Source organism: Syzygium oleosum, unplaced genomic scaffold, assembly GCF_021117445.2.
Source record: "Syzygium oleosum isolate NSW1041296 unplaced genomic scaffold, Sole_v2.1 Sole_v2.10, whole genome shotgun sequence".
In the NCBI taxonomy this organism is placed as follows: domain Eukaryota; kingdom Viridiplantae; phylum Streptophyta; class Magnoliopsida; order Myrtales; family Myrtaceae; genus Syzygium; species Syzygium oleosum.
The window spans coordinates 6,040,788-6,162,784 of NW_026607494.1; the positions used below are offsets into that span (position 1 = coordinate 6,040,788).

The following is a 121,997-nucleotide window of genomic DNA, read 5'->3' on the forward strand; positions in this document are numbered from 1 at the left end:
TAATTCTGTTCACACAAGCTAAGCAGTGCCCATGAGCACAAGTTTGTTAAAGGCTCGATCATGGCATAGCGATAACTTTTGATCTCATGGACTATAGGTGGGCTTGAGACCACTGACCAACCTAGCCAAGTTTAGTGGTTGCCCACCAACTTGAAGCTTGTGGGCCAAGGAAAGTCATCTTCAGCGCGATAGCTAGCAAAGGACCCATCGTCTCTCTATTCTATCACTGTTGGAGACTTTAAGTCAATGAACTGTTCTCATACAAGTTCTCAGGGGATAACGTTATTGAAGACCCCAGGGGCCACCATCAACAAGTCATCCGTTGGATCCCACCATGCCGGTCTACGTTAGTTTAGTTGCAAATTGGTTCCATGTAGATGGGACTTGACGTCCTCGAGCTTCGATATTTCTATGATCGAGGGAGTCTTATCGTGTGGACTTGGATTTAGCAACATCTTCGGATTTGCAGCCATTCACACATCGTGAAACAACGGTGAAGGCAGCTCTTTCTGGCATTATCACCCACAAGGACAGGCTCGTGAGTACTTCCAAACAAGCCAATTTACAGACGAGAAGAGACGTGTACAGTTTTGCAGTGATCCTTGTTGAACTCTTAACGGGACAGAACCCAATCCCTTCGCTGAGCGAGGACGAAGGAAGAAACCTTGTAGACTAGTCAACAAATCGGGGGAACTTGCTGTTTTGACCATTCAACAAGATGGATTGTTCTTTCCAGTTCATGTATCAAGAAAATGTTGCAGCTTATTGTGAGGAATACATTATTAGAGTTGCACTTGCACTCTTGGGAACAAGCATCCTGCTTGTGTCAACCTTTGGCCAGTTCGATGCGTCGGTTAGTTTTCAGTGTCGAAAAGAGCTGCGATCTAATTTCAGTTTCAAAAACATGATCGAGTCAACTTTATTAAAGTCATTAAGCTTCAGCATATCTCAAATTATGAACAGGTGCATGATCGAAAGATACATCTGAGAGTACAGCATGTGAAAATTTCTTCCCTTCTTCCACTTAAATAACAGTATTAAGGGACTCGGCCCCTATCCCCTTTCTCCATAAATTAAGGTCCGTGTACATACGAAACGCGAAAATCATATCGAACTTGGTGTTTCAAATTCTCTTCCTATGTATGAAGTTAGACCAGCGAAAAAAAAAATCCCAGATACTAACGCTAACTAGATATTCACATGCGATACCCCATTGATAATGTCCTTATTCTGGGGAAGACTACTCGTGATCACAATGCACTACTTTTTGTGACTGAACAATTTTTGGATTTTGGTCTTAAAATTTCTTTGGACCTAATTGTTTTTTTTTTCAAAAAAATCAGCTATATAGTCTCTCTCTCCCCTCGTCGGTACCATAAATAGTTTCTTATATTTATTTTTACTGAAAATAAGAAATAAAACAGTGCCAAGAGTTCAGCATACTTCTTACAGCATGATCCAGAGCATTAGCGAATTAACAAGACTAGTTTAAAGCAAGAATCATATTTAGTCATCTTCAATCCAAGTGCATGGGGCGCAATCTCATTCATTGGGGAAGCAAAAGACTTCCCACATGATTCACGTACATCTTTTTACCTGTTTTGGGGGGTGTTTGCTCGCTTTACAACGAGGAATATCCTTCACCGAAACTTCGATTTTCGGTTTTTATTAAAGTAGGTTCTGTGGCTTGATTTCTAGGAAAATCGTGGCGAAAAACAGAGTGTAGTGCAGGGTTATATGGAAGCGGGTAGAAATTGAGTGGATTGAAAATGGATCTGAGATCAACAAAGTTTCTAACTATGTTACAATACTCCTATGAAAGCTGTAAAGGACTTGAAGGTTAACTAAAGCTACAGGAAGCTGTAAACGCAGGAAGTAAAAGTGCAGAGGAAACTAAAGTGCATATAAGCTTGAGTGTTTTTGCATTGTTGTCTTTTTTTCTTTTCTTCTTTCTTCTGAGTATTTATATCTCCTCCTATCCTGTAACTGCTTGTCGGTTACTTCTTTGTTTTCGAACTTTGAATCTTGGCGCTTTCAATAACTGCCTTATCTACCCACGTTTTCCAATTTCATTGTCCACCAAAACTTGATCTCAACCGCTGGGATGACTTCCAATTTGGATAAATAATCTCCCACGATCTGCTCGTGCTCACTATCTCCGCTTTTTGCTCATAACTTCCTGTTGTCACGATTCATGTGGCCGGGTTGTGATCTTGCCGATTTTCGGTAGCTTCAACATTTCCCGAAATGTAAACTTTTCATGTTTCGGTAAAATTACCGATTCTCTCCAATCACAGAATTCGGGACATGGTGCCATTCACGCTTACTACATTCCCGAATTTTATCCAAACGTACTTCGGCAGACGACTGAGCTCCATTGTCCGTCGGATTTTGACATTAAACCGACTTGACATCCATGCCGATTTTGGTGTAAACAGGGGACCAAAAGAAAAAATTCCCGAGTGCTTTTATTGATTGCTTGAGCATGAAAAGCATTGGACTAAAAACAATAAAGATTACTCCTGCTTCAATAATAGGAGAAGACCGTGACACACGCACATCGCATAAACAAGTTATAAAGGAAACCACTTTTGCTTTAGGGAAAGTGATTTTTGCTTTCTCCTTTGTAGATTGAAAAGATGCCAAAGCCCATTTCTTTCGTAAAGAGAAAATGTCTTGGTCGTCTTAGTATAAATTTGTTGGAAGATTTTGCCATTTTAAAAGAGATTCTTTTTGTGGAAAATGGTTTTCTTTTCAAAAAGGAGAAAAGAAAAAACAAGTGGGAATACAAGAGCGGGGTCATCAAAAGTTGGTCTACTTGTGATAATCGTTTCAATTTTGCATTCGTGCTCGCGGATTAGAAACTATTAGACGGATATAACTCGGGAAAATTGTCAAATCAGTCCTAAACCTATTGTACGGCGGCCAATTCAGTCCTAAACCTTTTAATTTTGTCAATTCAGTCCTAAACCTTTTAAATTCTTGCCAATTGAGTCCTTCCGGCCAATTTTGGCCGGCCGGCGCTGACGTGGCCGCCGGCCGTCCGGTTAACGCTGACGTGGCAATTTTTAATTATTTTTTTTTTATTTTTTAATCTTTTTTTTTCTTTTTCTTTTTTTTTTTTCTATTGTCTCCCCTCAGGCCAGTCCGGCAGCCGGCTAGAGGGGAGGGCCGGCGAGGCCTCTGGCGAAGCTCGCCCCACCGGCCACCGGCGAGGGCGAGCCTCGCCAGCCCCTGGCTGGGCGAGGCGAGGCGAGGCGAGGTCGAGCCTCGCCGTCGCCTGGGTCGCGACGGCGAGGCGAGGTCGAGCCTCGCCGTCGCCTGGGTCGCGACGGCGAGGTCGAGCCTCGCCCAGATCTGGCAAGGCTCGACCTCGCCTCGCCTCGCCTCGCCATTGCCTGGATCGCGACGGCGAGGTCGAGCCTCGCCGTCGCGTCCCGGGCGACGGCGAGGTCGAGCCTCGCCGTCGCGACCCGGGGCGACGGCAAGGCTCGACCTCGCCTCGCCTCGCCTCACCGTTGCTTGGGTCACGACGGCGAGGTCGAGCCTCGCCGTCGCTCGGATCGCAGCGAGGCGAGGCGAGGCGAGGTCGAGCCTCGCCGTCGCTGGATCGCAACGAGGGAGGGCGAGGTCGAGCCTCGCCGTCGCACTGGGTCGTGACGGCGAGGCGCAGGCCGACCTCGCCTCGCCCAGCCAAGGGCCGGCGAGGCTCGCCCTCGCCGGTGGCCGGTGGGGCGAGCTTCGCCAAAGGCCTCCCCGGCCCTCCCCTCTGGCCGGCTGCCGGTCACCGGACCGGTCAGAGGGGAGACAGTAGAAAAAAAAAGAAGAAAAAGAAAAAAAAAGATTTAAAAATTGAAAAAAAATAATTAAAAATTGCCACGTCAGCGCCGGCCGGCCAAAATTGGCCGGAAGGACTCAATTGGCAAGAATTTAAAAGATTTAGGACTGAATTGGCAAAATTAAAAGGTTTAGGACTGAATTGGCCGCCGTACAATAGGTTTAGGACTGATTTGACAATTTTCCCGATATAACTTTGTTTTCAAGGGTTAAAAGCTATCGAATTCAATCTTTCTTTGTCACTCGGTTCTGACGTGCTTAACGGAATCCATGACAAAAGGTCATCCATCTTGATAACGTTCCAAGTATTTCTCATGAGAAAGTCGAGGAGAAAGTTATGGCCCCTACATTGGGAGAAGTCACACTCAGCTGCTGCTTTAATTGGTGTCGTCTACCTTTCAAGCTTTGATATTACTATCCTCAAGGAAGCATCCTCCGAGATACTAGGACGTGACAGAGCTGTAATAAGACAATGCGTACAATACAAGAAAATCCATCCCTTCTTCCACGTAAATAACACTACTTAGGGTCTTGGCCAATGTCCTCCTTTCTCCATAGTTTTAGGTCAACGCAGATACGAGACGTGAAAATCATGTCGAATTCTTTTGCTTCCGGTTTCCCCCACGGAACAAGCATCCGGAGCTGCACCGGGACTTGCAAGGTGTAACCGTGTGGAAACATGCGGGAACGTCGCCATTCTCTTCCTGTCCAGAATAGGCGTTTTCGAAAACTGAAATCCTTCCCATCAAACTTGTTGATTTTCACATTTCCTTCTTCCGTCACAATCAATCTACTTCAAGTCAGCCTAACCTATCTTTTATACCAATTATTGTGAAACCAAGCGATCGAAAAGTTTAATAGATAGAACAAGAAAATTAATTGGACACCATATTTAAGTGGTTTGGTTGGTGTGACTGACTCCACTGGAGAGCAACACAGGGTTCCAAGATAGATCAAGGGGATAAAATAGAAATTACAATCACAATCAAGTTACAACGTTCTAAGTGTTTCCCAGCTCCAGTTATGCCAATAACTTAGAGTGTTTAGCCCATTCAATTTTTCACAAAACAATCTCTATCAATCGTGCCAAAAAAAAAAGACACAAATTCTTAGGAGAAGACTTTGTCACGATTCCAAAACACTTGCAATTTCTTTGAGATAGAATTCACGAGCGCGCCACACAATTGATTTTTACAGCCAAAAGCTCTCTGTGTGCTCACTAATGGGCAAAAATCAACATAATCCACCAATTAAGTTCTAGAACTTACCAAATTAGTGCAATGAATGCTCTCTCTATTAACTCTTCCAATTTAGCTACTAAAACATTCTGACGTGTCATTTTATTATTACGGCCAAAAGCTCCCCCCGTGTGGCGTTCACCAAGCACTACACATCAAAAAAAGAACTTATTTAATAAGAAAGAAAATGCTAACGTGACCTTTTTTTTATTATATTTACTAATGTGTTGCGGTAGTATTTACAGTTACTTGTTCGGTATGAACCAGTATATTGCTTCGGTTTCACTGTCCTGTCATGGTCAGCTAGAGAATAATACAGTGGGGCACACGACGAGGACACGCACAGATATTTCCGAAATTCCCCATTTCTTGGCACCTTTCAAGCCCTGTCCTAATGTTACTCCAGAACAAAGAACGACTCTTCAAAGTCCTTTAATCTGAAAATGAGACTGATGGCCTTTCTCAAAGGAGGCATTTCAACGGGGAACAAAAGGAAATATCTCCGAGTCTCATCATTTTATTATCTTGTGTTTATCTGATGAGTTTCTATATCAAATTCAGCTGTGAGATTGAAAAATAACAGTCGCCATTGCCATCAAAGCAAACCCGATCGAGACATCCTTCTCGCTTGGCCGCCAAAATAGGTGACCACTTCAGTGGAGAATTTTCTACTCCAGGAAGGATCTGAAGCTTTGACGATTCTGCTCAAAGAAGTATCCTCAAATATGCTAGGGTCCACGACGACAGACGAAAATGGCTTATAAGTAACTTTGCCCTCCGCTCATTCCTCGAACAGGTCCACGATTTCCTGACAAAAGAAGCAAGAGAAAGGATGTTTCAGATTCTTCTGCTTCTAGGATCACTTTTGCTTCATAAGCAAGCATCACTAGCAGCTCCCCTGGTGAAGGGTAATTGCCCCCAAACATGTGGTGGCGTTGCCATTCCCTTCCCCTTCGGGATTGGAACCGGGTGTTTCCTCAATGAGTGGTACGAGATCGTCTGCCAGGAAAGCAGCAACGGCACCATCCCCATACTGAACAAGGCCAACTTGAGGGTGCTCAAAATTTCGCTACCCGATGACCAAGGTGGAACGAACGGCATGATCAGCGTCAATCTTCCTATAATCTTCTCGTCGAATGTGAGCTGTGGGGGCAATAGAAGCTTCGTGCCTGTGAGCTTGAAAGGAAGCCAGTTCATCTTCTCTGAGTCGAGGAACGTCTTCGCCGCCGTTGGTTGCAACATATGTGCTCTATTGGATGACACAAAGTCTGCTATCATAGGGTGCCAGTCCAAATGCCAAAAACAACACAACATCGTTAGTAAAATGAATTGTTCAGGCAGCGACGGATGCTGCTACACCACTAATACCTTGGATCTTCAAGATTTCAGTGTCACTTTCCGGGCGGACAACAAAACAGCAGAGAATAAATGCGCATATGCCTTCTTGGGAGATAGGTTGTCAAGCCCCGAATCCCCATTGAGCCCGCAACACACTTCTCTGATCGAATAATGAGATGTCCCAGGGTATCGCCAACCCAATTAAATTTATTAGAGATTTATCCACCAGCGAAAGCCACAATCAATACCCGGACAATAATAATAACTGGGGCAAACAGGGGAAAAATAAACACATCCATTACTTATCCAACTTATACAATAGTCACAATTTACAAAACCACCATATATACAAGCACACCGAACTATAAGCCACCGATATCCAAAATGATTGATAGCCTGGGTATCCTATCGTCCAAAAATGGAACACCTCAAAAAGCCTATTCTCAATCCTTATGCTAGCCTCTACGCCCCCTACTTGGCGTCCACTCCGAGTCTGATTCCTCTGCATCTGAACCTAAATCCCCTTGAACTGTCTGCTCCTCTGAGGACTCCGGCTCGACCTCGATCTCAATCGGGTTGTTTATGTCACCCGACTCCGCTGGAACTTCGACCCTCTCCTCCTCGACTGGCTCCTCATCAGACTCGTCCTCTGACACAAACTCGGGGTCGAGCCATTGCTCATACTCAGGTATGGGCACCAGTTCTTCTTCAGACTCATCCTCAGGCTCATCTTCTGGGGCCTCTTCAGGTTCTACCTCGGGTTCTTCCTCTTCTGGTTCTTCCTCTGGAATCGCCTCGAGATCCACGTCCATTGGATCGTACCCCGCCTGCGATTCTTCAGGTTCTGGTTCATGCTCGGCCCCCGAGGGCTTCGGTGCTGCAGGCGCAGGATGAAGTCCTGACTGCGCTAGACTAGTCTCCAAACTAGTCATCTCGCCATCCAGAGGAGGTATGGCTGATGGATCCCAGTCCCCAACTCCATCAAAGGGGACATCGAAGCCACGGACGGGGCCAAACTCATCTACCCCGTCTCGAAAGAACCAAGCGGTATACATGTGGGCTTACCAGAGGGGTAGTCCTATGTCTACCCAAACGACCGTCGTTTTCTTAACCCAGGTCAGATTACCATCTATCGGGTACTCTACAACACTGTGGTCGGTGTGCACCGGTACTCCAAAACGCTCAGGTGGCGGCGGTGGGGGATTCATCACTCAGGTCGGGGTTATGAAATTGTTGGTTGAAACAAGCATGAGAATACATCTCAGTAAGCACACACCCTAAACCCCACCTAGGCTATCACGTACCTCCAGACAATCACAAATACAATCACACACTCAGCCATCACATAGCAGGCATACAATTATGCTTACCTGGGCCTTTCCAACGTGCAACCTGCACGTTAGTCACAATAACACCATTTCCAATCACATGCACGTTCTGATTACATTTCATGCATTCGTTCCGGCCTCCTCACATTCTTTCCACATAATTCGCCAGTGACCCGCGTAATGGTACCGCCTCAGGTTCACTACGACCGTCTCACACTTGATTCGCCAGTGAATCGCGTAATAGTACCGCCTCAGGTTCACTGCGACTATCTCATTCTCAACTCGCCAGTGACCCGCGTAGTAGTACCGCCTCAGGTTCACTGCGACTAACTCATAACAACACTTCAGGGCCCGTGTAATGGTACCGCCTCAGGCCGTGTATCTTGCCCGCGTAGTAGTACCGCTTCAGGCTCAACACCCACCACCTACGATGTCACGCCCCGAACCCCTTCGAGCACGCGACACACTTCTCTGGTCGAATGATGCGACATCCTAGGGTATCGCCGACCCAAATTAAACTTATCAGAGATTTATATCAACAGCGGAAACCACCAATACCCGGACGATAATAACTGGGGTAATCAGGGAGAATGCACATATTCATTTTTCATTCAAACTTATATAATGTCCACAATTTACAAAATCACATATATACAAGCACACCGCATCGCCACACTACATACCACCGATATCGAAAAGGATCGATAACCTGGGTACCCTATCACCAAAAATAGTATGCTTTAAAAGCCTATTCCACAACCCTTACACTTGCCCCTACGCCCTCTACTTGGCGTCCACTCCGAGTCTGATTCTTCGTCCTCTGAATCTGAATCCTCCTGAGTCTCCTGCTCGTCTGTCGGGTACTCTACCACGTTAATGTCGGTGTGCAACGGTATTGCAAAACGTCGTGGCGGCGGCAGAAGGTTCATTGATCAGACCGGGATTCTGAAATGTTTGGTTGAAACAACCATGAGATTACATCTCAAAAAGTACACCCCTAAGCCCCACCTAAGCTATCACGTACCTCCAGACATAAACAACCAATCATACTAACAATCTGACAAATAACCAATCATACTAACAATCACACGCGAACCTACCTGGGATTCTTCATACACCTCTCTGCACGCCAAATAATAATACAGCCAACATGCCACAATGATGCATCATTCATGTCGCAAAACCAAAGCGTGTAATATGAATTCACATGCATCAATACATCACAATCGCCCATGCCTCGATTATAAAGCAAAACCCACTTGGGCACGTCCCATACCATGCCTAGCAGTTTTTACCCCATAATCGAGCATTACATCACACGATACAACCACACTTGCACACTAACTCACGCCATGCGTCAACTTTCGCAATCCTCACACGTCAAGCCAGGTCCAGCTCATTCCCAACTTTTCCACCACTACCGCGAACGCGTAAAACGCATCAGGCCAACGGTCTTCAGACCTCGTCAGGCATCGTCACCCCGTCGGGCCGGGCATCGTCACCTCGTCAGGGACAGCATCGTCCCGCGTAAACGAACATGCCTTAGGACGGAATCCTACACTCAACTTTCCTTCTACCGCGCACGCGTAAAACGCATCAGGCCAACGGTCTTCTGACCTCGTCAGGCATCGTCACCCCGTCAGGCCGAGCATCGTCACCTCGTCAGGGACGGTATCGTCCCGTGTAAACGAACACGCCTCAGGACGGACTCACCCCGCGTAAACGAACACGCCTCACGATATCACTTTTCCAGCCAATCCTACATTCTCGTGCCTTCGTTCCACTCATACCACACATACCACATGGCCACATATACACACGGCCACACACAATCGCACACTTCACATACACTTCACAAATACACATTCTCGCCACATGAACACCACACGATCACCCATGCTTGGCACGCGAACTCAATGCGCAATCACACCATCACGCCTCATGGCCACACACTCTCGGCACACAATCACGCCACATTCAGCCCAAGACACAATCCAGAATCAACCAACAATCACAAACCATACAATCGCATATACGAACTCCAAAAATTCTAAATTTTGGATATATCATAAAAAAACATCTTGATAAACATTTCTTATGAAGAACACGAAATCCGGTTCAATCTGCAACCATGCCTTTTTGTTCCTCGAAATCAGACCAAAATCAGCTCGCTCTAACAGACTGTTTTGTCCTCAAAATACATTTCTTTCAACACCCAAATCACCTTGAAAAGCTTTGAAATTTTTACATGTCATAGAAAAGAGAGTCACCAACAACTTTCGTGAAGGAAGTTTATCAAAAATAGATCTGGAAAATTTTATAAAAATTCGACAAGACAAGAAGGTCGGGATAAACAGTGTTCCGGGCGGTTTCAATACGGTCTGAAAATGGGTTTTCGTACAACCCAAATGGCCTCCAAAAATTCCAAATTTAAAATATGTTATAATTCAAGATATTGGGAGCAACTTTCATGAAGGAAACTTCCTCAAATTCGGCCCCTAAAAGTCTCCACAAAAATGGCAAACCGGACGAGTACAGTAGTCACGAATCCGAGATTCACCCCCAAACAACCAAGATTCAAGTTCTAGCTCACATCCATGGATCTTCAACCCACAAAACCCATTCCCAAATGTCTAATCCAATACGCAACAGCCACTAACAGCCATGATCAGCCACCAATAACCACGATCAACACCCTAATCAACCCCTAAACTACCCTAAACTGCGTCTAAACGAGTCCGTTAATACCCGATATCCTAAATAGGGTTTAGGGCGTGACTTACCCGAACTCTAGACTAACTCGGCTAGAGCGGGAAGGGGGAACGGCTGGCCGGCGGCGATCGGCGTACGGCGACGGCACGGCGGTGGTGGCTTGCTCCGGCGAGCGGCTCCGGCGGTGACTTCACGGCCGAGGAAGAAGAAGAAACGGGGAAGGAGAGGGGCCAACGAAAATGGAGATGGGAGAGAGAGAATGGCCGGTCAAAGTGGTCTTAATGGGTCAAAAGTTGATTGCCACGTGTCGCGATCCGGTGTGTTGGACCCTTTTGCCCTTCAATCTAATGGCCACTATACATTCTTACCCAATAATTGATGGGCCTTTTGGTCTTTCAATAATTCTAATAATTATCCACTTACTTAATCCTCAATTATTGCCCAAAATTGGTCCAAATTCGGAATAGTGAAAATTGGGCACAGGGGCATTCAGAAATTTTCCAGTCCCGGGTCGAAATTCCATTTTTTGACCGTACCAACCCCAAATATACGTGGCCACTCAAAAATGGCGTCGGCCACGCAAAATAGTCACTTACGCCCCCGAAAATCGGCTTCAAAGTCTTGAGGGGCAAAACAGTAATTTTTCACTCCCGGGTCAAAATTCCATTTTTCGACCATACACACTCCAAATATGCGTGGCCACCCTAAAACAACATCGGCCTCGAAAAATAATCACATACGGCCTTAAAAATCAACTTCACAGCCTGGAGGGGTAAAACCGTAATTTTTCACTTCCGGGTCGAAATTCCATTTTTCGACCGTACCCACTCCAAACATGCGTGGCCACTCTAAAACGACGCCGGCCTTGCAAAATAGTCGTATACGACCTTGAAAATCGACACCCAAGTCCGGGTAAATTTTCCGTAATCAAAATCGCTCAATTTCAAATTTTAAAGTCTCTGATTAACGGGCGGCTGTTTAGCAGTTACGCGTATCGACCTAGGGATAGTCGAATCGTGACGGCCTCGATGACAGGGAAAACGTGAGAATTTATCACTAGTGCCGAAGGTCACGATCGGTCGGTTTAAGTTCAGGCTTTGTTCGCCACGTGTACTTTCGGTCGTGCGGAATCACCCGCGATCCGATCGTACATCGTTGGCCAAACCATATCCGTCACCTTCCTAGGATCGGCCCACATTGGCCCAAAATATTTCCTCACCGTTTCTCGGAATCGGTGCCCAATTCACGATCGGGTCCCTGGTCCACGTACCGTTTCCTAATTAGCCCTTCCCTTTCGGTTAGTATCCCGAGAGTGATCAATTCCGGGTGAGACTTACCAAAATGAAATGAGAAATAATATCAACTATATTGATCCCGGAAGTGGGTCGAAATTCAGAATGTTACAAACGACACAGCCCGCGTAATGATACCGCCTCAGGTTGGTCGTCCTCCGGTAATACCGGGCATCGTCCCGCGTAGTCGTACCATCTCAGGACGGATCAATTCCCCGCGTAATGATACCGCCTTAGGGATTTACATTATCACGCGTATTACACCACAATCTCTTTCTCACCCGTTCACACATTCAACACTCACATGCCAACATACTGGCCAATCGTTCTTGGCCCGTGCACGCATCAAACCACGCATTTCTCAAGCTCAATAAACACCCAACACGGCCAATTGACAGTCAATTTCAACTCGGCCCAAGCGTGCACATAACGAAGCACATTTCAACTAAATATTTCACGAACTAACAAACAATCACGGCTGCCATCGGGCCCACAGTCACAGCCACCATCACAGCCACAAATTCAACATTTCCACGCATATTTCGAGCCCTAATAGGCACCACGACACAGCCACATCACGGCACATCAAACCGACACAAATCGTCTCCCAATCGGACCATATGTCCGTCATTTCAATTCCCAATTTTCCAGCATCTAACTCAACACCAAACAGCCACGAAATCAACATAATTTCATTCATAAACCCGCCATAATTAATCCCCAAGTCGGTCCACTAATATAATCACTAAACGGCCTCTAATTAACCCCTAAACAGTCGCCTCACAACCCGATTCAACCCTAATTTTGTCCATCGATACCCGAAGTCCTAAATAGAGTTTAGGGCACGACTTACCAGAACTCTAGACTAACTCGGCTAGAGTGGAAAGGGGGAATGGCTGATCGGCGGCAAGCGGCAGCACGCGGCGGCAGCGAGCGGCGGCGGTGACGACGGCTTTCTTGGCCGCGGTCACTCACGGCCACAGGAGGAGAGAGAGAGAGAGGTCGCCGAGAGGGAGAGGGAGAGGGAGAGAGAGAGGGACGGCGGCGTGAGGATGGTGGTGGCTCAGTGGCGGGACTACGGTGGCACGGCGTGCGGTGGCCGGCGAGCGGCGGCGTGGCAAGAGGGGGCGGTCGGCTCGGTGAGAGGAGAGGAGGGAGCTGAGAGATAGAGAGAGAGAATGAAGAGAGAGAGAGATGATTTGGGTTTAAATAATCAAGGTCAATAATTGAAGGGCCAATTGACCATCTTGCCCTTCTCTCACAATTCCAATCAACGGTCCAGATTCGATCTTATCTTGAGATCGACGGTCCGGATCAAATCTTTTCTAAAATATCCAAGCGCAATTTGGGAATTTCCCAAAAAGTCCAAGGGCAAAATTGTCCAAAAATCTCTAATTCTTAGGCTAGGACGAAATTACCAAAATGCCCTTCCCAAATTACATTGGTCTTAACAAATCTCTAGGGATAAAATGGTCATTTTCCATTTCTCGCCGAAATTCAATTTTTTTGAAGGATTCGAGCAAATCCGAGGCTACCCGAGCAATTGACAACATCGTCCAAGTACCCTGTCGTGACTTTCTAAATTTCCAATGCCCAACTTGATCTCTAATTTAATGACTAAACTTTACATAACGCCACTTGAGAAATCTCAAACTAACGGGTGGCTTTTAAGGTAATTCGCCTTATTGACCCGTGGCCGATACTAAATCAAACCACGTACAAGTTTACTCGGGTCGTGACGACCTCGGTTGTCACTTAATCGCGAGGATCGATTGCTAGATCCGACGGGCACGATCGTTTGGCATAGGTTCCGGGTCATTCGTCGATTCATTTCGTGGTCAAGCGGCATCACCCGCGATCCACTAATATGACATTGGCGAACTGATCCCTGACTATCTTTGGATCGGCCTTTATTGGCTCAAAATGTCACCTCGACAATTTTCATGGTCGATAGTCGGTTCACGATCGAGTTCTTTGGTCGCGCGAATTTAGATCCCTAATTAGCCTTTCCCTAACGGTTAGTATTCCCGAAGTGATCAATTCCGGACGAGATATAATTACAAGCACATCCATAAACTATTCATTTCATAAATCCCAAGTGGGTCAGATTTCAGAATGTCACAACTCTTCCCCCCTTATAAAAATTTCGTCCTCGAAATTTACAAATTACATTAACTACTCAAACAAGTGGGGGTATTGACGCTGCATTTGCTCTTCACTTTCCCATGTCGCGCCTTCAGTCTCGTGGTGTTCCCAAATAACCTTGACAATCGGGATCGTCTTGTTCCTTAGAACCCGTTCTTTCCGATCTCCAATCCTTACTTGTCTCTCGACATATGACACCCTGTCATCGACTTCTATCTCCTCATAATTCAACACGTGAGTTGGGTCCGGTTCATATTTCCTTAACATTGATACGTGGAACACATTATGCACTTGCGACAAATTCGGCGGGAGTGCAAGGCGATAAGCTAGATCTCCAATCCTTTTTAAAACCTCAAAAGGTCCCACGTACCTCGGACTCAACTTTCCTTTCTTACCAAATCTGGACAGTCCTCTCATGGGCGATACCTTAAGAAATACGTGATCCCCTACTTAAAACTCCAAAGGTCTTCGCCTTCTGTCTACATAACTCTTTTGACGGCTTTGAGCTATTTTCAGCCTTTCGCGAATTGCCTTAACAGCCTCAACTGACTGTTGAACTAATTCTGGTCCGGTTATACTCCATTCTCCTACCTCGTCCCAACACACGGGCGTTCTACAAGCTCTGCCATATAGCGCTTCAAAGGGCGCCATTCCGATGCTCTGCTGAAAACTATTATTATATGCAAATTCTGCTAAGGGCAATTGCTCTTCCCACTTACCCTGGAAATCCAATACACATGCCCTAAGCATATCCTCTAGAGTCTGAGTCGTCCTTTCACACTGACCATCTGTTTGTGGATGGCAAGCTGTACTGAACTGCAGCTTTGATCCTAATGCCGTCTGCAGACTCTTCCAAAAATTGGCGGTAAACCTAGGATCACGATCTGAGGTAATCGTCACCGGTACCCCATGCAAACGAACTATCTGTTGCACATATAACTCAGCATACCGATCTAATGCGAAGTCCTTTCGCACAGCAAAAAAGTATGCCGACTTTGTCAATCTGTCGACAATCACCCAAATAGTATCATGGCCTCTTTGGCTCCTTGGTAATCCCGTTACAAAATCCATAGTTATATGCTCTCATTTCCATTCTGGGATTTCCAAGGGTCGCAATAATCCCCCGGGCTTACAATGCTGTGCCTTCACTTGCTGGCACGTCAGACATTTAGCCACATGTCTGGCTATATCTACCTTCATACCATTCCACCAATAGTACTGCCTCAAATTCTGATACATCTTGGTACTACCTGGGTGGATACTATAACTACTACGATGCGCTTCTGACAAAATCTCTTCCTTAATTTCCGCATCGTCAGGCACACATAATCGCTCACGGAACTTCAGTATCCCGTCTTCGGATATCTGGAAGTCCGGCTTTCTCTTGGTCTCATCCATCTCCAGAATCCTTTGGATTTCTTGATCCGTAGACTGCAAGGTCTTAATCTTAGCCTGGATCTCCGGTTCAATCCTAAGCGTGGCCAACAAACTCGAGACTTGACTTACTTCAAATCTAAACTCCGAGTCTCGTACTTTTTCTAACAATGCCCATTCCTTGACCATCAAATGAGCGATGCTTGACTTCCGACTCAATGCATCAGCTACCCGGTTGGCCTTTCCGGGATGATATAGAATATCACAGTCGTAATCTTTTAACAACTCCATTCACCGACGCTGCCTCATATTAAGTTCCTTTTAAGAAAATAAATATTTGAGGCTCTGATGGTCGGTATAAATCTGAAATTTCTCTCCGCATAAATAGTGTCGCCAAATCTTCAGGGTGAATACTATTGCGGCTAATTCCAAATCGTGCGTCGGATAGTTCAACTCATGCGGTCTTAACTGCCTTGATGCATAGGCCACTACTTGCCCATTTTTGCATGAGTACACACCCCAATCCTTTCAACGACGCATCACTATAAATTTCATATCCTCCGGGTCTTGATGGAATAGTCAACACCGGTGCCGTTGTCAATCTATGCTTCAATTCCTGGAAACTCCTTTCACATTTGTCGGTCCATTCAAATCTCGTTTCCTTTTTCAACAAATGTGTCAATGGTGTCGCTATTGCCGAAAACCCTTCCACGAAATGACGATAATATCCTGTCAAACCCAGAAAGCTTCGAACCTCTGTTACCGTCGTTGGTCTAGGCCATTTCATTACCGCCTCAATCTTTGATGGATCCACTGAGATTCCTTCCCCAGAGATCACATGTCCGAGAAATGCTACTCGATTGAGCCAGAATTCGCACTTGCTAAACTTAGCATACAGTGCGTTCTCTCTTAAAGTCTGCAACACCTTACTCAAGTGAAACTCATGCTCCTCTAGGCTCTTCGAGTACACCAATATGTCGTCTATAAAAATGATCATGAATTGATCTAAGAATTCTTTAAACACCCGATTCATTAAGTCCATAAAGGCAGCAGGGGCATTCGTCAATCCAAACGGCATTACTGTAAATTCATAATGTCTATATCTCGTCCTAAATGCTGTCTTTGGTATATCCTCCTTCCTAATCCTCAACTGATGATATCCCGTTCTTAAATCAATTTTAGAGAACACCGAAGCCCTTTGTAACTGATCAAACAAATTATCAATCCTCGGCAGGGGATATTTATTTTTGATCGTCACCTGATTTAGCTGCCTATAATCAATACATAACCTCAACGATCCATCTTTCTTCCTCACAAATAATACTGGCGCTCCCCACGGAGACGCACTCGGACGAATAAATCCCTTGTCTAATAACTCTTGCATTTGCACATCTCCTTTAACTCCGACAACGACATTCTATAAGGTGCCTTCGAGATTGGCTCAGTTCCAGGTGCCAACTCGATTACAAACTCTACCTCTCTTTCTGGTGGCAATCCCGGCAATTCCTGAGAAAAAACATCGAGATACTCGCACATCACGGCTATGTCCTCTAGCCTCGGCTCTTCAGCCGTTAAATCAACTACAGCCGCTAGAAATCCTTGACACCCTTCATTCAACAACTTAGTCATTTTTAGCGACGAAATCCATGGAATTGAAGGTCCTCCTCGATTTCCCACAAATTTGAATTCCGGGTGTCCAAGAGGATTAAATTGGATCACTCTGCTATTACAATCCATTACGGCCCTTTGCTTAGACAGCCAGTCCATACCCACTATCACATCAAAATCGTACATGTCTAGAACCGCTAAATCAATCATTTCCTCCCTATCACCAATCACAATCTTACAATTCGGGAACCCCAACGAAACTAGCATCTTATCATTCAAGGGAGTCGTAATACATAACACAACATCAAGCGACTGCGGTTCTATACCAATCAACTCAACAAATTGCTCAGATATAAATGAATGTGACACTCTAGGGGTCAAATAAAGCATACGCAGCATGGTCGCACAGAGAAACCGTACCTGTGACAACCCCTGGCGCGTTCTCAATTTCTCTTATGGCCATGGCGTACACCCGTCCTTGCGCCTGTGGCCTATTCTGATTAGCTGTCTGGGTCACTCCAGTCTGGTTCCCGTTCCGGGGTGGCGACAATGCAGGCGATCTATTCTGTCTGAGGTTGGGGCAATACCTTACATGATGACCAAATCCGCCACATCCGAAACATGCTCCGCCCCTGGTTGGACAAGGTCCATTTCCATGTCTTTCCCCGCACACTCGACATGGACCATTCTGATTACGGGCCGGCTTCCCTATATTCCTTCTAGCCGGAGGGACAAAACGTCGATTACCCGTCATTGGCCTCTTCCCTAACTGACGGTTGTCCCTACCCTGGGCAAACCTCGACCCAGAAGCGGCGGCCCTATCCGCCAAATCCCACTCAATCGCTTGAGCCCTATCATAAATCTCATTATACCCTCTCAAATTCAATGAGATCGTTTGGCTGCGAAGGTCCGGTTTCAAGCCATCTCGGAACCTCCGGGCCCTATCCAACGGGTCCTCAACCATTTTCGGGGCGAACTTAGACAATCGAGCAAATTCAGCCTCGTACTGATCCACCGTTCTCTGCCCCTGACGCAACCTCATAAACTCAGATAATTTTTGTTCCCGGGCACTCTCAGAAAAATATTTGCCGTTAAAGCCTTCTACAAACATCGCCCAAGTCTGGGCAGTACCCGCAGGGAATATCATTCCTCTGGTGGCTTTCTACTAATCATTTGCATTTCCTTGCAATTGATATACCACTAACGTCACTTTCTCCTCGTCTGTACACCCCAATACTTCAAACGCTTTTTCTAATTCCTCCACCCATAGCGATGCACTGTCAAGGTCGCCTCTACCATCAAACTTAGGAGGCTTTAATTTCAGAAACTATTCCACTAATTGGTGCATTTGCCTATCTGCATTCATCTGCCCCTGCCCATGATTCTCATTATTATTATTGGCAGCAGCGGCCTCGGCAGCTTGGGCAATCGTGGCAGCTCGTTCCTGAGTCTGCTGTCCAATCAGATTTCCGATCTGTTCTAGGGTCCTCATGACCGCTTCCATTCTACGATCTTCTGCCGGTCGGGCTCGGGCTCGCGAGTTGGATGAACCCCCAGTTCCTCTACCTCGCGAACTCATCCTCACGATTTCTACCACTCGACTACCTGCTATAATTCCACTCAGGAATTAGAAACCTAGGCCAACTATGTCAATCTAGCCCTAGGCAGTGAATTAACGCAATAATTCACTCAGCAGGCAATCAATCACCACAGCATAATGCCACACTCAATAGGGTCTGTGAACTTACCTCAGGTCCAGACGCACCTGCATCTCAATCATTACAACAATTAATTCACCCAACAATCACAACAAACAATTTGGAGGCACGTGTAGCTTATTCCACCCTATGACTTGCTAAGGTCTCCCCAGATCACTACCCCAGGGTCTCTGCCCCTTATCACTCCAAACTTCGACCAACTTAGATCGAGCGGTCCTCGCTCTGATACCAAACCAAACAGTGATGTCATGCGCCGAATCCCTATATAGCCCACAACACACTTCTCTGGTTGAATAATGCGATGTCCCAGGGTATCGCCGACCCAATTAAATTTATCAGAGATTTATCCATCAGCGAAAGCCATAATCAATACCCGGATAATAATAATAACTGGGGCAAACAGGGGAAAAATAAACACATCCATTACTTATCCAACTTATACAATATTCACAATTTACAAAACCACCATATATACAAGCACACCAAACTATAAGCCACCGATATCCAAAATGATTGATAGCCTGGGTATCCTATCGCCCAAAAATGGAATACCTCAAAAAGCCTATTCTCAATCCTTACGCTAACCTCTACACCCCCTACTTGGCGTCCACTCCGAGTCTGATTCCTCTGCATCTGAACCTAAATCTCCTTGAACTGTCTGCTCCTCTGAGGACTCCGGCTCGGCCTCGATCTCAATCGGGTTGTTTATGTCACCCGATTCCGCTGGAACTTCGACCCTCTCCTCCTCGACTGGCTCCTCATCAGACTCGTCCTTTGGCACAAACTCGGGGTCGAGCCATTGCTCATACTCAGGTATAGGCACCGGTTCTTCTTCAGACTCATCCTCAGGCTCCGATGCTGCAGGCGCAGGATGAAGTCCTGACTGCGCTAGACTAGTCTCCAAACTAGTCATCTCGCCATCCGGAGGAGGTATGGATGATGGATCCCAGTCCCCAACTCCATCAAAGGGGACATCGAAGCCACAGACGGGGCCAAACTCATCTATCCCGTCTCAAAAGAACCAAGCGGTATACGTGTGGGCTTGCCAGAGGAGTAGTCCTATGTCTACCCAAACTACCGTCGTATGCTTAACCCAGGTCAGATTACCATCTATCGGGTACTCTACAACACTATGGTCGGTGCGCACCGGTACTCCAAAATACTCAGGCGGCAACGGTGAGGGATTCATCGCTCAGGTCGGGGTTCTGAAATTGTTGGTTGAAACAACCATAAGAATACATCTCAGTAAGCACACACCCTAAACCCCACCTAGGCTATCACGTACCTCTAGACAATCACAAATACAATCACACACTCAGCCATCACATAGCAGGCATACAATTATGCTTACCTGGGCATTTCCAGCGTGAAACCTGCACGTTAGTCACAATAACACCATTTCAATCACATGTACGTTCTGATTACATTTCATGCATTCATTCCGGCCTCCTCACATTCTTTCCACATAATTCGCCAGTGACCCGCGTAATGGTACCGCCTCAGATTCACTACGACCGTCTTACACTTGATTCGCCAGTGACCCGCGTAGTAGTACCGCCTCAGGTTCACTGCGACTAACTCATAACAACACTTCAGGGCCCGTGTAATGGTACCACCTCAGGCCGTGTATCTTGCCCGCATAGTAGTACCGCCTCAGGCTCAACACCCACCACCTACGACACAACCTGCATAATGATACCGCCTCAGGTTGGCCGTCCTCCGGTAATACCGAGCATCGTCCCGCGTAGTCGTACCGCCTCAGGACGGATCAATTCCCCGCGTATTGATACCGCCTCAGGGATTTCCATTATCACACGTGTTACACCACAATCTCTTTCTCACCCGTTCACACATTCAACACTCACATGCCAACATACTGGCCAATCGTTCTTGGCCCGTGCATGCATCAAACCACGCATTTCTCAAGCTCAATAAACACCCAACACGGTCAATTGATAGTCAATTTCAACTCGGCCCAAGCGTGCATATAACGAAGCACATTTCAACTAAATATTTCACGAACTAACAAACAATCACGGCTGCCATCGGGCCCACAGTCACAGCCACCATCACAACCACAAATTCTACATTTCCACGCATATTTCGAGCCCTAACAAGCACCACGACACAGCCACATCACGATACATCAAACCGACACAAATCGTCTCCCAATCGGACCATATGTCCGTCATTTCAATTCCCAATTTTCCAGCATCTAACTCAGCACCAAACAGCCACGAAATCAACATAATTTATTCATAAACCCGCCATAATTAATCCTTAAGTCGGTCCACTAATATAATCACTAAACGGCCTCTAATTAACCCCTAAACAGTCGCCTAACAACCCGATTCAGCCCTAATTTTGTCTGTCGATACCCAAAGTCCTAAATAGAGTTTAGGGAACGACTTACCCAAACTCTAGACTAACTCGGCTAGAGTGGAAAGGGGGAATGGCTGATCGGCGGCAAGCGGCGGCACACGGCGGCGGCGAGCGGCGGCGGTGGCGACGGCTACCTTGGTCGTGGTCACTCACGGCCACGGGAGGAGAGAGAGAGAGTTCGCCGAGAGGGAGAGGGAGAGAGAGAGGGACGGCGGCGTGAGGATGGTGGTGGCTCGGTGGCGGGGCGGTGGTGGCACGGCGGGCAGTGGCCGGCGAATGGCGGTGCGGCAAGGGGGGGCGGTCGGTTCGGTGAGAGGAGAGGAGGGAGCCGAGAGATAGAGAGAGAGAATGAAAAGAGAGAGAGAGAGAGAGAGAGAGGATTTGGGTTTAAATAATCAAAGTCAATAATTGAAGGGCAATTGACCATCTTGCCCTTCTCTCACAATTCCAATCGACGGTCCAGATTCGATCTTATCTTGAGATCAACGGTCCGGATCAAATCTTTTCCAAAATATCCAAGGGCAATTTGGGAATTTGTCAAAAAGTCCAAGGGTAAAATTGTCCAAAAATCTCTAATTCTTAGGCTAGAGCGAAATTACCAAAATGCTCTTCCCAAATTACATTGGTCTTAACAAATCTCCAGGGGTAAAATGGTCATTTTCCATTTCTCGCCGAAATTCAATTTTTCTAAAGGATTCGAGCAAATCCGAGGCTACCCGAACAATTGACAACATCGTCCAAGTACCCTGTCGTGACTTTCTAAATTTTCAATGCCCAACTTGGTCTCTAATTTAATGACTAAACTTTACATAAGGCCACTTGAGAAATCTCAAACTAACAGGTGGCTTTTGGGGTAATTCGCCTTATTGACCCGTGGCCGATACTAAATCAAGCCATGTACAAGTTTACTCGGGTCGTGACGACCTCGGTTGTCACTTAATTGCGAGGATCGATCGCTAGATCCGATGGGCACGATCATTTGGCATAGGTTCGGGGTCATTCGTCGATTCATTTCGTGGTCAAGCGGCATCACCCGCGATCCACTAATATGACATTGGCGAACTGATCCCTGACTATCCTTGGATCGGCCTTTATTGGCTCAAAATGTCACCTCGACAATTTTCATGGTAGATAGTCGGTTCACGATTGAGTTCTTTGGTCGCGCGAATTTAGATCCCTAATTAGCCTTTCCCTAACGGTTAGTATTCCCGAAGTGATCAATTTCGGGCGAGATCTAATTACAAGCACGTCCATAAACTACTCATTTCATAAATCCCAAGTGGGTTAGATTTTAAAATGTCACATAGGTCATAGTTCGCACCTTCAACTACAGACTTCGATGAGTTGATGGCCAGTGGAAGTTTCCCAGCGGTGCTAGAATGGGGGATAGCTAAATCCTCCCAAGCTGCGCGAGAAATTTACAAAGATGGCTTCATCTCCGACGATTCCTATAACTGCAGCACAGTCTGCTTCAATTTAGGATATCGCAAGGTGATGCCGTTTTTGCAGTGTTCTTGCCATATGGGCTTCACCGGTAACCCCTATATTAAACATGGATGCGAAGGTAAAACCAGTTACATTGTATCACAACAATGATTGGAAACGCATCATCGAAACGCTGAACTAATAAAGAGAAGTAGCAATTTGGAGGCTGAAGTAGCTTTACGGGCAATTGCAAACACCCAATAAAGAGACGAAGCTCCACTAATTTTGATTTGTCATCTTTTGTTCAGATGTCGATGAATGCGAAGATCCGACCAATCGTTGCCCTGGAAGAAAGTGTGTGAATCGACGAGGTTCCTATGATTGTGTAGACGGAAGCAAGACAATCAAGCTTGTCCTCATAGGTAAGCAAATTTCCACAATCTGTCATGAGATATGAACAAGGACTTTCCATCTTTTCTGCACCCAGATTCGCGAATATCACATCCTATCATTTAAATAATGCAACATGGAGTCTCCAAGTGATAAAAGCCGCAATTTAGAAAGTGTTATATAGCATAATGCGTTTTCAGTGGATCGGATGTTCGATATTCCTACATAGCTCTTCAGAATTCAAGTTTGCTGTTTGATCTAGGGGAAATTACCAAAAAAGTTCCAAACCTATTGTACTTGTATCAATTCAATCTTAAACCTTTTAATTATGCAAATTTAGTCCTAAACTTTTCCACGTTTTGTAAATTGAATCCATTCGGCCAATTTTGATCGAAAATTACTGACGTGGACATCAGCCGCCTTTTGTAACACGATCAGTGCTGATGTGAATATTTTTTTAATAATTTTTTTGTTTCTTTTTTCTTTTCTTCTCTTTATTTTGGGGGGGTGGGGGCGAGGGAGGTGCTAAGAGCCGGCAAGGATCATTGGCCAACTCTCATCGGCCACAAGTGAGTGGGTCGTTGCTAGCAAGGGCGTCGCAGCCCTTGTGGTCGGTGAAGGCTTGGACGAGGGTTGCGATGTCCTTGTCGGCCAAAGCAAGGCCATGAAGCCCGTCGCCCAGATCTAGCAAGGGCCGCGATGCCCTCGCCAGATTTGGGCCAGGTGAGGGGCCGCGTCAATAATTTTTTCCCAAAATTTGTAAGATGGATTCGATTGTCAAAAGATGAAAAGGTTTAGGACTAATTGACACAATTAAAAGGTTATAAGACTGAATTAGCACAAGTGTAATAAGTTTGGGACTTTTTCGGTAATTTCCCCTTTCATTTGGGCGCACATTTTTTCCTACAATTGTAGTCAAATTAGTTTATACCCTTTAACTCGATCTACTCATCAACAAATATAATACGTCAAACCTAACACGAGGATTTTTCCTTTTTACCCTTAATGCCCACATAATCCCGATCAACCAATGCCTCTATTTTTTTTCCTTTAGACCAATTTTCACCGGAAATCGCTAACGTTGCGGTGTGTCAAGTTAGACGATCAGTGAAGATAAGACCGCCACGCAATGATTTTCAATAAAAATTGACTAGAAGTACTACAATTGAATTTCGCATGAAGGTTTAGGACTAAATTGCGAAAATTTTAAAAGTTTAGGATTAAATTGGTATCCATACAATATATTTAAAATTGATTGGGTAACTTTCCCTAAAGGAAAAATGACACAAATGGTCTGTGAACTTTGACCCATTATGCAATGTCGTCCCTGAACTTTTAATTTGTTCAATATGGTCCTTGAACTTTAGTAGAATGTGCAATGTCATCCATTCGTACATTGAACATTTTCATATAGTCCAGGGGTTAGATTGAATATGTACCAAAAGTTCAGAAGCAACATTGAACAAATTAAAAGTTGAGAGACCACATTACACATTGGGCTAAAAGTTAGGGATCATTTGTGTAATTATTCCTTCTCAAAATACTAATATATTTTAGTCTGTATGATGAACATCCTAGTATGAGGGTGAGATAAAGTTTAGTAAGAGTAACATTGAAATATGGATACCATTTTAAAATTAGTCATTTTAAATTGAGTAGATGGTTTACATGACATCAAACAAATTGTATTACATTCAATTTTGCTAAGAAGCCTTTTCTGATACAATCTCCTTTAATAATCTAAATTAATTAAAAAAAAGCCCAATGGGATTTTCAATTGGTTCTCATAATTAGTTGGTGGCTTCCTATGATGGGAAGAAATTGCTACTTGGCCGAAGGAAAAATATCCATAAGTCAATGTGAGATTAATAGTTTTCCTTCTTCCAAATTAGTTTATTCATAGATAGATAGCTTAGCACAGCAATGTCGACTCTTACGAGCAGGTGCTTTTTCATAACTTTGCCCCCTGCTAAATATCCGGAATGCAGGACTCGGAGCGAGCGTTGGAGGATTAGTGCAAATGTTGCTTCCCTCATGGTGGTTATACAAAGTCATCATGAAAAGAAGTGAAATGAAGCAGAAAGAGAAGTACTTTAAATCGCAGTGGGGTCTCTTGTTGCAACAACATCTATCTTCATCACCTGAAGGCAATGTTGCGAAAAGCAAATTATTCCGCTTCAAGGACTTAGAGAAGGCCACCGACCGTTTCCACGAGGATAGGATACTCGGCCAAGGTGCACAAGGTGTTGTTTACAAGGGAATGCTGACTGATGGAAAAATAGTTGCAGTTAAGAAATCAAAATTGATAGATAAGGGAAAAGTTGAAGAGTTCATCAACGAGGTCATCATTCTCTCACAAATCAATCACAGGAATGTGGTTAAGCTAATGGGGTGCTGCTTGGAAACAGAAATCCCGCTTTTAGTATATGAATTCATACCAAATGGGACTCTTCACCGGTATCTACATGACCCGAATGAAGACCTTCTCGCATCATGGGACATGCGCCTACGAATTGCAACCGAAATCGCAGGAGCCTTATTCTACTTGCACTCGGCAGCTTCTATACCCATCTATCATCGCAACATCAAGTCAACCAATGTCCTCTTGGATGAGAAACATCATGCTAAAGTCACAGATTTCGGTATTTCTAAGTCTGTATCCCTCGACAAAACTCACGTAACCACATTGGTGCGGGGGACTTTTGGATACTTGGATCCAGAGTACTTCAAAACAGGTTATTTTATAGACAAAAGCGATGTGTACAGCTTTGGAGTGGTCCTTGTTGAACTCTTAACCGGGCAAATGCCAGTCAGTTGGCTTGGGGAAGAAGGAAGGAGCCTCGCGGACTATTTTATTAATTCGATGGAGCAGAATTGTTTGTTTGATATTGCTGATGCTCGAGTTATGAAGTCAAGCAAGAAAGAAGAGATTACAACAGTTGCTAACCTCGCAAGAAGGTGCTTGAGCTCCAGTGGGAGGAAGCGGCCGACAATGAAAGAAGTGGCAATGGAGTTGGAGGGAATAAGGAAGCTCCAAAGCTTTTCGAGCTTCCAACAATATCAAGAAAAGATCGAGGCCGCTGAATCTCGTGACTCTAGTTTCACATCCGGCAAGTCTTTCGCGGACACAGGTGTAACTACATTTTCAGACGTGCAGCCACTCGCACATTCTGAATCATGGTGAAGGCAGCAATTTCTGGCATCATCTCCGCAACAATTTCAAGCTCTACAGGCAGAGGCCAATGACCCGAATATATAAGCCGCACCAATTATAGACAGTTTTTTAAAGTTGTTTCCTCGTTGCTGATGTTGGGATCAAAAGAGTGTTTGAGCAGTACCCTTTTAAAATTTCTCTGGCTCAGCGTCAGTTTTTAGCGTAAGTACTATAATGCTGTTTATATGCCAATTAGAAAGAGCTGCAAAATCATCCTGCTAATATATCATGAAGTGGCTTATTGCATCTCGAGGATCCTTGAAAACTTGTCTTTAATCCAGTTACTGTGAGGATTATATTAGAGTTGCTCGTGTAATCTTGGGAACAAGCGTTCTAATTGCATCAACCTTTATCCCTTACTGAGAAAAGTGTGATGCGATATGCGATTTTAGTTTCAGATAAACATACAAAATTCTATGGTCTGTCGGCTAAAAAAATTGGAAAAAATTTGTATGGGATGAATTTCAAAGTTATCGTAAATTTCCAATCATGTTGGTAAAAGAACATGATTGGTAACTGGCTTGTCAAGAACCGATAATAAATTACCAACACTATCATAAATTAACCAACATTTCAATAAAATAGAAAATTTCCAACTACTCTGAATGTTTACTAGTATCGTAAACAATTATTAATTATCAGGATTCCACCAACATATCAAAGAACTAGTAAATTACCAACTTCTTGAAATTTCACCATTGTGGTAAATAACTATCACTGCCATGAAGAATTTATCATCATTCAAATTCAGTAATAACTTACCAACTCTTCTGAAATTTTACCAGTAAAGTAAGTAAATTGACAATACCACCCAGAATTAAATAAAAGGGAGCCCACCCTACTTCTTCTGGACAAAGAATTACTTCATCGTGGTCAGGTGTGGCGGGGGACCAAACTCGAGGTGGGTAAAAGAGTCGTTGGGATCATTGAATCATGTCCCAATGGCACAAGATTGGGCAATAGGCACCATGTAACTTAAACATAACCGACCGGGCTAAGCGAATACTGTATAACCTAGAGGGCCGCCTTGAACATCATGTCACTTATCTAAACGTTTTAAACTAAACGACAAACAAGTTAACTGAATCGTATTTTATTAAGGAAACTAAAAAATGAATCCAAAGTGCGATGACATTATAATTCTTTTTTGCTCTTAACTAGTGTTAAATGTACTAGTCTCTAAATTTGTCTACCAATTGTTGTCACTGAATAGTGTTGGGTGCTTAAATAGGTCCAATAATTTAATTACCACTACCGTCTCATCATTTATTAAATCAAGTCAGTCAACAAATCCCAAGTATATCCAGCAGTCCTCCCTTTTTTTTGTTGGATCTAGTGGTATTCTTAGTGAAAGTAAGAAATCGAAAGCGATAGACGAGGGCAAAGTCGAACAGTTCATAAATGAATTATTCATTCTCTCACAAATCAACCATAGGAATGTGGTTAAGTTATTGGGGTATTGCTTGGAGACTGAAGTCCTGCTTTTAGTACATGAGTTTATACCAAACGGGACTCTATACCAAGATCTGCATGACCCAAATGAAGAGTTTTGAGTATCATGGGACACACACCTACGAATTGCAACTAAAATTGCAGGAGCCTTATTCTACTTGCATTTAGCAGTCTCTATCCCTATTTATCATCAAAACATCAAGTCCACCAATATCCTCTTGGATGAAAAATATCGGGCAAAAGTGGCAGATTTCGGTACTTCCAAGTCCGTTTCCCTCGATCAAACTCGTGTAACCACATTGGTGCAGAGGACTTTCAGCTACCTAGATTCCGAGTATTTCTAATCAAGTCAATTTATAGACACAAGCGATATATATAGCTTTGGAGTTGTCCTTGTGTGACATTCCAAAATTTTACCCACTTGGGATTTATGAAATGGATGATTTTATGAACGTACTTGTAGTTAGATCTCGCCCGGAACTGATCATTCCTGGGATACTAACCGTTAGGGAAAGGCTAATTGGGTATTTAAATTCGCGAGACCAAAGAAACTCGATCGTGAACTGACTTTCGACCATAGAATTGTCGAGGTGACATTTTGAGCCAATGTAGGCCGATCCAAGGATAGTTAGGGGTCAATTCGCCGCTGTCATATTAGTGGATCGCGGGTGATTCCGCTTGACCACGAGATGAACTGATGAATGACCCTAAACCTATACTAAATGATCGCGCCAGTCGGAACTAACGATCGATCCTCACGATTAAGTGACAACCGAGGTCGTCAAGACCCGAGTGGACTTGAACGTGGCTTGATTCAGTATCGGCCACGGGTCAAAAGTGCGAATTTCCCCAAAAGCCACCCGTTAGTCTGAAATACGCTCAAGTTACGTTATTTAAAATTTAGTCATTAATTAGAGACCAAGTTGGGCATTGGAGATTCAGAAAGTCACGACAGAACATTTGGACGACGTTGTTATTAGCATGATTAGCCTTAGAATCGTCCGAATCCTTCAGAAAAATCGAATTTCGGCGAGAAATGAAAAAAAGGACCGTTTTACCCTTGGGCCTTTGTTAAGGCCAAGTGTAAATGGGGAAGGGCATTTTGGTAATTTTACCCTCACTTTAGAAATTACAATTTTTGGACAATTTTGCCCTTGGACTTTTTGTGCAATCCCCAAATTACCCTTGGATATTTTGGAAAAAATTCGATCTCGGCCGTTGATCTCAAGATAAGAACGAATCGTGGCCGTCGATTGGAAAAGTAGAGAGAGGGGCAAGATGGTCATTTTGCCAAAAGGGGGACAATTATTGGTATTTAAACCATTTTCTCTCTCTCCCCCTCTCATTTCTCCCTCACCCTCTCTCTCGGCACACTCTCTCTCCCCTTTCCCACTAGCCGATCGCCCCCCTCTCCCCTTGGCCGTACCGCCGCCGTCCACGGCCACCGTCCGCCCGTCGCTGCCCCTCCGGTCGCCGAGCCGTGCCCTCGCCACCCTCTCGCCGCCGTCCCTCTCTCCCTCTCGGCCGATCTCTCTCTCCCTCCCGTGGTCGTGATTAGCCGGCCGAGCAAGCCACCGCCGCCGTCGCCGATCGCCGCTGTTCAGCCGGACCGCCGTAGCCGCCGCGTTCCAGCCGCCTTGTCGCCCTTGGATAGGTTGTGCTTGCTTGGAAATTTCAAGTAAGTTACAATCTAAACCCTATTTAGGATATCGGGTATTAACGGGCTCGTTTAGACACGGTTTAGTTGGTTTTAAGGGCTGATTTGGATGAGGGGCCTTAGGGATGAATTTGTGGCGTTTTGGGGGAAAATCAGAGACCAAATAAGGGCTGTGATTGATTGGTTTGAATGCTGGAAAATTCTGTTTGGCGTGTAGAATGGATAGTTTGATTCGACAATTAATTGCGTGAAATTGCCGTGTAACGTCGTGATTGTTGTGCCATGGTTTTTGTGGTGAAAAATAGCGTGCTATATGATGGTTGTATGTATGTATGTGGGCTAAATTGTGACGGTTGAACTGGGTGCGTTTGAGCGCATGTACCTAATGCCCAAGTATGTGAACGTGTGAGATTTGAGGCGTGTGATGTGCGTGTGATCACTAAAAAGCCCTGAGGCGTGTTTACGCGGGTCGTGATACGACTGTGAAGCCTGAGGCGTGTTTACGCGGGTCACGATAGGAATGTGTGATATGGCAAGTGGAAAGTGAGATCGATAGGACCTGAGGCGTGTTTACGCGGGTTGCGATAGGAATGTGGGGCCTGAGGCGTGTTTACGCGGGCCGAGGAAAGAGATGGAAAATGATAATGGTGTGATAGTGCATGATTGAGTGTGAAATGTGGTGTTCGAAATTGTTGTGTGCACGACATGTGCTTTTGGGCATGAGAATGGCTTGGAATGTGCATGTGGTTTGAAATTCGTGTATTTGAGACTAATGTGCAGGTTGTGCCCAGGTAAGTACATTTGTGTGTGTGATATGTATGTATTGAGTGATTGTGTGTTTGGACCTGTCTGGAGATACGTGGTAGCTTAAGTGTGACATTCTGAAATCCGACCCACTTGGGATTTATGAAATGGATAGTTTATGGACGTGCTTGTAGTTAGATCTCGCCCGGAATTGATCACTTCGGGAATACTAACCATTAGGGAAAGGCTAATTAGGGATTTAAATTCGAGCGACCAAAGAACTCGATCGTGAACTGACCTTCGACAATGAAAATCGTCGAGGTGATATTTTGAGCCACTGTAGGCCGGTCTAAGGATAGCTAGGGATCAGTTCGCCATTGTCATACGAGTGGATCGCGGGTGATTCCGCTTGACCACGAAATGAATTGACAAATGACCCCAAACCTATACCAAACGATCGTGCCCGTCGGATCTAGCGATCGATCCTCGCGATTAAGTGACAACCGAGGTCGTCACGACCCGAGTGAACTTGAACGTGGCTTGATTTAGTATCGGCCACGGGTCAATAATGCGAATTTCCCCAAAAGCCACCCGTTGGTATGAGATATGCTCAAGTTACGTTATTTAGAACTTAGTCATTAATTAGAGACCAAGTTGGGCATTGAAAATTTAGAAAGTCACGACGGATCCTTTGGACGATTTTGTCAATTGCCCGGGTAGCCTCGGAATTACCCGAATTCTTCAGAAAAATTGAATTTTGGCGAGAAATGGAAAATGACCATTTTACCCCTGGAAATTTGTTAAGGGCAATGTAATTTGGGAAGGGCATTTTGGTAATTTCGCCCTAGCCTTAGAATTAGAGATTTTTGGACAATTTTGCCCTTTGACTTTTTGAGAAATTCCCAAATTACCCTTAGATATTTTGGAAAGATTCGATCCGGACCGTCGATCTCAAGATAAGATCGAATCTAAGCCGTTGATTGGATTTGTGAGAGAAGGGCAAGATGGTCTTTTGGCCCTTCAATTATTGACCTTGGACTATTAAAGTCCAAACTCCTCTCTCTCTCCTCACTTTCTCCCTCTCTCCCTCTCCTCCCTCACTGATCGCCGCCCTCTCCCCCTTACCGCGCCGCCGCTCACCGGCCGTCCGTCCGCCGTGCCACCGCCATCTCGCCACCGAGCCGCACCACCCCCCTCACGCTGTCCCTCTCTCTCTCCCTCTCGGCGATCTCTCTCTCTCCCCTCATGGCCGTGAGTGACCGCGGCCAAGGAGCCGCCGCCCGCCGTTCAGCCGCTCGCCGCCGCCTGCCGTTTAGCCGCTCGCCGCCGCCGCGTGCCGCCGTGAGGCCACCGATCAGCCGCCCCCTTCCCACTCTAGCCGAGCCAGTCTAGAGTTCGTGTAAGTCGCGTCCTAAACTCTATTTAGGACTTCGGGTATCGACGGACGAATTAGAGCTGAATCGGGTTGATAGGTGACGGTTTAGGGGTTAATTAGAGACTGTTTAGTGGTTATATTAGTGGACCGATTTGGGGGCTAATTATGGCTGATTTATGAATGAAATTATGATGATTTCGAGACTGATTTGGTGCTGAGTTAGATGCTGGAAAATCGGGAAATGAAATGACGGGCATATGGTCCGATTTGGAGACGATTTGTGCCGGTTTGACGTGCTGTGATGTGGCTGTGTTGTGGTGCCTGTTATGGCTTGAAATATGCGTGGAAATGTTGAATTTGTGGCTGTGATTGTGGCTGTGATTGTGGGCCCGATGGCGGCCGTGATTGCTCGCTAGTTTATGAAATATTTGATCGAAATATGAGTTGTTGTGTGCACGCATGGGCTGAGTTGCGTGGATCGCCAAATTGGCCATGTTGGGCTTTATCTGAGTATGTGAAATGCGTGGAGTTGGATGCGTACATGAGCCGGATTTAATCAGCTAGTAATTGGGCTTGTTAGTGTGAAGATCGAGTGAGTAATTGAATGGGAAAGTGTGTGAAATGTTGTGCATGAGGTTACGAAAATCCCTGAGACGGTACCATTACGCGGGGAATTGATCCGTCCTGAGGCGGTATGACTACGCGGGACGATGCCCGGTATTACCGGAGGACGGCCAACCTGAGGCGGTACCATTACGCGGGTTGTGTCGTAGGTGGTGGGTGTTGAGCCTGAGGCGGTACCATTACGCGGGCAAGATATACAGCCTGAGGCGGTACCATTACGCGGGCAAGATATACGGCCTGAGGCGGTACCATTACGCGGGCAATGAAGTGTTGTTATGAGTTAGTCGCAGTGAACCTGAGGCAGTACTACTACGCGGGTCACTGGCGAGTCAAGTATGAATTAGTCGCAGTGAACCTGAGGCGGTACTACTACGCGGGTCACTGGCGAGTCGAGTATGAGTTTGTCGCAGTGAACCTGAGGCGGTACCATTACGCGGGTCACTGGCGAGTTGGGTGGAAAGAATGTGATGAGGCCGGAACGAATGCATAAAATGTAATTATAACGTGCATGTGATTGGAAATTATACTACTGTGGCTAACGTGCAGGTTGCACGCTGGAAAGGCCCAGGTAAGTATAAATTGTGTGCCTGCTATGTGATGACTGAGTGTAGTTGTGTTTGGGATTGTCTGGAGGTACGTGATAGCCTATGTGGGATTTAGGGTGTGTGCTTACTAAGATGTATTCTCATGGTTATTTCAACCAACAATTTCAGAACCCCGGCCTGAGCAATGAATCTCCCACCGCTGCCACCTAAGCGTTTTGGAGTACCGATGCACACCGACCACAGTGTTGTAGAGTACCCGATAGACGATAATATGATTTGGGTGAAGCATACTACGGTAGTTTGGGTAGATATATGACTACCCCTCTAGCAAGCCCACACGTACACTACCTGGATGTTTAGAGACGGGGTGGATGAGTTTGGCCCCGTCCGTGGCTTCGATGTCCCCTTTGATGGAGTTGGGGACTGGGATCCATCAGCCATACCTCCTCCGGATGGCGAGATGACTAGTTTGGAGACTAGTCTAGCGCAGTCGGGACTTCAGCCTGCGCCTGCAGCACCTGAGCCCTCGGGGGCCGAGCATGAACCGGAGCCGGAAGAATCCCAGGCGGGGTATGATCCGATGGATGTGGATCTCAAGACGATCACAGAGGAAGAACCGGAAGAGGAAGAACCTGAGGCAGAACCTGAAGAGGCCCCAGAAGATGAGCCTGAAGAAGAACCGGAGGACGCACTCGAGGACGAGCCATGGTACGAGCCAGAGTATGTCCCAGAGTACGATCCCGAGTTTGTGCCAGAGGACGAGTCAGATGATGAGCTAGTTGAGGAGGAGCGAGTCGAGGTTCCCGCAGAGTCGGGTGATATAGGCCACCCGATTGAGATCGAGGCCGAGCCAGAGTCCTCAGAGGAGCCGACAGTTCAGGGGGATTCAGATTCGGGTGATGAGAAGTCAGATTCTGAGTGGACGCCAAGCAGAGGGCATAGGGACTAGTGTAGGGGTTGGGAATAGGCTTTTTGAAGTGTACCATTTTTGGTGATAGGGTACCCAGGCTATCGATCCTTTTTGACATCGGTGGTTTATAGTGTAGAAGTTCGGTGTGCTTGTATATATTGTGGTTTTGTAAATTGTGAATATTATATAAGTTTGGATGAGCAATGGATGTGTTTAATCTCCCCTGTTTACCCCAGTTCTTACTGTCCGGGTATTTGTGGCTTTCGCTGACTGATAAATCTCTGATAAGTTTAATTGGGTCGACGATTTTCCGGGACGTCACATTTTTCGACCAGAGAAGTGTGTCGCGAACTCGATGTGGTTCGGGGTGTGACATTAAGTGGGGTTTAGGCTGTCAACTTATTGAGATTTGTCTCATGGTTGTTTAACCAAATTATTTCAGAACCCCGCCCTGAGCCATGAACCTTCCACCGCCACCGCCGCAGCGTTTTGGGATCCCAATGCACACCAACCATAATGTTGTAGAATACCCGATAGACGAAAACATGACTTGGATTAAGCATACTACTGTAGTCTGGGTAGACATAGGGTTACCCTTTTGGCAAGCCCATACCTACACCGCTTGGATGTTCAGGGACGGGTTGGATGAGTTTGGCCCCGTCCGTGGTTTTGACGTCCTATTTGACGGAGTTGGGGATTGGGACCCGTCAACCATACCCCCTCCTGACGGTGAGATGACTAGTTTGGAGACTAGTCTCGCCCAGTCCGAACATCAGCCTGCACCTGCAGCACCTGAACCTCCCGTGGCTGAGCCTGATCCGGAGCCGGAGGAGTCACAGGCAGGGTATGATCCTATGGATGTGGATCTCGATGTGATACCAGAGGAGGAACCAGAAGAAGAAGACCCTGAAGAAGAACCCAAAGATGAGCCCGAATAAGACCCAGAGATGGAACCCGAGGACGAGCCAGAGTATGAGCCGAAGGAGGAGCCTGATGAGGAGGAGCGGGTAGAGGTTCCATTGGAGTCGGGCGATGTGGATAACCCGATCGATATTGATGCTGATTCGGAGTCCTCAGAGGAGCAGACAGTTCAGGGGGATTCAGACTCGGGTCTTGAGGAGTCGGACTCGGAGTGGACGCCATCTAGAGGGCGTAGGGGCTAGTGTGGGGGTTGAGTGTAGGCTTTTTGAAGTGTACCATTTTTGGAGATAGGGTATACCCAGGCTACTCATCTTTTTTATATCGGTGGTGCGTAGTTTTGTTAGTTCGGTGTGCATGTATATTATATGGGTTGTATATGATGGATATTGTATAAGTTTGAATAAGCAATAGATGTTTATTCTCCCTTATACCCCAAGTTAATATCGTCTGGCTGTTTGTGGCTTTCGCTGGTGTTTTATATCTCTGATGCTTAAGATTTGGGTCGGCGGCGTTTCCTGGGACGTCGCACTAATTCGACCATAGAGGGGTGCCACGAGCTTGATGGGGTTCAGGGCGTGACACCTTGTTGAACTCTTAACGGGACAAAAGCCAATCTCGTCTCTGAGGGAACAAGAAGGAAGAAGCCTGGCGACCTATTTCATAATTTCAATGGAGGAGAATGGCCTGTTCAACATAGTGGATGATCAAGTTTTGATAGAAGGTAAGAAAGAGGAGATTCCATCGGTTGCTAATCTAGCAAAAGGGGATTGAACTTGAATGGGAGGAACCGGCCTACAATGAAAGAGGTGGCAATGGAGTTGGAGGGGATAAGGAAGCTCCAAAACCCTTCGAATATTCAGCAAAATCAAGAGGACCGTGAGGCAACTGAATCTTATACTACTGCTTTTAAATCTAGCAAGTCAAACATCGACCCTGATGTCATTACATTTTCGGATGTGCAGCCACTCTTACCTAGTGAGACGTGGTGAAGATCATTTTTGTCTCTCATTCTTATGAGTCATATTGCTGTGTTTGTCATGGAAATCGGTTTTCAGAGCAAAAGAAAGAAAAAAGAGAGAAGGGAGGAAAACTTGTTAGTTTTGCCGATAGGAGGATTTTGGTTAGTTATTTATTGGTAATGAACTTATTCTTGGTGCTCGGGATCAATAAACTGTGAAGTCATACCAATCTTAAGTTTATTCAGGTCCTATCATACCCGTGTATGTGCCAATTTGGAAATACTATGCAAATTGCAATCATCTACCTTGTGCATAATGCAGTGATTTTAGTTCATCTTGAGATCCTTGAAGATCACACAGAATTGCTGACGGTATAGAGGGATTGTTGCCAGCTGCCGATGCTCCGGCTGCTTTGATCAAGGTATCATTTAAATCCTCACCGCGTGATATGTCAAACTCACCACCCAAACTACATTTATCAATAGCAAAACAAGAACAATAGAAATCAATCGTGCATAGACTAACTCGTAGATAAACGATATTTGGGAAAATTACTAAATAAGTCCTAAACCTATTGTATAGATGTCAATTCAATCATAAACCTTTCAATTTAGTCAATTTATTCCAAAACCTTTAAACAATTTGCAAATTTAGTCACTCAGGCCAATTTTGTATGGTTATTGCCAACGTAAATGCCAACTGTCCTACAAGACATAACAAAAATTATCAACATCAGTGACAGCTGGCTAGCCGCACGGCCAGCGTCCATGCCAGAGATTTCCGGCCAAAATTGGCCGTAAATGCTAAATTAGCAAATTGTCAAAATATTTAGGACTAAATTGTCTAAATTAAAATGTTTATGACTGAATTGGCATCTTTACAATAGGTTTAAGATTTTTTTGGTAATTTTCCACAATATTTACTCCTCCTTTTAGTATCGAAGATGTTTGATACTCTTTTTTCCATATTTCCATTGATTTTGCCATGATATTTCCATTGATTAATTGCCCTTAAAGAACGCAATTCATGTTGCTTATCGCAACAAAATTCCTAGGGATCATAATTTAGTTTTATGTCTGAGCACAAAAATCGTGAAATTAAACTTATGGACTTTTTCGTAGTTCAAACTTTCCTGGACACTGCTTTTCGACAACATAAGATCCCCTTAGATGCACACCTTGGGGTGTATAATTCTTCCATTTTCGTTTCGAACTTCACACATACCAAATTCTTTGAGTAAGAACTTTTGTATTCAGATGATTGTATTTTCACACGTGCATTAGATCCGATTGCTGAAAAACATCAATAACTATGGTTTTTTCAATATTTTATCTACTTTTCTATTCGGTTAATAATCACCTCCAAAACTACAAGTGAGAAAGAGGGATCATGACCAATATTGGCTTCTCTTTTCTCTGTAGTTTTTCAAACTCTGGCGTTTCTGTTTTTTTTCCTCTGTGAATTCTTTACTTTTTCATAAGTTTGAAACCTTTTTTAAAATGGAAAGTTTAATAAGAGCTAACTTCTCTGAAACCCCCAATTCTTCTTCCTAAAGTTCACTATCCACCTGATTGGGCCTCTCTTGCAGCCAAGGCCCCCCCCTTAAGCCCACATCCATTCGCCTGGACTAGAAACAACAACGAAAAGGAATTGCCGAAGCGTGGCCGACCAACAAGCATAATCAAGAATCAAAATCTCAAATTTATACCCGAAATCGCTGATGTGGACGCCAGCCGTCGTATGTTGCACCGTCAGCGAATGGTCGACGCTGATGTGGATATTTTTAATAATTTTTTAAAAAAAATTCCCTTTTTCCCTTTTTTTTTATTTTTTTTCTTTTCTTGCCTTTGCCTGTGGCCAGTACTTAGCCATGGCCGGCGACTAGCTACAAGCGAGGGCTGGCGAGGGCTCGACTCTCGCGGCATGGGCAAGGGTCGCCCTCACCAGCTCTGGCAAGGGCTGTACCCTCACGGCCTGGGCGAGGGCCGTGACGCCCTCGCCCAAAAAAAAGGAAAAATTTATTAAAAATTTTAAAATATTATTATAAATGTCCATGTCGGTGCCGGCCATGCCACGTAGGACAGCCGACATCTACGTTAACGATTTCCGACCTAAATTGGCAAGACAGACTAAATTGATATCAATATGAAAAGGTTTAGATTAAATTAGTCAAATTGAAAAGTTTGACACTGAATTTGTACCAATGCAATAGGGTCATGACTTTTTTGGTACTTTTCCCATCGAAAATTGTATTGTTTCACTTGATAAAAATCCCAAAAATGGCATTGATTTGCTGCGCGTTCTACTAGGCCCAAATGGCACACTACTCCTTTCCTTGTACTTGTCCATCGTTGTGATATTTTTTGTGCGGATTTTTCCACAGGAGGCCATCCGCGAGCTCCATCTTCATTTCCAGTTCATAAACTCTTATTATATCAAATGGTGAAAGATTTTGTGTTAACGTAGAAGTTACAGAACAGTGATCGTAATAATGAAAGGGTTGCGTAGCCAAGCATCCACTGCAAAATATCATATTTAGATTACAGCTGCTCAGCACCACTTGAGACTCTAGAGATAAGCTTGTTGACATAACCGATCCAACGTGTCGAGAGTCCATAAATATGTTCACAGAAGGTAGCAATTTGTGCTTGTCAAAGGCTCGATCATGGCATAGCAATAACTTTTGATCTCGTGGACGATAGGTGGGCCCGAGACCACTGACCTAGTCAAGTTTAGTGGTGGCACACCAACTTGAAGCTTGTGGGCCAAGGAAAGTCATCTTCGGCGCAATAGCTAGCAAAGGACCCATCTTCTTTCTATTCTATCACTGTTGGAGACTTTTAAGTCAATGAACTGTTCTCGTACAAGTTCTCAGGGGACAACGTTATTGAAGACCACAGGGGCCACTATAAACAATTCATCCGTTGGATCCCACCATGCCGGTCTAAGTTAGTTTAAGTGCAACTTGGTTCCATATAGATGGGACTTGACGTCCTCGAGCTTCGATATTTCTTTGATCGAAAGTCTTATCGTGTGGACTTGGATTTAGCAACGTCTTCGGATTTGCAGCCATTCACACATCGTGAAACAATGGTGAAGGCAGCTCTTTCTGGCATTGTCACCCAAAAGAACAGGCCCGTGAGTACTTCCAAACAAGTCAATTTACAGAATACAAGAGACGTGTACAGTTTTGCCGGGGTCCTTGTTGAACTCTTAACGGGACAAAACCCAATCTCTTCGCTGAGGGGTGACGAAGGAAGAAACCTCGTAGACTAGTCAACAAATCGGGGGAACTTGCTGTTTTGACTATTCAACAAGATGGAATGTTCTTTCCAGTTCATGTATCAAGAAAATGTTGCAGCTTGTTGTAAGGACTCCATGAGAGTTGCACTTGTACTCTTGGGAACAAGCGTCCTGCCTGTATCAACCTTTGGCCAGTTCGATTCGCCAGTTAGTTTTCAGAGTCGAAAAGAGTTGCGACTTGATTTCAGTTTCAGTTTTCAGAGTCAACTTTATTAAAGTAATCAAGCTCGAACATATCTCAAATTATGAACAGGTGCATGATCGAAAAATACATCTGAGAGTATACTACATGAAAATTCTTCCCTTCTTCCGCTTAAATTACAATATTAAGGGACTCGGCCCCTATCCCCTTTCTCCATACGTTTAGGTCATGCACGTACGAAACGTGAAAATCATATCGAACTTGATGTTTCAAATTCTCTTCCTATATATGAAGTTATACCAGCGAAAAAAAAAAGTAATCCCAGATATGAACGCTGATTAGATATTCACATGCGATGCCCGGTTGATAATGTCCTTCCTTTGGGGAAGACTACTCATGATCACAATGCACAACTTTTTGTGACTGAACATTTTTTGGATATTGGTCTTAAAATTTCTACGGACCTAAATTTTTTTTCAAAAAAACCGGCTCTATAGTCTCTCTCTCCCCTCGTCGGTACCATAAATAGTTTCTTATATTTATTTTTACCAAAAAATTAAAAAATAAAACAGTGCCAAGAGTTCAGCATACTTCTCACAGCATGATCCAGAGCATTAGCGAATTAACAAGACTTGTTTAAAGCAAGAATCACATTTAATCAATCCAAGTGCATGGGGCGCAATCTCTTTCACTGGGGAAGCAAAAGACTTCCCACATGATTCACGCACATCTTTTTTCCCGTTTTGGGGGGGCCCAAAAAAACGTTCCTAAGTGCTTTTACTGATTGCTTGAGCATGAAAAGCATTGGACTAAGAACAATTAAAATTACTTCTGCTTCAATAATAGGAGAAGACCGTGACACGCACATCGCATAAACAAGTTATGAAGGAAACCACTTTTGCTTTAGGAAAAGTGATTTTGCTTTCTCCTTTGTAGATTGAAAAGATGCCAAAGCCCATTTCATTTGTCAAGAGAAAATGTCTTGGTCGTCTTAGTATAAATTTGTTGGTTGATTTCGCCATTTTAAAAGAGATTCTTGTTGTTGAAAATGGTTTTCCTTTTCGAAAAGGAGAAAAAAAGAAGTAGGAATATGAGAGCAGGGTCATCAAAAGTCGGTCTACTCATGATAATAGTTTCAATTTTGCGTTCGTGCTGGTGGACTAGAAACTATTAGACGGATATAACTCCGTTTTCAAGAGTTAAAAGCTATCGAATTCAATCTTTCTTTGTCGCTCAGTCTTGACGTGCTTAACGGAATCCATGACAAAAAGTCATCCATCTTGATAACGCTCCAAATCTTTCTCACGAGAAAGACGAGGACAAAGTTATGGCCCCAACAATGGGAGAAGTCACACTCAGCTGCTGCTTTAATTGGTGTCGTCTACCTTTCAAGCTTTGATATTACTATCATCAAGGAAGCATTCTCAGAGATACTAGGACGTGATAGAGCTGTACCAAGACAATGCGTACAATACAACCCTTCTTCCACGTAAATAACACTACTTAGGGTCTCTGTCAATATCCTCCTTTCTCCATAGTTTTAGGTCCATGCAGATACGAGACGTGAAAACCATGTCGAGCTCGGTGTTTCAAATTCTTTTTCTTCCGGTTTCCCTCACGGAACAAGCATCCGGAGCTGCACCGGGACTTGCAAGGTGTAACCGTGTGGAAACATACGGGAACGTCTCCGTTCTCTTCCTGTCCAGAATAGGCGTTTTTGAAAACTGAAATTCTTCCCATCAAACTTGTTGATTTTCACATTTCCTTCTTCCGTCACCATCAATCTACTTCAAGTCAGCCTAACCTATCTTTTATACCAATTATTGTGAAACCAAGCGATCGAAAAGTTTAATAAATAGAACAAGAAAATTAATTTGACACCATATTTAAGTGGTTTGGTCCGCGTGACCGACTCCACTGGAGAGCAACACAGGGTTCCAAGATAGATCAAAGGGATAAAATAGAGATTACAATCACAATCGAGTTACAACTTTCTAAGTGTTTCCCAGCTGCAATTATGCCAATAACTTAGAATTTAGCCCATTCAATTTTTCACAAAACAATCTCTATTAATCTTGCAAAAAAAAATGACACAAATTCTTAGGAGCAAACTTTGTCACGATTCCAAAACACTTGCAGTTTCTTTGAGATAGAATTTGTTGAATATATGTCTCGAGTTTAAGCCCAAAGCGAAATCTAAATATTCCGAATTAATATTTTGCGGACATCCGAAATTGAGTAAAAAGGACAGAAAAGAAGAATCCAAGCCAAGTTTCGGAAATTAGCTTTCCGAATATGCGTCTGAGTCTTGGGCGCGAAACAGGAAAGTTCAACTTGGACTCTGTTGGGAATATACGGAAATCAATTTTCGTGTGGGACTTCTGGGTTTGCTGATTGGTCAGAGACAAGAAAGAAATAAAAGGATAAGAATTATCCTTCCTTGATGAAGTCGGCAAAGAAGAAGGGGCTCACATTTATATGCATATAAATATTCGGATAGAGGAGCCCTGATGAACGATTGTTGATAAAAAAAACAGAGTGGTTTTCGTGAATGGGTCCAGAGCAAGAGCGAAGACTTCTTGAAGCGCCGCTGCTTGCGAGTGCTTGGCAGTTGATTTCGTTCGTGAATTACATCCAAGAAGAATTAGTGTTCAAGCGTAAATCTTGTGATAAGATTTGTGTATAATTCTTTATTCTGTCAATTTTATTGTTCGATCGTTTGGCTTCCGCAACAGAATTCATGAGCACGCCACACAATTGATTGTTACAGCCAAAAGCTCCCTGTGTGCTCGTTAATGGACAAAAATCAACATAATCCACCAATTAAATTCTAAAACTTACCAAATTAGTGCAATGAATTCTCTCTCTATTAACCTTCCAATTTAGCTACAAAAACATTCTGACGTGCCATTTTATTATTACGGCCAAAAGCTCCCTCCGTGTGGCGTTCACCAAGCACTACACATCAAAAGAAGAACTTGAAAATTTAATAAGAAAAAATATGACCTTTTTTTAATTATATTTACTAATGTGTTGCTATAGTATATACAGTTACTCGTTCGGTATGAACCAGTATATTGCTTCGGTTTCACTGTCCTGTCATGGTCAGCTAGAGAATAATACAGTGGGACAAACAACGAGGACATGCACAGATATTTCCGAAATTCCCCATTTCTCGGCACCTTTCAAGCCCTGTACTAATGTGACTCCAGAACGAAGAACGACTCTTCAAAGTCCTTTAATCTGAAAATGAGACTGATGGCCTTTCTCAAAGGAGACATTTCAACGGGGAACAAAAGAAAATATCTCCTAGTCTCATCATTTTATTATCTTGTGTTTATCTGATGAGTTTCTTTATCAAATTCAGCTGTGAGATTGAAAATGACATTCGCCATTGCCATCAAAGCAAACCCGATCAAGACGTCATTCTCGCTTGGCCGCCAAAATAGATGACAACTTCAGCGGAGAATTTTCTACTCCAGGAAGGATCTGAAGCTTTGACAATTCTGCTCAAATAAGTATCCTCGGATAAGCCAGGGTCCTTGACTACAGGCGTAAGTGGCGTATAAGTAACCGTGCCTTCCGTTCATTCCTCGAACAAGTCCACGATTTCCTGACAAAAGAAGCAGGAGCAAGAATGTTTCAGATTCTTCTGCTTCTAGGGTCACTTTTGCTTCACAAGCAAGCATCACTAGCAGCTCCCCCCCTGGTGAAGGGTAATTGCACCCGAACATGTGGTGGCATCGCCATTCCCTTCCCGTTCGGGATTGGAATCGGGTGTTTCCTCAGTGAGTGGTTCGAGATTGTCTGCAAGGAAAGCAACAACGTCGCCATCCCCATACTGAACAAGGCCAACTTGACGGTGCTCAAAATCTCGCTACCCAATTACCATGATGGAACGAACGGCATGATCAGCGTTAGTCTTCCGATAATCTACTCACCAAATGGGACCTGCAGGGGACACGGAAGCTTTGCGCCTGTGAGCTTGAAAGGAAGCCAGTTCATCTTCTCTGAGTCGAGGAACGTCTTCGCCGCTGTTGGTTGCAACATATGTGCTCTATTGGATAACACAATGTCTGCTGTCATAGGGTGCCAAAACAAATGCGAAAAACAACACGACATCATTAGGAAAATGAATTGTTCGGGCAGCGACGGATGCTGCCACACCACAATTACCTCGGATCTTCAGGCTTTCAGCGTCACTTTCCGGCCGGACAACAAAACAGCAGAGAATAAATGCGAGTATGCCTTCTTGGGAGAAAGGTCGCAGTTCACACCTTCAACTATAGACTTCGATGAGTTGGAGGCGAGTGGGCATTTCCCAGCGGTGCTAGAATGGGGGATAGCTAATTCCTCCCAAGCTGCGCAAGAAATTTACAAAGGTGGCTTCATCTCCGACGATTCCTATTTCTGCAGCAGAGTCAGCTTGAATTTAGGATATCGCAAACCGATGCCATTTTTGCAGTGTTCTTGCCATACGGGCTTCACCGGTAACCCCTATATTAAACATGGATGCGAAGGTAAAACCATTTACATTTTATCACACCAATTATTGGATACGCAACATCGAAACGCTGTACTAATACAGAGAAGTAGCTCTTTTGAGGCTGAAGTAGCTTTACATGCAATCGTAAACGCCCAATAAAGAGACGAAGCCCTACTAATTTTGATTGTCATCTTTTGTTCAGATGTCGATGAATGCGAAGATCCGACCAATCGTTGCCCTGGAAGAAAGTGTGTGAATCGACGAGGTTCCTATCATTGTGTAGACGGAAGCAAGACAATCAAACTTGTCCTCATAGGTAAGCAGATTTCTTCGTTCTGTCATGAGTTATGAACAAGGACTAGCCATCTTTTTTGCACCCGGATTCGTGAATATCACATCCTGTCATCTACATAAATGCAATATTGAGTCTATAATTGATAAAACCCACAATTTAGAAAATGTTATACTGCATCATGCGTTTTCAGTGGATTGGGTGTTCGTTGTTCCTACGTAGCTCTTCGGAATTCAAGTTTGATGTTTGATTTGGGCACATATTTTTTCCTACAATTGTAGCCAATATAGTCTATAGTCTTTAAATTGATTGTCTCAATAACAATTACAGTACGTCAAAACTAACGCCAGGTTTTTTTCCTTTTCGCCCTTAATACATAATCTCGATCGACCAATACCTCTGTTTTGTTTTTTTGGCTGCTGCTCGACTGATTAGATGGCTGTTCTATTACATGCTAAATTTTCATAAGGAGAATTTTTCACCAATTTCACTAGCTTTTCCCGTGAAGTAGGTATCAACTATCGGACCGAATCATGTAAATCTCTGATGTCTTCATTGTTTCTCATGATTTCTCTGTAATTGTCGCAGAAACACGCAATTGACCAACAAAATAGACAGAACGAGAAATAAATTGAACACTAGATTTACGTGGTTCAGTGAGTGTGCCCTACATCCATGGGTAGAGCAACATAGAATTTCATTATAGATCAAGCAACACAAAAAAAAATTACAACCATACTCGAGATACTCAAACACTCTCGGTGTATTCTAACCCCCAATTATATCCACTAACTCGCACAATGTTAGGCCCTCAAAATTGTTCATGAAATAATCTCTCAATCTCACGAAAAAATTACACAAAATCTTAACATAAGTTTTTCACAACTTCAAACATTCAGGATGTAAGTCACGAGTATAAGCTCCTCTTAAATACTCTTCATGAAGAAGAAACTTTTCATATATAGACAAGAGCTGGATCCAAAATAGGAAACCTACTCAAATTAGGTAACCACTTAAATAGGAAACCAATTCCAGCTAGCAAAACTATTCAAATTAGGAAAATTTCATTTTCGGGCTCAAATTCGAGATATACCATCAACAATTTCCATCTTGGCACGACATTTGAGCCAATTCACAATCATTTCGCTAAATCTAAATTTCATTGCTACTCTACCATAGCCCCTCGTGGATTCAATCGCCACTAACATCTTTTAATTCCAAGCCACACTTAAACTTCGCCATAACTATGGACCTTATCAGAACACCAACTTTATTTGCACCTTTTATTACTCCATAAGGATTTTCAGACACAACGTTCTCTATTAAAGATAAAGCAAATCTAGCGTTTTACCATATCAGTCGAAAGATCGAATCCATCTTGGCATGACATTTAAGCCAAGTCACAATCGTTTAGCTAAATCCAAATTTCATTGCTACTCTCCCATAGCCCCTCGTGGACTCAACCGCCACTAACATCTTTCCATTCCAAGCCACACTTGAACTTTGCCATAACTATGGACCTTATCAGAACACCAAGTCCATTTGTACCTTTAATCGCTCCATAAGAATTTTCAGACACAACCTTCTCTATTATAAATAAAGCAAATCTAGCGTCGCACCATATCCGTCGAAAGATCGAATCCATCTTGGCACGACATTTGAGCCAAGTCATAATCATTTAGCTAAATCCAAATTTCATTGCTACTCTCCCACAGCCCCTCATGGACTCAACTGCCACTGACATCTTTCAATTCGAAGCCACACTTGAACTTCGCTATAATTGTGGACCTCATCAGAATACCAACTCCATTTACACCTTTAATCACTCCATAAGGATTTTCAGACACAACCTTCTCTATTACAAATAAAGCAAATCCAGCTTTGCACCATATCTGTCGAAAGATCGAACACACACCTTGCTAAAGAGCAACGTTAGATCTACAAGCTCTACCTTGCTACATGCATCATCTGTGTTGAATACTACGCAAGTCGGATAAAACCCAACGCTTGTATTTAATAATTCCGAATCAGCTTCCCCATTGAATCAAGCTTCGTCCCAAACATGGGTAAGTGCAGATTCTTTTGGTACTAATAATCCTCAATCTGCATCTTTCAGAAATCAAAGTCCTTCCCATCAAATATGTTGATTTTCACTTTTCCTTCTTTTATCGCCATCAATTTGCTTCAACTCACCCAAAACCCTACTTTAATACCAATTGTTGCAGAAAAAAGCGATCGAACAATTAAATGGACAAAAAAAGGAAAGAAATCGGACATCAAATACGTGCTTCTGCTAGTGTGACTAACGTCCATGGGGAAAACAACACAGAATTCCACTATTGATCAAACTATACAATAAAGATTACAACCACACTCGAGTTACTCAAACACTCTTTGTGTTCCTCAACCCCCAATTACACTCAATAACTCACATAGTGTTTAGCCCTCACAATTCCTCACGAAATAATCTCTCAATCTCATGAAAGAATTACATAAAATCTTAATACAAGATTTTTACACCTTCAAACACTCAGAAAGTAATTCATGAGCACAAACTCCTCTTGGATACTCTTCATGAAGAAGACCCACTTCTTATATATAGACAGGAGTTGGAAAAAAAAAACCTACTCAAACTATGTGACCACTCAAATAGGAAATCAACTCCACCTACAAAACTATTCAAATTAGGAAAGTTTCTTTTTCGAGCTTAAACTCGAGTCATCTTCAATAGTAATTTCTTCTTCTCATGTAAGACTTGAATTGCAAGATCCGTTAGCTTATGCATGATTTCACAACAATTAGTATCAAATCTAAGGGTTGGATTTCTAGAGTTGATTTGGGGTTTTTGCTTGTCTGATCACCTTTTGGAAACATTGTGTTCTCAATTATATCCGAAGCAAGAGTTGAGATGAAGAAGTTCAACGGGAGTAATAACTTTGAATTATGGAGCATTAAGATGCGTTCCCTATCAACACTCAAGGTTTAGTGAAGGTGTTGGATGGCAAGGATAAAATATCCATAAATGATGGAAGAAACCGATAAGGTATTAATTGAAGTGGCCGAATAGAATGATGTTGCAGCGTTGTGGGCAAAACTTGAGGCACTTTATCCGATGAAATATTTGAACAATTGCTTGTATATGCTTAAAATGATGTTTCAATTTTGGGTGGTTGAAGGCACATCCATTAAAGTCCATTTGGATGAGTTTAACAAACTCATGATAGACTTGAAGAACATCAATAAGGCTTGCCTAGTAAGAAGTAAGGCATGATGTTGTTGGTGTCTCCATCCATTTCTTTTGAGCACTTCCTTAATTCACAACTTAAGGAGTGCACTATGATTACCTTGAAAGATGTAAAGTTTGCCTTGTTTGTTAAGGAGTGGCAAAAGAAGCTACAAAAAGATAACTTAGTCTAGCATATGTTGCAAGGTTTGATTATCTAAGATGGAGACAAATGCAAAGTGTCTAAACGTAGCAAATGGAAGAGCCGTTCTAATTAAAATACACGATGAAGCAATGAAAATTTTGACGCAAGGCATGTATTAGAACTAGGAGGGAACCTTATCTTACTCAATGCTCCTGACGGGTCTGAATACCAGATCTTCGCTGAAGATTGAGTTTTGAAGGTCTCTAAAGTATGCATAATGTGATGCGGGAGAAGATAGATTGCCGATTGCATCTCCTTTAGGGAACGATGATGATTGGCTTTTCTGCTAGATTATCTAAGGTTTCAGGTCAAAACACGATATTAGTGGTGGCACATGAGACTCGGATACATGAGTGAGAGAGAGATGACTTTTCTAAGTCAAAGGGGTCTACTGGGTGGTCACCAAACCAAGAAGTTCAACTTACATGAGCACTGCGACACGGATAGTCTATGGACAATGAAGTTCGATATGATAATTCACCAGACCTCAGAGATTTTAGGCTGCATGTACTCAGACTTCTAGGGACCTTCTCAAGTTCCGTCCAAGGGTGATGCCAAGTATGTATTGATGACGTTTCAAGGAAAGTCTAGATTTGTCTTCACAAGAACAAGAAGCTTAGTTGGTTCAAATCATGGAAGGCGATGATCGAAAAGCAAATAGGAATGAAGAACATGTGCCTGAGAACAAATAAAGGATTGGAATGTTCTTCGGATGAGCTTGGCTAGTTTTGTGCAGAAAAAGGCATAGTGGAATACCAATACACCACGACTAATGGTGTCACAAAACTGATGAAAAAAATTACATTGGAGAGAGCTCTTGAACTTTACTCTCCAATGTTGGATTAAGTGATGTTTTGTGGGCCGACGCAACGAATATTGCTTGTTGGTTAATGAATAAATCACCATCACCATTAATTAATGGGAAAACTCCTAAAGAAATGTGGTAGGTAAACCGGTTGATTATACCAAGCGGAAAGAATTCGGTTGCGCTGCTTATATTGATGTGTGTGATGGCGATATAGCCAGAGGCAAGGAGGTGCATATTCCTAGGCTATGCACATGAGGTAAAGGAATATAGGTTGTGTTACACTGAGAAAGATTCACTTAGGCTTATATTCAGTACAAATGTTACCTTTGATAAATATGTTCTATTTTAGAATAGGAGTAAGAGATTGATTGTAGAAAAAGATATGGACGGTGTCCAGAAATAGGCAGAGCTTTAAGGAGAGCTTAGATATATTCAAAATGTAGTAGATGTGACAATGTCTATAGAATCGCTAGATTCCATAGCAGCCAACTGTCGTTTCAAGGTCACAATTGACTAAGTTTCGAGGTGTTCAATCAAATTAGATGAGATTGAGTAACAGTTTTATACAAATATTGGAATTGATAATTTGGGTGCAGTACAGATAATTTCGGGTATGGAGATGCTAAGAGTGAAGATTGCTAAAATGGTTGTGAGTGACTTAGAGGACTTATTCAGGAAAGCACCGAGACGCTTTAATATGCTGTTGAAAAACTCTATAAATGTCCTACTTGTTGCACATCATAAATTGTCAATACCGCTAGTGTGTACTTGGAGGGATATAGAGCATCTATCCCATGCTTCACATGCTAGTACTCTTGGTTGTCTAAGTAATGCGTAGGTAGTACTTTGATTGATCTTTCATGTGTCATATGAAGAATATATACGGTTAATCCTAGTATACATTGTGATGATGTAAAGTGGTTCTCCTGTGTTTGTGGACAACATACATTGGGGTGTGTTTGGAAAATGCAATTACACTCAATAGACATTTGTGATGGTTGAGCGCCCATGGGATGTTGGGAGAGTTGGCATATATGATGAGCACTATTACTTAGCTGCAAACGTTGAGCTAATGTAGAGATTGTTGAGAATATGTCTTGAGTTTGAGCCCATAAAGGAAACTCGATCCAAGTAAGTTTCTAGGCTTGAGTAGTATTCTTAGCTTGAGTGGTTTCGTAATTTGAGTAGGTTTCCTATTTGAATGTATGTGTGTGTATGGAATTCTATTCGGTAATTATGCACTAGAACAAACAACAGGGTGTTAGGGTTCTCTCTATGAGTTTTCCAAGTGAGTTATCGTGAGATATTGTGATATAATACTTATAAGTTATAGGACTGAGAAGCACTTGAGCTATTCTAAACTTTGTATTATCTAGATTTATAGTGGATTTCTTAGTGGTGGACTCTCCTAGTGTAGTAGGTACCTACACTCAGACCGAATTACATAAATATCTAATGTCCTTATCCTACTTGTTGATTATTTTGGTAATTTCTTCTTCAAGTGTTAGACTTGAATTGCATAATTCGTTAGCTTCCGTGTTATTTCACAACACAAATCCTCATGCTTGCTTTTGGTAATGCTTATGCCACTTTAATAAACCAGGTTTCGGAGCAGGCCTAGGGGCACTATTCTTGCTTCTCTTGTTATGGCTGTTGTACAATTTCATGAAGAAAAGGAAAGAAATCAAGCTCAAAGAGAGGCACTTCAAAGAGAATGGGGGTCTCTTGTTGCAGCAACAACTGTGTTCATTCGAGACCAATGTTGACAAGAACAAATTGTTCAATTTTAAGGATTTGGAGAGGGCCACGGACAATTTCAACAAGAACAGAATACTTGGTCAAGGTGCGCAAGGAACCGTCTACAAGGGCATGCTTGCGGATGGAGGAATCGTTGCCATTAAGAAGTCAAAGGCAATAGATAAGGGAAGAGTTGAACAGTTCATTAACGAGATTGCCATTCTCTCGCAGATCAACCATAGGAACGTGGTTAAGCTACTTGGGTGTTGCTTGGAAACAGAGTCGCCGCTTTTGGTGTACGAATTCATACCGAATGGGACTCTCTTCCAGTATTTACGTGACTCTCTCGTATCATGGGACACACGCCTTCGAATTGCTACCGAAGTGGCGGGAGCCTTGTCCTATCTACATTCATCGGCATCAATCCCGATCTATCATCGGGACATCAAGTCTACTAATATTCTCCTGGACAACCAGTACCGCGCAAAAGTGGCCGACTTTGGCACTTCCAAATCGCTTTCGCTCTATCAAACTCACGTGACTACAGCAGTCCAAGGGACATTCGGGTACTTAGATCCCGAGTATTTTCAATCATGTCAGTTCACAGATAAGAGCGATGTGTACAGCTTCGGTGTGGTCCTCGTCGAACTCCTGACAGGGCGAAAGCCAGTCTCACTTCTTGGAGACGAGGATCAGAGGAACCTTGCAAGTTATTTCCTCCTATCAATGGACGACAACTGCCTGTTCGACATAGTGGACGATCAAGTTCTGAAGCAAGGCAAGGAAGAAGGGATCGTCGCCTTTGCGAACCTTGCAAGAGGGTGCCTGAACTTACATGGGAAGATGCGACCCACAATGAAAGAAGTGGCAAGCGAACTGGAGCGCATTAGAAAGCTGGAGAATCCTGCCATGAAACATGAACAAATTCAAAAGAAGAGGGAGAAGTATATACGTTGGGATTCTGCAGGGTCCGCAGACATAATCACGATGTCGGACTTGCACCCACTCATGTATAGTGACTCGAATAGTTCTATCTAGATTTTCTTAGATGAGTGATTACTTTAAGAAGAATATCAGGACTTTGTTGTGTGTATATGTCAAAAGACAGGAAATTATAATTCCGTATGTCACACTCTTTCTTGATGTAAAAAAAAAGCAGAAAGTCAATTGCCATGTATCTTAGAAGAAACTCAGCATTTTGTGAAATTTACCTCATTCATTGACACAATTTAACAATACATGGCAACAGCTACCACAGAGTTACTCGTACATGTTGCAGCAGAAGCATCAATGGCCAATAAGATAGGAATGATCACATAATAAGAGAAGCCATCCGTACAACACCTAGACGAAACTTAAGTGTGTTTCACTGGACATAACTGGGGCACGCGTGGGAAAATCGCACTACTTCAGAATCAACATCCGACATCGAATTATAAACTGAGCACGATATCTTTGAGTTAAATAATGGAATTTTTCGTGGTTTGAATTTCCCGGACACTGCTTGTCCCCAACATAAGTTCCCCTTAGATGTGCTCTCTTTGAGTTGTGTATTTCTTGTACTTACAAATTATTTGAGTAAGAACTCTTCTATTCGGGTGATTATATTTTCACATGTGCATTAAATCTATTCGCCGAAAAACATCAAAAACAGTAATTTTTTATAAAAAATTTCTACTTCATTATATTTTTTTCTTTCTTGATCTCAATGTTAAGATTCTATGTTTAGTTAATGATCACCTCCAGAACTACAAGTATGAAAGAGGGATCATGACCAATATCATGACCAATTGGGCCTCTCTTGCAGCCAAGGGCCACATCCACTCGCCTTCGATTCGCCGGGCATGCCATTGCTTGTTGAACGTTCTACAAGGCCCAAATGGCATTCTACTCCATTCCTAATTTTCGTTAAATGTACTTGACCTTCGCGATACCTTTCTATGTGGATTTTTCAGAATAGGTCATCTGCGAGATCCTTCTCCATTCCAATTCATACACTCTTAACTATTCGATGGCTAAAGTGTTTGTATGAACTTGGAAGTTCGGAACAATGACAGTAAGAACGAGAGGTTGATTAGCCAAGCGAACAATGTTTATTTCCTACGGACGTCATCACAGGAGTCACGCATCCATTATAGTATATTGAGTTAGAGTTAGAACTACTCAGCACCATTAAGACATTAGAGACAAGTTCATCAACATAACCCCATCGGCATGTCACCAGTTCATAATTGCGTCCACACAAGGTAGGAGTGCAATACAATCTTGTCGAAAGTTCGATCATGACTGCACAAGAACTTGTGATTTTATGGATAACTGTGACATCATGGATTAACTCATAGAGGTATTGTCCGCTTTAACCGATCTCATATCGAGCCTCACGATTTTGTTCTTTGGTGTATGGGTGCGCACCTTACCCATCCTAATAATGCTTCCACCTGAGCACGCTTAACTTTAGAGTTCAAAGCTAAGCATTGTTGTTGTATTAAAATGCTCACACACACTCCCCCTAGAATCGCTCTCCCCATGTTCAGTTCTTTCCTGCCTCATTCACCATCCTAAAAGTTTGCTAGGACCTGCTCCTTGTCTGGTCCCTCTTGCCCCAACGACCATTTCCCGCCCTTGTCGGACCAGGCCATTACAGGCCTACCAGTGTTTCCGTTTGGTTCGTCCCCAAACCACACACCTATAGAAGGGGGTCTCGCTCTAATAATATATTGTGACATCCTGAATTAACTCGCTGAGGTATCGTTTGCTTTGGCCCGTTCTATACCGAATCTCACGATTTTGTCCTTTGGCGTATGGATGGGCACCTTCCCAAGAGGTCACAAATCCTGATTGTGCTTCCACCTAAGCACGCTTAACTTTGGACACACGCACGCACGCACGCGCACGCACGCACACACATCCCAGAATTACTCTTCCCATATTCGGTGCATAGTTCGGTTCATTCATGCCCCCTTCGCCACCTAGAAGCATGCCTGGAGCCGCTCCTTGTCCAAGCCCTCTGGCCCCAACAACCACTCCATGCCCTCATCAGACCAGGTCATTACAATAATAGGCAAGCATAAACCACCATCGCAGCGAACCTCAATGGTGGCCCACCAACAAAATGCTTGTGGGCTAAGGAAAGTCATCTTCAGCACAATAAATAGCTAAGGAACGATCGTCTCTCTATTCTATCACTGTTGTAGAGGAAGTCAATGGCCCGTTCTAATATAAGTTCTCAGTTGATAACGGTCTTGAAGAGCCCAGGGGCCACTATCAACGAGTCATCCATTGGTCCGCACCATGCCGGTCTTCCCAAGTTTGTTTACGTGCAAATTGGTTTGCATTAATTGGGAATTCAATTAACCTTTTCCATAGGTTTTCGACAATATTCTTGCGTAAATCCAAGTCTACATGGAACCGTTCTGTTATAGTCACTAACCATGTGGGCCCCACCTATAAGTCGCACTCGATCACCGGCTATGATTGCATATTGGGTCCATGGAACACGATCCGGCGGAGAGTTTCTCCAGGCTTTTGTTTATGTGTGTGTTGGATATCGCGTGTCTGATTCACATATTACCAAGTACCGAGCATCAACAGCTTCATATTTGAGTCACCATCCAACTTTTGATTTGCCTTGGTAAAGGAATTTCTCATTATGTGGAGGGATGTACTCCAAAAAAACTTGGCATCTCTCTTTCCTGTTCTTAGCCCTCTCCGTTCCATTAATCTTGCCCAGGCCTGGTGATATACAAAGCTCTGATCTTCGAAACTCCAATGTGTTATTTAATGGAAATTATCATGTCAAAACAAGCTAGGGTCATCGTCTTCTTCTCCTCTATCATGATTTTCCTCTCAAATCATGAAGTCTCCTGTGCTTGTCTCCACTTAAACTCATCCCCCCTCTAGTCAAAGAAGCATCTTAATCAAAGACCTAATCCCCTAGCTAACGCCCCCAAAAGTATTTAATCCCACAAGTTTCTATTTTCTCTCTCCCCTAGTAGGACTTCAAAGTCTTGCAACCTAGAAGGAACAAACAAAAGCCCCAACTTAATCTCCTCTCTTTCCCCTAAAGAAGGATAAATATTTGAGACTAAACTGAGAGATTAGGTGATTAAAGCACAAGAGGGTCCACTATCGGGTGAATTAGCTCTGTTTGTCATGGGAATCGTTCTTCAGAGCGAAAGAAAACGAAAAGAAAGAAGGGAGGACACTTGTTCGTTTACTGCTAGGAGAACTTTGGTTAAGTTATTTATGGATTATGAACTTATTGTCGGTGTTTGGGATCAAAAAGCTGTCTAATCATACCCATTCCAGATATATTCAGGTCTTCTAACTAGCCAGGCATCACCATACAATTTATGCGCCAATTTGGAAATAACTTGGCAAATCGCACTCATCTACATCGAGAGCATGAAGATGATTTTACTTCATCTTGAGATCCATGAATACTTGCGGTCAATTTGATGAATGCAGAATTACATCAGTCCCACCCACGGGTAGTCCAGCGAACAAGCATCTTTGTTGCACCAGCCTTCACCATTCAATTAGCTTGTGACTTGCAGATGGCCAAACGATGTATCATGGGCTCCAGTCGCTCCAGTCAGTTTGGTCATATGTTGCATTTATGTTCATCATGTTGAAGGGTGTTTCAACGCGGAAAATATTAGCTTCTGCTAATATGGTTTGTGTATCCGTCATGCGATACGTCATCCTAATGCTGAGAATTCAAACTAGTGACAGACTAATAACAGTACAAAGATCATTAATAAGAAGCGACCAACTCTTTAATTTTCTTTTCTGCTGAACAATGACCGAGGCCCAAATCTTCTAGTAATGTGGAAATCTTATAAAATGACCAATCAAACTGACCATGTTAACTCTTGCCCGGCACGAAGAAGGCTCTTGGAAAAAGTGGGGAGAGAGACACCGACTTTCAAGTCTTTTATTGTAGTCCTCTTTGGAGAAGTCAATCTCCTCTTAATTGTGGACAAATGTCCCACTATTGGACTTTTCTTTTCTACCCTAAAAAAAATATTCAAACATTTTTTTAAATAACACAACCATCAACATTGCTATACTTAAGTAGCAAAAAGCTAAAGAATAACACTTTGTAGCCATATTTCCCCAAAATGAGTCAATTGAAAGTAATATATTATCCACATAGAACTTTTCTTTTCTCTTTTTTACTTTCTACGAACTCTGAAAGAATTTTTTTTAAAAATATTCTTAAGAAAAATGACATTCTTATTCTGAAGTAGGAAAAATATTACTAATATAACTTTCTAGGCTTCTAGCCACATTTTCACCAAAATGATTCAATTGAAAGTAATTACATATACTACGACAAAAGGACATGGCACAAAGTTCAAAGGGAAATGAGAGCAGGACGGGAAGTAACGGTCGTGTGTACGCCACATATTTTCCCAAGGAACATTACCCGGTTCCTTGGGAAAATCATAAATCCCACTTGGTGGATTTGCTAGCCCAACCGAGTGGGATTTCTCCTAGTAGACAAAAAAAATCAGCCAAAATAGCAATAAGGGAATAGAAAAGGAACTTATTAACAGTATCAGTGTTAGATATTTTTACATTAAGTGCCAAAAAAATTATCTAAACATCTTTATATCAAGAGAAAATAAATGTAGGATTACTATTAATAGCAGCATCGTTGCAAAACATTTTAAATTTGTAGTTTTTTAATCAACAACTTGTCTGTTTCACTGAGAAAATAGAAAAAAAAAAATTAGCAGCCCCAAATTGAAAGAGCCAGGGTTAGTGAACTGAGTTCTTTTTACCCAAAAGTTAGCGTTCCAAATCGATGATTTGAGTAAATTCATCGCAATTAAAAACTTAACCGTGAGTTATTTTATCACTTAAGTAAAAGTTCATGCATTTTTTTTCATTTGAAAAGAGAGGATAGTTATGTCCAGTGTGTAATCCATGCAATTTTTTTTGGGTATTTGGTTGAAAGTATTCTAAGGGAAAACATTTTTAATGCCATTAAAAGGAACTACAAAAAAAAATTCTAAGCTCAATATTTCAGGATCTTGTCATTTCATAATAAAATAATAATACCCCATGAATTTGCTTTTCAATATCTCTCAAAATCTCTTTGACTTTCCCAAGTTCCGATTGCCAAATCCTCATAAAATGGGATTCTGTGGTCATTGTAGCACCGTTATTTGTGGTAAATAACGGTACCGTCATATTAGCAGGACCCAAGTTCAAATTAAAACATAAGAATTATAAGGAAACTATGTCTAACTAACAAAATTAAAAGCTATTAACAAATTATAAACACACAATTCTAAGAAACTAAACTCTAGCACTAAACGAGTTTAATTATATTAATTTCTTAAATAACTCAAGCAATGCTAAACTGAGATTAATATTCAGAATTTAAAGGAAGGCAATACATATGTTAAATCAGAAATTGTAAGTGACCGAGCCAATCAATACCAAGCCATAAGAGTGCCAATGAAATGTGACATTTTGTGGCAATTAGCAAAGACCTAGAAAAATATATAATCTAATTTGGAAAAGGAAGAATTCAAACGATTTTGGTCTAGGAAAATTTAAGAGATCTGGCGTGTATAAGGAACAATTTAAGTTGGTAAGGAAAAGAATAAATATCTCAATTCTAATGCAATTTACGGGGTCTACGGTAAAAGATCTTGAAAAATCATTGATCTTGGTAATGCTCCGAGCCTTTCTCACAAGAAAGATGACGACAAAATCATGTGCCTAACAATGGGAAAAGTCACACTTGGCTGCTGAAATTCCTTTACCTATCAAGCTTTGATATTTCCATTCCGAAGGAAGTATCCTCGGAGATACGAGGAAGCAACGGAGCTGGAACAATGTTTTGCCTACAGTATATGAAAATTCTTCACTTCTTCCATTTAAAAAACAATATTAAGGGACTCAGCCCATATGACCTTTCTTCATAGGTTTAGGTCCATGCACATCCCGGAGGTGAAAGTCATGTCGAACTCGGTGTTTCAATTTCTTTTTTTTCTGGTTTCCCTCACGGTACAAGCATCAGTAGCTGCACCTAGTCTTGCAAAGCTTAACTGCACTGAAACATGTGGGAACGTCACCATTCCCTTCCCCTTCGGCATGGGAGCCGGGTGTTTCTTGGATGACTGGTACCAGATCATCTGCCTACAAAACAACATGGTTCCCATTCTAAAGAAGATTAGATTGCGTGTTCTCCACATTTCACTCCCCGATGGCCTGATTAGTGCCCGTCTTCCTTTAATTTACTCAAATGCAAGCTGTAGGGGCGGCGGACTTGGTGAGTCGGTGAGCTTTGAAGGAGGTCCATTTGTCTTCTCCCAGAGATGGAATGTCTTTATATCGGTCGGTTGCAACACCCTAGCAACAGTGAATACAACAGATTCAGCTGTTGTTGGTTGCAGGTCTAAATGTGCTGGAACCAGCACTAACATTAGCCAGTATCATGGTGCTTGTTCCGGGAGGGACAGATGCTGCCAGACTATGCTTCCCTTTAACCTTCAGGGCTTTAGTGTGGATTTCAAAGAAGAAGGTGAATATCAGGGGTGCAATTACGCTTTCCTGGCAGGCATCGGGTTCTTGAGGTCTGACTCTACAGGTTTATATGATTTTAGATTGGACGATACTGTTCCAGTGGTGTTGGAATGGGGGATTGCAAGCAATACCAACTTTGCACTTGACCTTACCCGGCAAGCTTACAAAGAAAAAGACAGGTCCAACTATTATGATTCTTTCACCTGTGACAGATACAGCCTCTATGCCAATGTAGATGAAATCCCAATTATGCAGTGCTTTTGCGGGAGTGGGTATCACGGTAACCCCTATCTTATTGAAGGATGCAAAGGTAAATAGTTCATGCTATTACATTCAGTATTTAAGGGCACGATACGGCAAAGTGGCTTGTTCATTCCCCCAGGTCTTTCTCTGAAAAGAAGTCACCACAATGTTTAATGATCACATACATGCTTTCCTGCCTTCTTTTCTTGTTTTTCCGCCCAAGATTATACAAAGTGAATTCACACAAAATTGAATGAATTATATTGATAACAATTTTCTGGATATAAAAGGGAACAGGACAGTGCATAATATTTTAGCCATGGAATTAACAACCTATGTGCGAACAAGCATCCTTGTTGCACCAGCCTTCACCATTCAATTAGCTTGTTACTTGCAAATGCTCAAAAGATGTATCAGTTTGGTCATGTGTTGCACTGTGTTCATCGTGGTAAAAGCGATTTCAGCACATTGAAGGAAAAAATTACTTTCCACTCATATGATTTGTGTTTAAGATCATTGTTGTCATGCAATACGTCTTCCTTGTATTACTCCATCTATTTGTTTATATGATTGCTCTGTGGTGATGGTTAAGAATTCAAACCAGCGATAGAGTAATAGCAGAATAAAGATAATTAATAAGAAACAACCGGTCTTTAGTTTTCTTTAGTTTTCCCTCTGGGTAAAAGACCAAATCTAATAATTGATATGTATAGTGGTGCTCTTTGGAGAAATCAATGAGGTCTTCTTCATTGTTGACCCATGTCCCACTATTGAAACTATAGATTCAAACAGTTTTTCTTCTTTAAATAACATTAGAACCTTCAAGATTGCTATACTTAAGTAGGAAAAGGGTAAATAATATCACTTTCTAGCCATATTTTTACCAAAATGATTCAATTGAGAGTAATTACATATATTAAGACAAAAGGACATGGCACAAACTTCATACTAAATCATTAGAATCATAACTAAACTACATCATGTTAAGAAACAATGCTAAGAAATAAAATCTGGCACTGAACAAGGTTAACTAAAATTAATTTCTTGATGAATAACCTAAACAATGTTAAAGTAAGATTAATATTCAGAATTTAGAAAAAGACCAAATTCATGTTATATTTGAAATTGTATGTGACCGAGCTAATGGATACTAAAAAGGAAAAAAAATGATTGGTAATGAAATGTGAAATTTTATGGCAATAGTCAAAGGGATGGAACATTTATTTAATCTTAGGTGGAAGAGGAAGTATTAATACTATTTTGGTCTAGGAAAAAACAAACGATCTGATGCGTATAAAGAACAATTTAAGTCGGTAAGGAAAGGAATAAATATCTAAATTCTAATTCGATTAACGGGGGTCCACGATAAAAAGTCTTGAAAGGTGATCCATCTTACAAACACACTATTTTCTTCTTCTTTTTTTCCTGCCTCAATATTATACATAGTGAATGCATCCTCAATTTACTCATGGAGATGGATGCACCACTAATACCTTTTTGTTTTTCATCTTTTTTCTACAGATATTAACGAATGTGGAGATTCAAATCTAACTCGTTGCCCCGACAGTTGTGTGAACCAACCGGGCAGCTATGAGTGCGTCAGTGATGGTAGAAGGACCGATGTTAAGGAAAGAGCTACATCTTTTCTTATCTGTATGTAATCTTCTAATCTATATTTATAGACCTCCTCATGCGCTTATTGTTTTCAAACATGATATACCACAGCTTAAATTATATTCATATGAGACACAGAAAGAAGTTTAGCTTACCCTTCATTCTAACATTAGCATCTGTTCACTTGTGACGATTCCAGCCACCATGTCACGTTCTATGACCCCTTTCCTCTTGCAACAGCACAAGAAACTTTCTTTGCGTGCGATACATATGTATACTGCATGAGAAGATAGTAGATTTGTTGCTGGTTGAAATCTATCAAACCAAATGCAAAGTTCTTTCCCTTTTTTGGTCCATTTTTCCACGTAGTACTTAATATTAAGAATGTCAAAAACCTTGCCAGCTTGATCAATTGAACATTGATTAGAGTGGTCCACTAAATTCGTCGCAAGGAAGATCAGTTATGCAGCATGGATGTGCTGATAAAAATCACACCAAATGAAATTCCAGCAGAAGAAACAACTTAATTAGTTTCATTTCAGCTGTTCTGATGAATTCATGGGGAAGTAATCTAAATAGTATCCCTAAATGTTTTCCTTCTGATCAAATTCATGAAACATCAGTGATGACAACGATGAATAGATTCTTAACAAGTAGGAAAGATTTTCTGACCTTATCTCCTACAAATTTTTTCCCCTGCAGACATTGGAGCGGGCCTTGGAGCACTAGGAAATTTGTTGCTTTTCTCTTGGTGGTTGTACAGAGTCATCAAAAAGAGAAGAGAAGCTAAGCTCAAGGAAAAGTACTTTAAACGAAACGGTGGTCTTTTGTTGCAACAACAGCTGTCTTCACCCGAAGGCAATGTTGAGAAGAGCAAATTATTCAATTCCAAGGATTTGGAGAAGGCCACTGATCATTTCAACAAGGATAGGATACTGGGGCAAGGTGGACAGGGTACTGTTTATAAGGGAATGTTAACAGACGGAAAAATAGTAGCTATTAAGAAATCAGAAGTGGTAGACGAGGGAAAAGTCGAACAATTCATCAATGAGGTCCTCATTCTCTCACAAATCAATCATAGGAATATTGTTAAACTATTGGGGTGCTGCTTGGAGACAGAAGTTCCTCTTTTAGTATATGAATTCATACCAAATGGGACGCTGTACCAATGTCTACATGACCCAAATGAGGAGTTTCAAGTGCCATGGGACACCCGCCTACGAGTTGCAACCGAAATCGCTGGAGCCTTATCGTACTTGCATTCAGCAGCTTCTATTCCTATTTATCATCGAGATATCAAGTCCACCAATATCCTGTTAGATGAGAAATATCAGGCAAAAGTGGCAGACTTCGGCACTTCCAAGTCTGTTTCTCTCGATCAAACTCACGTAACCACATTGGTGCGGGGGACTTTTGGATACTTGGATCCAGAGTACTTCCAAACAAGTCAATTTACAGACAGAAGCGATGTGTACAGCTTTGCGGTGGTCCTTGTCGAACTCTTAACGGGACGAAAGCCAATCTCTCCATTGAGTGAAGAAGAAGGGAGAAACCTCGTGGCGTACTTTATAATTTCTATGGAGGAGGATTCTGTGTTCGATATGGTTGATGCTCAAGTTTTGAAGGAGGGTAAGGAAGAAGAGATTACAGCAGTTGCTAACCTCGCAAGAAGGTGCTTAAACTCCATTGGGAGGAACCGGCCGATGATGAAAGAAGTGGCAATGGAATTGGAGAGAATAAGGAGGCTCCGAAATCCTTTGGATTTCCAACAAAACCGAAGTCCTTCGGATTTCCAACAAGATCAAGAAACAGTCGAGGCCACTGAATCTCATGATGCTAGTTTCACATCTAGCAAGTCTTATTATGTGGACTTGGATGTAACAGCATTTTCGGATGTGCAGCCATTCGCACATTGTGAAACATGGTGAAGTCAGCTCTTTCTGGCATTATCTCCCGCAAGAATGTCTGTCTATACATGCAGAGACAAGCGGCATCGAAATTGATCTTTGTCCGTTCATGTATCATGATAGGGATTATTGTGTCTTGAGGATCCATGAATACTTTATTGTAAGGATTACATTAGAGTTGCACTTGTACTCTTGGGAACAAGCGTCCTACTTGTATCAACCTTTCGCCTGTTCGATTAGCTGGTTATTTATCAGTGTTGAAAAGAGCTGTGATTCGATTTCAGTTCCAGGAACATGATAGTGTCAATTTTATTAAAGTAATCCATCTCAAACACGAACAGGTGCTTGATCAAACAATACATCTAAGCGTACAGTGCATGAAAATTCTTCCCTTTTCCACTTAAATAACAATAATTAAGGGACTCGTCCCATATCCCTTTCTCCATATGTTAGGGTCCATGCACATACCAAACGTGAAAATCACACACGATACCCCATTGATAATGTTCTTTCTTGTGGGGAAGACTACTCATGATCCCAATGGACAATACATTCTTTGAATACTAAATTAGACCTAATATAAATTTTTCGGATGATTTTGTCATTCAAATTGAGATTCTTGCTGTGGCAAATTGTTTTCTTTTCCCAAAAGGACAAAAGAAAGTTAGGATAATGAGGGTCATCAAAAGTTAGTTCATTGTTGATATTGATTTAATAATGCTCCAAATCTTTCTCATAAGAAACTGATGATAAAATTATGTCCCCAGCAATGGGATCAGTCATACTTAGCTGCTTAAACCGGTGTCCTGTACATAACAAGCTTTTACATTTCTGTCCTCAAGGAAGCGTCCTCAGAGCTGGAATAAGATTATGCTTCCAGTACTTCAAAATTCTTCCCTTCTTCCACTTGAATAAGGACTCATCCCATATCCCCTTTCGCCATAGGTTTAGGTCCATGCACATACCAAACGCAAAAATCTTGTCGAACTCGGTTTTTCAAATTCTTTTGCTTCTGGCTTGCTCAAAGTACAAGCAGCAGGAGCTGCACCTGGATTCCAAGCCCAAATGAGCTAAAAATTGCGGGAACGTCAACATTCCCAACCCTTTAGGGATAGGAGCCGAGTGTTAGTTGGACGACTAGTATGAGATCGACTGCAAGCAAAACAACACGGTTCCCAGACTAAATAAGATTGGATTGCGAGTTCTCAACATTTCACTCCCCTCTAACAGGAGATACACGTGTCTGATTTTGCGAGACCACTGCCAACTGTTTTAAATACTTAAACTGTTAGAGGAAGATGCGGTTTAATATTTAAATATTCCATTAAGGATGTCCTGAGTTCGAATCTTTCCAGGCCCCTATTTGCCTCCCCAATGAAATATTTCCACACTTAGTACTAAGCAAAAAAAGACCAGAACAACAGGTGAAAGTGAATACTACAGATTCAACTGTTGTCGGTTGCAAGTCGAAATGTGCTGGAACCACCACCGACATTAGTTAGTATCATAGTGCTTGTTCTGGGAGGGACAAACGCTGCCAGAGTACGCTCCCCTTAACCTTCATGGCTTTAGTTTGGACTTCAAAGAAGAAGGCGGACATCAGTAGTGCAATTAGACTTACGAAAGAGAACGTCGGACAGTCCTCTCGTTAAAAGCATAATATTTTAGCCATGGAATTAACAATTATAAGGAAATGCGACCTACTAGTCTTGCTGATTTTACTCAAGGAGATGGTTTCGCTGTTAATGTATTTATTTTTTCTTTGTCATCAGATATTAACGAATGTGAAGATTCAAAAATGCAACAGGACTTGTGTAAACACACAGGGCACCTATGAATGCATCGATGGTAGAAAGACAGCTGAATTCATTTTTATTAATAAGTAGATCTTTTAACCTAGAACTTTAGACCGCTTCATGCTCTTGAGTAATGTTAGAAACAGAACAGCATTGCATAGATTATGTACAGAAAAGGTACAGAAATAAGTTTTACATTCCCCCGGTGATGATTATAGATAAGTTTCAACAAATAGAATCTATCAAAAGATATGCAAGGTTCGTACTTATACTAGTCATATTTGAATTGGAATTATGACAATCATAAGTTTCATCAATGGTTTACTAAATTCCTTGTAAGGGAGATCCAATGTGCGGTACAGATGTATGTATAAGAATTTCATCGGATGGAACTTAAACAGGAGAAAATTTAATTTTTCATGGTTGTTAAGATAAATCTACATGAAAGGAGGGTCATCATTCTTATATGTTTTCCTTTTACTCAGATTCGATTAAATTCTTGATGATAAGTGCCTTTATAGATTCTTGACCACCACTGTGCATTGTCCTCACTTTTGGCCCTTCAATCTTTGCAGTGTAGTGGTTGAGGCAATACTTGGCACACTACTTTTGTTTCTTTTCTTATGGAGGTTGTACAAATACATCAAGAAGAGAAAAGAATTGAAGCTCCAAGAGAAGTACCTCATCGCAACGGCGGTTTTTTGTTGGAAAGTGAGGTATCTTCTCCAGATGGCAATGTCGTGAAAAGCAAATTGTTCTACTCCAAGAATTTAGAGAAGGCCACTGACAATTTCAACTCCTGCGAACAAGAACCTTCGTTGCATTAGCCTTCACCATTCAATTAGCTTGTGACTTGCAGATGCTCAAAAGATGTATGATGGGCTCAAGTGGTTTCGTCATATGTTGCATTTGTGCTCATCATGCTAAAGTGATTTCAACATGTTTAAGAAAAAAAATTTATTTTCCGCTAATATGATTTGTCTATATGATCATCTATGTCATACGATACGTTTTCCTAGTACTACTCAACCACCTATTTTGTACATGTGATGGCTTTGTGGCGCTGATTGAGAATTCAATCTAAGTCTTTAATTTTCTTTTCTACCATGCAATAACTGAGTCCTAAATATGCTATTGGTGTGGAAATCTTCTAAGATGACCAATCAAACTGACCATGTTAAATCTTGGCCAGCACAAAAAAGGCTCTTGGAAAGAGGGGGAAGAAACGACATCTTCCAATTTTATTTTTTTTGGTGTGTATATATATGTGTGCACGCGCGCGCGTGAATATCATTAATATAATGAGGTACAAAGGCTTAGGGAAAACCCTTAGCATTTCAAAAGAGACTAATTATGCGAGAAGATGGAGGAAGGAGACCTCCATACAGTAGCCAATAAAACATTTACCTGGGAAGACCTACACTGTTCGTACGTAGAGTGACGCCCTATCTCTTGCAACCTTTTGAATCCCAGCCAACAGAAGATGAGCTTCAATCAACTTGTTTTGAAACCGTCTGCGGTTGCATTCCATCCATATGCACTAGATAGTCGCTAAGAAAAACAGCTTGAGGAGTCTCGCCTCCAAGTTTTAGCCCTTGATAGCCCCGATCATCCATTGAAGTTCTAGATTCCAACCTCCTGTAGAACAACAAATTCCATTTTGTGCCAGAATACTACGCCATACACTACCTGTCCAAGTGCACTAGTACTCTGGAGAAGTCAACGAGGACTTGACAAGGGTTCCTCTTCATTCTGGACACATGTCCCACTATTGAACTTTTCTTCTCTTTTTTATTTTCCACAAACTCTAAAAAAATAAATTCGAACCATTTTTTTCAAAGAACATTAGAATTTTCAACATTGCTATACTTAAGTAGGAAGAAGATAAATAATAACGTTTATTTTTACCAAAATGATTCAATTGAAAGTAATTAGATATACTAAGACATATGTCCTCCATATCAAAATTTTCTTCTCTTTTTAGTTTCTACAAACTCTTAAAAAAAGCATATTCAAAGAATTTTTAAAAGAAAAATAACATTAGAAAGGTTCATCATTGCTTTTATCAAGAAGGAAAAAAGATTAATAATAAAACTTTCTAGGCTTATAGCCACATTTTCACCAAATCATTCAAATTCTGCACGAGGAAGCATCCTTTGATATGCTAGGTTCGACTATCTTCAATTTGTATCGTGATCAGGTCCGGTATATTCTTCCCAAGTGAAACTTCATATTTGTCTGGCTCTTCTCCCCTAATGTTTCAACAGCAAAATTCGAGCATGCAAAAGCAAAATGTTTCAAGAGACCTCTTTTAACCTCCATAAATTTTCTGACCAAAAAAAAACGTTTATAAATTTACAGAGTGAACAGCCAAGTGTTTGATGATGCATCTCGGCTCAAATTTCATTTTTCTTTCATGGCATTGGCATTGATGAGGCTGGAGTTTGAGGTTACACGTTTTGGAGACACTGAAAAATCCAACTTTTTAGAGGGAAAATCAAAGAAACATAAGAGAAGCACTAGAAGTCAAGGATATATATCACTCGAACAAAATATGAGTCGATGAGACAAAAAACTCGTTATAGGTATAATCACACAAAATGTTCACTTCAAATTATGGGCAAGTGCATGACCGAAGCTTCCATGAGAGCGGGTCACAGGAAGATAGAAGAAACCATAAAACAAAGTCATCAGGAAAATTACCAAAAAAGTCCTAAACCTTTTCTAATTGTGTCAATTCAGTCTTAAACCTTTTTTTTTTGCCCATTCAGTCCAAAACCTTTTGCAATTGTACCAATTCAGTCCATCTGGCCACTTTTGGCCGGTTGGCGCTGACGTGGACGCCGGCCGATTGACGTGGCAATTTTTAATAATTTTTTATTATTATTTTTCGAAATTGTTTTTATTTTTTTTCTTTCTTTTTTTTTTCGCCTATCTTCTTCCCCGGTCGCCGGTCCAGCGACCGGCGAGAGGCTGAGGCCAGCGAGGTCCACCTCGCCGGCCATGGGCGAGGCTACCCCTCGCCGGCACTGGCGAGGGCCAGCCTCGCCGTCGCCGGGCAAGGTTGACCTCGCCATGGCCAGGGCGAGCTCAACCTCGCCCGGCGACGGCGAGGTCAACCTAGCCGTCGCCGGGTGAGGTCGAGCCTCGCCATGGCCGGGCGAGGTCGAGCTTGCCAGGCAACGGCGAGGTCGACCTCGCCGTCGCCGAGTGAGGTCAAGCCTCGCCATGGCCGGGCGAGGTCGAGCTTGCCAGGCGACGGCGAGGTCTCGCCAGATCTGGGCGACCTCGCCATGGCCGGGCGAGGTCGAGCTCGCCCAGCGACAGCGAGGCCTCGCCAGATCTGGGTGAGGCCTCGCCCGGCGACAGCGAGGCTGCCCAGATCTAGCGAGACCTCGCCGTCACCATGGCCTGGCGAGGTCGACCTCGCCCGGCCATGGCAACGTCGAGGTCTCGCCAGATCTGGGCGGCCTCGCCCATGACCGGAGAAGCCTCGCCCATGGCCGGAGAGGTGGACCTCGCCAGCCTCAGCCTCTCGCCTCGCCGGACCCACAGCCGGGGAAGAAAATAAGGGAAAAAAATAAGAAAGAGAAAAAAATAAAAAAGTTCGATAAATAATAAAAACAATTATTAAAAATTGCCACGTCAGCCAGCCGGCGTCCACGTCAGTGCCGGCCGGCCAAAAGTGGCCGGATGGACTGAATTGGCACAATTACAAAAGGTTTAGGACTGAATTGGCACAATTGCAAAAGGTTTAAGACTTTTTTGGTAATTTTCCCCAAAGTCATCACCTTGAAGCAGATATACTTCGGTGAATTTCCAACCCATTTCCATCAAATTTTGAATCGGGAAAATCCCATAAGCAAAGGAGATCTCGCTGTCCAAGTAATGATGCTTGTCTTTGTCTCTAGGGAAGACTTTCTCATTCTTAGGGTTTCACTTGGCTGCTTAAGATATAGAGAGGCCTCTACTTATCAAGCTTTAATGTTTCTGTTGTCTAGGATATGACAGGACAGAAGAAAATCACACCCACATCCTTAACTTTCTTCCCTTCTTATGGTTAAAGCTCACAGGTTAGATTCCTGCACATACGAAACATCTAAAGTAATGGCAAACCTGGTGTTTCGATACCTTTAGATCCTAGTTTCCATCAGCATACAAGCATCACTAGCCAAACATCGTCATGCCCTTCCCCCTTGGGAATAGAAGGCGGGTGTTTCTTGAACGACTAGTACGAGATCGGATCACAAGTGCTCCACATTCACACATTGCGAGACATGGTGAAGGTGGAGGCCACTGAACTACGTCTGCCAAACAAAAATAAAAGCTTTTATAAAAGAGTTAATACAATTAAAAACTCAAACACATTTACTCAAATTAACTTTCGTCTCACAAAAAATTTCTAATCTGTACCCATGATATATCTGCCCACAAACGAATTTTCATCCCAAAAAAAAAAAATCCAAAACTCGGTACTTCAAATTATTTTCCTATGAGTAAAGTTAAACCAGCAAAAAAGAGAAATCCTAGATAAGAAAGTTGACTAGATATGCACACACGATACCCCGTCGATAATGTCCTTCCATGTGGGGAAGTACTATTCATGATCACGGTGCACAACTTTTTGGGCAAAAGGACACTATAAGTGCCATAACTTGTGTACGGAGATCACTTTGGTGCCATAACTTTTTTTCGGATCACTTTGGTGCCAAGTCGGAGGAAAAACGATCACTTAAGTGTCATAAGTTTTTTTTGGATCACTTCAGTGCTAAAATTTTTGAAAAATGATCACTTAAGTGCTAAAATTTTTTTAAAACGATCATTTAAGTGCTAAAATTTTTGAAAAACGATCACTTAAGTGCCAATCTCCGGCGAGCCACGTCAGCTTCAGAAATTAATAAAAAAAATGCCACGTCGGATTTCCGGCAAAAAATTGTGTACGGCACCGGAGTTGGCACTTAAGTGATCGTTTTTCAAAAATTTTAGCACTTAAGTGATCGTTTTTCAAAAATTTTAGCACTAAAGTGATCAAAAAAAAACTTATGGCACCAAAGTGAGCGTCGTACACAAGTTATGGCACTTGTAGTGTTCTTTTGCCCAACTTTTTGTGACTGAACATTGTTTGTTTATTAAACTAGACCATGGATAATTTTTTTTTCAAAAATTAGGCTTTCTACTCTCTCTCTCTCTCTCTCTCTCTCTCTCTCTCTCTCTCGTACCATGGATAGTTTGCTATATTTAGTTTTAATAAAAAAAATTAAAAATAAAACAGTGCCAAGAGTTCAGAATATTGTCTCGGCACGATCCAGAGCATTAGCAAAATAATTAGACTATTTTAGAGCGAAAATCACTTTTTAGTTTCCTTCAATCACATGGGACGCACACTCTTTCGTTATGGAATTAAAGAACTTGCCACATGACTCGCATACATTTTTACTCTTCTTTGGGGGAACAAAAGGATTCCCAAAGAGCCTTTATAGACGGCTTGAGCAAGAAAAGCAAGGGACTAATTACAAGATGCACGACGCTCGAGAACATTAAAAATGATTTTTTGCTCCAATAATGAGAGAGATTACTCAGGTTTCCCATTGGCACTACGACTAAAGAAATTAAAAAAGGAACCACTTTTGCTTAAAGGAAAGTGAGTTTTGCTTTCCCGTTCCTAGATTCAACAGATGCCCGAACTCGTTTCATTGGTCTAAGGAAAAACAATGAAACAAACCGATCAAAGCTTGGATAATCTTCTTCAAAAGAAAATAAAGTCCAGTTCCACCGCCCAAGAAATCCATATCCCGTTCAGATTGAAGGGCACTCCGAATTTGAACAAATCAAAATCCTCCATACAAGTCGGGTTTCATGCACAGCTCAGACCCGAGATATAATTTAATTATATAAATCACCAAAAGATTATCCGAACCGATCAGTCTCCAGATTGGTTGAACTTGGTTCCAGAAAAGCCTAAACTAAATTGTGTGAAAACGGGTTGAACGTAATAACAAGCTCCGCCACAATTCCGTAGCTAAATTATGGTGATCTCGATGTCTAAATCTGCATGGAAGCAAATCAAAACAAGACTTCTTCTGCTTGTCTCGGTCTAAGAGTTTGACTCTGATTAGCAATTTACTTTGGACTTTTCGTTCATTTCTCTATTACAAAGCGATGGACTTGTTGCCTATGTGCCGGTCAAAGATCACCAGTGCCATTTACTTTCCCATTTCGCAGTACATTGTCAAGCATTGTCCTGATGTGGCTTAGAGCCTTTCAGAAAGAAGACCCTTCAATGGGCAACAAAAGAAAATTTCTTCAAATCTCATCACGTTAATATCTTTCTTTGTTTAAATAAATTTCTTTCTCATATCGTCAACTGAGACTGAAAAGTAATACATTGCGATAGCCATCAAAGCAAACCTGATCGAAACATTCTTCTCATTGTGGCTGCTAAAAGAGGTGACCACTTCGGTGGAGAATTTTCTACTCCAGGAAGGATCTGAAGCTTAGACAATTCTGCTCTAGGAAGCATCCTGGGATATGCTAGGGCCGGCGACTGCAGAAGACAAAGGGGTATAAGTAACCGTGCCTTCTGTTCATTCCTCCAGCAGGTTCACAATTTCCTTACAAAAGAAGCAGGAACGAGAATGTTTCAGATTCTTCTGCTTCTAGGATCACTTTTGCTTCACAAACAAGGATCGCAAGCGGCTCCTCTGGCGAAGGGCAGTTGCAACCAAACATGTGGTGGCATTGCCATTCCCTTCCCCTTCGGGATTGGAACTGGGTGTTTCCTCGACGAGTGGTATGAGATCGTCTGCCAGGAAAGCAGCAATGGCACCGTCCCGGTACTGAAGAAGGCCAACTTGAGGGTGCTTAACATTTCTCTACCCGATTACGAACGCAACAAAAACGGCATGATCAACGTCAGTCTTCCCATAATCTACTCGGCCAATGGGAACTGCGGGGGCAATGGAAGCTTTGTGCCCGTGAGCTTGAAAGGAAGCCAGTTTGTCTTCTCCGTGTCAAGGAACGTCTTCACCGCCATCGGTTGCAACATCCGTGCTCTAATGGATGACACGGAGTCTGCTATCATAGGATGCAAGTCAAGTTGCGGAGCAGACAACAACGTTGTTGGGAACATGAATTGTTCGGGGAGCGACGGATGCTGCCAAACCACAATTACCTCGTATCTTCAGGCTTTCAGCGTCGATTTCCAGCTCGACAATGAAACAGCAGGGCACAATGAATGCAACTATGCCTTCTTGGGAGATAGGTCGCAGTTCGTGCCTGCAACTACGGACTTTGATGGGTTGAGGGCGAGCGGGCATTTCGCAGCAGTGCTAGAATGGGGGATAGCTAAATCCTCAGAACCTGCATTAGAGATTTACAATTACGGCTACATCTCCGGCGATTCCTATTACTGCAGCACAGTCGGCTTCTTTTCAGGGTATCGCGTGGCAATGCCGTTTTTGCATTGCTATTGCAATAGAGGCTTCACCGGTAACCCCTATATTAGACATGGATGCGAAGGTAAAACCACTTACATTTTATCACACCAATCATTGGAAACGTAACGTTGACACACTGTACCAATAAAGAGAAGTAGCTCTTTGGAGGCTGACGTAGCTTTACATGCAATCCTAAGCACCCAATAAAGAGACGAAGCTCTACTAATTTTGATGGTCAATCTTTTGTTCAGATGTTGATGAATGTGAAGATCCAACTGATCGGTGCCACGGCAAAAAGTGCGTGAATCGACGAGGTTACTTTGATTGTGAAGAAGGAAGCAAGACAATTAAGTTTCTCCTCATAGGTAAGCAAATTTCACATCCTATCATCTAAATAAATGCTGCATTGAGTCTGTAAGTGATGAAACCCACAATTTAGAAAAAGCATATACAATGAAGCGCTTTCAGTGGATCGTATGTTCGGTGTTCCTATGTAGCTCTTCGGAATTCAATTTTGCTGTTTAATTGAGCACATATATTTTCTTACAATTGTAGCCTAATTAGTTTGTACTTTTTAACTTGATCAGCTCATCGACATATACAATATGTCGAACATAATATCAATCAACCAATACCTCTGTTTGTTTTATTTGGCTGCTGCTCGACTGATTAGATGGCTGTTCTGTTCTATGCTAAATTTTCATAAGGAGACTTTTTCACCAATCACATTAACATTTTATTCAATCAATTAATGAGTATACAGAAAGGCCGTCTAAGGTAAATCTCTCCAGTATCAGATTACCAATTTCCTCGTTTGAAATCAGTTGCAGATCCTTGATGCTTGCTTTTGGTTGTGCTCATACCACTTTGATAAACCAGGTATTGGAGCAGGCCTAGGGGCACTGTTTTTGCTTCTTTTGCTGTGGCTGTTGTACAAGTTCATGAAGAAAAGGAAAGAAATCAAGCTCAAAGAGAAGTACTTCAAACAGAATGGGGGTCTCTTGTTGCAGCAACAGCTGTTCGTCCGAGAACAATGTGGAGAAGAGCCATTTGTTTGATACCAAGGATTTGGAGAAGGCCACCGACAATTTCAACAAGAACAGAATACTTGGCCAAGGTGGGCAAGGAACCGTCTACAAAGGGATGCTCACGGATGGAAGAATCGTTGCCATTAAGAAGTCGAAGGCGATTGATAAGGGAAAAGTCGAACAGTTCATCAACGAGATTGCCATTCTCTCACAGATCAACCACAGGAATGTGGTTAAGCTACTGGGGTGTTGCCTGGAAACAGAGTCGCCGCTCTTAGTGTATGAATTCGTATCAAACGGGACTCTTTTCCAGTATTTACATGACCCGAATGAAGAGTTTCTTGTATCTTGGGACACACGCCTTAGAATTGCTACTGAAGTGGCAGGAGCCTTGTCCTATCTACATTCATCGGCATCAATCCCAATCTATCATCGGGACATCAAGTCTACTAATATTCTCTTGGACGACAAGTACCGCGCAAAAGTGGCTGACTTTGGCACTTCCAAATCAGTTACACTCGATCAAACTCACGTGACTACAAGAGTCCAAGGGACATTCGGGTACTTAGATCCCGAGTATTTCCAATCAAGTCAGTTCACAGATAAGAGCGATGTGTACAGTTTCGGTGTGGTCCTCGTCGAACTCTTGACAGGGCAAAAGCCGATCTCATTTATGGGGGACGGCGAGGAGAGAAACCTCGCGAGCTATTTTCTCCTCTCGATGGACGAGAACCGCCTGTTCGACATCATGGACGCTGAAGTTCTGAAGCAAGGCAAGAAAGAAGGGATCATCGCCTTTGCGAGCATTGCGAGAAGGTGCCTGAACTTACATGGGAAGATGCGACCTCCAATGAAAGAAGTGGCAATTGAACTGGAGCGAATTAGGAAGCTGGAGAATCCTGCCCTCAAGCATGGACATACTCAAGAGAAGAGTGAGACGAGTACACTTTCGGAATATGTGGTGCCCGCAGACATAGTTACATTCTCGGACTTGCAACCACTCATCTGTATTGAATCATTGTAAATTAGTTCTGTCTAAATTTTCGTAGTTGAGTTTATACTTTAAGAAGACAATCAGGATTTTGTTGTGTGTAAATGTCAACGGACAGAAACTATAAATTCGTTTGTCACGCTCGTTCTTGACGGGAAAAGGAATTTAATTGTCAATTATCTGGAAAGGAACTCGGCATAGATTGTGAAATTTATCGCATTCATTGAGGCAATTTGATATTATATGGCAACAGCAATCACAGAATTACTCGTACATGTTCCAACAGATGCATCAATAGGAATTAGGACAGGAATGTCCACAAAATAAGAGAAGGCATCCGTACAACACCTGGACATAACTTCACCATGCTCCAGTGGCTTGCATATGACAGGGGTTGTTAAAGTATTATCTCACATCATTTGACAACGAGTCCTAAATGCTGGGTTAGATTTTCTAACACTATCATTCAAGTTTTAACATATCTTTTGCGAGTTTAGCAACTATCATAGTCTCTTCCTTCTCACCTTGCTTTAGAAGTTTGATCTTGGTAGATAGATTTTTTTGGTTGAATTGGGTGACAGATTTAGAAGTCACAAAATCGCGCCTCAATGACAAAAGGGTATGGAAGCCGCGAATGCAAGTAGGATAGTGGCAATCTGTACTCGCACGTCCTAGAACCTGAGAAAGTCTACTTAGGCGATGTGGGACATTGGATGGACTATTTGACATCTTATTAGAAAGTCCAACCCAATATCTTAAGCTAATAAGTCGAGGGAGATCATCTTCAACTGTGGAAACAAAAGAATACAGCAACTTCCATTAGGAAAGAAGTATCAACTTAACAACTAGGCCATTTTTTGAATGCTGAATTTCTGAGCAGTGTAACATCTGCTGTATGATTTTTGAAATACATGATCTAATTGTTGATTTAGCACAGACGCATTAAAGAACACAATAGGAATGGCAGTAAATGCCCAATCCCCAAAAACGAATGAATAAGGTACGCAAATGGGTCATAAACTTCCAATGGTGTGAATCTATTCATGCTTTTTGGCATTGAGCTTTGCCTCAGCAATCTTGCTAAAGATTCCTGCATCCAGTTTCTGGTAGTGATTTCGAAACTGTCCAAGGAGCTGGCACGCAAAGCTGTCAACTTGGTCTTCATATCGCTCATAAAGAACGGGCAAGGTATGCACGGCAACAAAACCTTCAAACGAGAAGAACCAAGATTTTCAGCTTTCAAGAATTCAACACTAACACACCACAGTTACATAATGAGCAGAAACAAGTATCCTTTCGTAGTTCTGCAAAGTAGTGATTCTATAAATGCTTTCAGACCTTGAAATGCAGGACAACAATTAATACATTAATACATTACGGGATTAGGCGTAATGTATGGGGATGGAATGAGGAGCTTCAATGGATGGTTAGAGCAACAAGAGGCAAAGATTTGGCAGCGAAACTCCTCAAAGTATCTTTCCTAGCGACTGTATATTGCACTTGGATGGAGCGCAACCATAGGCGGTTTCAAAACAATCCAACTGACATTCAGATTATTTTGGCGAAGGTGCGGAAAAATGTAAGAGGTAGAGCTTCACTATACAAAAAAATCAAACCTTCGCAAGCTAACTTTGTTTTAGCTACTTTATGGAGACTTCCTACCTCCATATTCTCGAATTATTAGTACTAGTTGTAATGCTGGGGAATGCCCCTAAGCTGCTGTACATCATCTGTTATATACTACTTACATTTTACACCAAAAAAAAAAAAACAATTAATACATTAAAGCAAGCTTCTTCAAGTAAGCGCCATTACATTGCTGCTACAGAATTACATCTTGTATCTGGGTATGCCTACCTCTTTTGTCAATTTCATGTGACTACAACCGTTAACGTGTAGGTTAATTGCATCAGAACCATTAAGCAATTCCCTAGAAGAGAATGTCTCACTACAATTATTGAGACTTTTATCAAGCCTGTTTTAATCTTACAACTACTTATTTTTGTCAAAGTGGAAATAAGGCTTCATGTGATCGTACCAGAACAAATGAACTTGCATCGTAAGTATATCACATAATGATAAGCCAATTCAACTTTCAGGTTGTCAAACTGTAAAGACATCGTGAAGTCTCACTTACCCACGTATAAGACTGTCAGAAAATTGCACCAGCTACCTATAATAGCAGCAGCCCACAAACTAGCAACGACCTGCAAGGATTTTCACATCAGAGACTGTCAGTTTCTTTCTTCTTTTCTTCTTGCTTGTTAAAAGAGACTAGTTAAATGCAATTTTTGCCTCTGAAACACCGAGACGAAGTTCAATTTTCTTGAGATATGTGGAGGTGGAAAAATCAGTATGCGTACCACAAGAAATTGCTTCAAGTCTCTGCTCAAAGCGACATCCTGAAGAAACCCCAAAGCTTTGTTTACCTCAGATCCAACAACCATGCCAACGTTGACAAATAACTCTTCAGGTAGTTTCAGACGAGGGACTTGTGATGATGACCTGCTCAAAGTAAAACACAGCGATTCATCGAATTTAGACATGGTAAAAACTTTTCGAATCGGGTAATCTAACACGATAACAACTTCACTCACCTACTAAAGAAGCCAGAAGCACTCGACCAAACAAACTGAGCAAGCATGACCAAAACCAGGGCAATGAAGAGGAGTGTCAAGAAATGGTAGTTAAGCCATTCGAAAAGCACCCAGATGGCAGTTGCACCGGCTAAGACGCTGCCAGAGATTTTCTTGTTCCTCCATAGCAACACATCAGCAGCTGCAATTTTTCGGTTCAGAAGAGATTCATTAGCGAGTGCAGCAGTTAAACATACAGGATACAAGGATCAGAAAGTTGCGAATACATTTTCCACCGCCCAAAACATGATGAACCGTCTTCTGGCGGTTTAAGAGCCTATTATACAAAGGAGCCGCTGAGTGTGGGTTCTCCTCCTGAAATAGTGCAGCAGCATCTTGCTTCGGAATGCTCTCCGCCAGTGACTCCACGATGTTGTTCAAGATATTTTCTGGCATTGTTCCCATTCGCGAACAGAAAAGACCTGCACCGATTCATGAATCGAGATTTCTTAAGAGTTTTGTGTTAACGCCTTCTGAAGCTGCTGCCAGCAAAGACTTGACCCCTTCTAAGTCTCAAAACATCTATCGGAGGACAACGCAGATTGTAGCACCAAACAGAAACTAGTACTGGTTTAGCCGAGAAACTGGGAAAAAAACAGAGCAGAGAGCACGAACCGAGAGGCCAAAGCGTTCGGCTTTCGCAACGACAAGGAATGAGAGTTCAGCGAGGTCGGCTAAACACGGATGACGATAACAAAGTGCGCAAAAGAGCTTGAAAAATGCGGAAGAACGAAAGGCAAAGATGAGAAACCTGAATTCGTTTGAAGGCAATTCGCGTGCTTAGGGTGACTATATATGATGATGACTAGGAGACTTTGATGCCCAGTTGAAAATTCCTAGCTTGATGACTAGTCTATATTCAATTCAATGCGCTGAACTACGTTGACTCCTGCTACTAGTTGGGTCACTATTCGAACGTTTACGAAATGAAAACCATGGGGGACAGAGAGAGACCAAGTTCGCCACGTGAAAATCGCAGTCATATTCATCTGTCCATGGAATGAGACTGCGGAGCTATCCGGACGACCAGTCATTTGAAACCGATGCAGCCACCCTTTTTCAGGGCACGGCAGAATCCACGTTCCCAGAAATTATTTTTGCGTGAGGGGGATATATGTATCTCCTTCATGTCGCGATATTGTCGACCCAACTATGAATCTTGTTCTTTTACACAATAAGTTAATAACCATCCACTTATGGAACCGATGGTTGTGGATTAGATTCTTGCGTCGGGAACGCAGGCTTGGGTGTACGGCCACGGTGGTTTGTGCACCGATTCCCTTCCAGATAGCCAGTCAATTACGGCCGTGCCCGCGAATTACCGGAAAAATATCCATCCACATTCTAGAATTCTAAATTTGGAGGAACATCATTAACTTGGTAATCCATATTGTTACCGAAAACAAAGAGGACCCTCTATTTTTAAGACGTTCTTGTTGTTCTCTAATTTTTTTCCTCCTAAAATATCGCCAGTTACTTACTTGTTAGATACTTCAAAATGGATAAATGCTAAAATTGATAATTCTATTCTATCTCTTGTGTATTTTGATATTAATATTTTAAATATTTTCTATCGTACAGCAATCTCTCTAAAAAAAATTTCAAATCTCGAAATATTTCTTTTCTTTCCACATATATGTACGATTTCTTTGGTAGTGTGTAAATCAATCCATAACTTCTTTCTACTATCTAATGAATTCGAATATTTCGTAATAAATCCATTTGGTTTAACTTTTTCTTTATCGGATTTTGAAATATATTTGTGCTGCGTGTGCACATTTTGGATATATGCTAAGTCAAACACATGACACGTGTCATTGCTCGCTTGCCTAGGACGAAACAATGGGATTGACCTGATCAATTAGAGCCATCAATTTTTGCGGGCCCCAGTCAAGGGTTGAAACTTGGAGGCAAGAAATTTCCTGACGTGGCATTAAAATCTTTCGATATTTCCAACCTGAAAGATTACGGATTTTGTTGACGTGGCATTGATCCGATTAAATATTTTCTGACATCGATTTTTTTTTCAAACGTTGACTCTTTGACGGGAACTTTTCCTCCTCCTTCTTCTTCGAAATCTTCAAAACCCACTATTTCAACTCGTAAATACCCACTTATGACTACCCTTTACGGCCTTGGCCGTAGCTTGAAAGCTCGAGTTACCATGATGATTGTAAGCTCGAGATCTACGAGCTTTAGACCTTATTGGCCATGGCCACTCGCTCTTCCGCGGCCATAAGCTATAAGCTCGAGAAGCCATAGCAGCTGCATGCTTCAAGCTCGAGCTTAAGTAGCCCCTACTATGAACTTTGAAGCCAATCCGACCGTGGCGATCAAATGGTACAAGCTCAAACGGCCATGGCCCCGAGCTTCAGAGTTCGATCTGGCCATGACGGCCATAAAGCTTCGAGGTTAAGAGGTTGTAGCTCCAAGCTTCAAGCTCTAGTGGCCATGGCTGCGAGCTTCAAAATCACATTTGGCCATGGCAATCACAAGCTTCAAGTTCAATCGGCCATGACTGCAAGCTTTGAAGCCAGATTTGGCCATAACAGCCACAAGCTTCAAGCTCGAGCTTGAGATGACCGTGGGGGCAGAAGTGTTGAGGCCGAATCTGGACGTAACGACTGCAAGCTTCGAGCTGGAGCTTAAGCAGCCATGGCGGCATTGCAAGCCTCGAGCTCGAGCGATCATGGCTGTCGAGAGCTCAAAGCTCGAGCGACCATGGTCACGGTATGGCTTCTTCATGGGCTCTCTCTCTCTCTCTCTCGATTAATTGTTTTTGTAGTTCTTATGTTGTCTGACATATTAGTTTTGAGTAAATCATACCATCATGTGTGTGCTCTTATGTCCATATAAGAAATCCGACATTAATTGAGAGAGTTAATTATATAAAAGGAGAGATTGTGAAATTGCAAAGGCAAAACCAATAAGAGGTAGATAAATAAAGCCTTGTGTGATTTGAAAAGCATTTTAGAGTGTGTTCATTTCGCGGAAAATGAGTGACTTGAAAACATTTTTTGAAAAATGATTACTTATATCATATAGAAAAATTAGTCAACGAAAAATGTTTTCATCATTAATAACAATTTATGCCTAACTATTTTCATGGACGATGAAAAACATTTCCATTCATTTATTTTTGTAAAAGATACAAGCGATTATTTTTCGGAAAATGTTTTCCATATCACTTATTTTTCACAAAACAAACGCGGCCTTGTAGTTGCAAAGAAGAGAAAGGACAAAATATTGGACAATGAACTTGCTTCCAATCAAAAGATCTCTAGTTTCGCACTCGGTGGCATCCCAACCTTTGAGGCGCAATATGATAATTTAAAATTAAGGAAAAGTAGTGGGACGTTTGAGAAAAAGAATTATAGATCGATAAAATGAGGCAAATGAAATAACAGTCTTCAATTATTTGTTTATCGGCCTAACCGCAACGATGGAGAGAGGAGCGAAACAGATAACTAAGGTGATTTGTTTTAATCTAACCGAATTAGGGAAAGAAAAATCAGGTCGTTCACAAAGCATGGGGCGACTATTTGATGTTGTTAAGGTAGTTTTGGAGGCATCGTGACTTTGGTTCGTCCATTCCACGAGATTGTCAGTACATTCGTTGTCCAAAACAGAACCTGAACGGAAACATCTGGCCAGTTGGAGCATCGCTCCAACTTTTTAAGAAGTTCATGCTCGCGGTCAGGTCGAACTCAATTTGCAAAGCATTTGCACCAGTTTACTACGGAAATAGATAGATAAAAACGATGAGCATGGTCGAAGAGCGAGGCGGGGCGAACGGTGAAGACGCCTACACGCAAGATGGAACGGTGGATCGCAAAGGCGGACCCGTCCGGAGATCCAGGACCGGGCGATGGAAGGCTTGTTCCTTCATCGTAGGTAATGCCGTGTCTTTTTCTCTTTGATCGTTTACAGGCATCAGCAAGAACATTTCCGTTTCCTCACGAACCCAAAGAATAGCCCAAGCTGGTAAATTGGTCGAATCTTGCGCCTCAAGAAATCTAAGGGCTTCAAGTTCGATTCCCGAGCGGCGCGGCGGCATGGAGGAAGCAATTCTTTATGAAGTCCTTCATTCCATAAAGTTGTCCGATGCACGGAAGCTTATTCAAAACACACCCGACCACACAATACAAAAGAAAAGAGCAGCATTTTTTTTTCCGCCGACTGTGGTTAACTCTTTTGATTCATAAACGGTAGGGTGCATTAGTTTTTCTTTTTGCTTTATATGACAGGGATGCGTTAATCTATGTAGCGTACGAGGTTTTCGAGAGGATATCATATTACGGAGTCGCATCGAACCTGGTATTGTACTTGACGAAGAGGCTGCGGGAAGGAACCGTAAACTCCGCCAACAACGTCACCAACTGGGCAGGCGTAGTATGGATGACCCCCGTTATTGGTGCGTACATCGGGGACGTCCATCTCGGCCGGTATCGAACCTTTGTCATCGCCAGCATCATTTATCTCTTGGTAAGAGTATTTCCTGGAACTGGCCCTCCGAAGCTCCCGTGCGTTTGAGAAACTATACAGACAATGTTAATCACACTTCTGGTATATACTACAAATTGGGCTTATAAGTTCTAGTGTAAGCAATCTTGGTTCGTTGAAAGAGGACTTTTACTGCATCGTCTTGTTTTTTCATTTATTTGAAAATTTGCGTCCATTTTTTGTTTTTTTTTTTTGTTTAAGAAGATTCAATGTTGAACATTTTGATGCTATGTTCTTTGTGGCAACCTATGTTCACAATGGCTACTTTGACAGGGGATGATCCTATTAACTCTATCAGTGAGTTTGCCTTCACTGAGTCCTCCTTCATGTGGCCCCGGAGTGAAAGAAGAAGACTGTAACTTGAAGGCAACGCCCTTCCAAGTTGGATTCTTCTACTTCGCCTTGTACGTCATTGCGTTTGGCAATGGTGGGACCAAGCCCAACATCTCGAGCATGGGTGCGGACCAGTTCGACGATTTCGAGCCTCGAGAACGGGTCCAGAAGGCGTCCTTCTTCAACTGGTGGATGTGCAGCGTCTTCACTGGCGCGCTCTTCGCCAACACGGTCATGATGTACATACAGGACAACGTTGGGTGGGATGTGGGCTACGGCATCCAGACCGTCGGGCTTGGGCTCGCGCTGCTGGTGTTCCTGGGAGGCACTCCTTTCTACAGGCATAAGAAGAAAGCAAGGAGTTCCTACGCAAGGTTGGCCCAAGTAGTAGTGGCGGCTATGAAGAAGTGGAGGGTCCGCATCCCCGATGACCCAAAGGAGCTCTACGAACTGAGCATAGATGAGTATGCGAGTTCCGGAAGGCTCAGAATTGACAACACGCCTACGTTGAGGTTCGTCATCAATGCTTAGTTTATATCAGCTCAGTATGTACAGCTTTATTTGTACTATGCTCTATGAACTTAGCGTAGATGAGTATGCGAGTTCCGGTAGGCTCAGAATTGACAGCACGCTTACATTAAAGGTTCGTCATCAATGCTTAGTTTATAGCAGCTCAGTATCTGCGGATTTATTTGTACTATAGGATTGCAATCTGCGTCTATATGGATGAATGTATTAATGTGATTTCAGTGTCACATTGAACATGGCCTCAATATTGGCATAATGGGTTGTTTCTGATGTGTTTTGACCAATCCCGAATTCAGTTTCGTTCTATTGAGCTGTTGGGGAACTTTGGTGATTGACAGAAACTGCTTGCATGTTTTGATGTAATGCAATTTGCTGGACATGGCATTGGTTTGAGATTTTTGGTTGTCGACTCACAGATTTTTCGATAAGGCGGCCACAAAGACCGGACCTACCTCATCCTGGATATTGTGTACCGTGACCCAAGTCGAGGAAGCCAAGCAGATCTTCAAGATGGTCCCGATCTTGATCGCCACGTTTGTCCCAAGCGCCATGTTCGGGCAGGTCGCAACCCTATTCATCAGGCAGGGCACAACCCTGGAACGTAGCATCGGCAGCCACTTCAAGATGCCGCCAGCGAGCCTCAAGGCCTTCATACAGGTCGCCTTGCTGATAAGCCTGGTCTTCTACGACCGCGTCTTTGTGCCTGTGATGCGTCGCTACACAAAGCACCCCCGGGGGATCACAATGCTCCAGAGGATGGGGATTGGGCTCTCGCTTTTCATGGTGGTCATGGCCACAAGCAGCCTGACTGAGCGCAACCGGCTGAGCGTGGCGAGGGAGCGCGGCACAGTCGGCGAGCACGATATCGTCCCTCTCTCCATATTCGTCCTCGTCCCTCAGTTCATCCTCATGGGTGTCGCCGACGCCTTCCTTGAGGCCGGGAAGCTTGAGTTCTTCTACGACCAGGCACCTGAGGGCATGAAGAGCCTCGGGACCTCATACTACACAACCGGCATGGGGATCGGGAACTTCCTCAGCAGCTTCCTCCTCCAAACAGTCTCGGCCGTCACCAAGAGGAATGGCCAGCCGGGTTGGATCACAAACAACTTGAACCAGTCTCACTTGGACTATTACTACGCTTTGATGGCCGTCCTCTGCTTTGTCAATCTGGTGTACTTCCTCCTGGTGGCCTGGAAATACGTGTACAATGTGGACGCAACCGAGTATCAAAAGGAGTTGGCCATGGCGACAATTGGCGACACGGCATCCCGAGACAACCAGGACTAGAACATCTTGGGTGGGAACGTATTGCTGCAAATGCATAGCAGCTGAAACTTTTGTGAATCCCCCTTTTGTAGCCAGTCCATCAATCCTCATGCATTTTTTCTTGCTAATTTTAGTGTTTTAGAGAGTTCATTCTGCTAGTGACTTGCATGGTAAGGAGTCAACCTGCGGAACATATTAGCTGCAAACCGTCAAGCATCAAAGTCAGGGTGCATCATCATCATTCAAATTTGTAATAATTCTAGTGAAGTACACTCCAATGGCTTGTGATTACCTTATTTAAAATCGGATGTCTGATTAAACAGATCCGATCGAGATGATGCAAAAATGAAAACAAGTAACATTGATGGAATTTGTGCATCTTACTGAAACCAAAAGATGAGCAAATAATCGAGACATGACTGGTAATATCGCCCTCGTAATCTTTCTTTTTTTGGGTACCCGAATAATGTTCGAAGATAAGAACTAAGCGGAAAAGAGAATTGAGTGATTTCCGTATATTTTTGCGCTGAATAATGAGGGGTACATGATAGGTTCATTTATGATATGACAATCAAAGTGACATATCAATTAAGAATATGCACAATCAAAAGTAAATACAGAGAATCTCTAGTATATATTTAGTATTATGAAATAAATGGAAAATCATGAAAAATATCCTAAATATCTTCAACAGGGTTTATGCGTTTATCCAAAACGCACATATGATATGAGCCAATGTGATGCGCGCGAAAAACTCGGTAACCCTTCTGCTCGGATTAACACAAAGAGTTTCTCTGTATTGTTTCGAGATCGAATCTGTTTCTCAGCGCGCAGCAGCAATGTGAGTTTGGCTCGTACGTGATGTTTTTTTTAATGTTGAATTCGAAAGAAAGAAAGAAAGAACGAACGAACAGTTCTTCGTAACTGGTATTTTATTCATGTGCAGGTCTAGGATCATCGTGAAAAATTTGCCCAAGTACGTAGAGAAAGATCGCCTGCGCGACCGCTTCTCCCGAAAAGGGGAAATTACAAACGCCAAGCTCATGCGCAACGAGCATTTGTTGCTCTTGATATCATACTCTTGACAAAGATACTCTTGTTTTCTGTACATGAAGCACATGAAAAATGGGAAGCCAATGGGTTTTGGGTTTATAGAATTTGATTCAATGGAGACAGCAGCAAATATTTGCCAGAATTTACAAGTGAGCCTCTTCTTTTTTCTCCTTGATAAATTTCTTGCTCAAATTTTATTTGTGTTCTCTCCAGGGAACGTCTTAGATAGGCATGCCCTAACATTGCAGTTTTGCCAAGTAAGGGAAGACAAACGAGCTCTAAATAGAGCTGACAAAGACAGAAGTTCCACCAAGTTGCATGTGAAAAACGTTGCCTCCAACTTCTTCCCATTTGGGAAGGTAATTTGCTTTTCCCTATTGTCATTTATCAACTGCATGGACTTCCATTGTATTCAGAAGCTCAATACAGTTGTTGGTCCAAATGACAAATTCTGCAATGGATGTGGAGGTATTTTATGGATCTTCTCCTTAATAAGCAAATTCGACTTTCATCTTGTTTAACGAAATTCAGAATTTTTCGTCCGGTCTTCTAAATTTTGGATTGTTGCTCCTTTGAAAGTTATTGAATTTCTCTGTCGACTTAATTCGTACCCCTTACTTGTTAGAGGGTGCTATCTTTTCTGGCATTTCGGTTGACCAACGAGATGATTCCGCAGATTAAGAGGTCGAGGCTGCCCAGGACATATGGAAATCATAGAGGATTTGCACTTGTGGAATACGTCACGAAACAGGAGGCGCGGTATGCTCTGCGAGCACTGGCGAACAGCCATCTGTATGGAAGGCGTCTGGTAAGTCATCTTCTACTGCTCTAAATATGGCAAATTCCTAAGTGCGACTAAACCGGAGTTACAATCGTGATTCTCAGGTGCTACAGCGAGCGAAGGAAGGCGAGACCTTGGAAGAATTGCGTGCCCAGACCACTGCTCGGTTTAACGACGAAAGTGGGTACAGCACGGCCAGGTTGCCCAAGAAGAGGAAGCAGCACATGGCCGTGTTAGATGAGGATAGAATGAAGTTCAGAAGAATTGCCGCTTGATGCAAGGCTCAGTTGGAATTCCAAAAGACTCGCTTATCAAAGAATTGCTGCTTCAGGCGATGGCCTACAAAGGGGAAGAAGATGGTGTTTATTATGTGTGTAGTGATTGGCCCAGTTTTGCTAATTTTGGGTTCTAGTTTTAGGTGGTCAGCTGAACCCTCTTTTTGCCGCTCATGAAAGTGAAAAGTGATGCGCTGTACTGGCATGTTCAGTATGTGTGCTTGTTAATTCTTTAGACCATGGTAGATTTCTTTCTTCTTCCTTTTGGTATTTTGTTCCATATAGACCCACATAAATCTAGACTTTAATATTTCAAACCCATTTTGACCTATTTTAAAAAGTTTAAGTGGCTCATATTCAACATAGGTCCACTAAATCTGAGTTAATAAATGGATTTATGACCCATATTGTCAACTCTATTTTTTTTCAAACATTTGGGTGATTGGTAATAATAGATGATAATAGATGCATGCTCCCACTCTCATGCGTAAATTATGTTCGTGATTAGTTTGTTGCCTTCTATTTGGGAGGGGAAAAATATCTCTGTCACTGTAAATTTTAGGGAAAATTCCCCTTTAGAATACAATGGTAAATTGCTTATTGGTTATATTGCTAATTATCGTTCGCAATAGTCACCAATAATGTACACATGCGATCTGAGTTTATAGAAATTTATCTATCAACAACTGCTCGAGCGAAGTAATTTTAAGCTTGAACTTGATCGGACTAAGTACTCGAACCAATTATCGAAAACAACAAATCAAACATGGCAGGTTTCGATTTGTTAGTCCAGCTCTGTTAGCTCGAGCAAATATATATGATCAAATCGGTCACGTCACGTGAGCACGGCCCACTCGGAAAACACCTTTTCCTTTCCAGCCTTACGCTAGCGCACAGGTGAAGCTGAGGTAAAGAGCAGATAACACGCAGGCCATGTCCTCCTCCGCCTCCTCCTGCGGCGGCGGCTGCCGCTGCTCGTCGCCGTCGTCTTCTCCATCCATCTCCGCCGCCCCAACACCCTTCCCGTCCACCTCCAAATCCAAGCCCATCCTCACCATCAAGCCCCATGCCACCACACCCGCAATCCCCAGAATGTCCCTCGACCCTCGCAACTTCCACAGTCCTGCCCCCAAACCCGAACCCGAACCCGCCTCCTCCTCCTCCTCCTCCTCCCTCCTCACCGCCCTGACCGCCCTCCTGTGGGGGCCCTCCCTCCCGCCGGGCCTCCTCGTCACCACCGTCCGCTCCGCCTGGACCGCCGCCTGGCGCGTCATGATGTCCCAGCTCGCCCCGTCCGACCCCTCCGGCCGCTACGCCCGCCCCGCCTCCCGCTTCCGCCTCGCCGGCCCCTCCGGCCCGAGGCCCGGCGGCCTCCACCTCTACGTGGGCCTCCCCTGCCCGTGGGCCCACCGGGCGCTCGTCGTCCGGGCCCTGAAGGGCCTCGAGGAGGCCGTGCCGGTGTCCGTGGCGTTCCCCGGCGCGGACGGCTCGTGGGAGTTCCGGGACACGCCCGGCCCGGGAGGCGGCGACCTGGCCCCGGGCCGGGACAGGGTCAATAGGCGCAGGAACCTCAGGGAGGTGTACGGGCTGCGGAGGGGAGGGTACAGTGGGCGTTGCACCGTGCCGATGCTGTGGGACGTGGACCGGAACGACGTGGCGTGCAACGAGAGCTACGATATCATCAGGTTGTTCAATTCGGGCCTGAACGGGCTGGCCGGAAACCCGGAGGTGGATCTCTCGCCGCCCGAATTGGAGGCCGAGATCGAAGATTGGAACCGGGTGATCTATCCCGGTGTGAACAACGGAGTGTACAGGTAGAACTGAACGTGTTGAAAAAGTGTTAGGAATAGCGCTTTGGCTTCTCATTCAACGTTTGACGGTTGCTGTCCTATGGTGCTTGTCTGTCATTGTTTGATGCGGCAGGTGCGGGTTCGCGCAGAGCCAAGAAGCGTATGACGCGGCGGTGAACGAGTTGTTCCGCACCCTGGACATCTTGGATGATCATTTGAGCCGATCCCGGTACTTGTGCGGCGACAGACTGACCCTTGCGGATGTGTGCCTGTTCACGACCTTGGTTCGGTTCGATCTCGTGTACACTGTGCTCTTCAAGTGCACGAAGAAGAAACTGGTGGAGTACCCCAACCTTCATGGGTACATGCGGGACATTTATCAGGTACTAAATTCGCCGTCCCTTGTTTCAATTTTCGGTGCGAGACTAGCCATGCCCTGCGAGTTTGCGTAGATTGTGATAGCATAGTTTCCTGTTATATTGTTGTTCGATTGGAATTCAAGTACTTAATCCTATAACTCTATCATAGGCGGAAGATATCGAGGTAAATAACATTTAGAGTTCGCTTCAGACATTCTGATCATGGCAAATTACGGGTCAGAAATCTCTCTGGGCAGCTAATAAACATTCACAACATGAACATGTATGCTTTGATAGAAAGACTGCATAGAATAGACTAGGGAACTTGTATGGTTGCATTGCGCCCACATTCCGTCATTAAAAGAAGAAAACTGATAAGGAAACCGGCCGTGTTTTCTTTCTTTTATTTCGCTTCCATTTCCACGTTCTGTTTCGTGCATGATGTGCATCGCTGCCTAAGATCAAAGACGCCCGTAATTCTCTAGAGAAGTTGGAAGAAACCATACATTTTGGTGGCCATCTCTTGATCCCTTCTTCAGATCCGCCTTTTGTATTGTTTTTGAGTTCATGTCCTAACATCAAGGGGTTATGGCGAAAACCTGTGCTGACTCCAGTTTTGTAGATGGAAATGTTAAATGACGGAGCAGTGTTCTGTGAAGGCGTTTCTGACGCCTCTATTTTCAAAACAGGTGCCAAAAGTGGCGGCGACATGTGACTTCGACGCAATCATCGATGGTTACTACAGATTTCTTTTTCCTCTAAACCCGGGCAACATCAAGCCAGCCATGCCTTCAGCTTTCACGTGTGATGCTTTGTTCGAGCCCCACGGCAGGGAAAGATTGTCATCACAAAGTAGAGGGACTTTGGTTAACTCGTAATCCGACACGCCTCCCCAGTTAAACTGCAGATAGATATGGCTTGTACACATTCTGTATTAGAAGCAATGCTCGAGTAGAGTATGTTTCACACCCCCGAGGTCGTTCGAATTGCTTATACTCTCGCAAGATCAGTCGGAAAAAAAGAAGAAAACGGAGCTTTCTGAAGAAACGTGTTTCCTACAAAAGCTATGAGGGTTTCTTAAGGCGCTCTCACAGTGGCTTCATGAAAGAGCGCTCTAGAGCATACCGACATTCACAGTTGTGGCTGGTCCATGGACATTTCGATGTCAGAACAGACGAGCTTTTCCAGCTCTCTTCAAGCTGTTTTTCACGACATCATTCTTGGGTTGATCCTCCATTATTTTTTTTTAATATAACAAAAATGACATTACCCACGGATTCGGCAGTAAGCTTTGTAGGAGTGGGGAGACTACTATCGTAATCTGGAGCTTTGATCGTGTAGCAGGATTAGCTAACCTTCCTCACAATTGAGGGAATCCCCCTTGTACAAAAACCAAAATATACATGAAGCACTTAAGGGCATTCATCGGTATTTCCTAGTGGCGAAAGATACAACCTGAGCTATGATTAATTTAGCAATCCTTTGCATCCCTTCTTCTCGAAAGCCTAACCCAGAAGTTAAACAGAAACGACCCAACAAAGGACCAAGCGCAGAGATGGGAGACATAATAGAATGGACTATACATCCAAAAGATCATGTACACAAAGGGCTGATAACGTGTCTGAACTTTCGCACCCGAACTATATCTTACAAAACTTGAGGGCATGACACCAAAATAGAACTGCCCTCCAAACCAGCCATCCCGGCATTAGCATGAGCTTGTCATCTCGCTTTCTTAACTCCTGCACCACAGAAAACAATGTTTGGAACAGGACGGCCCAAAAATCACAAGAAGGGTTATCCAATTGGAGCATCTTGTATTTGCCTATCACGAGAAAATAAACATCGTAAAGAAGTTACCTAGTGCACAATAATTTGAATGCCCCGCCATAATTACACTAAAAGGAGTGCCTATTAGACTTATAAAGACAAAAATCAAGAAAGAGTAGCCTATCCTGCAACATTTAAGAATCCAGCACAGGTATACATCGCCATCTCCTTGTCTATAGAAAGGGGAACTTAGCATGTTAAACTGAATTTTAGTTGATGGAGAATCGCCACAAAGTCTCTTGGACACGTCTGCAAGGCTAAATCTCCTAGATAACTTTAATTTCAACAGATGAGGAACTAATTTAAACAGCAACGGTATCGCTATCTATTCCAAGAAAAAAAAAAAGATAAGAACTGCAACAGGACCTCCAAACCTTCTCTTTGGAGGGTACTCAAGGTAGAACCATTGGTGCTTAGTTGTTGCTTGGATTATCACCAGAAATTATATTTGTATACACATCTGGGGGCTCTATCCCTAGTTGTTCCTTTAGGATAAGGAATGCTGATTCTATAGGTGGGGTTTTTTCATTATTAGATCTTCATTCTCCTGATGAGAGAGAGAAAGAGAGACGAAGACTTACTGTTTGAGCGTTTTACGTTTCGACAGAATTTACTGCCACATAAACACTGGAATGCATTGAGAGAATGATCATGGCCATCAAACTCAACACCATAATCCTACAAGGGCAAGAAGCATTAGGTGTACAAACAGTAGGCATCAGAATAATCGAATAATGCAAGTAGGACAATAATAGGTTAAAACAGTAGATCATAACCTCTTGAACCAGTGGGCAACATCCAAACAAGCAATTTACTACAATCTTCTGTACTTTAAATAGAGAGACACTACTCTAAAATAGCTTTTGCAAAGTGCAAACTCTGGACAAAAACTTGTTATGCATGTAAATTTGGACTGCATAAGCTTCAGTCCGATTGTTATTATATGTGGACAAGGTACAAACAAAACGTACATTCCAATTTCCTTATTCCAGGTTCAATATTGAAATGTCTGAATTTCTTCATCACTCATGGACCCTTGCAATCCTATACGGAGACCAAGACGATATATATAGATGCTTGATCTGATGGATGTAAGCACAGATGATAAGGCAAATGCCTCAATCAAGTCCTCAAATATGCATTTCAATAACCAAACCATTAGTATCTAAAGACTTGGGCAATCTTAAGATTGATCAAAACGCTCTTGATCACTCAAGCACTTAATTCAATAACATAATCAATAGATCACTAGGGAATTATAGAACCTTCCGTTAAGGCTGAAAGATATCAAAAAGGAAAATTTCACTTAATGTCACAGCTTGTGACACAATGCAAATGAATCGGACTCGACAAAAACATAAATGACGCCAACATGACATCACTGGTAATTTAATGATACATCACATATCTCAAGTTGTAAAAATGAATAGAACTTATACAACATTTCTTAAGTTGTAAAACTGAATAGAATGATATGATTTGTCTTCTATTCTTAATTTATGGTGAATTTGTCGAAAAGTACAGGCTGAAGATTTTGATTGTCAAAACACAAGCAGTAAAAATCAAAGAAAGTCATACAATTATACATTTCACTTGTACAACATTCAGACAGGTCAGTCATCCTTCATAGTCCAGTGAAAGCAACACAAAGACAGAATATATACAAAACTGTACTAAAATCAGGTATAACTCAACTGACTCACCCAAGTCAGCTCTTCCAAGGCCTGTATTTTTCTAGCAGTGAATAATGCGAGCTGCAAGAAGAGTTTATACAAGATATTATATTAGACCATCTCCTATAGAATAATAGTTCCCAAAATCAAAGAAAATAATGAAGATCGAAACTTTTCATACACGATAGTAGTGATGCTTTGGGGTCTCCACCTCAATTGGGATCTCAATTAAATTGGCATCATAACATCTAGCAAAATAAACAAGAAAAATCAAAATTGCCACATGTGCATGTATATTTGGTAAAAATGCAGACTAAAAATTCATAAATTTACTGCACAGCCCATCCTACCCAAGCTTTGAACTTTCATGACATTTAAAACTGAGACTACGGTAGCCGAGATATAAGTCCACACATAAAAGTGAACCAAAAGAAAAAACAGTACATGTATTATGTTCAAGAAGAAATTATGCCTGATCGAAAAAGGTTTAAGAAAATCTATGCCTTTACAAGCTCCTCTAACTGAACAAAAGTCAAATTCAACAATATTTAAGGTCAACATACTACAAGTCCAACAAACTTTTTTCCATTATCAGTTAACAAACCTTTTCCGTCGATCTGTTAAAATCAATCCAATGACAGAGTTATGCCGATAACACGAAAATGGTGCATCTAACATGGAATGTAGAATTTTTAAGACAAAATCAATTCATTGTAACTAAACCAATAGGTTCCTGATGATAACAGTGATACAGAAGTTCTGATTGTGGTTTCTCTTGGAGATCATTATTTTTCCTCTTTTGACAATTGAAGAAGCCTTTTCTTCCAAAGCGACACCAAGGGAGTACCAACCTAGCAGGGTGCTTGCTTTTAGTTTCTATAACAAAGGATGAAAAGAGACAGCATAGAGTAAGTGAATCCTCCATTTCATCAGGAATTATGTTGATGGTCACCAGCATGTAAGAGTTAAGTGATAGTTTTGACATCATCAGACACATAACTAGTCCCTCCAAGGGACCAAAAAAATAGGTGAAAACAGCACATTTTTCCAAAGCCTCTGATGCTTACAGCTAGAATCTCACAATGAGTCCGTTACAAGTTAATCCCTATCAGCAAATTAGCTAGGTATTTGAGTTCTTTGGCGGTAGGGGGTGAGGCAGTAAAAGATAAACACATTAGCCCAACTAGCAACTAGCCTTCCAACATCAAGAAATGGAACGTTCTCTCATATGGCTTCCCTATCAAAGAATTTTACTCGAAAATGCAGTTCCAGAAATGGAAAAGGTTAATTGTAATCAAGTTAAATCAAGGAGTCCAAAACCCTACAGTACCGATCGGGGAAAGACCACGACTGGCTTTTACCTGAATTTAAGAATGGGCTGCACAACTCTAAAGGATTGGAATAGGTTCAGTCTAGCCCTCTGACACCCAACAAATTACCTGGGCAGATTTTCCTTTTCCCTTCCCACCTTGAAAGCTTTCCTTTTCCACCACACATGAAGATATCTCAGAGAGGTCTCAACCAGAACCATCATAGTTTTCCTTTTCAGCCTATGCTTGACAGCCAACTGCCATGAAATTTGTGAAAGCTCTTTAAACCATCATCGTCGTTGAGATTTAAGTTCCTCCAAGCTATGGCCAAGAAGAGCTTGGACCTTGGATAAAGATATTTAGTGTTTTTTGGGTTATTGTCATCTCTAGGTGTCAACAACCAATTGGAAATTCTGTAACAAGCGGAAGCAAATTATGCTTTGGTTCAGCTGAAGGTGTATCCATATGAGTACTAATCAATTTCTCTTGCTGATGCCCTTGATTTGGGAAACATGTTCATGATTTAAAGATCTCAATGCTCCGTGTATATGGAAAATTTAGCTGGTTTAGTGCTTTAAATGTGGTACGTCGTTTTGTTCAATTGGCCTTCTACTTTAAGTTAGTTTTCAATGCCTTTTCTCACAAGCTTGAAGAAGGGGAGAACGCAACAAATCAGAAAAAGCGGAGCAGAGTTGGGGTCTGATTTCTACAGTCACTCAGGAAACAATAGCAGTTCCATGCCAAGGCACTCAACTCAGTTTCACCAGTTTTAATACAGGAGTTCTACAATGAATGAATAAGGAAATCCTTTCCAGGTGCATAGAATTTTTATGCTGTTTTGAGATATAAGCTTGCAATGCCCAGCCAAAAGTTGGATTCTCAAAGCTTTAGACCAAAGGACTTACGCTAAAAAAATGAACTTTCTGTCAAGAGCTACATTTACGAATTAGGCCATCCAATATTGAGTAATTTCCATCTTATAGGCAGATGCAATAACAATCGAAGAACTCAAAGACCAAATAAACATAAGAATGCTTCTTCTCAAAACAAACAAATACCTATGGTTGATAAACCTAGCAATGTTTCCAAAGGTTGTTGAATCCAGACAAAGAGCTTCATCATCCTTCACACACATGGAGCTCCAATCAGAATCAAGGAGCACCTGATAAGTACATTTTGCAGCGTCGCCCTTCTTTGAATTTCGCTCGTGCATTTCCTTGGTGGTTAATATTTCACCAACGTACTCACATACAAATGCACCTTTAGGCAGTTCATCCAGTGTCTGCAGACCCCACCCTTTTCCTTCGGGCGTCATAAACACCTAAAAGACAAAATCAGTCGCAAAAGAGTACAGGCTTAAGCTTGAGGGTTCCAAAATATTAAGTCGCTCACTGCAATAGTAACTGGAACACTTTTAAGAATGATAATCACGACAAGAACCAAATATGACAGGTACAGCTACACTAGGCAAAAGCTTTAACACAACACAAAAACAATTTTTTACCTGCAAATTATAACTTATGCCCCGCTGCACCACTCGATTGCCACAATGTTTACCACAACCACACTTTCTCCAGCATTCTTTGATAAATTTTCTCTTCAGGTGGCCCTTGCACGGTTTTAAAAATTCATAATCTTTTGACTTTTCTAGAGGGCATTCCCGACAGTACAAGTGGTGGCTCTTTTTAGGGTCCCGATTGACAAAAATACACTTCTGCAAAAAGGCTTCCTTTACAAGACCTTTTACAGTGTAAATAAACTCACCCCCATTTGCACATGCACAAGCACAGGGTACCGGTGAAGGCAGGCAGTCACCATAACAATATGAACAGCAATTCTCATTTCTGATCTCAGAAAGGGAGAAATTGAGAGAAGCACTAGAGAAAGCCAGGCTTTGGGGTATGTAGTGAAAGGATGGTGGACACTGATCATCGATCTTGTTAACCCATGGTATTTTTACTCTTTCTTCTCCTTTGGCTATGTCATTGACATCATGGAGAGACCTCAGATCAGTAGGAGTTGACTGACTCTTCGAGAAAACCACCAGACTACGCGAATCAGTGTCTCCATGTTCTTCTGACAGCTTCCTTTGACTTCCAGCACAATCAATTGCGGTACTGTTTTTGTTTATTTTCAAGTGATCATTGCTACCATCTAAAGACCCCGGCAATCTTGGAATTCGTGGTGCAGCTGCCCCAATTGATCCTTGAACATCAGGAGATCCATTGGCAGCATTACTGTGTACAATGGAGTTTGTTTTACGGCTTCCAACATTGAGAATGTCCTGCATAACAGATCTCTGTAAGGTATCAACTGTAGGGTCCATATTGATTGATAGTTCTCTTGATGTATCAGTAGAGTCGCTTCCTAACTCCAGAAAGCATTGGCACATATCTCTCATCAGTTTCGAGACAGAAAAACTGGGGTCAATGATTTTATGGGATTGCAGATATTTATCCTCCATCAACTTTAGAACCGCATCTATACTAGGCATATGAAAGTCTGCTCTTCCACAGGGAGAGTTGCAGCTCAAAGTAATTTTTACCTCTCCCAAGGGCGAGGAGGCAATCTCTAGGTTGGTAGGAGATTCCTCTGCAATGTTAGCAAGCTCATGGTCGTTCCTATACTCACTTGATGATGTGCAGACAGCTGTGCCTCCTCTTCCACCAATCATCTCCTTCCCAAGTGCAGAATCTCCTTTATTGATTGGATCTACATGTATTAACCAAACGACATCAACAAACACCACTAGACTCCGAAATTACAATCAGTATTTAATAAGACAGCCCTAATAACAATAAAATGCACAGTAACAGCCAATTCAAGAGTTTTCCCTTCCAAAAAAACCCAACCGAGCAGACAAGGATTAGTCTACTCAATCATCTTCTTTTTCTTCTTGGCATTGATGGAAAACATAGAACAACAGTAAATGGAGTCAGATACTTCTCTATTAAAGGCTAGTAAGTTTGAAACTTTATGCTTTTGGCTTTCAGAACAGCATATTCTAAATGCTTTTGTCATATAGATCCATACTTTAGCCTGCAGACAGTTTAAGAATGTAAGTTGGGCACCCCCTTGCCTCTTTGCTCAGTAACTTCCTAATTGAAGTATGAAGGGAGACTATCATGACTAAGTGGAATTAATTGGGAGTTCTGAGAGTCCTGGCCACTTGACGTTGTTAAAAAAAGAAATCTATTTTCCTTGAAAAGATAGAACCAAAAGGACCAAGTGAATGAAAAATCAGGAACAGTACATACATAAATCTTTGTTTAGTAGTTAGTACATCCATAAATTAATTGAATGATATCGAGCTACTAAAGTCTACTTAACCATATAAGAAGACGATTCTATTGTCATTGAACATGCATAGACATCACCGGCGGCATTTCCTTCTGCTCAAGAAAATGAGAGAGGGAACAGAAAAAAATGAGGGAGGGAACAAGAAAGAAAGAGATGGAGGATGAAGGGAGAAAGAGATGGGGAGCAGGCAAAGGGTATGAAAAGTCAGAGAATGTAGTTTCTTTTTTCCTCATCCTCATCAATGATCTGAGTCACCTACAGGCCCAAGCAATCATTCCCTCCCCTCACCCGAAAGAAACTGACAAACTTTAGTCATTATGCAGATGAGTCAACAAAACTACAAGACCAGTCAAAACTAAAAGACCAGTCAAACAAACAAATTATTAAGTAAACATGGACCTGGAAGTATAGTTGCAATAGGAGTTTCATTTAGGGGCTCATCATCATCATAAGTCTCATCCTTTAGATCATTACATGGCCTCTCAGGTATAGAGCTTCTATCGATCAATTGAGGAGAGAGAGGCCCCTTTCCTTTGTCTCTGATTCTGATAGAAGCATCGGAGGACATTACTGAACATGTTTCACTAACTTTAGTAATAGATAGCTGTGACAGGTTGTTTCTATCAATTACTGCCAAAGCCATGGGAGAAATGGGTTGTTTTCCCTTGTTCATATTATTTTGCTGGACTGAAGAAGATTGGATTTCTTGCCGCTCAACCATAGGCTGGAATGATGTTCTGCCTAATTGAGAGTTTTGATTACTAGGAGAAGCAAAGCCCTGAGATTCTTGGTTTCTCGACCTCAATCTTTTTAACGGGCGTTCAACCTCATGCATTTGAGCTTCTTCCTCCAAGTCATCCTCCTACAGAGCCAAAAAGAGAAGAACAAAAGTTATTTAAAGATGGTCAAACAGTTGTAGTCACAATAGAGCAGATCACATACATCTGCAGCACTTTTTCGCTTTTGCACCTCAACCTGTACAGCAGATCATAAACAAAGATGAGAAAAGCAAGCTGGAAAGAAGAGGTGCAAAAGAGAGGGAAACATTGATGAAGCAAATATAGACCAGTTCTAAGGATCCTGCACCTTATCATCCTCCTCATCGAATATAGCATCCGCAAGAGCTCTATAGTTTTCTTCTTCAATCAGCTCCCACTTCTTTTCATATAATTTCAGGAGTTTCTTCAGCACTGGTTTCACCTTGTCTTCACTGATTCCGATAGCCCTCATTGCCGCAAAGGCTGCCTTTACTTTGGGGTTAGGTGCCATAACTCTTCACGCTCTTGGAAGTAAAGAGGGCTTACAATTGTTGGAAGAGCCTACATTGTCTGAATTGTGAGATACAAGCTCCAGAGAGCTCCACATATAATTTCACCAAACACACAACTTCGAGACAAAAAAGATCATACCAAGAAAAAATGAAAAAACGCTAGCCTGCAGTGACCTTATAAATGAATCAAAAGGTGCATCACCAAGAAGAACATTCAAAAGAAAAATTAAACAACCTAACAACACCAATACTAAGTGAGACCAGAGCATGCATCCCATAATTGATTTACAAAGCAAAAGCTGAAGAATGTGAAGACTCTGATCCCTCAAACTATCTTCCATTGCATTCTTATTCTTTCCAAATGCACCACGAGGCACAAGGGGTTTACACTCAACTAGTTTTCATAAGCAAATCTCGTTTAAGCAATGAAAAATTAACATAAAGAAGTAGCAGAAGATAGGCATTACAAGACAACAAAGTGAAGCATGATTCGAAAATATTGAACAAATTCTGATGAAAATTACAACAATGTTGACCATTTATGTATATTCCTGTAAAAAAGGGTGTCCCCAGCACATGGCAGCACACATGGCTTATTGCCACGAGAGGGTTGGGGAGATTCCTTCGTGTCAAAGTAAACCCTCAAAATTGCTTTTGACCTTTTTGGAACTCATTAAAGCTGGACACTTTTCCACCCTTACCAAGTTACCACCACAAAGAACAAGCATCAAAGTTCTACAGTAAATGCAAGGCCCAAAAGGGTCAGCCAAAAGCACTATGCAAAACCGATCCTGGGAAGAGTGTTGCATCAAGTTTTTACAGGAATGTTAATGCAGCAGCATAACACGGACTTTTCACCCAAAAGGGTTTCATGCTCTAACTTCCACAGTAACTTCGAAAGTTCCTATAATATGAAGAAATACAACCACACAAGCATATTTTTTTCAAACGGGTCATCTCAATACAACCGGAAGCCCTCCAAACGACCACACTGCAGACCGAGCGTAGAGCTCAAAAACAGCTGCACCCAGCTCCTTAAGCTTTCTGAAGGCACGGACCTCCCACCACCGAAAAACCCCAGAGAACCCACATTCTCGACAGACCCGCTACCCGACTTCCCCGCGCGCCTAACCAGAGAGGGACCCAAAACGATCGGCGACCCACTCACCCCCCCCCCCCCCCCCCCAAAGGGCTCAAATGCACCAAGCAATTACGGCGACAAGCCCATCTTTCGAACGGCACGAAACTTCTCGGCAGGAACGAACGATGATGGGTCGTTCGAACCACGCGCCCAAATGCAAGCGAAAATCGAAGCAGAGGAAGCGACCGCGAGAAGGAAAACGAGAGATTGAAGGGCGGGGCTTACCAGTTCGTGCGCAGGGAGAGAGGGAGTGTCGATAGGGTACGAACGAACCACGGTGGCCGCGCTCGTTGAGGAGGCCGGACGCTCGCCGTTGTTCCTTCGTCTCTCTCTATATAACGCCTTCGAGAGAGGGAGACGAAGGGGTCTGATTGGACGCAGGTTTTGTCGAAACCCTGCGCCGGGAAATGGATAGCCTTGTCCCCGCTTTTTCAATTCTTCTCCGGTAGCCGGTCCGATTCTCCCTGTTTGGTTGCCGGCGCAGGCTTTTGTGCTTTCCTTGGATGGATTTCGAAATGCCCTGTGGACCGGACCGTCACAGAACCGAACCGGATCGGACCGCGAAAATTCGATCGGACGGAAATAGAAATCGAAGAAAATCATTTTACAAATCGGAACTGAAACGAACCAAATTGCAATAATAAGTGCAGTCGAGTTTCAAAATGCACTAAAGAGAAAAATTAAGTTCACGAAAGATTTCAAACAAAGCTCGTGGAAGAAATCAATCGCAGTTTGGATATCATGCTCTCAAGTTGAACAAGGAAATGTGTATTTTCATGAAAATAAAACTTACAAGGCTTCAAAATAATTTGATGGGTGGAAGCAAATTTCAATCAATACCCAAATTTATATTCTTTTACTTTCGATATTGTTATCATTTTAGGATGATGTTACCATCGAGGTCGGCGATGATTTAGGTGAGCATTTTACTCCGATCGGAATAAAAACAATTTGATCTTTTATTTTTTTAATTTTTTGTTTCTTTTTTTTCTTTTTTTCTTTTCCTTTTCTTCTTCTTTTTTTCCTCTTTTCCCTCCGCTGGCCATAGCTAGGGCCGCGGAGGTTAATGCTTTAACATAGATGAAAATTAAGGCGTAACGTATTTTTCTCGACCAACTGTTAGAGGTTGTCTCATAAGAAGTTCAAATTGAAGGGATGTATCGAAAAAAGAAGAAAAGGAAAAGGAAAAGAAAAAAACAGAAAAAGGAAAAAAGAAACAAAAAAAATTAAAAAGTAAAAAACGAAATTGCCCTTATTCCGTTCACCTTCGAATGAAGGCTACGACGGCCCTTACTTTAAACTAAATTAGTCACTACCCTATTTTGAGATTGATTGGGTACTTCATGCCCTTATTTCAAGCACGTTGACAATGATCGAAAAAAAATGACCAAACTTTGGGTATTGATTTGAAATTTTCCCTTTAATAAAACATGAAAAGGATCAAAATAATAATAATAATATTAACGAGTGTAGCGTACTTTTCTCGACCCATTTGTTGGAAGTTGTCTTGTAAGAAGTTCAAATAACACGTACGATTTAATTTTCGGTGGTCTCAATCATGGGAAGTACCATGGCCCAAAAAAATGAAAAAAAATTGTATGAAGTACCAAGAAAAATACTAAAGTTAATACCACGAAAAACTCCAAATATGTACATCTGTGTCAAATTTACCCCAAACTAATTTTTCGACCATCAAAAACCCCAAACTAATACACTTATAACAAATTTACTCCAAATTAATTTTTTGACCGTCAAAAACCTCAAACGGATACATTTGCACATTTTGTTAGTTTCCATTAAATTGGATTAATACCTCAAAAAATCACAAACGGGTACACTTGCGACAAACGGAAGATAAAACCCAAAACCGGTATATCCGTCACCTATCGCCTGTCATTTAACAAAGTAATTTAATAATAAAATTTAAAGGAAACTAACTGAGGGTAAATTTATCACAAGTATACTAATTTTGGGTTTGTTGTGGTCAAGAAATTAATTTAAAGTAAATTTATCACAAATGCATCAATTTAAGGTTTTCATGTTATTAACCTAAGATACTATTTTCTACATATTGTATGCTCCAGCATGTAATACAGATTTCAGGTTTTTATTTTTTTTGGGACAAAGCAACATGGGATAATGAAATGAAAGGTTTCACGAAGTGTTTGGATTGTCTGGTAATTCGATTTTACATTTTTTCCCTGATTTTTGGGGGAGAAAATAGCTAGGAACTCAAATACTTTTATTTGGCTTGATAAATAACATCATACACATGGGTCATGCCCATTAGTTGAAATCCAACTTGAAACCCTCTTCTGCAGTTTGGCGCTCTTGGAATAGGAATCAAACCCTTGCTCGTCATAATTTTTAAGCACTTTGCTCCGACCAGTCCATTTTCTATTACTTTTATGTGCAATCAATCTCGAGCTCCAGTGGCCAAACAATCAATCTCGAGCTTCATTTCTTTAATGACGACGATCTTCCATTATTTCTGCTGCGTTCAACTTCAACGCATGGTCGCACGACGTCACGAACGTGTCAGAGAGTGACAACGACAACTGTAACACTGCTTCTCCGTTCATCATCCTAACCAACCAACCGGCCACCCTCGACAACGCTACCGAGTATTACTTCGTTTACACCTTTGCTAATGCTGAATGTTGCTCTCCGGGCCAAAAATTAGTGGTTACCATAAGTGAAACTTCTACCAGCCCGACCTTTAGTCCATCGGGATCCCCATCACTACCAGCCTCAACCACCGGCACCACCACATCTCCGCCACCACTTGGAAGTGATGCTTCATCTCTCGGTATGCCCTGCTATTCCTGTTCATGTCCATTGCCAAAAGCTTATTATGTTAGCCCATAATACATAAGGATCATTATTTCTACTAGAAATAGGTGGACTATTGATAGATTGTGAGATGTTGCTACTCGTCATTAAGGTGAATAAACTCGTTAAGAGGCTTCTTCTCGCAATTCCAGCATGATTCGTACAAATAACAGTGCTCAAACTTGTAACAGTTCATAAGTTTCTCTGGAATATTTATATGGTTTTGCTTCAAAATTCTGAAATTCGGCTGTATTCGCAGTTCCTGATGAAGACCAAGAACTCTGGAAAAATTAGAAAGCAGCAGGAGACAAAAACTTGCATACTGGAAAGTCGAAACAGAGCATCACAAGAACAAATACACATTGGCGTAGCCAAAAAAAGGAGCATTGGAATGACTAATGAACAGAAGAGTACATCGCGTGGTGACAGGATAAGCGGTGTAAATCTTGTTAGGATCAAACTCCACGCATAAACAGTTCAGTGAGAATTTAAATTGACAATGAAACTATGAACTCACTCTCGCAGACTTGCAGCATATCAAATTCACACCCTGTGAAATTGGCTTGAAAGAACCCGATGAATTCTGGGGCATCGAGAGCGCCATAAATCCAGCAGTATGATCTCTCTTCTTAGCCTGTGTGTTTTTGCACTTTGCCTCCAGAACCTTCCTTAATAATCCACATGTTAATAATTATATTACCTCGAGCAGTCATATGAGAACAGACAGAAAGGAGAATTACAGTGCAAATATCTCATAAGAACAATGAAAAACCAAGTCAAGCAATCAGGAAAAGCAAGTATATTCACATCATTCCTGAGTGTAGGATTTCAATTGTCCACCTTAAGAAACTGAAATGACCATGTTCAAAGGGATTTCTTAAAGAGCTGCATGTTCTTTCAATGTCTCGAAATTTCTACCGCATCAACATCGCATATAAACTAGTATGCTATGGCATTACAAGAATCAAACAGAAGATATAAGTTTAACTTGCCGTGTAAACAAAAAAGGCACGTTTTTTGATGGTCCTAGACCATGCAACAAAAGGGCTGCCAGTATAATGTCCATGATGAAGAATCATAGTGGATGACAGTGACAAATGATTTTTCAAAGGGATTAGATGATTCTGTCTCCGACAAGGGCCTTACATCCTACCATCATGAATCATTCACTAGAAACATAAATCACTCGACAAAGTACAAAGAAGAATCACTCACAGATGATTCAGCAGGACTGCCAGCTTCATTCCTGCCATTATCAAGACTAAGATTTCTCCTTGTTTGGGGTCATTGCTCGGTTTAATATCCAACTCTCACCAGAACGTGATCTCCTTGACATCATAACTAACAAACTACGATAATTCTGTATAGGGAAAGCTCCAGACAATTCAGGTATTGCTTTTAGCGACCTGCATCTGGAAATATCTAGAGCTCGTAGAAGCTCCAAGTCTCCAAGCCCTCGAGGCTCAGTTAGTTTGTCGCAGTTGTGCAACCAAAAATTGCAAGTTCTAACACCCTGACAAATCTGGTAAAGACCCGATTGACGAGCATCGTGAAATTTCTACAGTTTCTGGGTATCTCAATCTTTAGGGCCCTGGGATATCTGAAAGTTCCCAACAGACTGTCATTATCAAGTTGCTTCAAATTTCCAAATTCCAACACATCTGAAAATTTTGCTAGCGACTTGCATCCCTTAATACACATACTTTTGCAGGATGAGAATTCCTCTAGGCTTTGAATGTCATGAAGCTTTGCACAGTGGTTGATGTTCAACCACATCAGGGTTTTCAAGGACGACAGGTCCGGAATCTTCCTAGGGAAGTGCAACGACAGATTTCCAGTATTACCAATAATTCCAGCCCATCAAGACCACCAATTTCAACTAGACTCTTGCATTGGCAGCATGCAATGCCCTCAAACTCTTTAAACTAGAGAGCTTTGGTAGTCCTTCGATAGATGTGCAACCAGATATATGCAATCTTACCAATAAATCCAACCTATCAATACTGTGAAGCCCAACTAGACTCCAGCAATTTGCAGCATAGAATTCCCTCAGATGTTTTGAACTTGAAAGGTCTGGTAATCTTTTGATGGACAAGCATCCAGATAAAGCTTTTCGAAGATTCTAACCAGTCAAGGCCTCGAACATCAACTAGATTCTTGCAGTTTGTAGCGTGAGATTCCCTCGAATTTGTCAAACTGGAAAGGTCTGGTTATTTTTCAATAGATATGCTCCCAGAGATATTCTATCTTGCCAGTAAAAACAACCTGTAAAGACCATGAATTTCAACAAGATTCCAGCAATTTGCAGCATGGAATCTTTCCGGTGCATCCAGAGATATTGAACCTTTCCAGTGATTCCAACTGGTGAAGGCCTCGAACTACAACGAAATTCTCACAGTTTGCAGAATCTACTTTCTTTCAGACTCTTTAAACTTGAAAGGTCAAGTATTGAATGGGCATGCAACCAGAGATATTCATACTTACCAGATTCTTGCAATTTGCAACACATAATAGCCTCAGATATTTTGAACTTGAAAGGTCATTGTGCAATGGACCTGCATCCGGAGATGTTCAAGTTTTCCAGGAAATTTAACCTGTCAAGGTCTCGAATTTCAACTAGATCATTGCAGGTTGCAGCATCGAATTCCCTCAAATTCTTTGAACTTGAAAGGTCGAGTGATTGTTGAATGGTCATGCGCACAGAGACTCCCAAACTTACCAACAACTCCAGCCCGTCAAGACCATAAAATTCAATTAGGTTGCGATTTGCAGCCCACAAAAATGTTTCAAAATCGAAATATCCAGTGATTGTGCAAAAAACCTTCACCCTGGGATATCCAACCCTTCTAAGGATTCTAAAACATCAAGGCCTTGAATTTCAATGAGATTCTCACAGTTTGCAGCTTGTAATATACTCAGCATCTTTAAACTTCAAAGATTCAGTGATTGTTCGATGGACGTGCACCCAGAAATATCCCATTCTCTCAAGTATTTTGTTCTATCAGGGCCTTGAATTTTAACTAGGTTCTTGCAGTTTGCAGCACGGAATCCCCGCATATACCTTAAAGTTGACAAGTTGATTGATTGTCTAAGGGATGTGCACCCAGAAATATCCAAATTGCACAAAAATTCTAATCCATCAATGCCTCGAATTTCAACTAGGTTTTTACAATTTGCAGCACAGATATCCGAAAGATTTTTATGGTTTGAAAGGTTCAATAATTGTCTAAGAGATGTGCACCCAGAAATATCCATAATTTTCAAGGATTTAAAGCTATCATGGCCTCGAATTTCCACTAGATTCTCGCAGTTTGCAGCATAGAATTCTCCCAGAGTCCTTAAATTTGACAGGTCCAATGATTGTCCAATGGACGTGCACCCAGAAATATTCAAAACATACAAGAATTTTGGTCCATCAAGGCCTCGAATTTCAACTACGTTCTTGCAGTTTGCTGCATCGAGTCTTCGCAGATTCTTTAAATTTGACAAGTCCGGTAATTGTCTCAGGGACGTGCACCCAAAAATTCTCAAATCTATCAAGGATACTAATCCATCAAGGCCTCGAATTTCCACTAGGTTCTCGCAGTTTGTAGCTTCAAATGTCAGCAGATTCTTTAAATTTGACAGGTCTGGTGATTGTCTAAGGGATGTGCACCCAGAAATTTTTAAATTTCTCAAGGATTCCGATCCGTCAATGCCTTGAATGTCAACTAGGTTCTTGCAGTCTGCAGCACAAAAATTCCGCAAATTCTTTAAATTTGACAGGTCCATTAATTGTATAAGGGATGTACACCCAGAGATATCCAATATTCTCAAGGGTTCTAATCCTTCAAGGCCACGAATTTCAGTTAGATTCGTGCAATTTGTAACATGTAATTCTCTCAGATATTCTAAACTTGAAAGGTCTTGGGATTGTCCAGGGGAAGTGCACTCAGAGATATCCAATGCTAGTGAGGATTTTGATCCGCCAAGGCCTTGAATTTCAACTAAATTCACGCAACTTCCAGCATTTGTTTCCTGCAGAATCTTTGAATTTGAAAGATCTAGCGATCCTTCAAGCTGAGGTACCTTTGCAATCGTTAACTTTGAAGAATCTAGGAACGCCTCATCGAGATGCGAGCCTCTCAATGACTCCAAGGATTTGACCGCACCAAGCCTATATATCTTAGGGCATTGCCGTAACTGTAAGTTGGATAGGGATTGTAAACCTTCCAAGCCGGTGACTTCTGTTAGCTCTAAGCACTTCTCGAGAATCAATTCAGATAAGTGCTTCAAGTATGACAAATTCGTCAACGCTTTCAATTTTCCACAATCTGTAATATAAAGCATTGATAGTCCAACCGGAAGCTCTGGGAGACATTCAAGCCAACTGCAATCAGAAAGAGTGAGTTTGTTGAGAAGCGTTAGTTGGGAAAGATGTGGTAATGGCGGACTCTGACAGGTTACACCTAGAGCTGTTAAGCTAGAGGGCAGTTCTGGTACTTCTTGAAGCTTTTCACAATATCGAAAGCTGAGGAGTTGGAGAGAAGAGAGCTTAGAAATGCTTTGCGGCAGGGCCAAGATGCCGGACTTGTCTAATTCAAGCATGTTAAGTGAAATCAGTTCGCCAATGTCACTAGGCAGTCCTTTCAGATTTTCGCATCCTGAAACTCTCAACTCTTGGAGTTTTGCCAACATTCCAATGGCACGAGGCAATTTTGTTATGCCTGTTTTACTAATGTCCAAAATTCTCAAATTCTGTAGATGCATAATGCTTTCAGGTAATTCCGCAATTGTTGTATTGGCTAAATGCAGTGTAGTCAAAGACGTGAGGGAGCCTATGGAGTCCGGAAGTTGAGCAAGTTTACCGCATTCTCTTAGGTCAAGGATAGCTAGAGATGCTAGACGGCCTATGGAGCTCGGTATGTGGGCTAACGATTTACAATAAGAGGCATTAAGAGTCTTAAGCTTCTTCAGAAAACCAATGGATTCAGGTAATTTTTCAATTGCTGAATAAGATAGGTCCAACTGAGTTAACGACACAAGAGAGTTCATAGATTCTGGAAGTTGAGCAAGTTCTTCACAATTCGAGGCACTCAAAGTCTCCAGCTTCATCAAACAACCTCTCGAAATAGGAATCTCTTCAATGGCAGTATAATTTAAGTGAAGCTCCCTCAATTCTTCCATTCTACCTATTCCTACCGGTAGCTCCTCCAGTAGAAAACAGTGATTGATTTTCAAGGAGACAAGGGTCTTGATGTCCCCGATGGAAGGATGAATCTCTTGCAGATGCCAACAATTGTCAAGAATCAAAATTTCCAAGCTTTTGAAAGCAGATAATTCGGGAGTTCTTCTTAAAGATTGACAGCCCGTGAGGTTAAGAACTTTAAGCTCAATTGCCATCTGAAATAAAAAAAAAAAGATACCTCACCGTGATTGCCATCTAAACATAATAAAGTTTCTCAAGAATGTCCATGCTCATCTACTCCTTAGTTGTTTACTTTTAAATGTTTCTTTTAGTAGAATTTGGCTACACCAACGTATAAATGTTTTTTCAGCATATCCCTTGCGAAAAGAATGGTAGGGATGTCGGAGTGCTTACTACGTTTAGTTACGGATAACGTTTCAAAGAAAAAATATACTTAGTTTTTAAAAGTTAAGGCGACCCATTCTTTATTAATTAGACATAAGCAAATTTTATTATCAAAAGGCAGATCAGAAACTAAATGGAAGAGAAAATCATTCACTGAGCGCCACGTTTTCTTTCAATAGTATGAAATGAACGGGAAACGGCTAGTTTAATTATGAAAAGTATTTCAATGCTATATGTACAAGATATAAAAAAAAGTTAGGTTCAAAAAGAATTAAATGCCATTGGAAAAGAAAATTTTGTTATTCTTGTTACATAAATAGTTTACAAATTACAATGAAAAAATATTGGGTGCAACAAGTTAGAGCAATTCATAAACGATTTCTGTTACTCTAAGACAGATATGAATGTAGAATTTCAGCATGTATGTACAACACAAGTCATGGTGTCTGTGAGGGACTTGTTTCTTATGAAAGAAGATTGATATAGCCATATAACAAGAATCGCTAAAAAGATGGACTTTTGCACGGGGAGAAATTAACTCAGAAGCCACAAACCAGTTAGATTAAAAAAAATCAAGTTAGGCACAAAAGTTATATATATTTTTAAGAGATGTTAATTAATATAGCTAAAAAAGTTTTTAGTATGTCTAATGTCAAGCATGACTGGTTGTTAAGATATTAAGGGGCAGAAACTCCCATAATCTCTTATATTTAGGCTCCGTTCGTTTCGCGAAAAATATTATGTTTCCGAAAAGTCATTTTCCAGGAAAACGATAATATTTTCCCATGTTCGATTGAGATTTGAAAATGAATTGGAAAATATTTTCCGTCGTTCGGTATATATAATCTGATTTGATTTTCTTCATTGCACTCCTTTTAATATTTTTTAAATTTTTATTTTATTTTTAAAAAATCGAAGTTTAATATTTTTGAATTTTTGAATAATTTTTTATATTTCTTTTCTTTTCTTTTTTCTTCTTTTTTTTATTTTTTTATTTCTTCCTTTGCCGGTTGCCGGCCATGGCGATGGCCAATAGCCGGCCACAGGCCAGCCCCACCGGCCTCGCTCACCCAAGGCCGATGAGGCTCAACCTCACCTCGCCAACCTCGAGCGAGGCGAGGCTACTCTCGGCCTCGCCCCAGGGTGGCGAGCTTGAGCCTCGCCTGTGGCTGGTCGCCAATCGTCACCGTGGCCGGCAGAGGAAGAAAGAAAAGAAGAAAAAAAAGCAAAGAAAAAGAAAAGGATTAAAAATTAAAATTTTGAATTTTAAAAAAAAAAGTAAAAGTAAAAATGTGTTTTGTGGAAGAAAGTGAGGTGAAAGAAGATATGGAAAATGTTTTTCACGACTAATTTATTTTTCGTGAAACGAACGCCGGAAAATCCGAAAAACGTTTTTTTAGAAGTTATTTTTCATAAAACGAACGGAGCCTTAGAGGAAAATCCTTAATTTCAGAAAGGATAATAAACCTCTCCAAAACAAAGAAAGGAGAAGTTAGTGTGATTGGACCTTCGACAACATGTGATTTTTACTCACAAAGAGATATTCCTTCTCTACATCGTACCTTGAGCGGACCCCATCCACCCCAGTCCTCCGTAATCTCACTCCATGATAGATCGAGCACAACCAATTTCTTTGGATGAAAGTTGGTTGCTGTGAAATCTGAGGGACAATTCATCCACTGAAGCCATCTTAATTGAGGAAACAAGTTCTGGAAATCTCCGGTGAAATTCACACCATCAAATTGAAGGCACTTTAAGTTGGTCAGTTCTTTAAATTGTTCAGTTGTGTATCTTCTTCCCATACCATACTTGCCAAGACAAAGGGCCTCAATTTTTCTGGTGCCCTGCAATTAGGAAACATTGTGGACCGTAAATTTTGAATGATGAGATGAGACCCACCAATATGAAATGAAAGGTATTGGTTTCAATTTGCTGTCATGCTATTATGGTGTAGGCTTCTCACTTTCAACTTTGTGGAATGACCGGTTGTGGTTGCGTATTGTTTATTTAATCTATGCAAAAAGGTGAAGCTCAAGAGATCGTTCCCAAACTTTTCCACTTCCAATTATGCCTTTCACTATTTTCACTTTTTGAATTTCCAAAATCTGCATCCTTTGGTTGGAATTACAATAGAAGGCCTCCCTTCATGTACACACTACTTCAAATATATCTACCAGAATTCATGCCCTTTATAAGTAAAATAACACTACATTTACTGATATCCTTTATATGTGAAACAACACGGCTGATCCAATCCAACTCCATCTATCAAACTTGTCATCTAAGCATGTATCAAAATTAAAGAATCCCAGTAATAGAATTCCCCCTCTTTTTCATGTGTACCTTGTTTGCAATTCTCAATAGCAAAATGAAAACGAGAATATCATCCCAAATATTAGTGCACGTGTTTTACATTCCTTTCTTATCATGTTTTTCTTCAATGTGGTTTTCACTGTGCATGGAAATATCAATTCGCCCACCCACAGATTAATTAATGAGATCTTGCTTACAGACAAATTAGTCATGAAGATTGATCAAAATGGATACTTGAGGAACTCAAGTCTGTTGCATTTGTCTTTCGTTGTAACCAAATTATTCATTTTTCGCGAAACATATGGAGCGTTATTATATAACATAGCTATTTAGCTCTACACATATATTAAGTATTATATCTTATAGCAACGGAAACATTTTAAGTATTTATCATTTATTACATGCTATGGGCTCATATTTGACAAATAATAATTAAATCATATCGGTCAATAATAATATCAGAAGACCAAAATCGTATTGGACTCATATTAGACAAATAAATAACATTAAAAAATATCAATGGAAAAGATATCCATCATCACCAAAAGATATACAGCATGCTTTAGAAATAAATTAGAATAATAAAATTACTTATCATAGAAGAAAAAAAAGCATATGTTTAGAGGAATCTATTACATGACTGTATATTTCAACAATAAGCATAGCGAAGTGTATAATAAGCGACGGCTATTACGGTTGAAAAGTTTTATGAATACCCATTGTGACTAACGAATATCCATCGCCACAATAAAATTATTTAACATGCTTTACAAATAGATAGATAATACAACATGATAGCCCATGTTTAACAATTAATTACTACAAGGGGATTAATAGAAAAATAATCGATCGTCACAAAAAAATAAGTATTAGCAAATTCATAGAAACAATAAAATTAATTAAATTATGTTTAGAGGTTTATATTACACAGTTGCGCATATATAATAAATAAATAAAGGTTAATATCACTTAAAACTCTAAACTATGCTCACTATGACACTAATAACCCAAACTTTTTATTGTGTTAAAAAATCCTAAACTATAAATTTTTTGTTACGTTGGTACAAGTTTCGGACATTGGTGATACAAAAAAAAAATTAGGTTATTGTTGTCATAGTTGACATATTTTAGGATTTTTTGTGGTATTTTTGTCGGGATTAAATATGACGGCCACATTAGCAAATTTACGGTGTTAACTAACAGTTGACGACAAAGGACTCAATGCACAATTGTGAAAGATAATGGACTACATTGAGGAAAAAAAGTAGATAGGGGACTAAATCTCAAAAATAGTAATACTTAGGGACTAAATTTGTACTTAAAGCCAACTTGAAAAATAAAGGAACCAAGATGGCTAATCGTCCCAAATAAATCTCATTTATCATAGCAAATAACTCATAAGTGAAAGAAAAAAGAAGGAAAAGACCTCATAAGAAATCAATAGAGGAATCCAAACATCAAGCATGTGCATCAAATAAATATGTGGTAAAAATATGGCTCCCAACAATTTATAAATGTCCCTGAAAGTGCTTCGTCAAATATCATGTTTATGTAGTTTTGTTGTTGCATTGAAGTTACCGATAGAAAGGATCCTCATCACAATACTACAAGGTAAAGATATATCTCAATCATCAATAGTCAAGAAATTGCTCCTCATCTATGTCCAGAATCAGGCAAGAACAACACTTAATCGAAAGAGCTCTTTTGTTACTCATGACTGACAACAATTTCTATATCAAACTCATTAACTAAGACAAGTAGAGAAATCTCTTACCTTGTTGTTGTCAAGCACATCTATGGCTTCCTCATAATTCCATAATCTGCTGCGCTCCTGAGGCTCTTTTGGATTTTCTTGACGAATAATTTCCCTTCCAAGATCTCTCAGTTGATCATGCATCATTAGATTGCCGTCCTTGTCAATTTTAATTAGGGACAAAAGACTGAGTACTTCAATTCCCTTCCCAGGGAAAAAATCACAGGTTTGCCACATATAAGTCAGACTTTGTTTATGTGATCCAATAAAAAAACATGCAACATCCAAAAATATCTGTTGCTCCTCGTAATCTAATGCATCGTAACTTATCCTCAATTTCTCTTGCACTTTCTTATCAGGCACCTTGTTTAATTTCTTCAATGTATCTTTCCATACTTCTTCTCTCTTTCCACATAGGAATGAACCTATTACTTCAAGAGCTAAGGGAAGCCCTCCAGTAGTTGACACAATATCGCTAGAGATAATTTTATAATCACTCTGAGGAGAATCCTTTCGAAATGCATGCCTACTAAATAAAATCAATGATTGATCCAAAGGCAATTCGTTGAGTTGGTGGATGTGGCTTGCCCTAGTCTCATCAAGAATACCCTTGTTTCTTGTTGTTATGATGACTATACTTCCAACTTCAAACCAACTACCGTCTCCGGCCAAAGCATTCAAGTGAGAATTATCATCCATATCATCAAGAAGAACGAGGACTTTCTTACTTGTAAATCGAGATTTGATGATTCGGATTCCCTCATCGACATTAGACACATCACATGAACTTCCTATTATGTCGCAAATGAGTTGGTTTTGTAGACATTCGATGCCCTTGCGTAGAGACGTTTCTCGTATATTTGCCACAAAGCTAAGATGCTCAAACTTACATGAGAGTTTGTTGTATAACACTTTTGCAAGAGTTGTTTTACCGATACCGCCCATTCCATGAATTCCAATAATCTTTGTACCATTGAATTTATCATCTATCGATCTCATAATCCGTTCCACATGATCATCAATTCCCACTAATTGTTCGGGAACGATTAGCAAAAAAAGTCTTTTTAATTCACCCATAACTTTTCGAACAACCGTTTTAACTAACGCTCCTTCATGCCTGTTAAATAACAATATAAATTTCAATATATGATGGCAATATTTATATTCTTTTTCAAGCAAGATCTAGCTATGAGAAACTAAACAAAGGTTTTTGGTGGTGAGGAATGTACCCATTATTAGTTTTATCCGATTCCCATCCTTTCAAGGAACTGACTTCTTTAAGTGCTTCCTCCCATTCCTTCACAACCATTTTGTCCAAATTCTCACTACGTGCATTGATAGCATCTCCCAATCTCCCTGTAAGATGTCGCACCTGCAAGGGTTTCACTTTATAAAATATGGGCAATACTATTTGCCCTCTTGTTCTCTTGCACTTCAATATCTCAGTTAGCTCACGAAGGCACCATTTGCTAGAAAAGTAGTCCTCTGAGATAATCGGGATTGAGATCTTAGACTGCGTAATACTGTAGAGAAGCTCCGCCCCAATCTCCTCACCAACACGGAGCTCGTTGTCGTCTCTGAACACATGAATTCCTGCATCAACAAGGCTCGTATAGAGATAATCGGTGAAGCCTTTGCGAGTGTCTTTCCCTCTAAAGCTCAAGAACACTTCATAATCATTTCCTCTCGGCTTTTTGGTTCCGCCTTCATAATCACCTACATGTGAAGGGGTCGATGAGGAAGACGCTTCATATGTCGGATCTTCTGAATGAGTCGGTTCTTCTCTTTCCATCTCGAGAGAATTGGCGGAGCAGAGCCTACAAAGCCAGTAAAAGAGATTGAGGAAGACGCCCCCCATATCGGTTCTCCTTGGCTCCGCGTTCATAATCACCTACAAAGGCAGTAAAAGGAGATCGATGGAGCAGAGCCTCAAAAGAAACCACGAAACAGAGTAGATGGAATACCAGATCTGGGAATTGCAGAAATGTCTCTTAGAACTCAATTCGGAACTCATCAAAAGAAAACGAAGCAATCAAAGCAAGAAACAGAGATGAGGAGGAGAGCAAGGAGTCATCATGGATTACCTATGGAGTGCTCAAACAACACAATCCACCAACTGCTGTGATCTCCACAGATTATCAGCCCTTCGACGTTGGAGTACCAACACACAACAACTCTCTATTCAGCGTGCTTGAACAGTGCCGAGTTCCTGCCGTCCAACGATTCAAAGACTCTTCAAGCTAATCGAACGGCCGCGATGAATGATGAGCGGAAAGGACAGTAGCAGCATAACGCGGAAGGTGCGCGGAATCTACGGAGGTGCTTCTTGAGTTGACTTTTCAATAAAGGAAATAGAGAAGAAAACCGAAGAGCGATACGCAGATGCTCCTGGCGCTAACGTACAAGAGCCAACGACAAAAACATATCAATCGTCCGATTATATAATATTTTGTCAATATTCATCTGCAGATCATTGTTATTAAAATAAGGAAAGTTCATTTGATTTTTGTTTTCAGCTGTTCAATCAAAACTTGTTTAGTGTCAACCCTCGGATTGAGTTAGTCATGGCCACGGTTCAGGAACCGCCGGTTCCGATTCGGAACCGGCGGTTCCGGTTCGCGGCCACGTATGAACCGGCGGTTCCGGGCCGGTTCCGGTTCCGGCCGGTTCCTTATTTAAAAATTAATAAAATAATTATAAAATAAAAATTGCGAGGCCTGGTCCTCCGTTGGTCGTCGCTCGGGCTTCGCGGCCTTGGCCATGGTGGCGGAGGCGGCGTTCAAGGCGGCGAGAAGATGAAGCGGGAGACGGGACGGCGGCGAGGGGAGAAGGAGGGGGCTGGGAGGGGACGGGGACGAGAGGCGGGGACGGGGAGGAAGAGCGGGGTTCCTCCTCCTCCGGGGTCGGGGAGGAGGAGGAGGAGGGGGCGTCGGCGTCGGCATGCGGCCATGGGCGGCGGCGCGCACGGGGTTAGATCTGGGGAGGCGGGGCGGACGGAGGAGAAAATGGGAGGAGGCGCGAGGGGTAGCAAGGGGGAAGGAGGAGGCGGCGTCGGCGTCGGCGGCTGCGGCCATGGGTGGGGGCGACGGTGGCGGGGTTAGATCGGGAAAACGGGGGCGGCGCGAGCGGAGGAGAAGAAGAAGAAGGAGAAGGAGAAGATGCAGAGAGCGGTGAGCACGTGAGAGAGAGAGAGAGAGAGAGAGAGAGGGGGACTAAAAAGTCTAAAATGATTTTCTCACCACACACGGCGGCAATTTTTTTTTTTTTGGAACGGGCCGGAACCGCCGGTTCCGGCCGGTTCCAAAATTATTGGAAGCCGGGAACGGGCCCGTAGGTCACGGGCCGGTTCCGGTTCCAATCGCGGGCCCGGTCAACGGGCTGGTCCCGGGTTTGACCGGGCGGTTCCAGTTCAAAAACCGGCCCGTGGCCATGACTAGATTGAGTATCATAAAATAGCAATGTTCAAAGCCACTGGATCATAACAAAGGTCGGAAGATAAGAAAATTTTCTATAGTACACCTGTTGTAATGTACGATATTGCGACATACCATAATAATTAAGTGAAAGAACATCATAACGTAGATTCCGTGACATTAATGGAGTGCGAAAATGGTGTAAAACAGAAGTTTGAGTCTAAAAGGAAATCAAATATATTTGTACATCTGTCTAATAAACTTGGATGAGCAAGGAGGATCATAACAAAGGTCGGAAGATAAGAAAATTTTCTATAGTACACCTGTTGTAATGTACGATATTGCGACATACCATAATAATTAAGTGAAAGAACATCATAACTTAGATTCCGTGACATTAATGGAGTGCAAAAATGGTGTAAAACAGAAGTTTGAGTCTAAAAGGAAATCAAATATATTTGTACATCTGTCTGATAAACTTGGATGAGCAAGGACATGATATCAACGAAACCACAAAGGGTAAGAGAGAGTAATTAATGGACCGACAAACCGACACCTACTCAAAAGAGTTTGTCGTTACATTGGACTGACCGGTGGCAACTTGAAATCGATCGGTGACAATTTCGATGGCACTCGTTGGTGGCCGCAACTCTTTAAGCGCCGAGTCGACCAAGGTTGATTCAAACCAGATTAATCGTATTAGGTGAGAGCTGTTCAAGCCCGGTCCAAAGTCAAAATCTCTTCTTTCTCTAAAAAATCTAACTATCAATGTTGTTTCAAAACCTGAGCATGCAATTACCGAATAATTAACATAATATTTTAAAAATTTGTAAACTTTCATTCATAAGAAGTCTATGCCATCTAACTCCAACGGCTCATGGCTTTCATGAATTTTGTTCAATGCCATAATGGAAGGTAAATGTATCGCATAGATACAAGTTTGGGATTTTTTATGTTACAAGAAAAAGTTTAGGGTAAATGTTACACGGTGGGTATGATTTGAAGTTTTCGATGTCACAAAAAAAAGTTTAAAGTAAGCGTGTTTCAGTGGACATAATTTTAGATTTTTTGTTGGCTTTTTCAATTGTTTTGAAGATGTTTTTAGTTCTTTAGATATGGTTGGGCTTTTGTGGGCTTTTAGGCCGCAATCGAATTTCGATCTAGCCCCGCTTGGAGTATATTGAGAACAATCATAGAAGGGACAGAGAGAGCCAGAGCGACTAGTCTTGTGGTTTCGACACAACCATGCTAAAATTTTACTAATCAATTTCATGTTCAGCGAAACTTAATTGGACGATCTCTAGCAAAATGCTCATGTTATTACTTGCAACGTGGCTGATAAGTTTTCGAACCAACTTCATCCATGTGGATTAGCAACGGGAGCTTACGATCTCTATCCAAACCCTCTTTTTATATGGAGAGAATTGCCCAAAAAGTCATAAACATATTGCACTTTTGCCAATTCAATCCTAAATCTTTCAATTTTGTCAATTTAGTCACATACACTTTCATATTTTGCCAACTGAGTCCATTCAATCAATTTTTTCCGAAAATCACTAAAGTAGACATCAGCCATCCTACATGACGCGATTGGCGCTCGTGTACAATTTTAGTAATATTTTTTTATTTTTTTTGTTTTTCCTTTTTTTTTTCTTTCTTTTTTCCTTCTTCACTACTTTCTTACTATGGCTAGTAGCTGGCAAGGGCTCGATGACCCTCGCCGGTTGCGGCGAGGACCGCAACGCCCTCGCTCGCGGCAGGCCAGGGGTCTTGACCCTCGCCTAGATATAGGCGAGGCCATCACAATCATTGGTGACTAGCCTTGCCCTGGCGTCACCTAGATCTGGGCAAGGCTACCTTGCTCGCAGCTGCATGATGGCCTTGCCTAGTCGAGCGAAAAGGTTACGGCCTTCACCCACGGCCAGTGAGGGTTGCCAGGCCCTCGCCGGCTGCAGGGCACAATAAGAGCGGTGAAAAAGGAAAATAAAAAGAAAAGAAAAATAAAATGAAAAATATTCAAAAAAATTAAAATATTTCTAAAAATTATCAACGTTAATGCTAATTGCGTCACGTAGGATGACTACCGTTCATGTTAGCGATTTCCGATCAAAATTAGCTCGATGGACTCAATTGGCAAAACGTGAAAAGGTTTATGACTTAATTGGCAAAATTAAAAGATTTAGGACTGAATTGGCAAGATTCTTTGGACTATTTTCCCTTTTATACTTTTGCCTACTTACATTCGCTTCCTATGTGGAAAGCACCAAGGAATCGCATGGGGGCTAGTCTTGTGCAACAACATGAAATATGTTATTATGGTTGTTTTTCAAGTCTCTAAAGTTTGATTAATATATTTGTACACCGGGTAAACTTATTGCAACATTCGAACTTTATACTATTTTTGTTTTGGTAGTGTGCATGAACCAAACCTTTTGGTAATGTAGGGACAGTGCATAGTTAAATCGCACAAGGGGATTTCCAATGATGGACCCAAAATACCTAAAGATCGCATTTCATCAATAAAGATCCAAAGCTGCCAAAAAGAAAAGAAACATGCCTATTGTTCGCATCGGGGAACTCTTATAGACGAAGTAAAATTTCACTTTAATCCAAGCTGTTTTAAACTTGAAAAAGCATCACAAAAAATTCTAAATTGTGTCCACAGTGACACCAACATACCAAACTCTTTTTATGTCATTAAAATCTCCAAACTTGTATCGGTTTAGCAAAAATCCCTTCAGTCTAGCATAAAAAAAAATTCCTAGACTTAGCCCATTGGCGACAATAACACTACAAACTTTTTTTTCGAGTTATCAATACCTAAACGAGTACCGGCGTGACAAGTCATAGTGGGTATACTTCTAGATTTTTGGTGATGCAATAAAAATTGGACAAATCATTGTGGCCGACGAGGGTCGCAATGAAGAAAAGAGAATAAAAAGAAAAAAAAATAATAAAAATTCAGAAAAATATATATTAAAAATTTGTCCAGGTCAACGCTAATTGTGTCACGTAAGATGACTGACGTATATATCCACGATTTCCGGCGAAAATTAGCTAGATAGACTATATTGATAAATCGTCGAAAGGTTTAGGACTCCAGTAGTGCAATTGAAAGGTTTAAGATTAAATTGGCAAAAATGCAATATTTTTAGCACTTTTTTTGGTTACTTTTCCCAAATAAAATATATCTTAAGCCGATTGAAATCCTATTGGAAAAATTGATAACATATTGTTGTCTAGTTTTGTTGGATCGTTCATCAATGTTCATGTGTCCAATTTGCGGGACATCGTTATTGCATCAGCGCAACACATTGAGCCGAAATGCATTGTGCTCACAAGCATCCGATCTTTTCTGAACTACATTGAAAATAGAGAAATGAATCGGATCATACCATTCCCGTACTCTGTGCCACTACAAGCCTTCTGCAGAGTCCCAGCAACACACAAGGATATGCACTAATCTTCATCCTCTTTCATCGACTTTTCCCACATCAACGAAGGCCATCGAACAGCAAGTCCAATTATTGGAAAAGTGGACAAACCCAGCTCGAGACTTAGACAGCACAAAGTTTTTTTTGTCTTTGATCAGTTCATTATCAAAACTAATCAGGCACAAGAGGTCATCTTTAGAGATTTCTTTAACTATTTTCTTTTTACCTACGTCAGCAATTAAAAAAAGAAAGGATATGTTCACTAGAAGTCCTAAAACTTGCCACGAAAGTGTATTTGAGTTCTAAAACTTGCAAAAGTGCAAGAAAATCTTACAACTTGTCAAATTAATTCAATCGAGTCACTCCGTTAACTTCGTTTAGTGACGGCTCTTGACTAGGTTTGGGCAAGTGCCGGTAACCCTCACCCGGTCTGGGGGAGGGCCGCGACTTCTTGCCCAGATTTGGGCGACGATGACATGTTTACTACGTCAGTGATTTCCAATCGCAATAGGCTGGAAGGATTATTATGGAATTTCACGTAATAGTATAATACTATATTGGTAAAATTAGGAAGTTTATGACGTAATTGGCATCCGTGCAATAAGTTGAAAACCGACAGGATAATCCTTTCATTTCAAGCCTAAATCGACTCAAACCAAACTAAGCAAGTCATTCAAGAGCTAGTTTAAGCCCAGCCGAATGGCAGAATCTCTTTTGTATCTTTTTTTTTGTCAAAAATCTAATTATCGATTTAGTTTCAAAACCCAAGCCAGCAATTACCAAATAATTAAGACAAAATTATTTTAAAAAAATTAAAGATTTTCATTCATGAGAAGCCTAAGCCATCTGTCACTTTAACGGCTCACGACTTTCGTGAATTTTGTCCACAGCCTCCTCATTTTGGTGTGCTATTTATTGGCCACTTTTTTTCCTGGATCAGGCCACCCCCGTGCTCGTTGCTTTCACCAACTTTTGCCTTTTTACTTTCTTTGTTCAGGTTAGGTCCTTGCTACGATTTTCTTTCTTTTGGGGTAACAGGTCGCTGCTACTAATCAATGTCACGTCCAGTGCAACTCGATTCGACGATCTCCGGTAAAACGCTCAAGTTATTACGTAGGGTTAATTCCAAAAAAAGGCATCAATTTTAGATCGAGAGACAATTCTGATCCGAACTTTTTTTGTTCCATAAAAAACATCAACTTTAGGTCGAGGAACAATTCGGGCCGAACTTTGTCCCATAAAAAGCACCAACTTTAGGTCGAGGGACAATTACGGCCCGAACCTTTTTGTCCCATAAAAAAGCACCAACTTTAGGTCGAGGGACAATTCCCGAACTTTTTTTTGTCTCGTAAAAAGCACCAACTTTCATTTAAATCCCAAATTTGGCCCCCATTGATTTTCGTTTGAAGTTACCCTTGTTTGAGAAAAAAGTTATGGTGGTGAGCCCGGCGAATCTCTTCTATGGCGTCTATCGACGGGCGGTGGTCTACGGCTCAGGTTACGACAAAACAACGAAGTTTGGCCGAGAAAGATTCAAACTCGGAGATATTTTTGACTTGCTTAGGTGAAGTGAATGAGACGAAGCGGTTCACCGTTATTCTTCAAGCTATGGTATAGAGAATAAGACAATGAATAATGCTTTAAATCCAGTCAGCAAATCACGTGGATTTATTGCTAAGGTGGAATAGTCAAGTTGAAAAATCAATGATTTTAAGTCAATAAGGGCCAGATTTGGGATTTAAATGAAAGTTTGTGCTTTTTTACGAGACAAAAAAAAGTTCAGGCCAGAATTGTCCCTCGACCTTAAGTTGGTGCTTTTTTACGGGACAAAAAAAAGTTCGGGCCATAATTGTCCCTCGATCTAAAGTTGGTATTTTTTTATGGAACAAAAAAAAGTTCGGGCCAGAATTGTCCCTCGACTTAAAGTTGGTGCTTTTTTTTTTAATTAACCCTTACTACGTAAGCAATAAGTTTCCCAACTATCTTCTTTCACGTGGGTCGGCAACAATGAGCTCAAGACCTTTGTCCAGACCCTTCTTCTGTACAGAGGATTGATATCACAGAAAACTCCAAATTAGTATATTTGTAATAAATTTATCCCAAACCAAAAATTTAAAATCGATACATTTGTAACAAATTTATTCTCCGTTAATTTCCGTTTCATTGGATTAATATTACGAAAAAGCACAAACTGGTACATACATGACAAACGGAGGGTAAAACCGCAAACCGATACATCCTTTAACTACCAAGTATTATCCAACTCAGCAATTTAACGGCAAAATTTAACGAAAATTAACGGAGGGTAAATTTGTCACAAGCGTATCAGTTTGTGATTTTTGGTAGTCAAAAAATTAGTTTGGGGTAAATTTATCATAGATATATCAGTTTGAGATTTTTCGTGGTATTAACCCTTGTCTATAAGCCTACTTTGGTTCATTACTCCTCTCAAAAGAAGCAGGGAATTGCCTGGGAGGCTCATATCGTGCAGCGACATAGAATATTATTATTATTATTATTACTTTGAAGGACTCCGAAGTTTGATCAATGGCTTTTTATACGCTGGGGAAACTTTTAGGAACATTCGAACCTTAGATTAGAAGTTTTCAATAGTGTGCATGAATCCAGCTGCTTGGCAATGGAGGGACAGTGCATCCTTTATAGCACCAGGAAATTTCTTATGAAGGATCCCCGTTATGATATTCACAAAGCAACAAAAAATTCAAAACATAAAGTTTAGGAATCAAATTGAATAAATTAAAAGTATAGAGATCACGTTGAATATTAAGTTAAAATTCAAAGATCACATTATATATTAGACTAATAACATTTTATATTAAATCAAAATTCATGAACCATTTATATCATTATTCATTTCCTTTTTGTTTTCCAAAGGTGGAGGAAAGAACAAAGAAAAAGAAGAAGGAAATTGCTGACTCCAGTCCGAGCCCTGCATCAGAAACAGAGCATCAATCGAATCGAATCGGATCATACTATTTCCAGTACGCGCTCTGGCCCTCTAGGATTCGTTGCAGAGTCCCTTAATGACACGCTAACGAAGCAGGATTTGCACTAATCTACGTCCCCTTGATCAACTTTTCTCCCCCACGTCAGTAAAGGGCATTGAATGATAGCTCCAATTATTGATGGAAAAGGGGGAGAGAACTCACCGAGCTCGAGGCTTAGGCCGCCACAAAGTTCTTGTCTTTCGAGCAGTTTCATTATCAGAGTTAATCAAAGCGCGAGAGATCGTCTTTAGTCATTTTGCTGTCAAACCAGAGCTGTGAAGAAAACGAGAGGAAAAGCAACAGCAAAGATTAAAAAAAAAACCAACACCCCAAAGCAAGCAAAGCAAAGCAAAAGCATGAACCCCTCGGAAAAGATATGAAACCCCCCAGTTTGTGCTACTGTGAAGACAGCCAGAAACCAATTTGGAAGTACACGTCCATACGCGCTTACTATAATTCCTCTGTTTTCGACCAAAGTTGCTCTGTTTTCATCGCCTTCGGTTTCAATCAAGAGAAATAAGCAGTATACCCGTTTCCAGAAACTCCCAAAGAAAGCTTCAGAGTACACAAGAACAGAGCACATATCAATGGCTGGACCCAAATTCTGATCGACATCATCCCCTAAAGAAATGGGCTTCCTTCTGTCTCGGATTACCTTCTGCTTCTTCTTCTTCCTCCTCCTCTGGCTCTCGCCCGCCGAGCCCTCTTCCGACTTCACCGACCTGGTCTTCAAGGGCTGCGCCCAGCAGAAGCTCCCAGACCCCACCGACGCTTCCGCCCAGAACCTCAAATCCCTCCTCTCCACGCTCACCTCGCAGGCCTCCCAGAAGACCTTCTACTCCACCAGCGTCGGCGACGGCGCGACGGCAGTCTCTGGACTCTTCCAGTGCAGGGGCGACCTCGCCGCCGCCCAGTGCGGCGACTGTGTCGGCAGGACGCCCGACCTGGCCCGGAAGCTCTGCGGGGGCGATGTCGCAGCCGCGAGGGTCCAGCTCAAAGGGTGCTACCTGAAGTACCGAATCAGCGGCTTCCAGGAGGCGCCGGACACGGACGTGGTGTACAAGGTCTGCGGGTCGGAGAAGGACGGCGGGTTCGGAGCGAAGAGGGAGGCGGCGTTCGGGATGGTGGCAAGCGGCGTCGTCGACGGCGGTGGGTTCTACGCGGGGAGCTACGGGAATGTGTACGTGCTGGGGCAGTGCGAGGGCGATGCCGTGATTGGTGGCGACTGTGAGGGGTGCGTGAAGGATGCGTTGGAGAGACTGGAGGCAGAGTGCGGCGAGGCGATTTCAGGGCAAGTGTATATGAACAAGTGCTACGTGAGCTTCAGCTACTACCCCAATGGCGTCCCCGGCGTCTCTCCGTCGTCGTCACTGTCCGGTAAAAGAAATCTCTCTCTCTCTCTCTCTCGTATGTTCGTCTATTCTTGTTCTCTTAGATTTATTTTCAAAGAATTTTGTCAAAGATCAATGGCTACTGGCCTCAGCCATATGTGTGTGAGAAAATCTTTCCTTTACTGAGAAGTGACATAAGTTCAGCATTTCCGTACACCTACGATGCATGGAACATGATGATGATTCGAGCGAGTAAAGCAGTAAAAGCAGCTTGCGGGTTTGTTGTTGTTGTTCCAGGAACAGAGGAAGGCGGCAGCGGCGACGGGCATCACACGCAGAAGACGGTGGCGGTGGTGGTGGGTGGGGTGGCGGCCGCGGGGTTCGGCGTCGTCTGCTTTCTCTTCGCGAAGTCGCTGTTCAAGAAGCGGGACGCCTTCAAGTACGAGAGTTGATGTCGCCCACCCCCCTTCCTTCATGTGTTTGATCGGCCTGTAATTAGATCAAGTATACACAGAACGAACTCATAGAGATTTGTGCATTTCTTTTCTTTCTTGTCACACAGAGAATTAGGAATATACATAGAGAATGAGACACAGTTTTGAAGATCGCATTGCTTTCTTTTTCGAAAGATGACGAGCAGCAGTAGAACCCTTTGCCTTTTGGACCCACTTTCTTCTTTTATGAGGTAAAGTAAAGTAGTAATTAGGTTGTTTTAATGACGCTTTGTTTCGTGAACAGCTCTTGCTTTTCTTATCGGTATTTAGTTGTCGTATCGGATGTAATGAAATTAATCGCTCCGAAGTTTCAACTTTCTGGAAAAATTATTAGATATATTGCAATTATACAAATTCGGTCTTCAATTTTTTTTTTTATCAATTGAATCCGAAACCTTTCTTTATGTCAATTTAGCGTCGGCCTCGCCACATTAGCGATTTTCGGGATGAACTAAATCGGTACAAATGCAAAAGGTTTAGAACTCAATTGGCAAAAAAAAAATTATTTAGGATTGAATTAGCACAATTACAACAGATTTGAGACTTTTTTGATAATTCTTCCTCAACTTTTCTATAGAGCTTAAGTGACACTAAAAGATTTTAAACGCGTGCCCCCGTTATACTTGTCAAGATTTATTAATCATACTGAAAATTTTTAAAGTTTACTGACATAGGTATGGTTATGATTGTTTGTCGATTAGCTAATGTAGAACAAGCTGTCTATTCTGTTGATGATGATGTGCATTTGGAAGCTTTTATAGTGTCATATGACAAATGTCGTGGTCAAGCTTAATTTAATAGATTAACATCTCACTGAGAGGGTTGTAGTTGTTCGTACAAATTATAAATCACTAATCAAAATTGGACACACTACGTAAGCAGGTTCATATACAGGTCAAGTCATCGGTACGGACCTGTTAACCGCCATCGTTTAGGCATGACCAACCGGAGGCATATTCATGTAACCAGCCGCCAGCCTGCTAATTCGAGTCGAGTCACATTTAACTTGCCAATACTTAGATTGTGTTCGTGTTTCATAAGCTGCCTCAATCAATGGCGATGCTATATCCCCCTAATGAACACGACTGTTGCTGTGAACACAACAAGGACACAAATTGCAACCCTAAAAGAAGAGCAATTCCAGCAAATAGCTAACTTCGGATGAAGAAAAGATTCTATCTAAAAGACAGGCAACTGAGTATGCCAACTGCTCAATGGCCATGTAGAGTGAAAAAATTCGAAGATACTATCCAAGACAAGTTTCCGACCGCATACTCGTTGTGCTAAATTGCATATAATCTTCTTTCAAGAAGGACATTCAAGATGCGCGTCTTCCTTTGCAATGACTAACCCATGCTGGTTCCAGCCAAATCAACCCAAACAAACTGCTCGGAGAAGGGCAATTTAAAGCATTGAACAATCCGATGACGGCATATGGATTCACAGAACGAAAAGCGATTCATAGCATTGACCGCTCCGGACAAAACTCAAGTTGCATTACTAGAGAAAACACGAGCTTGAGGTGGATGGATACATGCTCTTAGTTGCATAGACCCTCGAGGGGGGATATATATTCTGTTGTCGATTCGAAATGCAGTATAACAGCAAGGTCGGGAATACGTTTGATCAGCTAACAAGTACAAGGTAAGCTTAGTAGACTTGGGAGGAAAGGCAGATTCTTATCATGCTCTACTCTCCATCCACATGAGCAAAGCTGCCAATGATCCGAATAAGTTTCACCATATTGGCACTGGCAATAAATAAAAGGCCATATCTAAAGGAACTCGTCTTCCTCACCAGCTTCGTAGGATAGAAAAACATCATTGACTTAGCTAACTGCTCCCACCATTTCCCC

General features: G+C 42.0%; 8 protein-coding genes, 1 long non-coding RNA gene and 3 pseudogenes across 14 annotated transcripts; 8 read left to right on the plus strand and 4 right to left on the minus strand.

The window, feature by feature from the left end:
* The first annotated feature begins 5,459 nt into the window (after positions 1–5,459).
* On the plus strand, positions 5,460–26,333 carry LOC115665005 (wall-associated receptor kinase-like 1; annotated as a pseudogene).
* A 609-nt stretch (positions 26,334–26,942) lies between these two features.
* LOC130139159 (wall-associated receptor kinase-like 1) lies at positions 26,943–35,236 on the plus strand (annotated as a pseudogene).
* Positions 35,237–40,205: 4,969 nt separating this feature from the next.
* LOC115664071 (wall-associated receptor kinase-like 1) lies at positions 40,206–60,729 on the plus strand. Its single transcript, XM_056315342.1, has 7 exons — positions 40,206–40,290; positions 42,332–43,053; positions 43,099–43,153; positions 53,322–53,336; positions 56,418–57,239; positions 58,694–58,825; positions 59,489–60,729. The coding sequence occupies exons 1-7, from the start codon at positions 40,206–40,208 to the stop codon at positions 60,712–60,714; spliced, it is 3,057 nt and encodes a 1,018-aa protein (XP_056171317.1). The 3' UTR covers positions 60,715–60,729.
* Positions 60,730–68,763: 8,034 nt separating this feature from the next.
* Positions 68,764–72,131, plus strand: LOC115693363 (wall-associated receptor kinase-like 1; annotated as a pseudogene).
* Positions 72,132–72,699: 568 nt separating this feature from the next.
* Positions 72,700–75,351, minus strand: LOC115693366 (reticulon-like protein B8). The gene is made up of 6 exons (XM_056315457.1): positions 75,196–75,351; positions 74,808–75,002; positions 74,542–74,722; positions 74,308–74,449; positions 74,082–74,151; positions 72,700–73,151 (listed from the first exon to the last, which is right to left on the minus strand). Exons 2-6 carry the CDS (start codon positions 74,983–74,985, stop codon positions 72,982–72,984), a joined length of 741 nt encoding a protein of 246 aa, XP_056171432.1. The 5' UTR covers positions 74,986–75,002; positions 75,196–75,351; the 3' UTR covers positions 72,700–72,981.
* A 2,990-nt stretch (positions 75,352–78,341) lies between these two features.
* On the plus strand, positions 78,342–81,468 carry LOC115666350 (protein NRT1/ PTR FAMILY 5.2-like). The gene is made up of 4 exons (XM_030588086.2): positions 78,342–78,474; positions 78,848–79,065; positions 79,357–79,928; positions 80,361–81,468. The coding sequence occupies exons 1-4, from the start codon at positions 78,342–78,344 to the stop codon at positions 81,229–81,231; spliced, it is 1,794 nt and encodes a 597-aa protein (XP_030443946.1). The 3' UTR covers positions 81,232–81,468.
* An 878-nt stretch (positions 81,469–82,346) lies between these two features.
* LOC115668667 (uncharacterized) lies at positions 82,347–83,387 on the plus strand. The gene is made up of 3 exons (XM_030590077.2): positions 82,347–82,622; positions 82,940–83,071; positions 83,149–83,387. Exons 1-3 carry the CDS (start codon positions 82,347–82,349, stop codon positions 83,317–83,319), a joined length of 579 nt encoding a protein of 192 aa, XP_030445937.2. The 3' UTR covers positions 83,320–83,387.
* Positions 83,388–84,140: 753 nt separating this feature from the next.
* Positions 84,141–86,438, plus strand: LOC115694655 (uncharacterized). Its single transcript, XM_030621744.2, has 3 exons — positions 84,141–85,133; positions 85,243–85,492; positions 86,158–86,438. Exons 1-3 carry the CDS (start codon positions 84,253–84,255, stop codon positions 86,344–86,346), a joined length of 1,320 nt encoding a protein of 439 aa, XP_030477604.2. The 5' UTR covers positions 84,141–84,252; the 3' UTR covers positions 86,347–86,438.
* A 474-nt stretch (positions 86,439–86,912) lies between these two features.
* LOC115694653 (histone-lysine N-methyltransferase SUVR4) lies at positions 86,913–96,355 on the minus strand. Of its 5 annotated transcripts, XM_030621742.2 has the most exons (11): positions 96,218–96,345; positions 94,668–94,900; positions 94,524–94,556; positions 93,981–94,443; positions 92,827–92,993; positions 91,786–92,565; positions 91,340–91,602; positions 89,153–89,219; positions 89,002–89,052; positions 87,880–87,976; positions 86,913–87,210 (listed from the first exon to the last, which is right to left on the minus strand). In XM_030621742.2, the coding sequence occupies exons 2-11, from the start codon at positions 94,848–94,850 to the stop codon at positions 87,191–87,193; spliced, it is 2,124 nt and encodes a 707-aa protein (XP_030477602.2). In that variant the 5' UTR covers positions 94,851–94,900; positions 96,218–96,345; the 3' UTR covers positions 86,913–87,190. The 5 variants fall into 5 exon arrangements, 4 of the variants coding, with proteins under 4 accessions (XP_030477602.2, XP_030477601.2, XP_056171109.1 ...); XM_030621741.2 differs by lacking the exon at positions 86,913–87,210 and having other exon boundaries at positions 87,217–87,976; positions 94,668–94,909; positions 96,218–96,355; XM_056315134.1 differs by lacking the exon at positions 86,913–87,210 and having other exon boundaries at positions 87,217–87,976.
* A 1,953-nt stretch (positions 96,356–98,308) lies between these two features.
* On the minus strand, positions 98,309–100,614 carry LOC115694660 (uncharacterized). Its single transcript, XR_008817377.1, has 3 exons — positions 100,040–100,614; positions 99,342–99,488; positions 98,309–98,817 (listed from the first exon to the last, which is right to left on the minus strand). It is a non-coding gene; the product is annotated as an uncharacterized LOC115694660 (long non-coding RNA).
* A 716-nt stretch (positions 100,615–101,330) lies between these two features.
* LOC115694649 (disease resistance protein L6-like) lies at positions 101,331–110,852 on the minus strand. The gene is made up of 6 exons (XM_056315136.1): positions 110,547–110,852; positions 109,692–110,353; positions 108,484–109,579; positions 105,959–106,240; positions 103,395–104,206; positions 101,331–103,334 (listed from the first exon to the last, which is right to left on the minus strand). The coding sequence occupies exons 2-6, from the start codon at positions 110,345–110,347 to the stop codon at positions 101,756–101,758; spliced, it is 4,425 nt and encodes a 1,474-aa protein (XP_056171111.1). The 5' UTR covers positions 110,348–110,353; positions 110,547–110,852; the 3' UTR covers positions 101,331–101,755.
* Positions 110,853–118,414: 7,562 nt separating this feature from the next.
* LOC115694651 (plasmodesmata-located protein 1) lies at positions 118,415–120,364 on the plus strand. Of its 2 annotated transcripts, none has more exons than XM_030621738.2 (2): positions 118,415–119,694; positions 119,952–120,364. In XM_030621738.2, the coding sequence occupies exons 1-2, from the start codon at positions 118,947–118,949 to the stop codon at positions 120,098–120,100; spliced, it is 897 nt and encodes a 298-aa protein (XP_030477598.1). In that variant the 5' UTR covers positions 118,415–118,946; the 3' UTR covers positions 120,101–120,364. The 2 variants fall into 2 exon arrangements, with proteins under 2 accessions (XP_030477598.1, XP_030477597.1); XM_030621737.2 differs by having other exon boundaries at positions 118,418–119,694; positions 119,946–120,364.
* Positions 120,365–121,997: the final 1,633 nt, after the last annotated feature.

Excerpts from the sequence above, each read along its gene's own strand:
- LOC115664071 (XM_056315342.1), top strand. The coding sequence starts at position 40,206 with ATGTCGAGCTCGGTGTTTCAAATTCTTTTTCTTCCGGTTTCCCTCACG. Across the intron at positions 43,054-43,098 it reads ATTCCTATTTCTGCAGCAGA|TGTTCTTGCCATACGGGCTT; the intron begins GTCAGCTTGAAT and ends CCATTTTTGCAG. Across the intron at positions 58,826-59,488 it reads AGCTACATCTTTTCTTATCT|ACATTGGAGCGGGCCTTGGA; the intron begins GTATGTAATCTT and ends TTTCCCCTGCAG.
- LOC115693366 (XM_056315457.1), bottom strand. The coding sequence starts at position 74,985 with ATGGGAACAATGCCAGAAAATATCTTGAACAACATCGTGGAGTCACTG. Across the intron at positions 74,723-74,807 it reads TGTTTTGGGCGGTGGAAAAT|CTGCTGATGTGTTGCTATGG; the intron begins GTATTCGCAACT and ends GAAAAATTGCAG. Across the intron at positions 74,450-74,541 it reads GCTTCTGGCTTCTTTAGTAG|GTCATCATCACAAGTCCCTC; the intron begins GTGAGTGAAGTT and ends TACTTTGAGCAG.
- LOC115666350 (XM_030588086.2), top strand. The coding sequence starts at position 78,342 with ATGAGCATGGTCGAAGAGCGAGGCGGGGCGAACGGTGAAGACGCCTAC. Across the intron at positions 78,475-78,847 it reads GGCTTGTTCCTTCATCGTAG|CGTACGAGGTTTTCGAGAGG; the intron begins GTAATGCCGTGT and ends TAATCTATGTAG. Across the intron at positions 79,929-80,360 it reads GACAACACGCCTACGTTGAG|ATTTTTCGATAAGGCGGCCA; the intron begins GTTCGTCATCAA and ends GTCGACTCACAG.
- LOC115668667 (XM_030590077.2), top strand. The coding sequence starts at position 82,347 with ATGGGTTTTGGGTTTATAGAATTTGATTCAATGGAGACAGCAGCAAAT. Across the intron at positions 82,623-82,939 it reads ACTTCTTCCCATTTGGGAAG|ATTAAGAGGTCGAGGCTGCC; the intron begins GTAATTTGCTTT and ends ATGATTCCGCAG. Across the intron at positions 83,072-83,148 it reads ATCTGTATGGAAGGCGTCTG|GTGCTACAGCGAGCGAAGGA; the intron begins GTAAGTCATCTT and ends CGTGATTCTCAG.
- LOC115694655 (XM_030621744.2), top strand. The coding sequence starts at position 84,253 with ATGTCCTCCTCCGCCTCCTCCTGCGGCGGCGGCTGCCGCTGCTCGTCG. Across the intron at positions 85,134-85,242 it reads GTGAACAACGGAGTGTACAG|GTGCGGGTTCGCGCAGAGCC; the intron begins GTAGAACTGAAC and ends TTGATGCGGCAG. Across the intron at positions 85,493-86,157 it reads ACATGCGGGACATTTATCAG|GTGCCAAAAGTGGCGGCGAC; the intron begins GTACTAAATTCG and ends TTTTCAAAACAG.
- LOC115694653 (XM_030621741.2), bottom strand. The coding sequence starts at position 94,850 with ATGGCACCTAACCCCAAAGTAAAGGCAGCCTTTGCGGCAATGAGGGCT. Across the intron at positions 94,557-94,667 it reads TCGATGAGGAGGATGATAAG|GTTGAGGTGCAAAAGCGAAA; the intron begins GTGCAGGATCCT and ends TCTGCTGTACAG. Across the intron at positions 92,566-92,826 it reads CCTCCTCGCCCTTGGGAGAG|GACATTCTCAATGTTGGAAG; the intron begins GTAAAAATTACT and ends TCTGTTATGCAG.
- LOC115694649 (XM_056315136.1), bottom strand. The coding sequence starts at position 110,347 with ATGAACGCGGAGCCAAGGAGAACCGATATGGGGGGCGTCTTCCTCAAT. Across the intron at positions 109,580-109,691 it reads TCGGATAAAACTAATAATGG|GCATGAAGGAGCGTTAGTTA; the intron begins GTACATTCCTCA and ends GTTATTTAACAG. Across the intron at positions 106,241-108,483 it reads ATGTGCTTGACAACAACAAG|GGCACCAGAAAAATTGAGGC; the intron begins GTAAGAGATTTC and ends TCCTAATTGCAG.
- LOC115694651 (XM_030621737.2), top strand. The coding sequence starts at position 118,947 with ATGGGCTTCCTTCTGTCTCGGATTACCTTCTGCTTCTTCTTCTTCCTC. Across the intron at positions 119,695-119,945 it reads TCCGTCGTCGTCACTGTCCG|GAACAGAGGAAGGCGGCAGC; the intron begins GTAAAAGAAATC and ends TTGTTGTTCCAG.